This window comes from Erigeron canadensis, chromosome 2, assembly GCF_010389155.1.
Source record: "Erigeron canadensis isolate Cc75 chromosome 2, C_canadensis_v1, whole genome shotgun sequence".
Taxonomy (NCBI): domain Eukaryota; kingdom Viridiplantae; phylum Streptophyta; class Magnoliopsida; order Asterales; family Asteraceae; genus Erigeron; species Erigeron canadensis.
The window spans coordinates 11,042,633-11,186,811 of NC_057762.1; the positions used below are offsets into that span (position 1 = coordinate 11,042,633).

Below are 144,179 nucleotides of genomic sequence, written 5' to 3' on the forward strand. Positions count from 1 at the left end.
TTCATAGCATATCATTACATCTCATATATTGCACGACATTTCATAGCATATCATTACATATCATCTTTCATTACATAACATAGCTCATTACAAAATGTATTTCATAACAACTCAAGCATTTCATATCATATCATAACGTGTCATATTTATGGGGTAGCATTTCAGGCTTCAATATGCATATACATAGCCCATATTACCTTCCGTATAATCCCGAATACCCATAAGCAAACAAGATACCATTTGGGGAATTTATTATATGAAAACTATATTTTTGTTGAACCCTTAGCGTGTCAAAGTAGTGTATGTTACCTCGGAGAAGCATACAACAAATAATAACGTAAGTTACCGAGCTTTGCAAGTATGGTCAATAGTCATGTCTAAATACTTATATATATGACTCACAACAATTCTTGATGCATCCGAGGTTCGTTTAATACTTAAGGGTTTACATAACTTGATGGAACTCGACATTTACTCACTAAATTAACCTTTCTGGAAACTTGACATCATCATCATCTTTTAAAAGCATTACCATTAGAAAGTAGACTCTCTCACGATTTTGTAGATAGCTTATTTGTCAAAAATGGAGTTACGGTTCAAAAGTTATAGCCACTTGAAAATTCCTTCCCTATTGCGTCGCAACTACCAAGTTGCGTCGCAGCTATACGTCACTGTTTTCTAGTTGCGCCGTAGCTTAGTAGCTACGCCGCAGCTCGTCCCGATTTTGCACAAAACTCATTGTTTAACCTCCAAAACTTAACCAAACACACCCCAAACGACCCCCAACCTTATGAATGACTTTAGTACCTCAAAATTCATCATTTTAAGACCATAATGATGCAATGAAATCATTGATTAACCCCTACTTGATTTGCGTCATAATAACAAACATTTAAGGTTACCGAATCGATTTAAACGTATGATTTCGACATCAAACAACCCCCTATTGACTTAGACCAGCTATGAATTGAATCAAGGGATTGAAATGACATGAAATCAATGTAATAATACCTCAAATACCTGAAGATTACAATAAGGATGCAAACTGTGGATTAAAACCTCTTCAAATCACCAATAAACGATGAAATCAATCAAGAGAATGCTTTGGGGCTAAAAAGGGCGGCTAGGGCTTCAAGAACAAGTATAATCTCTGTGTTTTTTTAGTCTTATGTCAGGTTAATTACCCCTTAACCTGTTTTTTAGATTAGCCCTATGTCAAAACTGGTTCCTAAGCTTCCAAACGACTCATATTAAGCTCAAAACACCTATAGGGAATACTTACAACTCATTAAACACTTCAAGCACCTCTAAAGACATATAGTTACACCTTAAACACATTAATAGATCAATCATTAAGGCATTCAAGCCTCACACGTTTAGCACATCAAACACATCTAAGCGTTAAATCTACTAGAAACTTAACGGTCACGTAGTGTTGACTTAACGACTCAAGTCAACCGTTAATTAAAAAGTTCGGGATGTTAGAATTACCCCCCCCCCCTTAAGAGGATTCCGTCCTCAGAATCACTTCAGCATCAAATAGGTGAGAATAGTTCTGAATCAACTTCAACCGTTAATATGATTCCATCTCACTATCACAAACTCAATTAACTTCCTACGAAGCTTCTTTTATTTCTAGAGAAGAATCTCAACTGGAACATCTACAATCATTTCTTAGCACCATCACTCACATCTTCTAATGGAGTCACATTGGTTTCATCATCACGGCATATGTTCAATAACACTCATGAAAGTACTCCGGATGTCATTAGAAAGCAATACACAAGCACATATCATATACCTTCTAGAGTTTACCCTTTTATGAAGGTCATACATATTAGGTAAAGGAACTCCATGATTACTTCACCTATATAGAAAGTGGTAAGCTTCACCACGCGCACATAGTCATGAGTAACGAGAAAAGAAGCATTTGTATCAACTAGTCTACAATGACCCATATCACATCATTGCCCTTAAGGGTTATAAACAACTTCGTCACATAATACGTAGTCATCATATAAGTACATTTCTACTTCGGGATAACCAATTGTTGCATCTTTTCCATATAGCGTTTAGTGCTCAGGTTTGATTTGAGCACAAGTCACACATTTTTGTACACACACTATCACATCACTCTTGATATTTGGTCATCATAAAATGGGCTTTAAATCAGCAGACACCTTTGTACCACCCAAGTGAATCTAATATCAGGACATATGGTCTTATCAACTTAGCATAGCCAAACTCATTGAACTTCTTATATAGTCTTTTATACTTTCACTTTACATTTCATCTGTTTCGTCATTTCTTTGGTGCAATTTTTTAAATCAAACCAAGTAATCACCTCATTTCTTCAACCTTCATAAGTAGTACACACCTTACATTCAGCGAAGACTATTCATTTAGCGGATAAGACCTTTCAACACATATCCTTAATAAGTTGCTACTATGACTCGCATGATTCATTGAACAAAGGGTCGACTTGCCATAACCTTTGATGCATAACATACCATACTAATAGCTCACCTTTTCGACTCAAAGCATCCGCCACGACATTAGCTTTACCTGTATCGTGCTTGTTTTCACATTCATATACATCTAAGAAAGCACATATTGTAAGCTCTTATGATCAGTGAATAGAGTGCACTTAGTGCCATTTAAGTAGTGTCCCCACAACTTCAATGCAAAGACCACTTCAGTAAACTATATATCATGAATGGGGTAATTCTTCTCTTAAGGCTTCATCTGACGTAACACGTAAGCAACGACTTTGTCTCAATGCATATGATCACAGCCCAAAAACATCTATGTCCTCGGGTAAGAATAAAACAGGAGCTTCACATAACTTCTTTTTCATACATCTTTTCCTACATGTTCAATGTAACGGTACGGTTGTTCACCAAGAATAAGCATTCATGGACAACCTGCCTACTACGGGCTCATATCATATCAATACCTTTAGCTTCCCACACAGCTTTGTCTCTTGGTCCATGATAACGTGACTCCTCACTTCCGTTAAAGGATCATTAAATATTTACTTTGTAACAAAACATTTGGTGGCTAATCCTGGCTTTTAACCCTATCACACGTCAAAAAAATAAGATCTACTACACCTCGTATCATAATAGGTCGTAACATTTTAGGGGGCATCCAATAAAGCATGTCGCCACAGTTCATAAGCCTCCCCGAGTTGAAAATCATAATAACACTCTTTAAGCAACATAATGTTTTTCATCATGCTTAGGATGACAAGATTTTTCATTGATAAACGTAATGACTAAACGATCTAGAGAAAACTTTAGGCTTGATTACTTAAATTCATTCACATCAAAGACTTTCATCATCCACAAATGGTAGCAACATCATAAATCTATCTTATAATAGATATACATCCGACAATCAAAAAAAATATTAACTTCTTCCTATAAGTGAGAACAAAACGGAGGGTGCGCTGGCATGGACGTAGCACTAGTCACACATTAGTTGAAGGTTCGACCTCACGATCGAAACGAAACCAGGAACTTTATTAGAACATCTCAAAACTATGTGTAGCCTCAAATTTAGAAATATAATCTTTGCCATTTAAAATTTTCTTAAGGGGAAACTCTTTATGTTGAGGAGCAGTCATACACAAAATTTTGTACACATATAGGATATCAACATTACCTTTACACTCATGCAATAAAAAAAGAATCTCCACCTGTAGATACTCGTCTGAATCGTTACATATCATCCTGTAGCAAAATCGAAACTAAACGAGTCGTAAGTCCAAAACAGGACAAAGCATATGTCGCATATTATCTATGATAAGGAAAGATAATTTCAAACAAAACCTAAATGTTTTCCTTACAACCAAGCACAATTTTAACACATTTCCTAAGAAATTAGTAAGAAGATAATGAAAAAGCTTTTAGTATTAAAAACAAATATTGTCAACAATTTGCTGCTAATAAGAAAGTAACAATGATATCTCCTACAATAATTTTGCAATAATCGAATTTAATAAAGAATATAAAAACACACATATCCTATTATCCTACTACTACTAATAATAATAATAATAATAATGATGATGATGATGATGATGACAATAATAATAATAAAAATAATAATAATAATAATAATAATAATAATAATAATAATAATAATAATAATAATAAAATCAACAGGTAAGTTAAGATTTAACATTTAACAAAGAGATATTATTAACAATCATAAGATAAGAAGAATAATAACCTTTGAAATAATAAAAAAAGTAATAATGATAATAATAATAAATAATAACAATAAACAAATAAGAAGATAATCATTACTTACATGTATGTGTGAATTGAAGAAGGAATCAAAATGGATGAGTAGGTCGAAGTATGGAATGGCAGAAAGAAAAGGAGTCTGTGTGTTTAGGATTGTGGGCTGTGGTTGTGGCGGTATATGGATAAATGAAAAAACCCTAGATCTAATTCATTTTACATAGTGGTATGTATAAATATAATTTTATTTAATATATATATACATATATCTTATCGGGTCGGATCAGGGTAGGCATGACCCGCTCCCTGCCCCGAACCCGAACTAAAAACCCGATAGTTGCCCCGAAACCCGACCCGCGACCCGATAAGTATGCTCCGACCCGACCCAAAATTTTTGGATATCGGGTTTCCCTATCGGGTTCGGGTTTTATTGCCATCCCTAAAGCATGGTCATACGAACACGCTCGCGTCGTGATACGCTTGCAATTATGTTCCGGACCATAATTGTAAATGTATCACTTCACATACAAGTTAATTACCGCATTTGTGTATCATATTTTTTCACCAATTCCATTCACATAATCCTTATCATCTATACAACATATTATTTCCGTTGCAGTCCTTGTCATTAACCTCGCGGGTTGGACGCCATTTCACCTAATCCATCAAGTTTCCTTTCGTTCCAACCACTTCACACATAAATTACAGCGCACATTTATCAAATTCAGTTAGGTAAATAACACATCACCTCGAGGACCGTCTATCGTAGCAACAGAATAATTTAGTGACGGAGAAGCGAGAAACGGATAAATAAATGCTAAAAACATATTATCATATCACCATTCAATCAATCATCACATAGCCTTAATCATACACTCTCACTCGTCCCAAACTCATCCTAAGGCATTTCATCTCAAAGGCTAAACATACCTACTTAAGCCTAACTTGATCGCTATCGGTTTAAGTCCAATTCCCATGGCATACCTATAGTCATGGGTTCACTTAAACCATTTCTCTGTTACCAACTTGTAACACCCGTCGTTTAAAAATATGGATTTCCAAAACTTTCACCTAACGGTATCAAAGAAAGCGGAATTAAACTTTAAAAGTCCAAACCAGCATAATCTGTTTGGTTTATTTATTAAATGGTGTGCCATATCATCAAAACAAATCTAAATGAAAATCCATCGGTTGCCCAACATTAAACAACCGACATTATAGTAAATACAAATCATAAATATCTAAACATAAATCAACGTCTAATGCGGGTAGCCACTATGGGCAAACTACAGCCAGCTTCAAGATCATCTACTCATGCCTCACATCTTCTCACATATACCTGCTCACTATTGTTGGACCTGAGGGCACAACACATTTTAAAAGAGCAAGTGTTAGCTAATAAATTAGCTAAGTAAGATAACACATAGTTTATAAAACGTTTGTCTATTTAAAACATTATATAAAAGTCATATTAAGTCGTTAAGGCACATATCATCAAACATATCATCTCACATACATATCATAGCATCAACATCTTTCATATTAGGATGGGTCATCCTAAATGTGCCTAGTCATCTTTTGCATCTCCACATATCACATCTAAACATCTTTATAGTTGTGACAGTATTCACGCATCTCATATAACATATGCATCATTATAAGTGTGACATAAGTCACACCCGACTGGATGGACAAACCTTAAGGTTGTACATCATTGTCATTAAGGAATGGTAAGCCAATCCAGGAGTAATCCGTATGTACATGACAAGTGGGCCGGGTCAGACCTCCCGTATTACTCTTCACATCTTTGACCATGTTGCAAGGAGCCACCCGAGCAACTACATCTACGCAGCTGCCAGGCAAGGGCAGCTTTGGGGTAAGCTTAACACCTTCACATCTAAATTACGAGCTCGATTTCACAACTCATATGGTTTAGGTGTTTATACTACCTAAACAATTATCACATCTCATCTTTAAATGTGCACGTGTCATGGCAACTTAATAAGTCTAGTAAACTAGATGAACAAGCCATGTAATCATGCACATTTCACATATCATCAACATATATCACATTTCAATTCATCTTAAGATATTACATATCATTTCATAGCATATCATTACATCTCATATATTGCACGATATTTCATAGCATGTCATTACATATCATCTTTCATTACATAACGTAGCTCATTACATAATGTATTTCATAACAACTCAAGCATTTCATATCATATCATAACGTGTCATATCTATGGGGTAGCATTTCAGGCTTCAATATGCATATACATAGCCCATATTACCTCCCGTATAATCCCGAATACCCATAAGCAAACAAGATACCATTTGGGGAAGTTATTATATGAAAACTATGTTTTTGTTGAACCCTTAGCGTGTCAAAGTGGTGTATGTTATCTCGGAGAAGCATACAACAAATGATAACGTAAGTTACCGAGCTTTGCAAGTATTCCCGACTACCTATAATCATTAAACGACCAATAAATGAGCTAACCAAAAACCCACTTATTTATGGTCATGAGTCATGTCTAAATACTTATATATATGACTCACAACAATGCTTGATACATCTGAGGTTCGTTTAATACTTAAGGGTTTACATAACTTGACGGAACTTGACATTTACTCACTAAATTAACCTTTATAGAAACTTGACATCATCATCATCTTTTAAAAGCATTACCATTAGTAAGTAGACTCTCTCAGGATTCCGTAGATAGCTTATTTGTCAAAAACGGAGTTACGGTTCAAAAGTTATGGCCATTTGAAAATTCCGTCGCTATTGCATCGCAACTACCAAGTTACGTCGCAGCTATATGTCACTGTTTTCTAGTTGCGCCGCAACTCGTCCCGATTCTGCACAAAACTCATTGTGTAACCTTCAAAACTTAACCAAACACACCCCAAACGACCCCAAACCTTATGAACGACTTTCGTACCTCAAAATTCATCATTTTAAAACCATAATGATGCAATGAAATCATTGATTAACCCCTACTTGATTTGCATCACAATAACAAACATTTAAGGTTACTTGTGACATCCTTTATCAAAACCGGTACTTTATTATAGCCTCTAACTTAAATTCCAAATTTCTTGACTAGTCAATGTGCCTATATAGTATAACAAGTGTAGAATTTTGGTGAATAAAATCAATAATTATCAAAGTAGTTTTCATAATTAATACAAGTAAAGAGAAGTTGTATTTCTATTAGAACTCTTGTTAAATTATATATTAATATATCCTAATTATACTCAAACTCTAAAACACTTATCCTTATAATAAACAAAGAATTATAACTTAATTAGAACTCTTGTCTTTAATAAATTATTGATTTTAATTTTAAACCAACTCAAATACTTCTCTCTACAAATATATATATACATTTTTAGTTACAAAAAAAAACTAAAACAAATTTTCCCTTGTTGATGTTGCCATCAATCTACATGCCACCCCAAGAATCAAAGTTTCATAATCTATTTTAACAAAAGTATTAATCCTAAAGATCTCTTTAAGGAGTGATCATCAATCTTGGGGTAAATTACTTATCTTTTCTTTTCATATATATAACTATATTTTTTTTATTGATCTTTTGTTTATAAGTAGCCTATTTAATGAATACATATTATGGCAAATTTATAATAATGAATTAAAGTTTTTTTTAGGGTTAAATCAAAAGCTTGAAGTATAAATCATATTAATGTTAAAACTCTACGTATTTATTGTATCATAATAATTAATGTAATTAAAGAAATCCAATTATGAAGGCATAGAAATCATAATAATAGATGTAAATAGGTGTTGGAAAGATTTGAAAGTTTATACATGTATATTAGTTGTAGTAGTCTTTAAAACAATAAGTTTGAGTTATTTCATAATCTGGACAGATTCTGTTTATTAACTTTGAAAGGTCATATCTTGGTCATGTAAGATGGTTAAGTCATGTTTTTGGTGTCTAAAATTAATTTCAGGAAGTCTACTTTCTGGTGGAAGTGGTTTCGTGTCAAAATATGAAGTTTAAGGTTGTCAAACGAATTTTATAACAAAACTGCGCAAAGTTGAGTTTTCAGAACGGATTTAGGTCGACTTCAAATAGTCATATCTTGGTCGATTTTATGAACTGGAAGATTATTTTTTTCCAGAAACATTTTTAAGATGTTAAAATTCTACAGTAAAAATTTGGATTTTTTTTGAAGCTTCGAAGGCCCTTAACTTTTATAAAACTTTTCTGCGCGCAAACAGTGAATTTATTAACTAGTCTGTAATTATCGAATTTTTAAAAATAGTTCAAGTACAAAATAAATTCTTTAAAAATTCATTCAAGTATCTAACACATAAAAGTTACTGTGTTAAAAATTTAAGGACTTGGTTAGTTCGGGTGATCCAGAATAAAAATTGATAAAGTTACCAAAAATTCCAGTGAATATGAGTTTGTAGAATTTAATCATAAATCATCAAGACAAATGCTCTATATTAAATTATACGACTTGTAACTTAATAAAATATGACAAATCATTTTATGAATACTTTGAGTGTAGCCATATGTGTATTTCATCAAATGCGGGTTACAATGGACGGTTATTGACCATGTCCAATAATTGTAACTTGTACATGTATATGTTGTGTAGATTCCAGTGATCTTTTGGACTTTACACAACTGCTTGCTGATTGAGGTGAGTTTCGTGTCCCCTTTTTATTTTTATTTATTTGGGGGAAAATGATGCTCAAAACACTTTTCATTTCTTTACTAGTTGTGCCAAAACTTGTTTGTTTTCTTGGACAAATACGTGTAATTATGAAATGTGTATGCTAGCTTGTTTGTGTTGTAACTATGATGCAATAGATGTCTGTTGATATCTATTGAAGATTATTTGAAATCTATCGACCAACTATATACTCCAGCTGGTAGTTGTCGGTATTACAGTGTGTGATTGAGTTGTTGGCAGGAGTGATGGGGATTGTGTTGTTGGATAACTATGATGGCATTGATCAGTATTTGGATTGCATACAGGCTGCTACATGTTTATATTTACACTATTGTCCAAACCTCATATATCATGCACAACAAATTCACTTGTATTCCTTTAAACCTACGAACTCACCAACATTATGTTGACATTTTCGAGCATTCATTTTCAGGTAATAACAATGCTTAAGGAGACTGAGTATAAGGAATTTAGGAAGACCAGTAAAGAGATCCTTCATGGACTCCTAGATTGCATTTGAACATTCAATACTATTTGCCACTTCTTTTGCTATTTGAGGCGTGTTGCCTAGACTTATCCCGCTTGTGGGAATCACATTTATTTGGATTTCATTTAGTGTAACTCTATTATAAATTCCATGTGCTATGTTATTTCTTTTCGTCATATCCTACGATTCCGCCTAAGGTGGGGTGTGACATTACTGAATCGATTCAAACGCATGATTTCGATATCAAACAACCCCCTATTGACTTAGACCAGATATGAATTGAAGCAAGGGATTGAAATGACATGAAATCAATGTAATAATACCTCAAATACCCGAAGATTACAATAAGGATGCAAACTGTGGATTAAAACCTCTTCAAATCACCAATAAACGATGAAATCAATCAAGAGAATGCTATGGGGCTAAAGAGGGCGGCTAGGGCTTCAAGAACAAGTATAATCTCTGTGTTTTTTTAGTCTAATGAAAGGTTAATTACCCCTTAACCTGTTTTTTAGATTAGCCCTATGTCAAAACTGGTCCCTAAGCTTCCAAATGACTCATATTAAGCTCAAAATACCTATAGAGAATACTTACAACACATAAAAAACTTCAAGCACCTTCAAAGGCATATAAATACACCTTAAACACATTAATACATCAATCATTAAGGCATTCAAGCCTAACACGTTTAACACATCAAACACATCTAAGCGTTAAATCTTCTAGAGACTTAACAGTCACGTGGTGTTGACTTAACGACTCAAGTCAACCGTTAATTAAATAGTTCGGGATGTTACAGATACACTGACCCTCTTATATTTAGCAGACAAAGTTGATTATATGGAGGTCCATATACACTGACCCTCTTATAATGACTCAAGTCAACCCGTTTTTTATCTCATGCACTATGATATTCACGTAGCTTATATAATGCAGAAGCTTAATATATAGACACACAGTTTATATAATGCAGAAGGTTAATATATATATATATATATACGCAGTTTATATAATGCAGAAGGTTAATATGTTTACTTTCTATATATTCATTAAGCGATATGATTATTCCTTTAATTTTAATGTTGTAGGTGCTTATGGATTTAGCGTTTAATGATGAACAATTGGGTAGAACGAACACGGGTAAAATTCAGGCGTGGATGAGCACTTGCCGAAGGTTTATGCAAGTATTATCTTTAAATTACAACCGAGTATATTATGCTTGTTATAATACTTGCCCATATTTTAGAACTAAATATGTAATTTGCTTTAAGTTGGCAATGTAGCCGTTAAACTGAGTCATGTCAAGTATTTTGGTTGTTTATAAACAGGTTGTTTGGATTAAAATAATTAGCAGGTCTTTATTATTGATATTACGACAAGGTCGTGCCAAAATTTCTAACTTTTTCATTGTGTCGTTTGAAATAAATTAGTATTTGGCATTGTCGAATAAATATGTATTTACTGAATACATATTTATCTATAGAAAGTTAAATGAAGTTTTCTATCTAACAAAAAAAGGGCGTAACATAGCGTTATCAGAGATTTATAAAGGTAAATGAAGATTTTTAAGAAATAAAGGTTGCTCTATTAATTTTCATTCATTTCCACATTAATTTTTTTTTTTTACAATGAGAAATACAACCCCTATTTATAGCCACATAAACTATCTCCTAGGAATTAACGAAATACAATAATAACATAAATAAAATATGTCATAGGCAAAGTACAACCACTAATTTATTAGTCAATAGGAAATGGACAGGCAAAGCTCCTAGAAAGATTCCTTCTGCACATGGTCCCACAAACCGTTAGGATTAATGTTGTCACATGTCCTTCCTTCTTCCTGTCAACAGCTGTGATTCCTTCTTAATTGGGCCCACAAACTTGGTTTGGGAACTGGAAACTAACATCTGGAGCTTCAACTGGAGGCTGGACACTTGAGCATCCAATTGGAGACAAAACAGAAACCGGTCACTGGAGTGCTTCAGTGGAGAACTTTACTGACAGATGCCACTAGAGACATTATTCGTTCAGAATCTTCTTTCAATTCAGATAACCTCACCTCGTAAGCTCAGAAACTCCTATCAGTTCAGAACCTGACTTCAGTTCAGATGACTTCTTCGGTTCAACAGATTTACTCAGTTCACTGGTATTAGTCAGTTCAGTAAATCTGGACATTTCCGTATCAATTCTCGATAGGGGGCCTAAAATTTCAAATCACATTGGGCATCCGATTTTAGTCACCCACCAGTATTGCTTTATTCTACACATAATTAACCATTGTTACACACGTCCATTCTTAGGTGTCACTTGGCGGAAAGCTTTCATGTAAGGGTGTCGCCTTTACTCCATCATTTGACGTATATGCAAAAGACACACCCGGCCAATTAAACATACCTCAAAATTAAACCCACGGGTTTAATATGCGGGAGAAGATATAGGTTTAAGTATATATATATATATATATATATATGAAGAAATATGAGAGACACAATTGTGGGTTTGATATTTTTTTTCCGATTGATGCAACCAAAAGTTTCAAATTTTGACGCTACCAAGACTTGCCGACAAGAAAAGAAGGGGTACGTATTTTAAGAGGCTAATCAGACTATATATAATGTACTATATATCGAGTTTCCAATTTTATCTTTATCCTTCAAAGATGTTACAAAATAAATTTCAATGTAGTATATCTACTTGTAAATGAACAAATTAAAGTAATTTAAGTTAATAAATTCATCATAGTATTCCCATTTTACAATATCAAATGCTTCTATAAATAATAATTTTAATAATTAAATCGTTTTAATAAATAATATTTAGATTACAATACATTTCTATAACCTTTTGCATTAATTATCCTCGTAGTAAATTATGACGCAAGCTTAAGTGCTTAACTCCTTAACCAACCTTCGCAAGGCGCTCCAAGTGCAATGGAGATTATCGATCTAGCCATGGACCTTCATGATCGTCCAATTGACCCCGTTGAGTAAGTATTATCCTTATAATGAATGATTCAATGTAAATCAAATGTAGTAATATATAGCTTTCTCATTTCTATTAACTTATCCTAACAATAACTTCTTTCTAGATAAATATGTATTTTAGTTGTGGATGGGATCAGCAAGATCCATTTAAATGACGTAAAGCTTGATGACATACACTATTATAATTAATTATTATAATATAATAATTATTCCCATTCACATTTACGCACTCAAACACGAAATCCCACGATAATACTTACACTATTTTATTGATTAAATAATACGAGTAAAACTTTCATAACTAATACGAGTACAATATATATACTTTAATTTATACATGTTCACATACAAATTATTTAATTAATTTGTATCACAAATACCAGAGAATAAATAAGTTGCAAAATGTGCCCCTAAACTTTCTTGCATTTTCTAGATGTTAGATTCATGTGCCTTGATCACTTGAAATGAAGTTCTCTTGACGATTATACTTAAAATGAACAATAACGTTAACTGAACGGTGCTTGCAACGTTTCAGAAACCAACGTATCACAAATTATCACAACCTATTCATATATTTATTAAATAGTTACAATCCATTTCAGAAGAAGCTGAACCTAATCGAGAGCCTAAAGTGGGTACTTACTATGGAATATTCGACTAATGAAAAACGTGAGTAGCTTATGCAAATTAAACCCTAAGATTCAACAAGAAACTTTGAAGATTCAAGAGTCACCAAAGCAAATAGAATTAGCCAAAACGTTCAAGTTCTTTCAAATGACAATTTTAGATGGTTTGAGTAAAATTTATAAATAAAGACTCAAAGAGTACAACCAAAGTCGTGGCTCAAGACAGCCTCAAGTATTTTTTCACCAAGATGAAGACGAGGACGAGGAATTAATAGTGTGTTTTTATATGTTAATATAATTTCTTTCCAATGTAATGTTTTTATCATTAATGTAATCCATGTTAAAAGAATTATAAATGTAATGTTGTTAATTTATAAATGTGTGTTATTTTAGTTATTCTGCTAAAACAAATTGAAAAAAAATGAAAAATAGAGTGACGAGGTTTTTGCTACATATCTTTTGGGGGGGGGGGAAATTGTCGAGGGACTTTTTAAAGACGTTTAATACATAGTTACTATACATAAACAAGATCGAAGACTTTTGCCACAATCAAAGTCCAAGTGGGGCGTACACTAAACTCGAGGTTCTAGTTGAACTGCCCTCATTAGACACATTAACTTGTGTTCACATGGTACAATAGTAAACAAATTGGCTACTGTTGAATTTTTACGAACAATTGAATTTATTACATTTTGTTGAGTGACTAATATACAACTATGGAATGCTATCTTTTATCGTAAATAATTAATTTGTATGGGGTTCGCTAAATACAATCTTTTGTGTTTAAGGTGTATAAATTGTTTGTACATTTATCATGAAAATCAGGGGCAGACTTTTAATATGGAAGATACAAGTTTATTATGCACGTTAAATACAACCTTTATGGCTTTATTTAGCATTTCCCAGTTTGTATTGTAGATTTAAATTATCCCAGTGAAGTAACTGAGATGTCATTTCTTTTAATTCAAAATAATTTATATGAGGTATGTAGGTTTTTTTCTTATATTTATATGTATGCATCAATAATTTTAAATTAGAAGGATAGCCGCGTAATGCATCGACAATAATTATAATCAGTGGTGTTGATTGCAACTGTGTTGACGACTACGATCGGCGGAAATGGAGTAACGATGTGGTTTTTAACATAAACGTAATTGGTGTAAAACAGAATAATGTAATTATTTTAAAAGTGAAGAAATATGTATTGTAAATAATTTCAATATTAATTGGAAATATACATACTATATCAAGACTGTTTACATCTCAATTTTTTTCATACGCCGTCAAAAACGATATTAAAACTCAAAATCTATGAAAAATGACATTCAAAGTTACTTTTTGTAATGGTGAGCTGGAGGTTAATTGGACAAAATCACTAAATCATATTAAAGATCGTTAAGAATCGTGTACACATAGTGTTTATTGTAAACAAATCAATATTTAAAAGCCAACCCAAATGTAATAACCTTGACGTGTTCTAATTTAGCAAGTCGTAATTAAAAGCCATCCAATATTCCCATGTGATAACCATTGACTTTGACTTGTTCTATTATCGAACTTCCCCTCGACTTATATAAATAGACACTCTCATTTAGTACTACAAAACCAATCTCATTTCTACAAATCAAAGCCGAAAACATTCTTAATCTATCGAAGAATGAATTCCAATGATTACTCGGCACCCCCATCTTTCTCATCTGGCAATTTGAGAAGTAACGAGCCATGGTTCGCGACATACGATCAATCCACGGGTCACAATAATCCAACACAACCTCCTTCTATTTCATCCGCGGGTTTAAGGAATTTCCAACGAAATGTCCTAACAGATAACGCGGCCGAGGATTATAACGGTCAAGCACCATCGTATTCGGCTTTTCAGCATGGTGTGGGGAATTCGATTAATCAATTCACAAATGAGAATGGCTACTACCGTGGGGGATATAAAACCAATGATGGTGTTCAAGCACCGGATTTTGATGCTTTCGAGCGCCAGAATAATTCTGGCACTACTGGGTTTAATGTTTACAATGGGTACGAGCAAGCGCCGTCGTATTCGGGTGTGGCTCCACGAAATCCGTCGATTCCTGGAGTAGTACCGAATAATATGAATATGAATCTTGGTGACAATGTGGGAATTAGTCTGGTGGGAAGGAACTTCCAGCGTGCAAAGCTCATGGAATTGTACAAGGATAGAGATATGTTTTGATCGAATATTGTTCCATCAAAATGTTTTTAATTAAATCGATATTTCCATTTGTACGTTTTTTAAAACCCGTGTGTTGTAAAATCCTGCAAAAATAAACAAACGATTAACTCATATTTTAATGACGACCGCGACCGACCTCCTTCCATTTTCAATTTATCAAATTAATTTCTCATTTTCATTTCTTTAATATGTAAAAGCCTGGAACAAAAAAAAAAGTGTGTGATTCGGTCGTTCTATAAGTAGTGTACATGTACACCTCACAAATTAGGAATGCATCACCATCAAGTTTGTCGTCTTGTAAATCACAAAAAAAAAAATGCAAAAACGACTAATAAGGTGTGAATATATATATGTCTCAACTTGTATGAAATTTGCTATTAAAAAAAGAAAACCTATATGAAATAAGTTTGTTTATATAAAATACATGTAATTGTTAAATACTTTAATTCTATTCTAAGACTTTTGAATTGGAGTTCGATGTGGATGATGAACATGGGATTCCATGGACATTCATGATCACCTTCAGGCACCACAAAGAATTCTACCTTAATAATTAAGACCCTCACATTAGATCAGGAGTTTGGTTTCTCATGTATCTTTCGTACGTTTGAATAGGCTGGTTGTCAATAGCATTCATCGAACTGTTGGTATGTGTTGGGAAAATTGGTTATTGAAGTCTAGACTAGACTCGAATGTAAAAAGTAAGATTTTGGGGTACTCGAATGATGGATTTAATGTGGAAATGCAGAATGCTCTAATACACTCTCTTTTTTCGGTCTTTTTATTAATTTGTCGTCTATTCTCCTTAATCATAATGTTCATTTATATTGTTGACTATTGTGATTCTTATGGTTAATTCAAAATCAAATTTATTACAATTATCATGATATTTTTAAAAAGTTTTCAAGACACATGTCTTTAGACTGCAGTTATATGAAGTCATGTAGACATCTGCCTTTAGAATATTTCGAACAACAAATTCATAGAAGTAAACATGGGAGAGTTGAGACTCTTCCATTCGTCATAATCATCAATCACATAATGTGTAGATTTTCTAGGAGAGTGTAGGCGTGGAAGAACAGTATAGGAAATAAAGTGTGTAAAAAGTCAGTTTTTGCTTATAATTCTTAATTTCTCATAATGTTAGAAAAATAAAAAAGCAGCCCAGTCTCTTTATGTGATAAAAAAAATGAAGTCCAAAGATTAATGAGCCTAAGATGAATGTAGTTAAGGGTTGTAGGTCATTGCCTAGCCCAAATGGCTATTGAACTGGAGATGAGAATCCTCTAAAGTTGGTTTCAACTTTACACTAATAAAGTTGAAATCATATTGACCCTTGAATTAAAATCAAGAGTTAAGATTTAAAAATCATCATTGAATCTTAACCCTTAATTTTATTTTAAAAAGTTGATGTTAACTTGAGGGTATCTCAATCCATTAGACAGGCTCCATATGATATATTTAAATTTTATACCTATTCGTGCATGTGATTTTTGAAACCAAATTTTGTAAAGGTTTCGACTAAACCAACATTCAAAATTTGTTAAATCACATTCACGAACTAATATGCAATTTATTTAAATCCTATTTAGAGAAAACAGTATAGTACGACAACGTTAATTAGCGATATTTACTAGCTGTTCTGTCAACAATTATTTGTGTCGCGACAAGATTAATACTTTTAACATCATCCATCCGGCCTATGGGCATGCTGGGCTTAAGCCCATAACAATACATGGATTAGAGGCAACAAAATTTTAATCCAAGTTATTATATACTAGGCTATGTTTTAGTTCATTTGCTACTTAGCCCATTCAATAGGTTTAAACATTAAAAATATAGATCTGATTTGCTCAAGGAATTTTAATATGGGTACACATAAAATGTATGCTAAATGACTTTTATATCCTTCGTTGAAAAAGCTAGATATTTCAATATTACCTTTCATAACCCTTATTTCTATGTCGTCCTCATTCATCGAAATATTTTGTTTAACAGATGTAAATGACCAACCACGTACTTGAAGATTCCATATTATTAATTAATGATTTCACGATTTCTTAAGCTATCTTATTACTTTGATTTAGTTTTTATATTTATAAATCGAGCATTTCCAGTATTATTCTGATATGAATGATTTTATTTATTTTATATATATTTATAAATCTAAATTCAAATAATTATTCATTTGCTTGAATGAGTTTACAAGCAGAAAAGTTAAAATGTTTTTATTTTATTGATAATCTTTGGTAAGCTATATAGTTTGTCTTTTTCTAAAAAATGATAGATTTAATTATTACTGTGATTTATTTTCTCTTTTCTTTTCTGTACCTTTGTTTGCAACAATGCCATCATCTCAAAGGTGAGAAAACATAAGGTATTAATGTATATAAAATGTGTACTTAAAATGCTCTCCTTTTGAAAAGCCATTGAGTAATATTTGATACAATTATATGAAAAAAAAAAAAAAAAGGTTAAGCTGTCGTTTGTATAGAGTAAAATATATTAAAGACATAAAAGTCATTTAGAAAATTATTAAGTGTGCACATAAATTGTTTCCTTGAGCAAATCAATTCCCAATATCACTCCATTGTTTTTTCTTTTCTTTTTTTTTTTTTTTCATAATTCAAAAGCTTCATCAATCATCATTCCAAGTCTTCACCTTATATCATTGATCATAAATCATCGTTAACGTGAAGGTTTTTTTCATTTTCTTTTCTTATTATTAATAATAAAAGTGTTTGTCCTTTGTTTGTTACTTAATTTACCATATAATTATATATATTTTTCTTATCTTAAAGAAATTTTTGTTATTTACAAAGTACCATAAGCTAATTCAAAAGCGGTTAAACGAGTTAACAGTTTTATGTATTGAAAGTAGGTTTAGCTAATGTAATTATGACAAAATAATTAAAGTTTTTACTTAAAAAATATGTATACATCATTTAAGGTGATTCCTATTTTGTAATTTTAATTGAAAGTTTAACTCCCCACTTTATAAATTGTAACTTAGTTTATATATACATATTAAATTGGCATAGAGATAAGCCGTTAGCTTGACTAGGTTCTAAACCTTTAAAATTTTTGTATTATATTATGACAGACATATTTTCCGCTGTTTAGCCCAGAGCATCCGAATCCTTAGGACGGACACTGCATCCACCCATATTAATTCAAGAGATATTTTGGTTTTCGAAAAGAAAATGCTATATTGAAAAACCCAAGCTTCGATAATTTGATAGATGACTTATAATGAAGTCGTCACTCGTCACCAACTTCATGAAGAAACCAAACCCAACTTTACTTATATAATAAAACCCAAATCTTGAACCATATATAATATCTGTCATGGTCCAAATTTATTTTGCAAGAGTCAAACAGGTTAGGATTTTAAAGTAGGAAGTTGGCCACTTGCCATCACTTCTAGCACTTGTGAAAAGAACACATCGTCAAGATAATCAAACAACCCCCAACCCCTTCATAAGATAATGAAATAAACTTGGCTACTCTTCTTTTATTGATTTCATAGAAAATTAAATTTATATAGCTAAATTCCAGTCAATTGATGTTAAATGTTGTAAAAATGTACAAACTACAATTAAAAACCTACAATCAAACATCAAAGTTGATGTTTGCTAAATTGATATTTTACCGACTAAAGATGTCAAACATAATATATTCTTATTAATCAACTAATTTCTAGCTTACCATATCCTTCAATTCGAATGATACAAGGCTATAAGATCACTCATAGTTTCCTTGTTAATGTCCGTTCGTTATTGCTCTTATAATTAGCCAAAATCATCAGGCTTAGTTATTGGCTTGTTACGAGTCCTTTTAATATTCTGATAAAGAGTGAAGGTAAAAAAAAACATTTGTTTTCTTGTGTATTTGATGGGTCGGAGACTAATAATGGGTTAATTATGCATTAGAGATCTTATGAAGGATTAGTTATTTTATCTAAGATGATTATAATTACGTTTTTTGAACGATCAATTGAGTAACGATATATCAGAGAACACCCGACCATACATATTAGTTTGATGTTCGTAAAAAATTAGTTTGATCGATTTCTATATAAGTTATTTTGTAATACATACTAATTCTATTATTGAGAATATGAAATATGATGTTGCATTATTGTAGGATGAGCACCGGGACCATTTTTTTTGGGTGGTTTTTCAAAACTGAAATCAGATTGATATCGGGATAAAAACCTCAAAATACCTATACTAATTCATATAGTATCTGGATTTATAACACATTTTGGTGATTTTTGGGGACCGGTAAGTCCACGCCCATATCTAGTCCATCGAGAGTGTTAACAACGTAGTTCTCCCGGGCCTATATATACTTTCAAAGTTATAGTAACTTTTTACTTGACCCCAATCTCGTAGTTATTAATAAACGATTTATTAATCGACAAATAGTACGTATAGAATCAAATAACTTGTTTCTTATTAATTGGACTAGTAAAAATTATCAAGACCGTAGTTTCGTCACAAAGTATGTTTAAAATGTCCTTTTGCGTGAACTCATTTCAGTATAAATATTGTTGAAGCCAAAGTCTACTTTTTCCTCAAACTCTTATTACTACCATTTCTCATGTCCCTCTCTCTATCTCCTACATTTATACATACTCAAGTATGGGTGTATTTTTGTGTGATACGATCTTATTGGTAGTACTAGGACTAGCTATTTTCATTATGGCTAATCATGTCTATATCGGAAATTCATCTCGAGCTGATTTGTTAGTCAGCCGCGAAGATCATGATCATCATTTTCAAACACGAAAAATTCAAGAATGGAAGTCGTATTTCTTCCAACGACAACATATCTCCCTTGCTTCATCGTCGTCCCCAACTCCAGCTCTAGCTCCATCTTTGCCTCTTGTAAGTATTACATATATTTTTATCTACGACAACTAGAGAATATAATGTGTCATATATGAGAAAAGTGAAGGTGCTGCTGTTATGCATCCAAGTTGGGTGAAATCTCTCTCACAAACTATTTTTTTAATATTTAATTTATATGAATTTATATTTAGCCTCATGTTTTTTATGGATTAAAAAAATCAACATGTGAAAGAGATTTCATTCAACTTGGGTACATAACAGCACCACCTTGACTTCCCCGTCATATATATATATGTTGTTTATTAGCAAAAAATTATTTGACATCATTTAAATTTGCAACACGAGCTAGACTGATGACTAATTAAAAGTGACATTAAAACTAACTATATGTTTGATTATAGGGAACAAGTAGCTCAAGAGTGTATTCAGTGATAGCATATGGTGCGGATCCAACAGGGAAAATAGACAGCACAGAAGCAATCCTGGCCGCAATATCGGATGCAGTTTCAGTCGCGGGTAATGGAGAATTGATACAGGGGATTAACAACCTTGGCGGAGTACAGATAAATTTGGAAGGTGGGATTTACAACATCAGCCGCCCAATAAAAATGCCGGTCGCCGGCCGAGGCAACATCCTGGTATACATATAATACATCCTTCATGTATATATGGTGTAGTTCCTACTTTTTGCCATATTTACTACCGACTTATATTTTGTAGGTTATCAATTATTGTCCAAATAAATAACTCAGCCATGCATATGAAAAATGAATTATGGGAAGTGTTTAAAATGTCAAAAATAGGAAGTCGTCAACAAATCTGCACTACAACTGATCACTGTACAAGTGTACAACTTTAAGTGCATTATTATTGTTGGATTTTATTCTATTGATTGAAAAAAAAACTTTTGTTAAAAAAATCGAGGATTCTTAACCTATTCATAAAATAAATAAAAAAGTCACTTAACCCAATAGTATCATGTTTTTCCAAAGACTTTTTCCATAAATTTTTTTTTTTTTTTATCAACCTCCCATTGAAGATGCCTTAATATTTATATATCTATAATTATCGTAAATTTAAAATAAATGACACAGATGTATATCCCTTTCCCGTGATATATCATGAGACAAATTATAGACGTGTATTTACAATTGGAATTAAGATAGCTTACACCTTTAAGCGATTTTTTGTTGTTTGGTCGAGACAGATTCAATTCATTTGTTTCTTTCAACTTTTCGTGGGTTGTTTCTTTCCCTTTTGAAAAACTAGCCCGACTCTGTGTCTCATACCGGCATTTCATCTATACTATATTATAAAGCAAAAAGGATCCGCCTAAATTTTAAGTTTCAAAATTTACTTTCCTAAAATGTCTCCATATCAATTCTAAATTTACCTAAAATAACTATATTATCTTTTCTCTCTCCTTAAATCTCAATCAATTATTTTTTTTTCTCTCTTCCATAAATCATTTATTCCTCCAATTCATTCAAAATCTTTTATCTTAAAAACCATATATTGATAAATTATAAAAGTTATATGGGTGTTCTTAAAATTTCATGCTCTTTTATTAGAGATGTCATTTGATATACTTTTGACGAATTTTTAAATCTGATGTCAAAACCATACGGTTAAGGCATTTGGCTATTACACTTTATGACCTATCACCCCCATCATCTCACCGCCACAACGCGCGGTACTTACTCTCGTATATGATTAATGTATAATGATAAATTAATTATTTAGCTTATATACTTGGAATCAACCTAGTTATAAAATGATGACTTATGAAAAAAATCAATGGATAAAAAGAATTCAGTAGAATTTACAGATCAAAATTTTAAAGTTTTAAGTTGATTTTAAAATGTACTCCATATACGAATTAAGTTAGATTTATATTTTCCATGTTTTATTTTATAGAATGAATATAAAATGCAAAACCATTGAAATCATTTCGCTTACCTAAAAGTATTGTTAAATTGCAAATGGAATTTACTAATATTTATTGTACGCAACCAAATCTACGTCCTCTTTATGTTTGGTTGGTTAACATTTGGCATGTGGATTTGGTCGTTAGTTGGTGTCTTTTACAACGACTTCATAACGGTAAATCAATATATTAAGTGATATTACCAACCTATTTTTCTCTATTCAAAAAATATTTTCTTTTGCCACGTACGTCTTTTCTCGATTGTCAATGCATGTCATAAACAATTTTTTTGACCATATAAGTTTTGACAGCTGATAAAAACAAGGTTTTTTTCTTTGCTCGCACATTTGGCGAAATGACTAGTCAATATATAAACACAAACTCTTAATATTTATATAAACATTCATGTTCTATACAAAATGTATATTTAAATTATAACCTTGGGGGTCGGGGTCTTTCCCCCGCCCCTTTATATTTTCGCCAAAGCTCACATTTCACATAAAAAATAATCATCGAAAAGCTAAAGAAATATGAAGGCACATTTCCAACATAAAATTTAACAGAGCCCGTGTAAAAGTTTTATGGAGCTCCCCTACAAATTTGCAATGACCTTGTTTAGGTCTAAAAAATAACTAGAAAAGAAAAGCAGGATAAATCATCGTGACAATCTCGTCATATTTTGCCACTAATTTATTGTTTTAATTATTGAATTAATTATGTTTGTATTGACTAAGCACTAAATTATTATTTTTTTTTTAACAAAAAGCACTAAATAATTAAATGGATTAATTAATTTACAGATATGTGGAGGAACATTAAAAGCATCTGATAATTTCACAAGTGATGGTTATATGATAGACTTATCAGCCTCTTCTTCTTCAAATCATGATTATACTTACGAGTTTGTAACATTAAGAGATTTAATGTTGGATTGCAATTTCAAGGGAGGCGGTATCCGAGCCATTGACACCTTAAGAACAAGCATCGACAATTGTTACATCGCCCATTTCACTACCACGGGTATACTAGTACAACGTGGTCATGAGACTTACATTCGCAATTCCTTCCTAGGACAACATATTACCGCCGGGGGTGACCCCAGTGAACGCAATTTCACTGGAACGGCCATAGAACTACAAGGAAACGACAATGCAATCACTGATGTCGTTATTTTCTCAGCTGCAGTTGGGATCATGATTTCTGGCCAAGCAAATATTATTACTGGGGTACATTGTTATAATAAGGCATATGGTTTTGGTGGGACTGGGATATACTTAAAAGTACCTGGAATAACACAAACCAGAATTGTTAATTCATACTTTGATTACACCGGAATAGTGGCTGAAGACCCGGTACAACTTCATGTTTCTGATTGTTTCTTCCTTGGGGATTCATTTATTGTTCTCAAGTCGGTTCGTGGAGTGGTTGATGGAATAAACATTGTAAATAACATGTTTTCTGGCTCAAATAAAGGGATTGATGTTGTTCAGTTAGATCAAACTAACAAAGAGTTCACCGACATTGGTCAAGTAGTCGTTGATAAGAATACTGCTAATGGGATGAACCTGAAGGCGACTGTTGCTAAAGCTGCAACACGAGTCAATGGTACCTCATGGACTATCGATTTTAACAAGATACTGCTTTTTCCTAGACGCATAAAATTTGTTCAACATGCTCTAATGACAGATGCAAGTAATTCGTTTCCCAGCACTATTTTGCGAAATATCTCGAATAATCAAGTACTGATCGAGTCAAATACAAAGGTTGAAGGGAGCTCATCGGTTAGTGTTGATCAAGGTCTATGGATGTCGAGCTAGTCATACATACTTAACTATTTATATTATTTTTCATTTTTTTGTAAAAATTTTTCTCTAACTTCTTGAGTCCAAGATCTCAAATACTCAAAGTAATATATCCATATATACATACATATATAAAATTGCAAGATCTCACCGGAGTATTACCCTATGTATATATATATATATATATATATATATAAATTGCAATCATTCTTTTGTATTTAACTCCAAGTTACTACATATATCTGCCTCGGTAACGTCTGATCCATTAACATAAATCTGATTTACAAGGTTGAAACTGACAACAACTTGAGAAAAGCAAAAGAAAAAAAGTTGGAAAAACTCACAAACAAATTAAATACAAAGGAGACTCCAAAAAGCTAGAAAAAAATCAACAAAAAAGAAGAGGAAAATAAATAAAAACTTCCTTCTCATTACAAAAATAATTTTAATAGAACTAAATCGAAGACAACACATGAAAACATTCGCCTAATCCTGCCGATCAAATCTTCTTGGTCAACTTAGAAACAGATTGACTTACATTAAGGAGGTATATATACATGCACAACAAGACTACAACTAGTAAGCCTAGCAGAACTTCGAACAATATAACACAATCTCTTCATGCTTCTGCTAATAGTTCACTCTAGGGTTATTTCCAATATAGTAGTGAGTCTGGGTTTTCTATACCGTCTCAGAAGCAAAGAAGAGCAAACTACACATACAGATGAGAGTGCCATACATGCACCAGCAACCCATGGAGGCAATTTCACTTTTAACCATGGGAATAGAATTCCACCTGCTAGAGGAATCGCCACAATGTTGTAAGCCATGGCAAAAACGTAATTTAAACGGATACGGGCAAAGGTTTTTCTTGAAAGATCAATGGCTGTGATTACATCTTCTAAGTTGTTTTTCATAAGAACATAGTCGGCAGCTTCTATTGCAATATCTGTTCCTGCCCCAATAGCCATGCCGACATCTGCTGCCGCCAAGGCAGGGGAGTCGTTGATGCCATCACCAACCATAGCAACTGTACTTCCATCTTTCTGGAAGGAACGGATAACTTCAGCTTTTCCAGCTGGCATCACCTCTGCCCTCACGTCTTGAATTCCTGCCTGCAAACAAAAATGATATCAAGAAGCCAAATTTATATTTATCATGCTTTATTTTCTGTTATGTAGCAACAATTTGAAGTAAAAATATGGGGAGGCGGTTGCAACTAGTAAAGTATGCGTCGATTATTTTTGCGTGCCTCAAGTGACCCGAAAAACATTTTTTAGTGTGTCTATCATATATGATTACGGAAACTATTCTTTTAAAATTGATAAATTCACTCGATGAAAACATTCTATGCGTTTTCATACTTGTTGGCCCATTTCAATTTAGCTATTTTTTTCCCACCATACAACCCATTAGAAATAATACGATGTATCCAAAATAGATATGTTCGTTGTCACCTCTATAACAATCAATCTTGCAAAAATCTCATTAAAACAGTATAGATTGCAAAAACTACAGGTTTTGCAATAAAGGATCATATTTGAAACATTTTGATATATCAATCTACTTTCCAATCCATCATCCTCTGTATTTCGTTAGAATCAACCATAGTTCTAGTGAAAATGTGCATACTTGCAAACATCGGTTATCATTTAGCTCTCCATAATCGCCATAATTGGACAAAAACAACCATCCTTGAAACTAAAATACTCGATACATTAAAAAGAAAAAATAAATAAATTTGAGTATCATGAGCACACAAACCTCTTTCGCAACTGCTTTAGCAGTACGCCAATTGTCTCCAGTAACCATGATGGACCGCACACCCATTTTGAAAAGGCCTTCTACTACAATAGCTGCTTCTCTCTTTAAAGGATCTGCAACTCCCAGAACCCCAATGAGTTCAGAATCATATGCCACCAATATCCCAGTCTTTGCATTCTCTTCTAGATCCACCACAAAAGTTTCAACATTGGTTGGAATGTTAACCCCTTTCTCAGCCAACAAACTTCTGTTTCCAACCTGTTAAAAGAAATTTCATATAACAACATTTGCAAAGGTTTTATTCAAGACTCAAGAGTATGGTTTAGTTGAGGTGCCAAAGAGGTCAACTAAAGAAAAAAAAAACTCTTTAATACGAGTACATCAATTTACTTCGTAGTCTGCAATTAAAAACCGCTTAACCTGCCAGACCCATTTGACCTGTTTCATTGTTAGCTTATTATTTAAATTTGATTAATATAGGATAAGGCATAACCCATTCCACCAATGATAAGTGTAAGTGTCAAGATTGCCACCTCTATGATTTAGTGTCCGAGTCTCACCAAAATCTGCTTCTCATTGATGCAACACTGAATGCCTCTTCCAGGAATAGCACAGAAATCCAACGCATCAAAAAGCCATGTAGTCTTTGTTGCATCGTTGCTCTGTTTTTTAGAATTTGTGGCTACATTTGGATCCTCAAAGAAATGGAAATGGAGAGCATATTCAAGTATTGCTTTTGATATGGGATGTTCACTATTAGCCTGAGACAAATTACATGAGTTTCATGCTTAATAAGTGTGAATACAAGTATCTCATGTTTTGCATTCCTTTTCTTTCAATGTAAGAAATAGAATAAAGAAAAAAAGATTTTAACCAAAAGAATCTTCTTTGACTGTCAACAGACAAACCGAGCCCATGTAATTGCAGATTCTTCTATCCTAACTTCTAATCAGCATAACAACTATAGATGCACATGATATGTGCATGTATCCATGTATATGTAATGTCCATCATACCTCAGCAGATGCGACCAATGTCAGAAACTCTCCTCGGTCCATTTCTGTGAACACTTTGACAGTGGTAACTGCAGCTTTGTTCTGGGTAAGAGTCCCGGTTTTATCAAATATCACATAACGAATCTTCTGAGCCCTCTCTAATGCATCTCCTCCTTTAATCAGAACACCATTATTGGCTCCAACTCCAGTTGCAACCATGACAGCGGTTGGCGTGGCTAGACCAAGTGCACATGGACATGCAACAACCACCACTGAAATAGAAAACATAAGTGCAAAATCAAAGTAGTTGCCATTTTGAGGTAGCCAGTCTTCTGGGTAAGCTCCAAGAACTCCACTAATAAACCTACATTTTATTGACATCATTTCATCAAAACATTTTCTTATTAATTAAGTTTACCGACTCATCAGTTACATACCATAAGATGAATGTTGTCATTGACAAAGCAACAACTGTAGGGACGAAAATGCTGGCAACCTGTAACAGAACAATAAAGCATCCATGAGTACCATACACGTGCAACCAGTGTAACTGTGATTGAAATGTTTACTCACAAAGTCAGCGAACTTCTGGATAGGAGCTTTTGACATTTGTGCTGTCTCAACCAAAGAAATAATCTGGCTCAAAACTGTGTCGGAACCTATTTTAGTAGCTTGAACATGTAGGGATCCATGTAAGTTAATTGTGCCTCCAATCACTAATGCATTAGTCTCCTTCAAAACAGGTGCTGATTCACCAGTAACCATACTTTCATTCACATAACTTGAACCTGATACAACAAAACCATCAACTGGAACCTTCGAACCGGGAACAATTTTTAATACATCACCCGGTTGAATAAGTAATGCATCAATTTCCCTTTCACCAATAACATCACCGCCTGCCAGAAAGTCAAACTTATAAGTTCTCAAGATCTAGCTCTGTGTTGGACACTTGTAGTGGAGCTGAGAGGCATATAACAAAACTAACTCAAAACTTTTATTTCCAGAATGTTTATTAAACCATTAATTCATATAACCCTGATCAACGTACCTTTGTCTTGAATAAGCAGTAAAGCCGTTGAAGGAGTAAGCTCCACCAATTTCTTTATAGCATCTGACGTTTTCCCTTTTGCGACACTTTCCAGGTATTTCCCGAACAATACAAACGTTATTAACATGGGACTTGTTTCAAAATATTTTCGAGACCAAAACCCAGTAATTGCACCATACAAAAGTGCATAAACAGAATAGAAGTATGCAGCTGAAGTTCCCAGTGCCACCAAAACATCCATGTTTGTGGTGCCATTACGGATTGCTCGAAAAGCTGCAAGATAAAAACGCTTCCCAATAACAAACTGAACGATGCTGACTAATATCACACGCAACCAATCCCCAAATTGAAATGGTCCAAACCAGGAGAGTAATATGGAATTGAGAAAAGGGATATGTGGACAGATGAAACGCATTGCATAGATAGGAATCTGCCATTAAGTGAAATCATCAGAACGTACAAGAAGGCTATTAAAGATGCACGAAGTGTCGAGAAATATTCAATCTTTTGTATAATAATTAGTATGCTTAATAAGTGAACCAAATATGATTACAGATAGAACTTTTTGAAGAATAATTAGAGTATCAATAAAAATTAGGAGGCTTTAAAATACTAAATATACACTTAGAGCGACTTTTGACCCATTTGATCCCTGTTTCTTTTTACGCAATAGTTTTTTAAACATATCCATTTGACCCATTAACGATAAATCAGAACTAGAATCAAGTTCGACCCATTTAAAAGTAAATCAGCTGCCTCTAATGAGCAATTAACATGAGCAGTAAATTTACTTACACCAAGAGACAAACTGAACATAAATTGGTGCCACATATGTGAGGATTCTTCTAGGTTTTTAGAAACCATTCTCATGTAAGGGTTCTTTACATGGACTTCAAAATTCCCACAGCTTTCTTCATTTATAGCATCAACTAATGATCTGGGACTAAGGATCTCAGTATCAAAGAGGACATCCAAGTCACTTGATGTCTTGTTAAAACCGAACTGTCTCACTCCTTTCAAGTTGCATAGTATTTCATTTAACATATGTACATCCAAGTCATTGAATATTCCAGTTACACCTAGCGTGATCCTATCCTGTCCAGTGCTTTGTGCAAGAGAAGCCTCGAAACCGGCATCTTCGACTGCAGTGATGATTTCTTCCTTGGTGGTTATAGAAGGATCATACTCCACTTCACCTAGTGAAGTAGCGAGAGCAACCATAGCTCTTTTAACACCAGGAAGCTTTCGTAAAATACCTTCAACAGAATTAACGCAAGCTGCACATGTCATGCCTCCAATTATAAACTGCCCTACTAGAGTTCCATGTGATTTTGCCTTTGGAGCACCCTGATCTTGTAGAATCTCTGCCTCAAATCCTGCATCTTCTATTGCATTCTTAATATCGCCTTCCTAAACAAATAGCATAAAGTCCCTTTTTAATGAAAAATACCAAAAGTGAAATAAGCATTATAGGAACAACATACAGATTATCTAGAGATAAATCATAACACTTACTATAAACTACCGATAATCCTTAATTTTTGGGGATGTTTAACACAATTATAATAGCTAAAACAATGAATAGGCACAAGAAAGTGCTAGTAATAAACAGAGTATTCCAGTGGCCGTTTCCAAACCATTTCAATGAATCATACCTTAACCAAATTAGGAAAAAAGACAATGTCAGCTTTATTCTGCAACAAAGCAACAGAAGCACTAACGACGCCGTTTAACGACATAAGTGCACCTTCAACGGAATTAGAACACGCTGCACACGTCATCCCCGTGATACCCACCTGAACCCTGGTCACGCCTTCTTGATCATTTTTCTTAACAATATTATTATTACTAATTTTCCTATCATTATTATCATCGTGATCATAAGAATCTAAAAGTCTAACGTCCTCGAGGTTACCGCCTATATCGATCGCCGAAGAATCACGAAAGCCGCCGCCGCCGCTATCGACCTCCGTTAGCTGGAGGTCTTTGATAATCGGCGTCATTGCATGCAATTCAATTTTAGGCGGCCGGTTCCTTCCAACCAAATCCAATTCTATTTTATATATATGTCCTGTTTTATATGTATATGTATATCTGTTTATTGTATACGTACAAATGGTGGAAGAGAGAGCGAGAGAATCTAGAGAGGGGGAGAAAGGGGAAAAATGTGTATTTTGAAAACATCATATGTTAACCTCCTCCTTTCCAAGCAGTTGGTCAAAATACTATGAATGTGTTATTACTTTTTGTGTTTTTTTTTTTCTTTTACATGTGTCATAACTTTTTTGTTTTTAATTTTTTTTCCTTTTTTAACTATCAATTTGGGTTCAGTATCATGCTGCTTGTTGCATTGTTCTAGGATATAATCATACTTATCCAACTCTAATTTCAAAGGAAACTCATTCTGGTAAATCCATGTCTTCATTCTTAAGAACATTTTGCTCACACCAAAATTTATATCTAAAACTTCACAGTTTCAGATTCCACCATATACCAATTCACCTATTAATAATTGGTATTACATTTTGTGTTCTAACAACCGGTTTCAAACCGACCGGTTGCGTGTGGTTTAACTATGACATTTTTTAAGTAGAATCGGCATATGAATAAATCAAACGATTATTTTGGTTGAATCGGTTTCTTAATCCCTTAAAAAAATCAGTTTTTTATGTCTAAAAAAAATAAGAAATTAAGTGTTATCTTGTCCATTTCATTGTTTGTATAACTAAAATTAAATGTTATTATGTTTTACTTATTTAATATGATAATTTTATGTATGATTTTTTGTTTTTAGTCACCTCAGTTGAATTCGTAGTTAACTGGTTCAACAATCAGCGTCATTTAGACATAATATAGACATAATATTGGTTCAACTAAAAATTCGTTTTTCAAATATTGTGTATGGTATTTTTTTTTTTTAGTAACATTTTCCCTTGCAATTAACTTAACTCTTTTTTTTATCACGAGTATATTTCATCTCTATATAACTAAGAGATGATATAAAAAATCCTATGTGACACTTTTATGTAAATAACAATTAGGATTTTTGCTTAGTTATAATTATCTTAAATATTTGATATTTTTTATATGATGTGTTATCCTTAACTTTTTCTTAAAAATAAAATTTTTAATTGCATTTTAAATGAAAATTTCATTTACATACCGATAGAATAAGCTAACTTATAGGAAAGTAAACATTTAGTATTTTCTACCCCAGTAGTTATAGGAAGTAGTTCACGTTTTCACTTTAAGAATTCATTCACTGTAATTTGTTAGTCAAATTGTCAAATTGATTGTTTTTTTAATCCCAACGTACTTTTCAGATGATTGTATATATGTATATTCTAAATTTATCCTAAATCTTAACCCTTATTCATATTTTATATTTTAAATTTCAGATGATTGTATGTTTTATACTTATAATATTATCTACCAATATATATATAACAAGGTCCTAAATTCTTTTATAAAGAATTAAAGACCATTAGATGAGTTCAAACTTTTGATTACAACCATTAGATCAAAATAAATGTGTTATTTTCAATTTTACTATTGAAAAAACACAACTTTAGTCCTTCTATTTTACATAATTAATCAAATATTATCTTCGTACACTTTAAAACTTTTAATGTATCGATTATATGTTTAAACATATTTGGATTCTATGTTAGCTGTGAATGGACTTTGATTGAATCCAAAAAACCCATGACTAGACCATCAAAAGTCCAGAACCAAAGCAAAAAATAAAAGCTTTTTAAAGATAACTAAAAGTATAATATACATATATATTTAATTCTATGATCAATAAATAAATATAAATAAATAAAGTATATATTCTCAAATAAAAAAAATGTTAATAACATCATTAAAATAATGTAACTACTTAAATGTATTAATAAACATCATTTAATGGTTATTTTTTAAGAATAAAAAAAGTATAGTGTATATATATATTATAATAATAAACATAAGATTTTTATAATAATATTATAATATGAATATAAAATCAAATATTGAAAAGTTATATTACAATTTCTTTTTAAGTATTGAACTATATTTATTCAATTACTTAAATGATTAAATGAGAACCATACCAATGTGGCAATAGCTCAGTAGTATCCGTCACCCATGATGCTTAGGGTCTATAGGGGAAGTTTTAAATCTAATAACAATGATTATCCTAATTATAGTCTGTTTATAAATACTAATAACAACAATATTACAATTAAATTGATTACACTTAATAATATAAAATAAAATATTGATAGAAATGTAACGCCCTTAACTTTTAGCTATATTTTGTTATTAGATAGACATTATGCAATAAAGTATTATTTACTTTTAAATTAAGTTAAAAGTGTAAATTGGTGATGAAAAATCAAAAAGTGTAAATTAATTTAGACATGTGTTGAATTAATTAATTTTGAGAAATTGAGAGTTGTGATTGGTCAATTAAATTTAGTATATATATATATACTTCTTTTTTTTATTATATACATAAGAATGTCTTAATTTTTTTTATGCAGAAAAAGGACCGTTAGATTAGTTACAACTTTTATATCAAAATAACTATATCATTATCGAATTTATTATTACATAAACATAACATTAGTCTCTTTACTTTAGATAATTAAAATTTGTGTATTTAATTAATATTATAATAAAGTATATATAAAATTGGAAGAATAAATAAGTTTGACATACTTTTATTGATTTATATATATATATATATATATATGGGAAAGATAACTTGAGACCAACTAAAAAAAGTCCAAAAAAGGACCATTGATTTTCGTAATTTACACACCACCATCATCATCTACTACGATATACAAGACTTTTTTATAAAAACACTAAGACTTTCCGGCGACGGACCCACAGAAAAATCATGTGTAATACACATGATTTTTCTGTGGGCCCGTCGCCGGAATGTCTTAGTGTTTTTACAAAAAAAGTCTTGTATATCGTAGTAGATGATGATGGTGTACAAAAATCAATGGTCCTAGTTGGTCCTAAAATAAGAGGTGGTCTCAAAATATCTCACCCCTATATATGTATATGTAAATATTGGTTTCCCTCGAAGTTAAATCTTCATATTTTATTATAAATAAACAAATAAAAGATTATATAAATTTTCACAATTGATTTTATTTGTATATTGAATTAATCTTTTTTTAACATCAAGAATATATTAAATAATTGATTAATTAACTTCAAATAACTATAAATAGCCCCCTAAATTGCCTTAATGGGTCAGATTAGACATCCAAGTTGATCTAACTTAATTAAGTATAAACTAAGTCAACTTATAACTTAGAAATTAAACATTCTTTTACACTATGTGTTATCAAAAAATCTAATCAATTACGATAGGAATCAACATGTAAAGGAAGGGTTATTTGAAAACTCACAAATAAAAAAGAACGCGAGAACAATTCTGGACCACTCATTTTTTTATATTTTCTCTATCTTCCATTAAATAAAAAAATTCACCCAAATCATTTAAAATGTTTTATCTCACAAACCGTAAATCGTTAGACGAAACAAAAAGCATGGGTAGTCTTAAAATTTCATCCTCTTTCATTAGAGATCCAATTCGATATAATTTTGACGACTTTTTAATTTTCGTTTTTTTTCCCATCGCGTTCATCCTACACATGTGTAAGATCATTGTTTTCACATGTAAATTAGTAATGAACATATGTACACAACAATGAAGGTCAAGAGTGGAGCCCGTCAATCCATGACAGAGCCATGGTAGCCAAGGACGGAGCCCGTCAGTCCATGGCGGAGGAATAACGGCGAAGGGCGGAGCCCGTTAGGTAGATCACCCCTCACTGGTCACCCCCTATGACCTATCACCCTCTATGACCTATCACCCTCTATGACCTATCACCCTATGACCTATTACCCTCTATTACCTATCGAATTGGATCTCTAATGAAAGAGGATGAAATTTTAAGACTACCCATGTTTTTTGTTTTGTCTAACGATTTACGGTTTGTGAGTTAGAACATTTTGAATGATTTGGGTGAATTTTATTATTTAATTGAAGAGAGAGAAAGAGGAAAATAATGTGTGGTCAAAAATGGTTCTTGAGTCCTTTTTTTTAGGAGTTCTCAAAACAACTCACCCCTCAACATATATATACAACTAAACAACTTCGATATATAAATTAACATTATAAAATAATGATATCATTACGAAATTCATTATCGAAGACACACAACATTAGTCCTTATAGTTTTATAAAATTAACTTCTTATATTTAGCTTAATTTTTTATAATTTTTTCTGTCGACTTTACAAAAATAAAAACCCAAAATTTCAGTCTTTTTTTACTCCTTAGCCCGTTACCCAGAAAAAAAGTTTTATTCATTTTCCATACAATGATACTTGAAACACTAACTTTAAAAAGTTATCTAAAATTGAATTTTTATATAGAATTAAAAAATATATATATAAATCTAATTAAAAAATTGATATATGTTTAATACCTTTTAAAAAGTTGATATTTATCTGTTAAAAAAAGGTATTTATTGCTCCCTTGAGCACTAATCATATAAAATATCAAATGTAAGTGTAATGCGTAGATATTGCTATGATGCTTTGATAATTTATACAAAAACTATTTTTTATTTTGTTAATTTTTCTTTATGTGTGTATGTATATAAGTATTAAATTACGTGAAAGATCATAAAACATTGACTAATACGAGCATGGCACCCGCGCAATGAGGCGGCGGTGGTGTAGAAGACGGTCTAGTGGTGGCGGTGATGGTAGTGGTGGTAGTGGTGGCGGTGTCAAGTGGTGTAGGTTGATGTAATTGTGATAGTGAAAAGTTTTAGAAGATAAGGGTTTAAAGTGTTAAGTATTAAAATAAGGGTTTATGGTATAAATTAATTAATTAAGAGCAAAGTTGGTAATTTATAAAACACTTTCCATAGTGGGTTTTTATTAAGGGGCAATTTGGTAAATTCCCATGTGACATTTGAGTAACTATTTCTAAAAATGGAAGGGGTGATAATCTTTATATAGGAGTATAGATAGTTACACGACTTAAAAAAGAAGTCAAATCTATATTCATTTCTTACTTATATTCAGTTAAACAAATATGGTCATCTTGAATTTCAAACTGTCACTTAATACTAAAATTTTAAGTTTTACTAATTGATTATAAAAACATAAAATCATGAAATTTTATGTCTTTTTCTCTTTCTATATATTAGACATATTTTAACTTTGAATGTATTTGCGATAGTTTTCAATGAAAGTTTGTTTATTTATAAATTAACTCATTTTAACATGATAATAATTTACATCTTTTGCATTATGAAACTAATTAATTCGTTTTCTACATCTTATATCTATATTTGTCAATTTACGATATTATGAAACGATAATATGTCATTAATTAAATATAGTCTCTCGCGTATTACGCGGGACAATAATCTAGTTACTATTATTATTAGAGTTTTATTAAACGAAGCCCTAAGAAATTTAGTTGAGTTGCATTATATAGTTGTACACTAATCATAGAATTCGGGGATGAGCTTTTTATATGAAAAGATACAATCTTTTTATACACGTTAAGTGAAGTCATAAGGGCTTCATCTAACATTTTCCTTATTATTATTATTATTATTATTATTATTATTATTATTATTATTATTATTATTATTATTATTATTGTTATTGTTATTATTTTATTTTTTTATTAAACATCACTTTATTAGAAATTTATGAAAATTACAAGAAATTAGTGGGGAGTCGAGATACTATCTGAGCCCCTACTCCTCTATTATTTTTTATTAAACATCACTTTATTATTATTATTATTATTATTATTATTATTATTATTTATTTATTTTGTTAATTATAATTATGATTATATTATATTAATATTCAAATAATGATTCAGTCAATAAGTCAAAGTTTTGATCATGAAAGTAATTTATTAGTTTTATTAGATCCTCTAAGTTGTAAAAAAATGATGATGTAACAAAAATATTGCATTATATTAGATATTAATTATAATGGTTGCTATTAAATACAATAAAAAATAATGATGATGATAATAATAATAATAATAACCACTTTGCTCAAGCTTTGTGTATTAAAATTAGATTTTTTTTATGTTTATTTATTAATATTTACATTTTATATAAAATTATAACTACTTTAATAAGTAATTATACATATATAAACATTGTCTTTTAAATTTTGTTGGATATATTTATTTATTGTATGATAGTATGATGCGAGTCGTTTATTTACAAAAGCTTATCATAATTGTCTTACCATGCAACGCATGAGTTTAATTTAGTAAGAAATAAATCAAAGTACAAAATTACACCAAAAGTAAATATAAAATGCAAATAATTAATACTTTCATTAGGGTCGGCAACCAATGCTCAACACAAGTTAGCTTCGCTTTTGGTGTTGTCCTACATTCTATGTGGAGTTTGAAGAATTCTCCCTCATCATACCAACATGATTGACGCCATGAAGTTTAGTGTGGATCTTTTTCTTAAAGTTGTTTGTGAAGAATAAAGAGGACCATATATTTATTATTAGAAAGCTACAAGTAGCGGGACAAGAATGAAAATCGTAATTAACTCTATAAATCATTTATTTTCACATACATTTACTTCCAAGTCGTTTGAAGTAAGAATGGAAGATAAATGATAAAAAAAAATGATATATCAAACAACGATTGAGATTATCCGTAACTAGGTTAAAGTGGAACTTGATACTTTCCATTTGTTTTAGTTTCAATAATAATGTTAACAAAGTTTAGCTTATGAAACAAATGTCACAATTGAGCATTTCATTAAAAGTTTCCACTGATAATCTTTTTGGTACAATTAAAATAAATAAATGAAAGAATAGAACAAGTTATAAATCGATCAAAATTTGAAACTTTAGTCGTAACATGTCAGAACCTAAATTCAAGCAGTTTAAAGCACGGATTTTGAGCAACTAACTGTTGGTACACCATTCAAGTAAATAACATTTTATTGAAGATCAAATTCGAATTACAACATGATTACAAAGAAATTAACTACAAACTATTCAATACAAGAAAGTAAATGAAATAGAAATAAAGAACAGAAAAGAAGGCAAAAACGGGCTGAGGGTTCTGTTAAACAGAAGGTCCTTAAAACTGATTTCGGGCTACCCAAGTAAAACCGTCAGTTTCCCAGGGTACAACAGCCAGAGCAGTATGTACTGTCGGAGTCAACCACAACCCGAAAATTTACCTTCAAGAACAGCTTGAAGAGAAGTGAAAGAGAAGTAGTTGATTTTATGATCTAGATTGAAAAAGTGTTTGTTTGTTCTTCTTCTTGTTGTTGTTAATCTAATGTATATATCAGATTTTCTTTTTAAGTGGAAGACACATGTTAACTATTGAAGCTTAACAACACCTTAACAACATGTGTCACTTGCTGAACTATAGCAAGTGTTGTTCCAGGTGTTAAACCAGGAACAAATCAACCCACTTAAGCCATAACAACTAAACTCTTGAGCCATACAACCACCTACTGAGCCATGGAAGCCAAAATCGAGCTAGCAAAAAAAAAAGACGGCTCAATAGCGGCTCGCGGTGATGCTAGCGTGCAAAGTGTGCCACTAAAACGCCACATTACGCCTTATCGCCCACAACCCTGACCCCGGTCCGGAGCGCGGGCGCAGGCGCGTCTGGTGCTTTGCACCCTCCTAGCCCACTTGGGGTGTATCCCCTTATAAGGAATTATAATTCCTCTAACACTCCTCCTTATAAACACACTTAATGTTTATTCTTCTACCAATTTGGGACAAACTCACATTAGTTAATTACTCTTTCAACTTCTTTTAACATATCTATTAACTTGGATATTTTATGTTATTACAAAAATTTTCCAACAATCCCCCACATTAATAGATATGGTTATTAAAGATAAATTCCGACAGTCAAGTATTGCAGGAGAAGTAGGTTTTACCCTTTGAACTTTCCTTTGTGAGTGCACTTAGTCTCCTAGCAGTTAGTAGAACTTGATGTCTTTGAACTAACTCCTTTTTACGTAGACGTTATTGAACATCACACAATACTTTCCCTAGTCTGGTTAACCCCTCACTTTCGTGTCCGTTATGGTCATGGAACACTATCCTGGTTCTGCGAGAGCTCTAGGAATTGCGCCCCCACAATTCCATTCGAAGCGCCCACACTTCTCTCTAACATAGGTGATTGCTCACAATCATTAAAAGCTATAAGCTTAACCTCTATGATATCACTGATTTGATATAGGAATGGGCTAGGAAATTTTACAACTCACTTTATTGTGGTGGGTTCTCCCCCCACAGTGACTACAAACTCCCTTTGATGTTTCGGGGTGCTCCCCCACAATGACCTCCTCTATTCGTACAATTAGGTTGTCCTATTGAACCTAGATCATGGGATCTCCATTTACATCTAGCTTAGGTTTTCCTTCGTACAAATTTACTCAATGGGCTTTAGCCCCATTCCTCTCGACGACTTATAAACTGCCTCACTACTTAAACCTTTAGTTAGCGGATCCGCAATGTTATCCTTTGACCTTACATAGTCAATAGTGATAACCCCTGTTGTGAGCAGTTGTCGTATACTATTATGCCTACGACGAATATGTCTTGACTTGCCATTATACTTTGTATTTTGAGCTCTACCAATAGCCGATTGGCAATCAGAATGTATACAAACAACCGTTAAAGGTTTTGGCCATCTTGGAACATATTCCAAGAATGTCGTAGCCATTCTGCTTCTTTTCCAGCTTTATCCAATGCTATAAATTCATATTCCATAGTGGATCTAGCAAATGAGTGTTTGCTTTGATGATTTCCAAGTTATAGCTGCTCCTCCAAGAGTAAATACATATCCAATTGTGGATTTGGAATCTTTTATATCGGATATCCAATTAGCATCACTATATCCTTCCAATACAGCTGGATCTTGACCAAAATGCAGTCCATAATTCTTTGTATATCTCAAGTATCTTAGTAACCTAGTCATAGCTTTCCAATGCTCCGAACTATGACTACTAGTATATCTACTTAGCCTACTAACAGCATAGGCTAAGTCCGGCCTAGTACTTGTCATGAGATACATTAGGCTGCCAATTACCCTTGAGTACTCCAATTGAGCAACACCTTCACCTCTATTCTTCGATAGGTGTTGCGTGGTATCTATTGGAGATCGAGCGACTCTCGGGTCCTCGGGACTGAATTTCTCAAGGATCTTATCCACATAGTGAGATTAACTTAACACTAGACCATCTTGGGTTCGAGTAATTTTAATTCCAAGAATTACATCTGCTAAACCCATATCCTTCATGTCAAATCTCACTTTCAACATGTCTTTGGTAGATTTGATCATACTATCATCACTACCCACAATGAGTATGTCATCGACATATAAACAAAGTACAACATATCCCTTAGATATGTCTTTGACATAAACACATTTGTCACACTCATTAATCTTGAAACCATTGTCGAGCATGACTTGATCAAACTTTTGGTGCCATTGCTTTGGAGCTTGTTTCAATCCGTACAAAGATTTGACAAGTTTACAAACCTTGTCCTCCTGGCCAGGAGCGGAAAAACCCTCGGATTGTTCCATGTATATTTCTTAATCAAGCTCTCCATTGAGAAAAGTTGTTTTTACATCCATTTGATGTATTTCCAAGTTTCTCAATGCTGCAATCGCAAGCACCAATCTGATCGAAGTTACTCGAGTTACAGACGCATATGTATCAAAGTAATCAAGATCTTTCTTTTGTCTGTATCCTTTGACTACAAGCCTTGCCTTGTACTTATCAATGGAGCCATCAGCTTTCATCTTTTTCTTGAATATCCAACGATGTTCAAGTGGTTTACAACCAGGTGGAAGACGAACTAGTTCCCAAGTATGATTCTGCAAAATAGAATCAATTTCACTCTTGATGGCTTCTTTCCATTGAGGAGCTTCTTGTGAAGTAACCGCTTCATGATATGTTTGAGGTTTACTCATAACCATATAAGAAACAAAATCAGGCTCGAAAGATTTTTCAATCTTTTGCCTTTTACTTCTTCGCGGTTCTACTTCTTCTTCCTATTATTGTTCTTGATGATCATCTAGAACAATCTTATCAACGGGAGTTGATGTAGAAGCTTTTCCTTTGTCCAAACGAGGAAACACATCCTCAAAAAATGATGCATTTCTTGACTCAAGTATACTGTTTTTGTGTATTTCTGGGTTCTTAGACTCATGTACTAGAAACCGATATGCACTACTATGTTCAGCAAGATTTGAGGAATCACAATCGCTACCATGCTGAGCATATCCGATGAATACACAATCAACAGTTTTTGGTCCTATCTTTTGAACCTTTGGTGGTGGAACCACAACCTTTGCCAAACAACCCCACACTTTCAAGTATTTATAGGATGGTTTTCTATTAAACCATAACTCATAAGGTGTAACATCCTTTTTCTTGAGAGGTATTTTGTTCAAAAGATAGTTTGCCGACAAAACGACATCTCCCCACATGTCTTGCCCTAAACCCGAGCTTATTCACATGGCATTCATCATCTCTTTAAGAGTTCGATTCTTTCTTTCAGCAATGCCATTTTGTTGTGGGGTATAAGGAGCTGTTTGCTCATGGATAATACCATTTTGAGCACAAATTTCAGCAAAAGGAGAAACATATTCACCTCTTCTATAGCTCCTTAATCGTTTAATCCTTTTGTTGAGTTGATTCTCAACTTCATTTTTGTACAAGATAAACTTATCTTTTGCTTCATTCTTGCTTTTTAGCAAGTATACATAGCAATATCTTATACAATCATCAATAAAGGTGATGAAATATTTGTTACCACCTCGAGTGGGAATCGATCTAAAATCACATACATCGGTATGGATTAAATCAAGTGGCTCGGTGTTTCGTTCAATGGATTTGAAAGATTTCGTGGTTTGTTTAGCTTCAACACAAGTTGGACATTTAGAATTAGAATCAATGTTAAAAGATGGTATACAATTTAATTTAATTGAACGACGCATTGAATTAAAATTTACATGTCCAAGTATTAGAAGACTCAATCAAATAAGCGGAAGTAGAAGCATTTTCATTCACATTCTTGATTAGTACAACATTGAGTTTAAACATCCCATTGAGGGCATAACCTTGACCAACATACAAACCACGTTTAGTTAACACAAACTTATCACTTTCAAACACTAAACGAAACCCATTCTTATTAAGCAACCAACCCAACACAAGACTCTTGCACAATTCGGGAACATACAACACATTTGTTAACTTGAGCTCTCTCCTCGAAGTCCACTTGAGGATCACATCGCCTTCACCCTTGATATCGACGGTGGCTACATTTCCCATATACAACTTGTCTTCACCGGATACTTCTTTCAAGTTATGGAACATAGTCTTATCCGGACACACATGACGGGTTGCACCCGTATCAACCCACCATCCTTTGATTCCATCGGTGGTAAGATTGACCTCTTCCAACTTAGCCGTGAGGTCAGAAATCATAGCAACAAGAGGCATGTCATCTTCGACCATATTTGCCCTTTCTTTCCTTGGATTTTTGCATTGATCAGCTCAGTGACCAGATTCACCGCAATTGTAGCACATCCATTTGAACAAACTAACCTTCTTCTTCACACCACCATTCTTTGGACTCAAATCCATCTTCTTTCCCTTGTTTTTCTTATCAACACGTTTCCCTTTGCCCTTGAAATTACCTTTTCTTTTGGAACTTTGGCCATGCTCCACAAAGTTAGCCTTAGCAAGACCTTTAATATGACCACCATTTTGAGCAACTCTATTGTCTTCCTCAATTCGAAGACGAACAACAAGCTCTTCAACGGTCATAGGCTTTTGCTTATGCTTAAGGTAATTTATAAAATCCAACCAACTTGGGGGCAACTTTTCAATCATGGAAGCAACTTGAAATGTTTCACCAAGAACCATTCCTTCTGATAAGATTTCACTGATTATGATTTGCAATTCTTTAACCTGTGCCATAACAGTTTTAGAGTCAACTATTTTAAACTCTAAAAACCTTGCAACTATGAACTATTTAGTTCCGGCACCTTCGGTTTTGTATTTCTTTTGCAAAGACTCCCATAATTCTTTTGCAGTCGTTATTTTGCAAAATACATTATACAATAAATCAACAAGGCCATTCAACACATAGTTTTGGCATAGATATTCAGAATGCTTCCAAGCCTCAACAGCACTTATTGATTGAGCATCAGTAGAACCTTCAGGAATTTGAGGTGCTGTTTTAGGTAGGAATCTTGCAAGATTCAAAGTGGTCAAATAAAACAACATCTTTGGTTGCCACATCTTGAAGTTGTTACCAGAAAACTTTTCTGGTTTTTCACAGTGGTTGGCCATAGTTTGGGCAGCTTGGGTACCTACTAAAGGTCCCATGCTTGTAGAGACAGTATGTCCTACAGATTGAGAAACATTTGCACCAACGGTGTTGGTGGTGGTAGAAGAAGTAGTTCCATTAGTAAAGAAGTTCATTTCAGTAGCTATTTCTGAAATAAAACAAGCAAAGTTTTACTAAAAAACTTGCAGAAACAAAAGACTAATTAAATGAATAACTTTACAGAAAAGTATACAACAAAGTTTTGGAAAAACATATTTCTGTAATTTGAATTAACAGAATGGTGAAGAAAGAAAATCAGTTTTAAGATTGTTGGTACACCATTCAAGTAAATAACATTTATTGAAGATCAAATTCGAATTACAACAAGATTACAAAGAAATTAACTACAAACTATTAAATACAAGAAAGTAAATAAAACAGGAATAAAGAACTGAAAAGAAGGCAAAAACGGGCCGAGGGTTCTATTAAACAAAGGGCCCTTAAAACTGATTTCGGGCTACCCAAGTAAACCCGTCAGTTTCCCAGGATACAACAGCCAAAGCAGTATGTACTGCCAGAATCAATCACAACCTGAAAATTTACCTTTAAGAACAGCTTGAAGAGAAGTGAAAGAGAAGTAGTTGATTTTATGATCCAGATTGAAAAAGTGTTTGTTTGTTCTTCTTCTTGTTGTTGTTAATCTAATGTATATATCAGATTTTCTTTTTAAGTGGAAGACACATGTTAACTATTGAAGCTTAACAACACCTTAACAACATGTGTCACTTGCTGAACTATAGCAAGTGTTGTTTCAGGTGTTAAACCAGGAACAAATCAACCCACTTAAGCCATAACAACTAAACTCTTGAGCCATACAGCCACCTACTGAGCCATGGAAGCCATAAACGAGCTAGCCAAAAAAAAGACGGCTCAATAGCGGCTCGCGGCGATGCGAGCATGCTAAGTGCGCCACTAAAACGCCACATTACGCCTCATCCCCCACGACCCCGACCTCGACCCCGGGCGCGGGCGCGTCGGGTGCTTCGCACCCTCCTAGCCCACTTGGGGTGTAGCCCCTTATAAGGAATTATAATTCCTCTAACACTCCTCCTTATAAACACACTTAATGTTTATTCTTCTACCAATGTGGCACAAACTCACATTAGTTAATTACTCTTTCAACTTCTTTTAACATATCTATTAACTTGGATATTTTATGTTATTACAAAAATTTTCCAACAATCCCCCACATTAATAGATATGGTTATTAAAGATAAATTCCGACAGTCAAGTATTGCAGGAGAAGTAGGTTTTACCCTTTGAACTTTCCTTTGTGAGTGCACTTAGTCTCCTAGCAGTTAGTAGAACTTGATGTCTTTGAACTAACTCCTTTTTACGTAGACGTTATTGAACATCACACAATACTTTCCCTAGTCTGGTTAACCCCTCACTTTCGTGTCCGTTATGGTCATGGAACACTATCCTGGTTCTGCGAGAGCTCTAGGAATTGCGCCCCCACAATTCCATTCGAAGCGCCCACACTTCTCTCTAACATAGGTGATTGCTCACAATCATTAAAAGCTATAAGCTTAACCTCTATGATATCACTGATTTGATATAGGAATGGGCTAGGAAATTTTACAACTCACTTTATTGTGGTGGGTTCTCCCCCCACAGTGACTACAAACTCCCTTTGATGTTTCGGGGTGCTCCCCCACAATGACCTCCTCTATTCGTACAATTAGGTTGTCCTATTGAACCTAGATCATGGGATCTCCATTTACATCTAGCTTAGGTTTTCCTTCGTACAAATTTACTCAATGGGCTTTAGCCCCATTCCTCTCGACGACTTATAAACTGCCTCACTACTTAAACCTTTAGTTATTACATAAATTTTCCAACACTAACCTCATTCCAAATGTACACTTGTTTTCATTTTCACGAAAGACTTTTACTACAAATGACAATTATGATGTAGGTAAAATGTCAAGAATGATAAATTCAATTTTTACTTTTTATTCTATGTGTTAAAAAGTCAAGAAACGTATTATGAAGTAAGAATCAATCTATATGTTTGATAAAAAAAAGAAGGTTTTTGTCACCTTTTTACATAATCAAGACAGAATCCACGGAGGTCAAGAAAAACCCAACGAATGATGTCATCAAGTGCTACTTGTCAGGGATCTATTTCGTCTTTTAGATGTTATGAATTTAGAAAGGATGAAGTCTATTTCAACCTATTGAGTGTTGATTAAGTTGCGGTGAAATGAACATTAATCTTAAACTATAACGTGCTGAACGAATTAAGCAAAGGGAATATAATATGGACATGTAGCTATTCATGCAAGTATTTTACGATTAAGAAACAATTGTTTCTTATACCTATTGTGTTGTACATGTTAATAGAAACTTTTTTTGACCAAGAAATGATTGACCGAGAAAAAGAAGAATCTACAAAAAATTTGTGAGTGGTTAAATTGATATTTAAACTATTCGTAACCATTCACCTCTTTCACCTACAGTTTTTATTGTCATGTCAGCTTCACATTCTCATCTTTTTCACTTTCTCATTTTCCTCTTAACCATTCATCTTTAAATTTAATATCACACAATACCTACAATACCTTACAATACTCATAATATATCGAATCAAAATAAGACAAATAATATAAAAATATGAAATAGACGCCATTTTTTTCTCTTTCATGTAGGTGAAATTTTAACCTGCACTATTTTTGTTTATCAACTATCTTCACCAACACTCCTTAATTATTCACTTCTTTTCACTTGCTTCTTTCACTCACCCTTAAGAATATGGATGGCAATGGGTAAAGTTTAGGTAATCTCAGACCCAGACCCATTTAAAAATCACTGTCCCAAACCTGGACCCATACCCGACGGGTCCCTATTTTCTTACTAACCTTCAGGTAACGGGTTTCTCCACTGATAATCGGAAATATGAATTTATTTTTATTTTTATTTTTTTTGAAATGCATTTATACATGCTATAGTTTTTGTTGAATGGCCTAGCACCATTTTGCTTGTATTCGACCTGTCTTTATAATATGTTTACAATCTACATAATATGTATGTATACTGTATAGCGTGCCTTCTTAAATATGTATGGAATCTATTTAAAGAATGTTTGAAGGCATTTAAAAATCATATGAAAGATTCATGTTTGTTGTTATTTACATTTGTTGATTACAAACCAATGAGACTCTTTTTTATAATTAGAAATAAACATATTATATTAAGACTGTATAATGTGATATATATGGGTTCGGGGCAGAGTTCAAGTATACAGATCGGGTACATGGGTTTTCATCTAAAACCATCCGAACATGAATTCCGCAAAAAACTTAAAACCATCTTCATACCCGGCCTCGAATCTAGACCAAATATATCGAGTTTCAAATATCCCATCGGTTACCGGTTTGTTTGATGGCAACGGGCGGGTAAAAAACAGTGATCCGCAAATACCCACCCATCATGGACGGGTAATTTCAATAAATTTTACCCGTGGATACGTAACACATACAAATTTGTACCCGTTTGCGGTTCGCGGATGGATAATGGGTATACCACATCCGTCATGGATATATCCGTCACGCATACCTGTGATACTTGTTAGAGAGATCCGTGAATATATTCATAGTATACCCCATCAAACCCGCATAATATATTTTAGTTTTATATAAAAATTATATTTATATATGTGACATAGATATTGGTGAATTTAAATCTCTCTCTCTCTCTCTCTATATATATATATATATAAAGTTTTTTTTTCTTTTTGCTTTGGACTCAAACCGGACCCACACACACTCTTCCTCACGCAGCGATGGGGGAAGAGGCAAAATAGGAAGAGCTATGCCGAGCTCCATGCCAACCCAGGAAGAGATCAAAGGTGCCACGCCGAGCTCCATCGCCAAGCGTTGGTACTGGCCTTAACATTTATGTCTACTTTAAGTTTATATCTTTTTTTGACTTATGGTTTTTCCATATCAATGTAATGTTTTTATTATTTATTATTATCTTTGTAAACTTTAATTTTGTGACTGAAGTATTTATTTTAAATATTTTATGTAATGTGTTATTTAACTTTTAATAAAAGAAAATATTGTGTAACATATAAATTTAAAACTTTTTTTTTAAAGGGCATAACATATATATCTCGTAAAATAGGAAAATAATTAATTTTGTTAACTAAATAGTCTAAACATCCTCTTAATCATGATATGAGAACATGAAGAAAAAATAAAGAGCAAGATTATAAAAGAGAATTAATGACTGTTTTTTGTTACGAGGATTTATAACAACTAAAACCTCTATCATCTCAACCAGGTCCATTTGTGGTCGTTCTGAATACGCAAACGATAACCAGACCCAGACCTGGAGACTCGAGTGATCAGTTGGCCCCATCTATCTATAATATAACTAAAAGAGGGGATTGGAGGTACACTTGGTACCCTTAATCTCCTTCTTTGAACCTAATTTTCTCTCATTATTAATTCTCTATTTTTAAATATTTAATTTAATTTCATAAATGACCAACCTTATTATTTATTTAAATTTTTTTTATCCTTAAAAATTTCCCAAAAATTATTATTTATACATACAACTTAGAAAAAACTCTCATATATTCTCAACCCAAAAATAAACTACAACCAAAAATTTGTATGTATCTACCTATATATATATAAGGTGCTAAATTCATTCCTAAACAAGCAAGAATCTTTGGATGAATTTCATCTTTGATTTAGAGCCATTAGATCAAATTTAATTATTTTATCTTTCTTAAATGACAATATTAATACTTACACTTTTTATAATTATACAAAAAATACCCCTTTAAAAATAATTTACACTTTTTGGTTTTCCATCACAAATTTACACTTTTTTCCCAATATTTTTAATCAATAAATCAAAAATAATAGTCGTAGCTAATATATATATATACCCTTTTCAATTTAATTTACACTTTTTGGTTTTCCATCACAAATTTATAATTTTTACCCAATAATTTTAATCAAGAAATCAAAAAATAGTAGCTATTATATATATATATAAAATAGAATAATAGTTAATATTATTTTTTTAATATATTATTATATTAATAGCTAATACATATCCTAACTGGATTAATACTCACATAATACGCAGAAAACATATATAATTAATAACATGTTAAATTTTTATAATATCATAAGTTGACAAATATTTAACCAGGTAATAACTAAACCACTAGAAAACATGAAGTTACATTAGTCGTCGATTAGATTCCGTTTAACAGTCCATATTTTTTCAATTATAAATTAAGGTTTCTCTTTAATATATATTTAATGATAATAAAATAATACTCTTTATCTTATGTCTTATCCAATAAAATAATTGTTAATATCATATAAAAAAAACATATCATATTTTAATTAAAATATTTGAGATATGTTTCATTTAAAATATATAGATCAATTTTCTATTGATAAAAATAGTAAACTATACTTTAAACCAAAATAAAGAAAAATTGAATATTAATAATGTCGTAACACCCTATATCTACAAATCTACCAATATATATATATATATATCACGAGGTGCTAAATTCATTCTTAAATAAACAAGAACCCTTGGATGAATTTCATCTTTGATTTAGAGTCATTAGATCAAATTTAATTATTTTATCTTTCTTAAATGATAATATTAATACTTAAACTTTTTATGATTATACAAAAAATACCCCTTTAAAAATAATTTACACTTTTTGGTTTTCCATCACAATTTTACACCTTTTTCCCATTATTTTTAATCAAGAAATCAAAAATAATACTCGTAGCTAATATATATATATACCCTTTTAAATTTAATTTACACTTTTTGGTTTTCTATAACAAATTTACACTTTTTATCCAATAATTTTAATCAAGAAATCAAAAATAGTAGCTATATATATATATATAATAGAATAATAGTCAATATTATTTTTTAATATATTATTATATTAATAGCTAATATATATCCTAACTAGATTAATACTCGCGTAATACGCAAGAAACATATATAATTAATAACATGTTAAATTTTTATAATATCATAAGTTGACAAATATTTAACCAGATAATAATTAAACCACTAGAAAACATGAAATTACATTGGTCGTCGATTAGATTCCGCTTAAAAGTGTCCTGACCATTCGCTTTTAGGCATGAAGTTCGCTTTTGTAAAAAACCTTAGTCATTCGCGACCCCTACTCTAATCAAAAGGCTAAAGGCTTAAAATTAATCCAAAAAAGTTAAATAAGGTATATGTCATCATCATTTGATCTAATGACTCTAAATAAAAGTTAAAACTCATCTAAGGGTCAATATTTTTTCAATTGTAAATTAAGGTTTCTCTTTAATATATATTTAACGATAATAAAATAATACTCTTTATCTTATGTCTTATCCAATAGAATAATTGTCAATATCATATAAAAAAACAGATCATATTTTAATTAAAATATTTGAGATATGTTTCATTTAAAATATATAGATCAATTTTCTATTGATAAAAATAGTAAACTATATTTTAAACCATAATAAATAAAAATTGAATATTAATAATATCGTAACACCATGTATCTACAATATTATATATATATATATGTCCAGTTTAGTCAAATTATCAACGGCGGTGTTGAGAAGGCCGAGTTTAGCTTAGGTGAGTGACAACTTTGGGAACATCAACCTTTAACATTGATCTGCAATTTTGGAGCATGTGATGACAGAGAAGTTGTACTCCATTAAACAAAATAAAATAAATTATCGACATTAATGATATATAATTTAGTTTGTAAATATGCGTGACTATTGTAATTACTATTATAAATGAATTTACATACAACTATATTAGTAATGTACTTTACATTTACCAAAAAAAAAATTAAAAAAAAAAAATTTCCAACCTATTTTTCTTTTCTTTTTTTCCTATTCTTTTTCATGAACAACAATGGTGATTAGATTCAGCATCATGTCTCTTTATCGTCCAGTAGAGATAGACGACGTCACCAGCACAGTCAATCCGAGGGCACAACTGGCGGTGGAAGTCCCACTACCGTTCTGGAAAAAACCAGCTACATGCTAGAGAAAACCCCCATGCCCCACCTCTTTGGCAAGGACTTCCCAATATGCCTTTCAAAGGTTTCAAACCCGTGACCAACATTTGTGATTTTTGACTCGTATTAACGTATATTAAACGTGGATAATCTTCATTTAATTCCATGACTTTGTGGCTTAATTGATTTTCGACTCGTTGACCCAAACGTGCTAAATGATTTATTATGCTAACTGATTTAATTAGTTCATGTATTTATGTATGAGTTAGAAACGTGTATTTATACTAGACGAGGCTATGTGGTCGTATTTATCGGTTTTATGACGTAATGTGACGTTAAAAATTGACTAGAAACGTAATCGGGTGATCTATGGGTTGACCCATGATCCATGAACCACCCATGACCCAACCCTATCCTCCCAATCATCCATCCATTCAACTCTTACACCTTCTCTCTTTCTCATCTCTCACTAAATGCACCAACAACTCATCTCTCTATCTCTCTAAATTCCTGAGTTAATTTAATGACATCCCAACTAGATTTGCAATAAATTCATCATCATTATCATCACCTAATCATCATATCAAAAGACCAAACCTCAAAGTGCAAGAAATCTCCTTTTATAGCTCAAATACGGGTTAGAAGCTTGTGGAAGATTTGGTAAGTTAAAGCTACCTTATATTCATCATTTTATGTTGTTGAACGTGTCTCTAGTTGAATCTAAACGTTTTTTGGTCAAGAATCGAGTCAAAACCACATTTGAGTCAAACTAGGGTTTCATTTAGGGTTCTGGTTGAATTAAGATGATTTTGAACTTGTGCTGATGTTAAGGACGAATTTTTGTTATGGGTTATGTTTATATGTGTTTATGATGCTTAAAAATGAGTATTTGCACTTCCAAAATCGTTCATAGGTCAATTTTAGTGTTGAAATCCGTTTTGAGCTAGAACATGCCCAGCTGTGCCACATTGAGTAATGATGTGCAACAGTTTTTGTGTAAAGTTAGAACAGAGTCAAATATGCGGCACATGCAGGTGTGCATGTGCCACATTTTTCCAAAAATTTGAAAAAGCTAAATATGTGCCACATTGAGTAATGATGTTCCACAGTTTTTGTGTAAAGTCTGAACAGAGTCAAATATACGCCACATGCATGTATGCATGTGCCACATATTTGCCCAAAAATCTGAAAAAGGCAACTATGTGCCACATGCTTTTCCTACGTGTCACATATTTGCTAATCATGTATATTTAGTGTTCTAAAGTGTTTAAACCCTACTTGTTTAACCCAAACTCATTATTACATCTTAATGATCCATAACAAGGCGCGTGTAACACTTTGATTTCTACGTCCGGATTTAGTGTCAAACCTCAACTTGTGTTCAATCAAAACCTTTGTATCTTTAACCAAATGTTCTAAATTCATCTTACAAACCATCCTTGGGAATGTGGCATAGTTTAGGATATAATGTGATGATAAGATGTTGATGTAATAGGTTTGTGATTGTTGTGCTCCCCGCTCGTCTGCTTAATCTCTTTCTAACGACTTCTAGAGGCCAAGGTGAGTTTCGTAGCCCCTACGTTTACTTTATTTGGGGTGGAAAGTGTACTCGTTTGTTAAATGCTTGTCGGTTGATACGTTTGATTATGATATTGAACGAGATGATAACTACTTAATTATTTGCTTGCGATATGTGTTATTGAAACGTTTATTACATATATATACTTACGTTACGGATTGTTAAATCCACGTTATGGGTATCTTTATACTCACGTTATGGGTATCTTTATACTCACGTTATGGGTATCTTTATACTCACGTTATGGGTATTTTTATACTCACGTTATGGATTGTTGAATCCATGTTATGGGTATCTTTATACTCACGTATTGGGTTGTTGAGCCCACGTTATTGAACGTCATTAATCCTCGTATATCGTTAACGGTTGTTATCCCGACACACTAGACTTTTATTATTTAAACCTACGAACTTACCAATTTTATGTTGACCCGTTTTAGTACACTTTTCAGGTGAACAGGTGAATCAAAGACATGTCGGATGATGATTGATTGTTTGCATGCTAGGATTGGACTTGGACTTTACTGTGGATCCGTGATTCATTGTTCCCGCTTATGGGTTATGCTTAGGATCATATACCATCTTTTGTACACTCTTTTGTAAACGTTTGATGGTCGTGCTCCTTATGCATTTTTGTATGGTCTCGGATTTGTAAATTGATTAAATTGTATGGATTCCCAATCCTTTTAATGCATCTAGATTTGTCTCTACTTAATTTCTATGTCGTGCTATGCTTTTCTCGTGATATCCCATTATTCCGCCTTGTTGGGGTGTTACAGAATGGTATCAGAGCCCAGGTTGTAGATAATTAGGTGGATTGACCTAGCCTATAGCCATTGCACCCTTATTTCATAACTAGCATGCATGATAGGAATTTTTGTGTGCAACGTGAATTGTATGATGCATATAAACTTGTTTAAACGGAGTTTGTAGGATTCTTATGACTTGATTGCTATGTGATGACTTGATGGACGTATGTGTTAGTGTCGGGATACACTGTGACTTATCGAACGGAAGTTAACGTATAATCTTATAGATCATTGTTTAACCCTAGCAAAGTGAAATGAGGGTATTAACGGAGTATGACATTCGATAACCCTAGAGGCGCCTGATCAACAAATTTATGGTTATCCTATGTCATATAAAGTTAATGGTCTCGTGGATTGCGCATTGTGGATGAAGTATAGTAGGAAACCCAGTATGCTTAATGAGTATTGGGTAGGTGGAGGGTTAGCCACTGGTACACCCTGTATACATACCCGACCAATACTTAGAGAGCATAACGGAACCGAGTCTTGACATCCATTTAATATATTAACGGTGTGGAGGGTTAGCCGCTGATACACCCTGTATACAAACACTTTTAATGTATTGAATGTATACAAACACTATTAATATTTTGTAGGAACAAAATTACAAATATAACCTTAAAAGGTTTACATTGTACAAAAATTGAAGTCGGACTCCATCCATTGTTATATTTCATAAATTTTACAAAGTTATTATAGAATAAAATCTAAACTTAATACTAATGTGTTGCTTATGATGAATTCTAACTCGACAATTTAAAGTATTTAAGATATATTATTTTTCTTTATTTCGATTGATAAAGATCACAATTTCATTTTATTTATTTTTTTGTGCGGAAGGGGCAAGGGGGAGGGGGCCGAACTCGAAAAATGAAATGTAATGGATTGATTGGAAGGCAAACGTCTAGGGTAAAAAAGTAGGTGGAGGTTTTGGTGCTCTGGAGGCTCAAAATTTAGCATTGATATGTATAAATAGATATGACATGTGGTTCAAAACTTGGATGCCGTGAGGTTTAAAATCATCCATGTGATTCATGGTTCTGAGTTTGCGTTCCAATGTAAAACAAATGGTAATAATATATGGACAAATATATGTTCCTCATTATCTGAGGGACACTCGATTGCTAGCTCTTTAAAATGTTATTAAAGATCAGTTGGGAGTGAAAATAAGACAAGATTTTGAAATAATCATTGGCTCAATGGTGACAATCTTGCAACTAGGTTTAGAAGGTTGTATGCCTTGACACCATTAAAAGAATGTGTCATGTGTGATATTTTCTATGATATGACATGGAAATCCGAATGACATCGACATATTTGTGATGACATGGATAAACAATAACTTTTGGCATTGAATAATTTATTGTATCAATAAGACTTAATGAACAACATAATAAATTTTTGTGAAATTATCAAAGTCAAAAACACAAATATTAATAAAGTGAAATTGAAAATTTTAATTCATTAATTATTAATAATTCGTTAACTATTCCTTAGGAAAATTATACTTTGATATATATATATATATATATATATAAATATAGAAACTCACATATTATGCGGGACAATAATCTAGTTATTTATATATATAACCTAGAAAAAACTCTCATATATCCTCAACCAAAAATAAACTACAACCAAAAATTTGTATGTATTGATGGTTGGTAGGATCATATTAGTTTTTTTTTGATATATTTTGATATGACCCAATATACACGTGTATTTAACCTGTCTTCCCCTTATTTGATACTAAAAACTCAATAACCCCTAAAAAAAAAATCTTGATAGCAGGTGAAAGAGAAGGGAGAAATGAGGGGAGTATTTGCAGGGCGTCGAATGTTGAGGAATGGAGTTTACTGCGGCTCTTTGTTTTCGTCCCTCCATGAATTTCCAGCAACAACTTCTTCTGCTCCAAATCCAGCAGCTTTAATATATCCTACTTCCTTCTTCCCCAAACCCTCATCCACTCCTATCTTTCGATCCCACCCTTTTAATCCCAATCACTATTCTACCTCCTCTTCCCCTCATCAGGTACCCCCCCCCCCCCTTTTATTTATTTATTTAATTTTTGATTGATTTGATCACGGCCACAACAATGTTTACAAAACTTTATATTGTTAGAACTATATTTAGTCCAAAGTTAATTGGCTCACACCCGAAGCATTAATTTCTGTTGATGGTCACTTACTGGGTGTTTGGTTGCATTTTTTCTTATCTTATCGTATATATGCTTTGTATGATGTATAGATGTAATAATCGCCCCCAAAACGTCTTTTTTTAGGAGGACCTGTGGCGTGTAGGGGTGAGGATCGAACCCTCGCCTTTGTCATCACAGACAAGGGGTTTTCCACTTGATCCAACCCTGCTTGTTTATAACCGTATATAGATAAATAAATGGATTCCCTAACTAAACACCCCTACATTTACTCACCAAAAAAAAAGCATTTTCTTGTTTACTATAGAAAACTAAGACTGTTTTCTAAAAAATAGGCATTCAATATGAAATATACTCACTTTTCTAACTAGGCTTGATGTTTGACTCTCCAAAGCTGGTTTCTTTCGGCATTCAAGTGACCAGTTCTTAGTGGTTTTTGGCTGCTGTCCTTTTATAGCTTCTCTTCCTTTCTGTTTGTAGTTTTCTTTTGAACTTTTACGTGCAAACGAAAACTATGACCAAATGTTACGTAACTGTCACATTGCTTCAAGCTTTGATTGTATTCTCAGAGATGATTATTACAGGTAAATCAAGAGTGATATCAGTTGAGTCAGAAGATCAGTTCAATAGTTTACTTCGCAAGGTTCAAGGTAAGTTCTTATTTATAAATAGTGAATTTGTGTCCCATAGTATTCTTTATATATGTATATCACATACGTCAACACATATCCTCATGTATGTTTACAATGTCATCTAGATGAATCATTGCCAGCTATCTTCTACTTCACTGCCGTTTGGTGCGGGCCTTGTAAGTACTTTTTATTTGACTAATATTAGTCTAGCTGTTTTTCTAAGCAGCGATAGCTATATGTTTTAAACTATCAAAATCATTCATGTTTTTCACCAGATGCAACATGTCTGTTTCTTCTTACACAGGTAGGTTTATATCTCCTCTTATTGGTGAGCTGAGTGAGAAATACACTAAAGTCACCACCTATAAGATTGATATTGATCAGGTAAGTGCTTTCATGCTTTCAAGTATTTTCCTTTCAAATAAACCAAATTCAAGTATTTTCCTTTCAAGTATGTTTTTCACAAATCATCACATATGCACACACAACTTAACATTGTGGTAACATTTTAAAGACCTGCGACTATAAAAATACCAATGTATATACTCGCTTATGTGGCTAAAGAACCTGATTCTGTACTAAAAAAACCCCTCAAAAAGAAACGCTTATGAGACTATTTTTATCAAGCATAAATTAGACAATAATATAACTCTAAGTGTGTCGCTAAAGCCAATTGTTTCACCATAATTCAAATCTGCATCTTTTAAGACCACACACACAAAAAAAGAATAAACTGACAAAAATGTAATAAAGATCTAATCTTTCTCAAAAATGTAAAATGGGTCTACAATAAACGGATTACATATATAAAAGCCAAATATAAATCACCTACTAATATATATTGATCGTACTCAGTAATTAGGTAAACATGCGTACAATGATATAAATATGCATCACTCTAAGATAAATCAATAAACATAAACAGGTTTCATAAAAACAAAAAGAAGAAGATATTCACATCTTGAAATGCCTTTTATGTTGGTATAAGAAATCAGATTGATAGCATTCATCTTGAAAGTTATCATCACTATATATAGTTTGTTAATTCCACTACAGTGAGAAATAAAATGGAGGGGATGGGATAATCTCCTGCTGTTAAAGAGGGCATATTGGTCAAGTAGATTTTAATTTATAAATATTAAGGTTTTTGAGGTTTACTTAATATTATAATTAATTAAATGGATATATATGATGAATTTAAGTGTTTAAAATGGGTATGTGTGATATTATCCTACTTAAGTGGGTAAATTTGTGATTTAAGAGATTAAGAAGGATATATATGATAAAATCCCTTTTTTCAACTAAGAAGTTGATTACTCCAAAATTCATAGCTAGCTTCTTTTTCTTCCCTTGAAGCAATTCCTCGAACAAGAAAGAGGTCTCCCCTCTTCTTTATTCACTAATTTATATATCTTCATCTAATATACCTGTAATACCCTTAATGAAAGTATTCACAACATACATTCCCTAACCCTTAAAATAACTACTCTAACCCCCTTTTACATAAATTACTTTTACATTAATAACCACACCACTACCGCCACCGCCATGGCCGCCGCCACCGCCACCGCTGCTACTGCTGCTGCCACCACCTCCACCACCGCTACACCGTTGCATCGCGCGGGGCCGTGGGCATGTGTCTAGTTAATATTAAGATTGCTAACAAGTAACACGCCAAATACCTAAAAAGTGAACCATACATGTGTTTACACCATGCTAAAATGCTTTGCACCAAAGGATTGACTCATTATTCTAGTATTTGTTTATGTAATCACATTTACCTTTTAACTTATTTATTAGTGACAGGTGGGTGCTCGACGCAGCCCATTTTGTTCTGTCCTAAAAGTTACGGCTTTAGGTTCTTGGTGTCTTAAGATTTCTATTGTAGTGAGGAAATATTTTGGTTAACTATGTCTCCAGAGTTTCTGTCCCTAATTTAGGAAGTTTTGAAAGAAAAGGAAAGGATGGAAGGACCTTAAAATCTTTTATCAGCCATCAGTCGTAAGTGTTATGGCTGTTATACGGTTATACCTACAGTGGTGATTTAATTGGTGAGTTGATGTCTTTTTGTTGCACACATTCTACTAACTATAAATAGATTAAAGGAATATATAATGTGACACATAATGAGGCTATCAATAAATCAGTTTTGTTTGGCGTTAGCGTCAGATAGGTACGCTTAAATGACCCCTTCGCATAATGAGAGTGTATATAACCCTATTCCGGTTTGGTCCGGTATGAAATGAACTTATAATCATAGAATCGACTCGATCATCAGATATTATAGATTATAAGTTCATAACCCAAGCCCATTATCATTTTGGGCGGAACAGATCTGCTAATTCTTTGATTCCAGTTAGTAAGAGGAATCTTGAACTAAGAAATAGACCCTAGAAACTATAAGAGGAATCTGTGGCTCTTTTAAGTTGGAGGAAATGCATTCATAACTAAACTTGTATGAATAGATTGCAAACATTGGGATGAGCTGGATATAGTTTATAACAGTTATCGTGATAAGGATCAAAGAAGATAAATTATTACATTTCACAATTTCTTGTGATTTGGTATATTCTCTATCTCTAAGCAACAAAAGGCTAGCGCGGACACAGTTAAGACAACGTCTAGACCACTCGTTGTCGAATCACGATGCAAAGTTTCAAACGAAATTCACCTTTCAAAAAAAAAAGTAATTGTTTTTACCCCAGTTCGATATTCATGTTGAAATGCCTTTTATGTTGGGTTTCTAATTTGGTTGGCTTACCTGACACCGTGACTAAGGAAACATATTGTTACAGTATCTATCTAGAACAGTAAAGTACAGAAATCGGTTTCTTAAATCGTAAGTGATGATGAACAACCGCTGTATATTGTGGTGCAAATGGGTTTCTAATTTGGTTGGCTTACCTGACACTGTGACTAGGGAAACAAATTGTTTCAGTATCTATCTAGAACAGTAAAGTACAGAAATCGGTTTCTTAAATCATAAGCAATGATGAACAAATGCTGAAGTATTCAAGAACTTTTTTGAGAAATCGACAAATCGTGGTGTTAGGCATTTTGGCCAGACAAGGGCTGTAAAATTTATATATTGTTTTCAAGAACTTTTTTGAAGTTCTCTTCATCTGCTTTCGTCTTTGAACATGTATGTTTCTAGCCTTTTTATTTTTATTTTTATTACTCATGATACGTTTATATGTTAATATCTCTTCAATTGCAGGAAGGTCTAAGGGGTGCATTGGAGAAGTTAAATATTGCTGCTGTGGTATACTACTTCTGCCCATGTTTATTTACTTTTATAATCAAAATTCACTGATCCGCACTGAATGGACTTGCTAGAAAGAGGGACTTGTTCTATTGTGATTACAATACATTCATTTGGTTTTAAACTCGAAAGCATTGCACAAATAGTGTTGACAAGTCGGGCTATGTCGTTTGGACCCGTATTAAAAATTATCCATGACACGTGTTACTTCACTGCCAATTTTGCTACCTTTGAGTTGTATGGATTGATGACTGTATGTTTGTTTGTGCAGCCAACTCTCCACTTTTTCCAAGGGGGGAAGAAGGTGTCAGAAATAGTTGGGGCAGATATTCAGAAACTCAAAACCACCATGGAGGATCTTTACAAGTGAGGAGTTGAGGACGGTTCTCATATACATGTCGGGGAATTTTGATGTTCCTCTAGTGCCGTGCAACTTTGTTTTTCATTCTCACCACTTGATTTTTTGTTTCTTGTCATAATTATAAGCAACACAAGTGAAAATTCTTAGGATTTTAGCATTGCCTGCAAATTATTGTTCTTAAATTATCTTTTGTATATTATTTTGCAATGCATCAAGATTGTTTGCTTGAATTTCCATTTTCCCAATAAGTTTAACAAATAACTTATCAGAAATCTACAAGACTTTGGATTAGCTTTAAATTGAAAAGGGAAGTTAGACCTTACAATATGCATCTGATTAGAGTCCTACGTTTCCATAACTACATGGGATTGCTGTCATTTTGAGTTATTCCAGTAGATTGACTATGAATAGACGAAAATCTATACCCATGTACATGTACAGAAGAAATGCCGATCGTGTTTAAGAGAATAACAATGTTTTGAATGGTGTTGGAGAGTTGTATTAGGGTTAAATACTCGCTTGTGTAATCATACTCCTTTATAAAGCATTTTGGTTTTTTATTTATGGTATCTCTTAAAAAATTAAGCATGTTTTTTTTTTTTTTCTCAAAAAACTTCTTTCAGCATATTTATGTTTTTCAAAATACTCATTCACACACTATAACACTAAATTAATATATCCACTCTTATAACAAATTGTTACTCCTAAAACAACATTCTACCGCAACGCGCGAGCATTATGCTCGTATTTATTTATACATGTGAAAATAGGTTTATTGGCCGTAATACCACTATTAAAGAAACATAGACTCGTTTTTCAATTAACCATGTGACACCTAATGATAACATCTACACTTTTCTAATTTTCCTTTATTCATACCGATATCCTCAATTTCTTACCTCGTCGTTGAATCAACTTTAGTTAACCGACACCCGTCGGTTGAGCCTTAGAGAGAGTATTGTATATATAAGGGCAAAATATATAAAAGGTAAACTATTTTACCAAATTTTCTAAAAAGGGTATCGTATTTATTTTTGATTATTAAAGGGATCGCATTTTTCAGATTTTAACAAGAAAGGGACAGCATTTCCAAATTTTATCCAAAAAGGGTAACATCGTTAGTTTTGGACGTTAGTCTCATATGGATTTTCTTCTTCATATCTCTTTCTCCTTTCCCTGAACTCAGCCATTTAACCTGCATACCAATCATTCGGTAGTCATGGGTCAATCCATCTGAAGAAGTCAAATTTTCTTGCAGCCATGTAATTAGGATAACCAAAAAATCCCCTACCTGGATTATTTGTCGTCCATGAAGTCCATCTTCTTGCTACATCACCACACGAGTAGTGAACAACACCTTCCCTAGAGTAGACATCTCTGGTGTTTTAATTTTAGAAGCAATCGAATTAGGTCCTGAAGATTTGTAGGAATTCGAAGGGTTTGAGATTTGGGAGAATTGAAATTAGGGTTAGGTTTAGGATTTGGGGGTTTGAAAATGAGGATGGGCGGTTATTTTTTTGTGTTATATATAAAGAAAAGGGAAATTTACCTATATAGACAAATTGAAACATGTGGGGCTTGCTTTGGACTAGTCTTTAAAAAATGACCAATTTGGTCAATATATCCGTGGTGCATAGTTAAAAAACACACTAGTTCAAATACTCCAATAGGAAATTGACAAGTGACCCATTTTATCTCACTTCTCTTGATCTTCTTACCACTTTCCCAGACTCTTTTATTTTCCCCATCTTTTCAGATTCTTTTCTTTATCTCTCTTAACAAAAGCCTACAAAGGATTGATCGATTTCATCCTAATATTTGGGAGTATGAATCAATTACATTTGAAAAAAAGCTTCATTGATAGAACTTGACAATATAGAGCTGGATTGCCTCGTGTGTATGTTCTAATTCATGGATGAATAAAACCTCAAAACAAAATTTGTCATCAATTACTTGGTACCTCACATGATACAAGACTGGTTATTACTATTATAAAGGTTTAGATTCTAAGGTTTTTTCGTCCACTCCATGTTATCAATTTTTCATTGCATTGATGTATTATATTTTGTTTACATAGCGTAAAATAAGAAATAGGATGGAGATATTATATATAGATTGAAACCAAATAGAGAATATGAACCTGTCCTTTTTTTTTAAAAAAAATTGGTTAGAAAAAAAAAAAAGTCAGAAACAATGAAAAGCAAGGGAAAGTGGGAAACTATATGGGTATGTTCTTGAGTTTTGTTTTAAAAGGAAAGGAAAAGATTGTAAAGGATTTTAAAAAATTTTGGGTTCTTGAGTTTTATTTAAGGGAAGAAGAGAAAAGAAGGGAAAAGATTTGGAAGGAGAATTCTATAGAATTTGTTAAAGATATTTTCCTCCCACTTTTGGGATGATTTGAAAGGAAGGAAACTCCACCCCTTCTCTTCCATTCATCCCTCTTCTCTTCTTTCCCCTTCCTTTACATATAAACTCAAGAACACAGGCTATGGGATGAAGAAAGGAAGGAAAGACAACATGTCAATTGCTTATTGGATGAGTAGAACTAATGTGATATGTAACTATGCTCTACGGTTTTCTTGACCAATTTAGTCATTTTATAAAATGTTGTCCAAACCAAGACCCATATCTTTTAATTAGACTATTCAGGTAAATATCCCTAAAGAAAATCCATATGAGATAAAACATAGGGCCACTTTTCTAATGAGCTAAAATGTCACGTTGGCAGTAAACGGAGACTAACGCCCAAAACTAACGATCTTATCCTTTTTGGTTAAAATTTGAAAATGCAGTCCCTTTAATAATCAAAATATAAATACGATACTTTTTAAGAAATTTGATAAAGTAGATTATTTTTTTTATTATTTTTTTTAATGTATTTTGTCCTATATATAAATCATAAAGTTATAGACCAAGGAGCCATGTTTGATGTGATTTATGTAGTGTGTGGGATCGAGTCTCGGGGAACTCAATTACTCGTAATACATAATTATAGTAGTCATCATCAATATCATCCAATAGTAGTCCGGTACATAAATCCCCATTTCACAAATCCCACCAGAAAAAAAAATAAATTGTGAAGTGAAAGAATGGCTGCTGCTGCAGCAACATTTGGTCACCATATCCTAAGGGTTCATTCAAAACCCTCTTCTTCTTTCTTGTTTAATAAAATCAAACAATCATCATCAGTAAATGGATTTAGGAACACATCTTTCTTTTTCGCCCGCAGACACAAATGCACACAAACACTTGCAACTTCTTCTTCACTCCTTGAACTTGGTGGTGTTAAAATTTCCAAACAAGGTACCCCTATATACTATATAATTTATTAATAATATAATTGTTATAACTATTGTTAGTATATTTAGGTTATTGGTTGCTAACTTGTGTTTACTGTCCCAAATGAGGGACTGTTTGTTTGGAGATAAACCCACTTTTTGTGGTGACCATGTTTTGAAAACCAATGGGGATATTTTAGTTGCTAGTTTTCATAGATTTTATTTAACCCACAAACATGTTTCAATCTGTCCATTCATTTTCCATATGTGGTTTTTTTTGGAAAAACAGAGTTAGTGCCTCCTTCAGCTTGAGCAAAAAAACTCTTTCGCGCGGTTGTTTAGATGTCATTTTTATGGTTATTTAATTGATGTAATAAGTTTTCTTTTTCTTGGTTCTTGTGGCATGTCAGCCCTAGTCATTTGATGTAATTTCGCCCTGGTACCTCACAAGAGTTTTTTTTTTCTTATATGTTCTAAAGATAGGGGTGAGTCGCTTTGAGAACTCACAAATAATAAAGAACTTGATAACAATTCTGGGCTACATATTTCCCCCACCTTTCTCTCTCTTTAATTAAATAAGAAAATTCATCCAATTTTTTCAAAATGCTTTATCCACAAACCGTAAATCTTTAGATGAAACAAAAAGTATGGGTAGTCTTAAAATTTCGTCCTCTTTCATTAGAGATGCAATTCGATATACTTTTGATGACTTTTTATTATTTTTTTTCTTTTTGATACTTACACATAACCTACACATGCATAAGGTGAACGAAAATTGTGATTCATAACGGGCTTCGCCCTTAAGGATATTCATAAAGGGTAGCTGGTGGGGGTGATAGGTCATTGAGGGTGATATGTCATAGTGTGATAGGTCATATAGGGTGATAGGTCATAGAGGGTGATAGGTCATAGGGGGTGATCGAGGATGGGTGATTTACCTAACGGGCTCCACTCTTAGCCGCTATGGCTCTGCCATGGACTGATGGGCTTCGCCTCTGTCACCATGGCTCCGCCATGGATTGACGGGCTCTGCTCTTAACCTTCATTGTTGTGTGCAGATGGTTATTTACTAATTTAAATGTGAAAACAAAGATCCTACACATGTGTAGGTACACAAGTACAAGGGGAAAAAAACGAAAATTAAAAAGTCGTCAAAAGTATATTGAATTGCATTTCTAATGAAAAAGGACGAAATTTTAAAACTACATATACTTTTTTTCATCTAACGATTTACGGTTTGTGAGATAAAGCATTTTGAATGATTTGAATGAATTTTTATATTTAATTGAAAAGAGAGAAAGGTGGGGAAAATATGTGGCCCAGAATTGTTCTCGCGTTCTTTTTTATTTGTGAGTTCTTAAATAACCCTTCCTTAAAGATATATATATATATATATATATAGAGAGAGAGAGAGAGAGAGAGAAAAGTGAGTATGGGCTGTTATGCACCTAACTTGGGTGAAAAACCCATCACATACCAATACTTTAATATTTTTTTTAAATGTTTGGCCCCCATAATTTTTATGGTTTAAAAAAAAGGTATGTGAGGGGTTTTTCACCCAACTTAGGTGCCTAACAGCCTCATATTGCCTTCCCCCTATATGTTTCGGCCATTCAAGAATCAAATATATTAATATTAACATTAGTAGCGAGTAATTTAGGAATATAATGCTTCTTTTGTTTTTTGCCAAAGTAAAATGGTTTAGCTGCTTTAGTTTCTTTCCTGTATTTCAACAAATGAAAGAATCGATAACTATGACTTTATATTAACACACAAACATCTTAACTTTACCTGCAATGTGATAACAAGATTGACATGGAAACGGTACTTTCTTCCAGTGATACTTTCTTCCAATGATACCTTCTTCCAGATATGTTATTTTTGGTAATTTTAATCGCTTAAGATAATAGTTGTAGGTTATTATTTATTTATATTTCAGTGTAATGTAAAGTCAGGTAATTTTACTTCAATTGAAAGTTAAAAAGTAAGTTGTTCGACTTTCACAAGTCAAAGTTGATCTCATTTTATCTTACTCTCAATACTCTTTTTTATGAAGTCCATTATCATCTAGATTTGTAATTGTTATCTGTAATATGTGATGCAGATGTCGTTAAGGATGAACCGACAAATAATGTCCCTGATTTGATTTTCACTAAACTTGGATTACAGCTTCATAGGAGAGATAATCATCCTCTTGGGATCCTCAAGAATGCAATATACGAGTATTTCGACACCAACTACAACAATCAGTTTCATAAGTTTGACGATCTCTGTCCTATTGTCACTACTAAACAGGTATGCCCTTAACGTGTGTGTTGTCCACCGTTTAACCAGTTTTGGTTTTCTTGATTTCTGTATCTGGAGTTTTTAGCATCACTATGTGTTTTGAGCTCTAAATTGCGGCTTAAATAATTGAAGCCAGATAATCGGATGAACTACTTGTATAGTTAGGTAGTCTTACATATATCTATAGTCACTTTTTGCCCATCTTCTGTTGATGACAATAACCAAGTACACTATAGGCTCGTTGTAGTTATTATAATTTCTTAGTATTATTACTATAATAATTTTATAACTTTTCAGAAAAAGTATTTGTTATTTGTGATGTTCTTATTATGAGGTAGGATTGCCTCTAAAACCGTAGATTGTCATGATGCCAAACAATTGTAACATAACCAGATGAGTGTTTGAGGTATTAACATCACACTTGGTAAAAGAGAAAAAAGAACATTACATTAATATGTTATAAGGTACAACATACCAACTCGAAATATACATGATAGGTGATCATGATGGTCAAAGAAATGGTCATACAAGGCTTTTAGTTGGCTTCTTGCTGTTTTGTTATAAGCTGTGGTATTCGCTTATTATTGCTACCACTTTTTCTTTGATGAACATTCAAGATACTAAATATGCTTTGAACAATATCGAAGTAGTTATTCAGAGAGATTGTTGTTTCTCTAACATATTATCTGGTTACAGCGTTCAAATGGAGAGGGACATATTTAAATTTGTTTTCCCTGGGCTGTAAGGAAGAAGTGAAATGTGAGAATGTGGAATCAAAAAGACGAGAGTCCTGGGTTTCATCCAGGCATGAGTGGTTCGTGCACCGTATACTGCTTAATTGGATGTCACTGTGGTGTCTCGAATGCTAACTACTAACTCGCTGTTAAAAAAAAAGACAAGATGAGAATTATCAGGAATTACACGTTCTGTTCTTCTAGCATAAGAAGGAATTTAGTTGACAATGAATTAGGATTCACTTCGTTCCACTTTTTTCATAAATGTATTATTTACTCGATATATATGAATATATGATATTTGTGGGTGTATGTGACTCTCTGTATCATTAAATAAGGTTCTGCATATTCATTAGCGTAGTGGTTTTTTACATTAATTGACACTTTCTTCATGCAGAATTTTGATGACGTTTTAGTGCCTGCTGATCATGTAAGCAGGAGTTACAATGATACATACTATGTTGATGCAGAAACTGTGCTGAGGTGCCACACTAGTGCCCATCAGGCTGATCTATTAAGGGAAGGGTATGCCAATTTTCTTGTTACTGGTGATGTTTATCGTAGAGACTCAATTGATTCAACTCATTACCCTGTATTCCATCAGGTATCTTTTTTTTTTTTGTTTAACTTTTACCAATAACTAAGGGGGTCTTTGGATGCAGATTTTGATGGTTATTACAATAATCATTTGTTAGTGTTTGGCTTAAAGTGATTGTAATATGATTTTTTAACTATTTAGGGTCAAAACTATGGATTGGAAAATGGACAGGTTGGGTAATGGGTCAAACCGGGCAGGTCTTTGATTTGGGTGGAAAGCAGTAGGCTTGGGTTGACCAGGAACACCGAACACTGTTGTCCAATAACTTTTTGAAGCTTTGCTGTGAAGAATTAGTGTGTAAAATATGATAGAGAAAAATTAGAGTATTTGAACAATTATATGAATAAAATAATTTGGAAGGTTCGCGATTTTCGACGTGTTTTCTCCATGTATATAATTTAGCCAAGTTTGTTTTGATTTTACCCTTTGTTCGCTCAGAGAATGAAACTAACACTTTATAATGGTAAATCAAAGTGTAATCGTTCACACTCGGCTAGGGAAGAAATTAGGAAAGCTAGAAATCCTATTGGTTGTCACCACAAATTCCGTCCCCAAAAACCTTATTAAACCTAGCACTTTATAACCTTATGAATATGTAGATTTGCTGCACATGGTTACCTTAAGAACACTGGTATCCCAAAAAAAATGTAAAGTAACTGATCATTAGATTCATTGCATAATTTAAGTCACAATCATCAGTTTCAAATCATACATCCGAATGCTCCCAAAACCTTGTTTTTAATTTTTGAGTGCTCAATGGTTCTATATATGAGTTTTTGCAGATGGAAGGAGTTAGAGTCTTCACTCCAAATGATTGGAATGGTTCCGGCGTGGATGGCACTGCATATGCTGCACAAGATCTAAAAGCATGCCTCGAGGGTTTGGCACGTCATCTATTTGGTAAGGGTTCGAAGTTATTATCTACTGGATCTGGCTAACCATAACCTTGGGCTATCGTTGTCAGACATTAAACTGTTGTACTTAAAAATAACCATTAACAACTCACTAAAAGTACTTTAACTGCTAATGTACAACATTTTATGTGTTAACCATAGGCTATTTAGCAAATCCTTATATGAATGTCATAGTTTGTTAGAAAGTTGTACTTTCATGGTACGAGAGATCATATTATCTTTGTTAATGTTAGATTAAAGTTATTAATAGGTGAACGCTCATATGAAAAAAAAATGACGTTCTGTTGCATGTTTCCATAAATGCATGATCTCCCTTTTTGCAAAGTCGTAATTTGAGATCATTTGTTGGCTGACCAGTAGTTATTACAAAATTATTGATAGCACTATTTGGTCAAAGAAAGCTGTGTACCATCATTAAGGGGCACTCTAGATCTGTAAGTGATAGGTAAAATCTTGCAGTTTTGCACTTGGAAGTAATGCATACATTATTTATTGTGGTACTAATTTGATCTTGTATGCAATTACGAGATGCATTTACTCGTGTAAAGAATCAATACGTTTTGGCAATTTACTGTTCATTGAAATTTCAGGTGCGGTCGAAATGCGCTGGGTTGACTCTTATTTTCCATTTACAAATCCATCTTTTGAACTTGAGATATATTTCCAGGTAAAACTTACTTTGATCCATCTCCATGTAATGTGTTGTATTTTCTAATAGATTATTTAGTGTTAATGATTATTCAGGAGAAGTGGTTGGAGGTTCTTGGTTGCGGTGTGATGGAACAAGAAATATTAAAACGGGGTGGAAAAACTGATAATACGGCTTGGGCTTTTGGACTTGGGTTGGAGCGTTTGGCAATGGTCCTATTTGACATCCCTGATATTAGACTCTTTTGGTCTACTGATAAGCGATTTACGTCTCAGGTAGTTCACTAGTACTTTGGTTGATACAGTCAACATTGGTAATGTTTTGGTGGGGCTGGGGTAAATACAAAACACTATATTTTTTTGAATTTTAGAAGGGTTCTTTTTTTTTTTTTATATATATACAGTAAGTGGCGGGTAAGGTTAAATATACACTGTTTTTACAATAATATGACTGCTTGGATCATATCTAATACTATCTTATAAAGCATTTTGCCCTTTTTTTTTAAGAAAAGATGATTTGAACTACCCAAAATACCCCTATTCTTTATTCACTAATTTAAACATCTCTACCTAATATACCTATAATAACCTTAAACTTCAGGGAAATGATATATCTACAACAATTATTTGCCATCTACAACAATCTATGCTTTACGCAGTTGTAAACTGTGCAGTAAAACATGTACATTTGTTGTAGATGACTAATAGTTGTAGATTTATCACTTCCCTAAATCTCAGCCACTCATTTTTTTTCCCTCTCCTCAAATCTCAACCACTCATTTTTCTCTCTCCTCCATAAATCATTTTATTCCTCTAATTTATTCAAAATCTTTTATCTCAAAAACCGTACATCGATAAATTATAAAAAATATACGGGTGTTCTTAAAATTTCATGCTCTTTTATTAGAGATGTCATTCGATATACTTTCGATGAATTTTTAAATCCGAGGGCGAAGCCCGTACGGTTAAGGCATTTGGCTATCATACTCTATGACTTGACCTATCACCCCTACCATCTCACCGCCGCAACGCGCGGGCACTATCTCTCGTAATATAGAATATCTATCTATTAAAGTTATGATTCGGACAATTTTTGACACAGTTGAACCTTTTTCCTTAAAGCTAACCTTTTTAAGTGTTTTACAAGGCATAACCCAATTCGATCTATCAATAAGAAAATGAGTCAAAGCTCACCTCTAGTTATGACTGGCTTTTTAGATGGAAGGCTTTAGTACAACCGATGTCACTATTCCATGATTGATATTTAAGGATGGCTAATGTATTTTCCATGATCTACCCATACTGATGCAGTTTACGAAAGGTCAACTTGGGATCAAGTTCAAGCCATTTTCAAAGGTATAAATTCATATCTATATACACATGGTTTATAAAAAGTTAAGTTCATTGTCTTTTACTCATCTATATGGATAACGAGATACACTTTTCCATATGTTTTTTCATCCAAGTATTAAAAATGGCAAGCATTTATATTCTTGAAAAGAAAAAATATATTTCCTGCATTCATTCATGCTCTTTAGTTGTGAACTGAAGGTACACTTATGAGGGTAAATGGTACATGTGCATGTGCATATGATAAAAGGGTAAATGGTAACATTAACCTTTATTTTTCTTGTCCTTCAGCTATGTTATAATAAATTTAACATTAAGTTTATTGTTTGCAGTATCCGCCTTGTTATAAAGACATGAGTTTCTGGATCAATGATTCATTTACTGAAAATAATTTATGTGAGATTGTCAGAGGGGTTGCTGGTGATCTCGCCGAAGAGGTATGAAATCAATTGATTGGTTATCCCTGATAATATTAAATCAGAATAAATAAAAAATAGTAGGATAATTGGGAAAAAAAAATTTGAAGTGTCCATTCCCTAGCTTTAGTTGCTCTCATGATTACTAAAGAATACTTCATAAAAATATTTTTTCATTTGTCAACAATTCAAGATTACCTTAAAATCATTTAAATCTCATGATTACCAAAGAACACTTCGTAAAATAGTGTTTGTTCTCACGTAATATACTTTCACTACCAGATAACACCTTAGTATAGCCCTAGATTATTTAGTATTGTTATTTTGGTAAGAACTTTGTATTTTCTTAATGTTTTTAAAGAGTTCAAGAAGAAATGTGTTGGATGTCCAATAACCTAAAAGGCTAAAAGACCTTCAGTAGGGTTTTAAGGTTATTCAAGATAAGCCCTGATAAGTATTTCTCGAAGATACTATTTTTATAACTCAAACCCATGTCCTTATGTAGAGGTGACATTTTCATCCATTTACTTCTGAATAGGTTGATTATGGGTAACGTTTCTTGGACAGTCCAACCCGATCTGGACCATTTCAACTCGAACCAACTATGACGTTAGGCTGTTACCCAACTCAACCAATGGCCATGTATCCGCCTTATTCTTTTTTGTTGAACATTCAGGTACAACTGATTGACAACTTCACCAACAAAAAGGGAATGACCAGTCATTGCTATAGGATTACATATCGCTCCATGGAGCGTTCTCTTACAGACGAGGAAATTAACGAACTACAGGTATCATCGGATTTAAAGTTTTCTAATTTTTTGATTAAATCCTCTTTTTTTGTGACATCAGTATTTGTTGGAATTGATGCAGTGGAATGTTCGAGACAAGGTGCAAAGTGAGATGAATGTTGAACTAAGATAGTTTTCATTATCATAATGAAGTTTTGTGAATACCTTCCATCTATTTACAGCATTTGTTTTCGATTGATGACATTTTCATAAGCTGCATTGTTACGTTATATGCACCTGTCTTTATTTTGATCCATACAACAATTTCTATAAGTTTTAGTGTAGTTTCTAGCATGTAAGCAAGAATGTGAACTATATGTAAACTTTAAAGTACTATCAATCAAATTTGCGTTGGTCTTTATTTCGTGTTATTTGACACCATTCAAAACTGCCGAAATATATTTAAATACGTTTATTTACTCGTGTTGGAAAATATAAAAGAGTTATACATAGACTATCTGGCCAACATTTAGAAGGCTCTCATGAGGAACATTAAAAATGACACTATGTTGTCTGCATATCTTTCTCAAGAATGCATACAAGTAATCAATACAAATCCTGTTACTAAACCCTGAATCCCTCCTTGCTTTTATAACCGTGTTTCCCAATATGTGTACCACCCCTGCATCCCGACACCTTGTTAGGAACATCAACTCTTCTGTCTCCATGCGATTAGATGATGACCCAGAACTAACTGACTCATTTGATGAAACCGTAATGTCAACAACTGAAGAAAGTGTGGTGTCATTGTTAAAATCATTAGAATGGAAGGTGTCTTGGTCGCATAAACTGTAGTCATCGGAATCGGAACTTTTGTCTACCAAAGATTCAAGTTTTACAAACAAAAATATGCTATCCAAGAGTTTCTTTTCAAATTCATCATCTCTTTTACGGTCTTTATAACCGTACCTTGCAACACACCTGAACATACGGTAATTTTTGGGCCCTATTCGTCTTACCAAAAATCTTTCGTCTTCAGGGACTGTGTATACTGGAAGTGACTTAACACATACTAATACGACAACAGTATGGATTGCAGGTAGATTGGTAATAAAATGTGAAAAAATACGCGGGACCCCACTTGCAAGCTCGGTGTACACAAGTCCAATGCCTGGAACGCGAACAAGACCCAAACTTGGACCAAGACTCAAGATCCATGCCAATGAGATCTTATTTTGAATTTCGAACTCGTACCGTTTTAATGTGCCATAATGCCATACATACATGATGACAAGAAACAGAGATGATATCGCTAGTGGTACCCAAGCACCCTGATCAACTTTGATGACAACTGCTGAAAAGTAAGTGCATTCCACCACTAGTGAGAAGAACGTCATAAGGAAAACAAGGACCCAGTTACAATTCCAAACGAGTATCATGATTAATATCATAAGGGAAGTTGTGACCAACATGACTATCACCACCGCAGTGCCTGTCAATGGAGTGAACTTAAAATTAAGCAAATAGATATATTTGAGTAAGATCTGATGCCTATTTTAACTGGGATAACACAAATGTGATCTATACATAGTTGATGCTTCAATAGTTATAAACAAAGTATTATCAGTATAGTATTCCGAACATTTGAAAAACACACGTTTTAGGCGGTTGTAAGTTTCAAAATAAACATTGGGCGACATTCAACATGCTTGACCCCGTTCTTACTTTACCCAAATATTGTTTTGACCCGTTGACTCGTCTGAGACAGAACACAATCCCATGTTCTAGTTATCAGGTAGTGTATTTTTATTAATTGAAAGAACTCTCAGCAACCCACAACACTCCATCAAATATCCGCTAATCCGCCTCATAAAGTCTAAGGTTAAATAGTTAAACCCAACAATAACTGATACGCCATAATTAGAGGTTTGGACTTTAATCCTTACAAGAAAGCTTACCATAAGCATTACCGATTTGGCTTTGATTTTGAAATCCAGTTGTGACAAGAATGCAAAGGACCATAAGGGGCCAATTGATATCTGGAACATATATTTGCCCAATAAACTTCTTTGAGGTATGAACAACTTTGACTCGAGGGAAACAACCGAGTGCACATGCTTGATTAATTATTGAAAATGTAGCTGAAATAGAAGCTTGACTTGCTACAATGGCAGATAATGTTGCAATGATAAACATTGGCCAGTATATACATTCTGAAACATTCCAAACTATGCATATTATTATCATTTATAAAAAACTATTAACTATTTTTAACAATGGACCATTTGAAAATTTGCAAACCTGGGATAGAACGGTAAAATGCATCATAGACTTGATCCTTGTTTTTCATGAGGTAGGCTGCTTGTCCACAATAAGCTAGAAGAAGGCAAGGGAACACAACAGTGGTAAATGCTATCTGAATTGCTGAAAGCGGAAAATGTGCTAGATCAGCAAATAGAGCCTCAGTCCCTGTTTAATGTCAGCAATAAAAAAATTATCAGATAAGTTAGCTAAATTATTCACGAGCTAGATTGCACAAATCACTAACTGTACAATTAACGAGTAATCAATCTATGGAAAGTTAATGAGAATTTTCATGCTTAAAATTGTAATTTTTCTTCCTACACTTATAGCGTCCGAGGAATCACCTGTGATACTCAAAAAGATCCCTCCAAGGGATGTCCAACCATCTTTCCCTCTCCTTCTAAAGTACCAAAGTATATGCAATGGTGAAAAGGCACGCAACACTGTCGTGTCATGTTCTAAAATATTGAAAACTCCAATTCCTGCGATTAAGATAAACCAAAGCAACACTATTGGAGCAAAGAGCCACCCAACTTTATCAGGACCATGATGTTGCAGGCAAAATAAACAAACTAGTATGATAATAGCAACAACAACGATAAACTCTGCAACAAGTAACAATTCATTAGCATATTATATGCAAGTTAGAAGTTTGTGACAATATTTACTTACTTAATGAGACATACCATTTCTCATCCCCGGGTGGTTTACCTTGAGACCTCCAGAAGCCGATAAAACTGCTTAAAGAACATATCATTATTAGAGATTTTGATATATGACACAGAAGATACATACTGCTAATGGTATATTATTAAAGCCTAAACATCATTAATAAACATCATCTTCCGTCTCCCCCAACAAAAAAAAAAATAAATAAATAAGAAAAGTTCACCCGAAATTGCAGGAGTTAGAATTCCATCTCCAATCACCATGCATGTTCCAACAAGGACAAGTACAAGAAGTGCATTCTTTTTTAGTGCATGAGCTTCCAACCAACATTTGGTCTTTGCAGCAAATGAGTTCTCATGAATAGGGGTATGACTATAAGTTGTTAACTTCTGATCCGTTCGATGTTCATTAGGAATTGTTTTGATTTTTGCATGCCGACACAATAGCGAGTAAAGAGCAAATGTTCCACCTGGACAGTGAGTGAAAATTTGTGCTGTTAGTTTGAGCATATACATCAACCTTTTCATCTTCGGCGATCATATGTCCATATCAACATATATATCATTCCGTCATGTCTGATTAAGTCCATCCAAGAAAATAAGAACTATTTAGCTTGATTAACTAAGACTTAATATCAGATCCTAAATACCTTGACCATTGTCACTGGCACGACAAACAATGAATATATACTTGATGAGTGGCACAAGTGTAAGAGAGTATATGATCAAAGAAAGTGCACCCACGACATCTTCGGTGTCATTGATCCCTTCAGGGAAAGTATTGTAAAAAACATATAAAGGAGAAGTTCCCAAATCTCCGTAGACAACACCAAGACTTTGAAATGCAAGCCGCACAAGCAGCATCCAAGAACATTCCTGTAGCAAGGGTACAGATACATAATATCAACAAATGCTAACTGCACCGGGCAGGCGGGCATACTTGAAGGACTGATTGATATCTTAATCTGCATGTCAAGTTAATGGTTGATCGGAAGCATGATATACCACTTCACAAAAATTCAGATTTGTTCACCTTAATTAAGGTAACTAGAAACGAAAATTGCCAAAAAGAACTGAAAATCACCTTAGCTAACTATTTTTGCTTAGATATAGATTAGTTCTAAAATTGCAGCTGCTAAGAGTTTAAAAAAACTAAGACTCTGTCGAAATAGACACAAACATACTCATATGACCCTTAGAAAATTTGGGGGCATGGAGAAGTTCTTTAGTAGCTTTAACCTCGAGAGACTGGAATAGGTTGTTAACTAACGATGCAGGGTACTCTGATGTGAACACAAAAACACGGATTGGGGTCCTCTCATGTTAGTATGTATGGTACTGAACCAGTATAAAAGATTGCATTAATATGTCACTCAAGTTAACATGGGTCATGTTGGAGATATTGACATATTGTGAAAGAAGAATAAAAGAGTTACCCTTTAATTTTATTAGTATTGGGTCCAAATCTCTATTTAACATTTTTAATTGGTCTATATGTTGGTTTCAACTCCAAAGAATCCTAATACAAGTCAGCACTGTCAATTGGATTTTTCCTTTTTATTTTTTATGTAGAAAAATAAAATATTTTCGGGTCTTGAAACAGAGAAGCGACGCCTTGGACTGCCACACAATGTTGCTCCTTTAGACACAATGAGGCTCATTCAGAGCAAGATTCTGCACATTGAGAGCAATGTTGTTCATTTAGAACACAATGAGCAGTCTTAATGCTGCTCATTGAGAACCAAAAAGATTTAGGTTGATTAAGAGCACATTGACCCGGGCCCAATCACAAAACCATACAAACAAGTTCAACCTAGCTAGCCAGTAAACTAGATAAAAAGAAAGAAAGAGTAGTAAATCGAAAAATGCACCTTTTCCGAGTACATATTCTTGAGTTTGCTAGCTTCTTCATCCATGGGCTGATCAAACTTCTCCTGCAAAGCCCACATCCCACCTTTCCCTTTATTCTCCTTTTCTATATTCTCTTCCATTGTATGTTCTAATATTCAAATTATATCTACTAATTAATTCATCTTCTACTAATTCTTATTCGATCAATATGCATGACTTACTCAAATTGAATAAAATCGACAAATATCATAACTCTTTCAAGTGGAATATACGATCTTCTCGATCTCACATCATATCAAAATGAACACATTGGATCATTCGGTATGTGTCATTTCTGGTCTACGTACAACCTAAATGTATCAAACGGCAGGTATCTTCTAATATTGGCCAAATGGATACAAGTTTTACAAACGATTTACATGCATAAGATATAAACAAATATATATATGTGTGTGTCAAATGTATCAAGAAAGGAACGAATTGGTATAACTTTGACAATTTTGATATTGATTTGAATTTGCTATTTAATTTATCATGTGTTGATAATAAGATGCATTAAAAAATGGAAAAACATGTTAGTTTGATTATCGGTTACGTGATTTCTAGTCGTATCCTACGTCTTTGGAAACCATATACCCAGGGTCGTGGTACTGGGCAAAGTGGGCGACGGCCCAGGTACGGTTCAAATTGAAAATTTAAGCCCATATTACATATTTAAGGCTTAAGCCCATATTGGCTCTTGTTTAAAATTTAGATTAGAGAAAATTACTTTTCCGTCCCTCCACTTGGCATGTTTTGCCCAATCCGTTCCTAAACATGACACTTTTTTCACTTTTCCTCCCCACAACTAACGCGTTAATTTTTCTCCATTAAGGTTGCCCACGTTCGTTAGTTTTTTTTTTTTTAATTTACATCCTTCCCAATTTTTATTTTGACTTTTTGATTTGATAATTTCAAAACTGTCCATCAATGTAAAAATCGTATTTGCAAGAATGTAAGAGACAATTTACAATTTTTCGCCGTTCATAAAAGAGAGACAATTTACAAAAATTTTTATATTTATATTACTAAAATATATCCATTGAAATTTTAAACAAAATAAAATAAAATAAAATAGTTAATAGTGTATTAATTTAGATCCAAATGACCAAAAGTGAAAAATAAAATGAGAAGCATCAAAAGTGAAAAAAATACTAACGAACATGGACAACCTTGACAACTAACGCAGTTGGTTGCGGGGACAAAGAACAAAAAAAGTGCAAAATTTAGGAACTCTTTTACAACTTTTTCAGTTTAGAGATAGAAAAGTGTAAAACGTGCTAAGTTGAGGATTGAAAATGTCATTTTCAATGTAAAGAAGAAGTCAATGGGTATGGAGTGTATACATGAAATTTTCACATCAGTTTGTAAATTCAACGGTTCTATATATATTACAAAAACATAAAACAAATGCACGAAAACGTTTAATCAAATGAGAATAAGATCATTTCTTCTTCTCCAGCATTGTAGTTAGGCTTTCTATAATCCGTTTGAACTGCAGATGGTACGTGACTTGTCCTAACACGTTCCAACTCAGATGCTACTTCTTTCATAGTTGGCCTGTTCTTTCCATTCAAGTTCAAGCATTGCATTGCAAGGTTTGCTACTGCCATTAGCTCACCCCGAGAACCTTCATTTATAATCCTTAAATCAGTTATGGACATCAAGTGGTCTTCTTCCATTGCCGTCTTAAAGTGTGTAACCAAACTTCTGTGTTCATCAAATCTAGTTACAGATATCGGTTTCTCTCCTGTTAAAAGCTCAACCAAAACAACCCCAAAACTATAAACGTCGCTCTTTTCAGTAAACTTGCCTGATTGAAAATACTCTGGATCCAAGTAGCCAAATGTCCCTTTAACTAAAGTGGTCAAATGGGTTTGATCGATTGACACAAATCTTGAAGTTCCAAAATCAGAAACTTTGGCTCGTTGTTTGCTATCCAGCAGTATATTGGTGGATTTAATGTCTCTGTGGTATATAGGAATAGAAGTTGCCGAATGCAAATAGGCTAAGGCTCCTGCTATCTCTGTAGAAATCCGTAAGCGTGTGTTTAGGGTGAGAGGGAACTCGTTACTATCATCATGAATTTGTTGATATAATGTCCCATTTGAAATAAATTCAGATACTAAAAGAGGAACCTCGGTTTCTAAGCAACATCCCAACAGTTTGACAACGTTTCTATGGTTGACTTGTGAAAGAATGACAACTTCGTTTATAAATTGCTCTAATTGGCTTTCGTCAACTATCTTTGATTTCTTGACTGCTACTATCCTTCCATCAGTCAACATGCCTTTGTAGACTGTTCCTTGACCTCCTCGGCCAAGTATTCTATTCTCATTGAAGTAGTCAGTTGCTTTTTCCAACTCTTTGGCGGTGAAGAGTGTGGTTTTATCAACCAAACTATCATCAGCTGATTCTTTCTGCTTATAGAGTAGACCACCATTACGCTTGAAAAACCTTTGCTTTCGTCTCTTGTCTTTTGTCTTTTGAATTAGTTTGTAAAGTGAATATATATATGGTATAAGAATTATCCCAATGATTAAGTTAAGAGCTGCACAAATGGCAATTATGAGAAAATTAAAATCTAATTTTTAAAGCTAAAAGTGGCAAAATGAGGTTGTCAGATAATGGGTCCAACCCGGCTCAGATTGAAGCTGAGAACAAAAACTTATATAATGGTTTGTAATTTACCTAGAATAGCTACAACCATTGATACTTTGTCTATATATACAGTTAACCGAGGTGAAACTGGACTGCAACTGTTATTCCCGTCATTCAAGTTGCATTTACCGTTACAATATTTGCATTCTGCAACAGTTGGAAATGAAAAGCACACAATAAACAACACCTTAACATATAAAAATGGCATAAGAAAAAGCAATAGTAGAGTAAACCAAATTAAACATTGAAGTGGTGAAAAGCTAGCTTACGTACGTTGACATCCATTACTTAAATACGGGTTTCCTTCTTGGAACGGTGGACAGTTACATTTGTAAGATTCAACACTAGTGCCATTACCCAAAAGAAGATCCTCTCCTCTAGACGAACAATTAGCCCCGCTAATTAAAAGGTTGATTGAAACTTGTATATTGCTCACATAAAGTGTATAATATATATACAAGAGGAATCCTCAATTAACGGAGAGGAATTAGGAGATACAATTGGAAACTATACTAATTGTCCTAGTATTTAATGCAAATATCAATCACATTAGCTACACAATATTTACTATATAGAATTAGTCTCGATACGCCCCCGCAAGATGGAGGTTCCGTCAGAAACACCAATCTTGGACCGTAACTGTAGAAAGGGAGCCCGAGAGAGCGGTTTAGTGAGAGCATCTGCAAGTTGGTCCTTGGAGTTTATGTGATGAACCCGTAATGTGCCCGCAGCAACTTTCTCCCGAACAAAATGATAGTCTAAGGCCACATGTTTCATGCGCGAGTGATACACAGGATTAGCACATAAGTAAGTTGCACCTGTATTGTCACAGAAAAGACGAGGTGGTACGTTCACAGAGACACCGAGGTCTTTGAGAAGATTTTCAACCCACGCAAGCTCGGCGGCTGCATTTGCAAGTGCTTTATATTCTGCTTCGGTTGAAGATCGTGAGACTGACTTTTGTCGTGCTGATTTCCACGATATGATATTCCCACCAAGATATATAAGATAGGCTGTCGTTGAGCGACCAGCGGTGGAGACACCTCCCCAATCTGAGTCGGAGAAGGCAGTGAGCTCGAAAGGGGAACTCTTTTTTAGAAACAGTCCATGATAAATTGTGCCTTTGAGGTAGCGAAGCAATCTTTTAAGGGCTTGCCAGTGTGTCTGGGTTGGTTGATGCATGAATTGTGAAAGTTTGTTGACTGCAAAAGAGATATCTGGACGTGTAAAGGCAAGATACTGAAGAGAACCCACAAGCTTACGGTATGGTGTCGAGTCAACTTTTGGAGTACCATCTTCAAGTGTGAGAACTTGTGAAGAGCATAGTGGGGTGTTAACTGACTTGGCTCCATCCATGCGATGAAGAGATAATAAATCATGTATGTGCCTTGATTGAGATAAAAATAACCCATTTGTTGTAGGTATAAGTTCTACCCCCAAAAATTGACTTGGATATCCCAAGTCTTTTACTGAAAAACGAGAAGCAATACTTGGCACAAAATGATCCAAAAACTTATTGTTGTTGCTTGTCAGAATTATGTCATCAACGTAAACTAAAAAATAGCATTTTGTATCACCATGATTGTAAATAAACAGAGAGGCATCCGCATGAGACTTAATGAACCCAAAATCGGTCAAGAAAGAGGTGAGTTCCATGTACCATGCCCGTGGCGCTTGTTTTAGACCATATAGAGATCGACGTAATTTGCACACGTGATTTGGGAATTGCGGGTGAACATACCCTCGAGGCTGTATCATGTATACCTCCTCGTGCAAGTGACCATGCAAAAACGCATTATTGACGTCCAGTTGGCGTAACGGCCAATCCTTAGATAAGGCAATAGCGAGCACCGTACGAATAGTAACGGGTTTTGTAACCGGACTAAACGTGTCAAAATAGTCCTTCCCATATTCTTGCAAGAATCCTTTGGCCACGAGACGTGCCTTATACTTATCAATGCTACCATCAGAACGACGTTTGATACGAAAAACCCATTTGCAACCAATCGGTTCGCGAGCAGAAGGAGCCACAAGTTCCCATGTTTGATTTCGAAGTAAGGCGTTATATTCGTCATCCATAGCCTTGCGCCATAATGGATCTTTAGATGCTTGAAGATAAGTTTTTGGTTCAAGGGACGGTGGAATGGGATGGACAGTGGTGGTATTAACATAATGGGAATTGTAATACTTTGGATTGGGTTTGCGAGGTCTCGGAGGTAAGGGTGGGTGCGTGGATTGTAAAACAGAGTTGGAAGGAGAAGATGGAGTTTGTGAGGTGGTTGAGAGGGGTGTAGCGGAAGGTTGGGTCGTTGAAAGTTCATCTGTGGCGTGAGAAATTGAAGATGGGGTTGACGTACTAGGAGGGGAGTGTGGTGTGGAAATTTGGACAGGTGATGTTGGTTCATTTTGTTGGGAATCATGTGTAGTAGACGCATGCAAAGGTGGTGCATTAATTTGAGGGGAGTTTGGTAAGGGTATATGCATAGATGGTGGACAAGAATTGTTGTAAGGGAAATCACGTGGAGTAGGCAGAGTGAATTTTTTTTGTTTGAATGGAAAGTTGTCCTCAACAAAGACAACATGTCGAGAATGGTAAAGACGGTTTGTCCGGGAATCAAAACACTTGTAAGCTGATTTGGATGTAGAGTATCCTAAGAAAATGCATGGTTGAGAACGAGGTTCTAGTTTGGATGTGGCATAAGGTTTGAGCCACGGATAACATAGACAACCAAATGTTTTGAGTTTGGTGTAATTGGGTGATGCACGATAAAGCATGTGATATGGTGTTTTGGAGTTGAGATTTGGTGTAGGGAGACGGTTGATAAGATAAACCGCCGTTTGGAATGCATGAGACCAAAAGGAGAGCGGGAGCCCGGCATAGTGAAGCAAGGCTAGTCCTGTTTCTACAATGTGACGATGACGACGCTCGGCTATACCGTTTTGTTCAGGGGTATGCGGGGGTGTGGTGTAATGCGAAATCCCCATGGATTGGAGAAAAGGCAAAAGACCAATGAACTCGCCTCCATTGTCAGTAAAAAGGGAGATAATTTGTGATTGAAAAAAACTTCTCAACAAGAGATTTAAATTGAGGAAAAATGGTGGATACATCGGATTTTTGTTTTAGCGGATAAAGCCATACATATCTAGAGTAATAGTCCACAAACACAACATAGTATTTAAACCCATCAATGGACTGCTGAACCGGTCCCCATACATCCGAATAGAGAAGTTGTAATGGTTTTGTGGCAACAAACGAGTTTGATCCAAATGGCAACTTGTGACATTTATTAATTGAACATGACGGACAATGTAAGGTAGAATACGACAATGATTTAAAGTTTAGACCAAGGTCTTTACAAAGAAATTTAAAAGTACGAAAACACGGATGTCCAAGTCGATGATGCCATTGGAGAGGTGAGACGGACGTAGTGGTGTTAACTTGTGGAAATTGCGACAATTGGTTCAAGTAGTAAACATCATGGATGTTCTCCCCCCGCATGATAGGCGCCCCCGTTTTGAGATCCTTCACAAAAAAATGAAAAGGAAAGAATTCAACAGAGACTTGATTAGTGCGACATAATTTTGCAACGGATATTAAGTTTGTACGCAAGTTTGGAGCACATAAAATATTAGGTAAAGTTAATGGTTTGGTTTTAGTAGAAAACTGAGTAGAACCAATATGTGAGATAGAGAGTCCCATACCATTTCCAAGGACAACCTCATCGGGACCACCATAATCTGAGACCGAAGTAAGTGCAGAAGGAGAGGAGGAGAGATGATGCGATGCACCGCTGTCCATCATCCACATATGAGATCCCGATTTGGTGGTGGCGGTATTAGCAACAGGGTTGGAATTGTTGAAGACGATTCGATTTTCTTTAAGAAATCTTTGAAGTTTCCTGCAATCAGGTGTGTCATGACCATTAATTTCGCAAAAATTACAAAATTGGTCATTGCGGTTGAAGGATGAACCCCGTTGGAATCTGGTGGAACTGTTAGAACGAGAAGCTCGCTGGAATGAACTAGATTGTTGGCTTCGCTGGTTCCGAGGCTGTGAACCGTAGGAAGACCGATAGGTAGGGCGGGATTGTTGTTTTTGGGTTGCATTGGCGGTAGCAATAATAGGAGTAACGGGTTCATCAGCCGGCTTTAAGGAGCGTTCAAAGTCCACAAGCTTATCAAGAAGTTCCGGATAGGAAATTGGTGTCTCGCGGACTTTTAGTGCGGACGCAATGGGAGTGTATTCATCACCCAGTTGGGTTAGAATGTGAACCATAAGGTCTTCCTCACTAACTGGGCTTTGAGCGAGGGCTAATTCATCGGCGATGGAGTGCATTTCATTCAAAAATCAGCAACGGGCCTGGCTCCCTTGGGGTTCTTTGCAAGTTTAGACTTCAGAGATATGATGCGAGATCGTGATTTGCTAGCAAATGAGGACGATAACCTGTCCCAAGCATCTTTGGCAGTAGTTGCTGAGGCAATCAGTGGTTGTATTTCGTCTGAGCATGAGCCGAGAAGCGCACTAAAGATGACTTGGTCTTGTCGAAACCAAGTTGCATAGTCGGGATTTGATTTGGAAACGGTTTTATCTTTGTCTTTTTCAGTGATTGTCTTTGGCGGTGAGGGAATAGTACCGGTGATGAAGCCTTCAAGATCAAGGCCGATGAGGGTGGATTGAACATGACGTCTCCAGACGGGAAAATTTTGGGCTGAGAGTTTGATATTGAAGTGAGTTGCAGCGGTGATGTTGATGATTGTGTTTGAGGAGGCCATTGGTGAGTAAGAGGAAAAAAAAAAGAAGAAAGGATCGACTCGTGAGAGTGTATATTAGGCTCTGGATACCATAAAAGGTTGATTGAAACTTGTATATTGCTCACATAAAGTGTATAATATATATACAAGAGGAATCCTCAATTAACGGAGAGGAATTAGGAGATACAATTGGAAACTATACTAATTGTCCTAGTATTTAATGCAAATATCAATCACATTAGCTACACAATATTTACTATATAGAATTAGTCTCGATACTAATATCTCCTTTTGTTAGTCTCCACCTAAGTGAAATTGGAACATATGAGTCCACCACCGCAGACTGCCCAGAAGACCGTCTAGCAGCAGACAGTTGTTCATCAACTAAAAATGCAGACCCACAAGCCCCATCAGCACTCTGCCTTTGCAACCCTGAAGTATTGACACTATATCTCTCAAGATAGTGCGGTATCGTGGTTTGACAACAATTTATCCCATAACAATTATTTGTCAGATTAACCGGTCCGTTTTGACATATAGTGGAACACCCAGTAAGCAGATTCTCCTGCTCCAAAATAACCGCATTCCCACACCCTTCAACGGTGAATCTGTTATGTTTTTGAGAAAACAAAAACGGGCTTCCTCGTAAGTCTACACTCAAATTCTGACTACTGTTTCTAACTGTGTTTTGACAGTCAGAAGTCATAAAAATATTAACCGTCACAGTTTGGTTTTCTAAATTGAAAGCAAAGATTTTCAGGTTTTCTATTGCAGAAAGATATGGTGCTGATAACCTACAATCAACAGCGTACCATTCGTTGTAATAACAACCTGGGCCGATTCCAAAAGGGTATGGAATCAGGGTGTTTCCACATGTATAATTGCATCCGGGCCTGGCGTAAAGAGCTGTTATTGTTGTCACTGATGTTATAGAAATGAATATGAGCTGGATATATAGTTTATGTAACTTTAAGAGCATTTTTTTGTACGTAGAAGTTGTAGCTAACAAAGGTTGTGAAAAATGGTGTTAAATATTGGTGGCCATTAGTTAGGAAGTTTCCGATTCAATCATGCGTGATCATAATAAAGATCATAATATATTTGAATAAAAGTTAGTGATTACTCCCTTTGTCCCATTTTAAAATTGTAATTGACTTTTAAAGATTTTTTCTTTTAACTTTGATACATATCTTTGTTATCAGGTGTTCAAACAAAAATATTCACGGTAAAATTCAATGAAAAAAACTTGAGAAATAGATAATAAAAAGTCAAACGTGGGCATATGAGATGGAGAAAGTATCATACTTTGATTGTAATTATGTTCACTGATGGTTGTATTCGAGAGTGTTTCTATGAAGTAATTTAAAAAGAAAGGTAAAGAGTAAGCCAAAGAGGTGTCCTAGCCGACCATTTCTTTGTCAATATTTAGGATGGGAAAGGATTTGAAAATATATTGTCTGCAAGTAAATGATGGGAAGATTCAATGGATCTAGTGTAAAAACAATCACTCCATTTTTTAGATGATTACAATGCAAGATGTTTTTTTTTTTTTTTATTCCATATGTTCATTTCATTTCTTTTTTTATAAACTTACTCAAGAATGCACCATTAAAGTCACTAAAATAAATTCGTTTTTTGTTTTGTTTTTGGTAAGGTGCATCCCATCTGAGTGATAGGATTACATTTACTTACTTTTATGTTTTACAAAGCAAAAACGAAAAATAAAAAAAGAAAGAAAACAAGTTCCCTATCTAGATATCATCAAGAGTTACTTATATTAACTAGAAGTCTAGAACATGTTATGTATCGCATTCGCAAGATAATGAGGAAGATCTCAAGCTGTCAGGAACAGCTTATGATTTCCTTTGACTAGCCGAGCCTTAGATCCTTTCCTTTTCTTGAAGAGCCTATTGTTTCTCTCAGTCAAAATTAATAAACCATTGCTGCTAATAACAATTTAACGGACATGCCCCAACTGTCATTTCTCTTAAACTACAAGAATAAGGATTCACAGTTAATAATGTGTGTATGTGTGCGAATGGTTTAGAGCGTTCTTAAATAACCCATCCCCTATGTTTGTTTAGCTTGCATTGCAGTTTATGGCAAGTTACTATCATAAGAGCACAAGTCACATGGAATGGGATATGGAATGTGCGATTCATTGCAGTTTAGTATATTAGGACTGGAAGTCAATAGTTATGGAATGTGGGAGCATTCTGACATTAAATTGTCACATCAGTTTGTAAACGAATTGATTTTATATATATATACAAAAACATAAAACAGATGCGCTAAAAAGTTAAACTCTTGATATCTAACAAATCCCTTATAGTGTTGAATCATCAAATGAGAACATGATCATTTCTTCTTCTCCGGCATTGTACTTAGGCTTTCTATAATCGGTTTGAATTGTAGATGGTACGTGACTTGTCCTAATACGTTCCAACTCAGATGCTACTTCTTTCATAGTTGGCCTATTCTTTCCATTCAAGTTCAAGCATTGCATTGCAAGGTTTGCTACTGCCATTAGCTCACCCCGAGAACCTTCACTTATAATCCTTGAATCAATTATTGACATTACCTGGCTTTCTTCCATTGTCATCATAAAGTATGTAGCCAAACTTCTATGTTCTCCAAATCTAGTTAAAGATATAGGTTTCTCTCCTGTTAAAAGTTCTACCAAAACAACCCCAAAACTGTAAACATCGCTCTTTTCAGTAAACTGACTTGATTGAAAATACTCTGGATCTAGGTATCCGAATGTCCCTTTAACTAAAGTGGTCAAATGGGTTTGATCGATTGACACAAATCTTGAAGTTCCAAAATCAGAAACTTTGGCTCGGTATTTGTCATCCAGAAGTATGTTGGTGGATTTAATATCTCTGTGGTATATGGGAATAGAAGTTGCCGAATGCAAATAGGCTAAGGCTCCTGCTATCTCTGTAGAAATCCGTAAGCGTGTGTTTAGAGTGAGAGGAAAGTCGTCACTATCATCATGAATATGTTCATATAATGTCCCGTTTGAAACAAATTCAGATACTAAAAGAGGAACCTCGGTTTCTAAGCAACATCCCAACAATTTGACAACGTTTCTATGGTTGACTTGTGAAAGAATGACAACCTCGTTTATAAACTGCTCTAATTGACTTTCGTCAACTATCTTTGATTTTTTGACTGCTACTATTCTCCCATCAGTCAACATGCCTTTGTAGACTGTTCCTTGACCTCCTCGGCCAAGTATCCTGTTCTCATTGAAGTGATCAGTTGCTTTTTCCAACTCTTTGGCTGTGAAGAGTGTGGTTTTATCAACTAAACCATCATCATTAGCTGATTCTTGCTGCTTTAAGAGTAGACCACCATTACGCCTGAAAAACCTTTGCTTTCGTCTATTGTCTTTTGTCTTTTGGATTAGTTGGTAAAGAGCAAATGTAGATGCTGAAAGAATCAGTAGCCCAATGCTTATGCTAACACCTGCACAAAAGGCAATATATGAGAAAAATGAGATCTAAACTTAAAAACTAGAGGTGGCAAAATGAGAATGTCAGATAATGGGTTCAAGCGCCATTAGAATAGATAAATTTGTAGTAATAGTTTAAATGTTTTGGGCCAGGTTAGACCAGGGTCCGAACCAGAATAATTGTCGAGTGGGTTCATAATCAAAATTATCAAGGCTTTTGGATAACATCAGATCTTTCAAATCAAATTTATATGAAATATATACTAAATTACACTAGTATCACTATGAGATTTTTTGTCAAAAGGGTCCAATTGCACCCCATGGGTTGGGCAGACTCATAAAAGCATTATTTATCCATGTTTCTTCAGTTTACAGATAATTATTGTTCCAGACAAGATTACAACAACTGTATCAACCCTTCATTACAAAACTAACCTAACCTTCTAAACAACTTGTTCAAGCATTTGACTCGTTCAACTCATTTGACCTGTTTCATTCGTATACATCTTTTGGGTCAACTCTTTGACGCATTCGAGATAGAACATAAACCCATTCCGACTATTTGGTTCACTTGAAATATAAAAAATTCACAGATTGAAGCTGAGAAGCAATCAGGGTTACTTAACAACAAAGTTATATAATGGTTTGTAAGTTTACCTAGGATAACAGCCAACGTTGATGATTTGCTTCTTGTTACAGTGAACGGATATGGAACGCAAGTGATATTCCCTCTATTTGACTTGCATTCCCCGGTACAATTATTGCATGCTGCAACAACTAAAAACCAAAAACACAACAATTAACAACACCTTAACTTTTAAAAAAAATGACATAAACGAAAACAATAGCATAGTTAACAAATTAAAAAACATTGGAGTGATGAAAAGATAGCTTACGTTGACATCCATTACTTAAATACGGGGTTCCTTCTTGAACTGGTGAACAGCTACATTTGTATGATCCAACACTAGTACCATTACCCAAAAGAAGATCCTCTCCTCTAGATGAACAATTAGTCCCACTAATATCTCCTTCTGTTAGTCTCCACCTAAGTGAAATTGGAACATATGAGTCCACCACCGCAGACTGTCCAGAAGACCGTCTGGCAGCAGACCATCGTTCATCAACCAAAAACGCAGACCCACAAGCCCCGTCAGCACTCTGCCTTTGCAACCCTGAATTATTCACACTATATGTCTCAAGATAGTACGGTAACGTGGTTTGACAACAATTTATCCCATAACAATTGTTTGTTAAATTAACCATTCCGTTTTGACATATAGTTGAGCACCCAGTAAGCAGATTCCCCTGCTCCATAATAACTGCATTCCCACACCCTTCAACGGTAAACCTGTTATGTTCTTGAGAAAACAAAAACGGGCTTCCTCGTAAATCTACACTCAAAATCTGACTACTGTTTCTAACTGTGTTTTGACAGTCAGAAGTCATGAAAACATTAACTGTCACGGTTTGGTTTTCTAAATTTAAAGCAAAGATTTCCAGGTTGTTTATCGCCGAAAGGTATGCTGTTGATGACCTGCAATCAACAGCATACCATTCGTTGTGATAACAACCTTGACCGATTCCAAAAGGGTATGGAATCCGCATGTTTCCACATGTATCATTGCATCCGGGCCTGGCATAAAGTGCTGTTAAAGTTGTCACTGATGTTACAGAAATATATATGAGCTGGAAGTATAGTTTAAGTAACTTTGAGTTCATATTTTGGTACTTAGAAAGAAATGTTGTGAGAAATGGTGTTATATATTGGTCGCCATTATTAAAAAAGGTTGCGTTTCAAACATGAATTATGAATGAATCATATGTGTATATATATATATATACTAGAGTGGTGCCCGCGCGTTGCAGTGGCGACGGTCTATAACGCTTTAGACACCGTAACGGTTTATAGCGTTCAGTTTACTTTCATGAGATGCGTCAATACAAGATCTAACCGTATATATCATTCTAAACATTAGTCGCGGATTAGGTGCAAAAAATAATGAAGTGCAAACACTAACCATGAAAAATAATCACTTACAATTGTAGGGGAGGAGACCAAGGCAATTAAAAAAAAATAGTCAAAGATTAAAATTTAATACGAATATACAAAGGACATAATTGGTTCGTAATTTCGTGAGTTATAAAAAGATAATTATTGTTTAAACATTTTGTAATATAATCTATGACAATTAAGATGTTTTTTCTTATCCGTAGCAATACCTTCAACAATAATTTTAGAGTTAATGGGATTTTATAGTAATAAGGGTATTAGGTAATTGTGGGTTTTTTTATTAAGGGTAATTTCAGAATTTCAGGGATAAGGTGTGTAAAGTTAGTTTAAATGTAGAGGGTATATTAGGTAATTCAAAGATAGAGAGTTAAATGGGGGAGGGAGTAGTTTGTTTATATAGGTAGTATATATATATATATATATAGTTACATATGTGTGTGATATATGAATTGGTTAATATTAGTGAGATGCGTCTCAACGTAATATATTGTGGTTTGGACTGAGTAGTCTAATATACTACTCAGGATTTGGTGATTGGAAGTTGAAAGAGTAAAAGTACGTCGCATTTGACTTGCGTCAAAACACATTACATTATTGTGCTACTTAATATAATTGGTCTTTACGACTTTTAAACAATTAAACTGCACTGAGCTTGTCAAAGCAACTTAGATTAATGTACTATGACGTATTATGATTTTCTTTGAAAACTTAATTTTATTATCAGACACACCACCAACTAGAACAATACCCGTGAGTTGCTCGGGTTACACTAAATTAAGTATTTTTTAGTTTAATTACATATTTTTAGTGGAGTTTTATTACTAATACTTAAATTAAGATTTGACATACATAAAGGCAAATAATTACAGGTAGCAATGGCAATACGTTGGCTTAGGGCGGGTAGTCTCGTACACAAACCTCATAAGGAAAATACTACTTGAACGTGACTCTATATCTATCGGGTACCTTATCGGTATAAAATATTGCTCAAAATTAACTCGGTATCCGATCCCCATTAATAAACCCGAAATCTATTTTTAGATTACTTACATACTTTTAGTGGAGTCTTATTACTAATACTTAAGCCAAATATTTATAGGTAGCAATGGCAATATGTTGGCTTCGAGGCAGGTTGTCTCGTACACAAACCTGATAAGAAAAAAACTACTTAGCAATTTATATAGGTGAGTATGTAAAGACACCAGAACTTTTATTAGCACATGGACCCAACTCAAACTTCCAGACCAGCCTCTGAGGACCTCTTGGTTTGGTTTTCGGAGCTGAAGATCTCATGCAGAACCCGTTACAGGTTACAAGCTGTTTTAATATGTTGGTGGTGGCTCATTTGGAAGACTTAAAACTACACTATCCATACATATTCAACGGAGTCAAGTGAAGATGTTTTTAATTCTTTGATCTCGGTTTCTTTTTTGAGGATACAGTCGTGATAAGAAGAATGCTACTCGATGGGATAGTTGGCAGGTTAATCCTTTGGGTCTGGACTAAATTTATGGTGGGTGCTTCATGTCTTCTTTTAGCTCCTGAAGAAATACGTGTCTGGTTGATTTAGGTGTTGTTCTTGCTTGTCCCCGTTTGCTGTTGGTTTGTAGCCCCAGGTCTTGTTTGAGATTGCATCACAAACACCACGGAGTGAAAATCGGTTTTTTGGCCTCCGTGGTTGGGTTTTTTTTTCCCTAATCCTTTTGCAATCTTAGCAGTCAAAGACTCAGGAAGTGTTTAGTTTGCTAGATGGTCATTTTTCATTAATAATATTTCACTTTGTCCGTTCCAAAACAATGTATGTAAAAAGTGAACAAAAAAGGACTCATACTGCAATTGATATTGAGAGTTAAAAAAAAGTAAAATTTACATAGTCTTGTATAGTGAAACAAAAAATATAAACACATACAAAATTAAACTCATGTACACCCTTTTGTAGTAACCGACTCCAACTTTTCAGCCATCATTATCCCATGTTCCCACTTGATTCGGTCAACTCAAGACTCTTTCTAAACTCATGTTGAACCGTATGAATTATCCACAATCTCTCAATAATTATAGAACAGTAAAATACACGTGCATTGCTCGGATTACTATTATACACTGAATAAAACATATATATAAAAAGTATATCATAGAGAAATGGTAATCATGTTATACCAAAATCCATATCAACGAAAGGAACGAATATATATCTATGGTTGACTGTATCCTATTAATGACTTTTTCACCATATTTGTATTATTCAGAACTGTAACAACTCTCAATTTGCGATTAGGACAACTTAATTATAATTATCTAGGTATCTATCCCTAGAAGTTTATTAAGAGAATTGACCATCTAGAGATTTAAGGCATAGTGATAATTGACCTCTAGTACAGTGAAATGCCTTAGAAATGCCATAACCAATAACTAAAGTCATTCATGACAATCTCAAGCTATGAATTAGTTCTATTTGAACTTGATGAAATGTCAACAAACCAAAAACTTTATTTCGAGAAATTAAGTTATAAAAATAATTGTACAAAACTCACAAGTTGTGATAACAACCAAACTTTTTTTATAAATGTTCAACAATTCAAACACCAAGCTAATTAAAGTACATTTGAGCATTAAGATATAATGACAATCTTAAAATATAATGATAAGCTATTATGTACATAAAAGTGAGTTTGAATAATAATAAGTGAATATATATATGTCTAATATATAAACACAAATTGTATGCACATGTATATATAAACATACACGAATACATACATATATACACACATATGTTTGCACATCTAATACTTATACAATCAACAATATAGCATAACCAAACCACTAACACATAACTTGTTCAAAAACAACACATATTGTGAACCTAGACCAAGTTAGGAACCAAATTCAAACTCATCACCACACACCACCCCTCCTAGTCAATGGATATCAATCCACCACTCCTACAAGCCAATAAACCAGCCCTCACCTCCTTTCTTGCTCCCTCATCACGTGAATGTGGCCTTGGGAAGGCTCACAACTCTCATTTTTCCCAAGCAAAACACACACAACTCCAAAAACTCTCTCTAACTCTCTTAAATTTTTCTGCACCTTTTCTTCTCTTTTTCAATTCAAACAGGGCAAAATGAAGCTTAAATCTAACTAATCTAATGTAATAATAAGTCATATGGATCACCTATCACCTAGAGTCATGTATGGTGAAAGCTTGGAGGTGATTTGGAGGCAATAACCATACGAAATCAGCCCTTTAAGGGGACTGATCGGCAGCAGCAAATATGGGCCAAGAACAACCCATAAACTCAAGATTTAATCATCAAACAAACAATAACTAACAATAATCTTGTATGGGGTTAAGCTATAATCAATGGGAGCATGGATAGAAAGCATCAATAGCCCTCAAACGGCCATATATGTCAAGGTTTTCATCATTTAAGGTTGATATCTTGAAACCGATTTCAATACCTCTTTACCTATGATATTTTCATTGATCCATTGATGTTTTTAAGCCTTATCATCAGTAAATATGTGTTGTGTAACTAAATAATGCATTGCATGTTGAGAAAATACAAGATCTTTACATGCATGTTGTTTTTAGGATGATTAAGAAACGTTTTTGCAAGAATCTAGTTAACCAAACATGTTTTTGTGTAAGATCAGTATGTAAATGATAATGGATGATTTGAAATCTTTTGTAATCAGTAAGTTTTGATGTAAAAGTAATACAAAATTGTAAGGACCAAACTCAACTACCAAACTCAACTGAAGAAAAATAGAACAAATTGTAAGGTTATGGTATTTGGCTACTTAACACTTTTCCAACAAAATTCCAAATTCTCAATATAGAGCTTTATTTCATAATCACTAGCCAAACACCAAAAAATGTAATATTCTTACCAAGGGGGAATTTTCATTAACAACAATTCTTTCAATCAAATTATCATTTATCAATCCCATTTAGTTAGGGTTTTACTTGAAAAATCTCCAATAACAAAAAACTCCAATTCTACGGCTAAGAATCCTAATTTCAATAACAAAATAGAACTAGGGTTATGGAAAAATCATTACCTCAAGAATTAGAAACAAGAGTTAGGATTTTCAAAGTTAGAATTCCTTTTCAATTTCTTGTACAATTGGCCACCACCACCACCTCCACCTCTAAACAAAACCCCAACTTTCAATTTCTTGTACAATTGGAGATGGTTATTGATGTTGTTTCAATATTAAGATTCTTAATTTGAGTTTCTATTGCATGGATTTAAAGAATTTGAGAGATGAGCTAGTGAGAAGTGGGTTGAATTGAGTGAGTGGAAAAACATGAATCATAATTCAAGTTGGCTGGCTTACTTCCTTGGTAGCCACGTCCTTTACAAAATTTTATGGGTAAAATACCCACTAGCCACTAAAGTTTCAACTAAATTAACTCCTTAACTCAAAACAAAATACTAGGAAATTAATTTAATGTCAAAACTACAAAAAGGGTTAATTTTCTATTACCTTAAAATATTGAGATGTTACAAAAATGAGTGCTGATCTTGTAAGAGATAAATTAAAGTGTTAATTAAGCAAGAAAGGTCATTGGTGAGTTGATATGATCAAGAATGAATCTGACAGAAACCACTTTCTATCTTGGAACGGCTAAACTGGGCATGTGAGGGCATTTTCAAGCAAAACGTTCAAAATAAAAGTTGTAGAGAAACGAGTTACATTTAACCACCAACTGGAATTCCTCAAAAATACTGAACCAAACAAAAGATATGATTTTTCTACTGAAACTGGTCAAAACTGTAATTTTGTCTGAATATTTTGTGAACTTTAACAATTTTTCTCTCCTAAACCAAAAGGCTCCAGGAGGTGTTACTTAGTGGAAAGTAATTTCAATATGTCCTAAACTTAAAATAAAATCATGGAATTTTTATTAAGAGCATGACCCAAAGAACTTTTATAAAAGATTTGGGTATGCAAAACAGTGACTGTTTTGACCATTTTCACTTCTAAAAATATTTTGAGCTAGTAAATATTACTTAAAAATTAAGACAGAATTTACCAAGTTATAAGACACATATGGATTATTGTACAAAAATCAGGAACCTCCAAATAATTGGTTTCCCTCACTAAACATTAGCCAACATTTTATAAAAATAAAGTATAAAACAGAAAATTTGCAAGTAATCTTATAAATGGTATAATGGGCTATGTAATGAACTAAGAACCATAATGGGCTAACCCGGCCCAAATAACCAACCCATATAACCATAAATCAATAGGCCCACCTGGCCCAACAACCCATATAACCTATCAAGCATATGGCCCAAATAAGGTTAAGCCTAACAACTAATTTAAGCCCAATAACTAAATTAAGCCCAAGTCACTTAAAAACCCATCACATTTAGGCCCAATTGTTAATGGCCCATAACACTTAAACGAATTTCATGAACCAAGTAATCGTAATACAAATCGAGAAATATCTGAGTTGAAAATAAGTTTAATCAAAATAAAACAAAGATAATTAAGTGAGATAGACATAAGTAATTATGTTAACCAAGCTATATATTGATATCACAGATGCTAATTCGTGCTAAAATCGTTTACACATCAAATGATGAATAAGGATAACATAACTTAATATGGCATTTCTATATGATAACCTAAGATGCCAACTAAAACCACAAATGAAGCCAAGTTACCGAAAATGTAACAACTTATAACTACGCATGTAATGAAAGTGACCTTTTACACCATCAATCTCTACAACCAAAAAGATACGAATATTAGCAATACACTTGGATCCCATAATTGATGACGACTTAATGAAGACGGCATTTCTAAGTAATGGTTTAAGATAGGAATTTATGTATATTAGTCATCTCGTAGGGATAGTCTTGGCTTTGAAATATGGATGAGGACCATGATGGAATATATGATCAAGGAAGCAATAGATGGGAAGTACCCATTTTGGATAAGTATATATAATGCTCTGCATATCAAGGTGAGTCATAGCCCCTTTTCAAACTCTTTTATGTGTTTTACTTTCGGGGTGAAAAACATGATAAATAAAATTGTTTCTTTATGAAATGATATTTGGAAGAATGATTATGATATGGGAATTATGTTGCATGTTCAATGTGATATATGTTATATGATGAGCTTGAGTTATGTCAAACTGTTTCACTTCGGTACACTACTATTAACTCCGAAAGGGCCAAGGGGAGGCCTGTAGTTAAAGGGGTTCCGCAACTATGAGTCGTCCACTCACCCACTAAAATAGGTAACGGTGGAATGTTAGTTGCCTTCGTGACGACCTTCACTTCCAGTCCGACCCGAGCGGTGCTCTAAGCTACTTTAAATTTGATTGGTCGTCTCCATGGCACAACCCAATTATGGTTAAAGCACTTGATTGACAGCGCTATGAAATGAAATATTATGTTGGTTGGGACATGAAATGGTTTTAGTAGTGGCTCAAACATTTACTCATCAAATTATGCATTTGGCTAAATGTAAGTGATATTATTATGTTTGGATATTATGAGTTGAACATACGGTTTGGGTATTGGACCTCATATGGAACCTTGAAAGTTGTTGAAATTGGCGATATTGAAATCTTGTTGACCGAATGGTTTTGATATGATATATGATTAATCGTTGGATATATTTTTCTCTCAAGATGATTTGACAAATGATAACTTTACAATTACCATGGATTTTTCTAAGTGTTGAAATGACATTATGGTATTTGGAAAACTTGATATTTGGAGATGAGAATTTTTCCGTACATATGGTTTGGGTATGTTAATATCTAATAATATGTTTTCTAAGTGTTTAAAATTGTTATGCAACGAGATTTACTTAAAAACCTATGCACTCACCAACTACGTTTTCGTAGTTGACACTTTTTCTTCATGCTTTTCAGGAATTAGCATAAGCTTTGAGGAATTATATGCATCATGATTGTTTGCATTGCACTTTGGAGTCTAAGATCAAACCTTGTGATGAGCAATTGAATCCGCCTTGATCATTGTAGTATACTATTTCATGTGCTTGTTATTTGTTTCGTGAACTTAGTATCCAAGTATGGTGGACGCATTTGTACTTGGAAATTGGTTCACATTCTTGTACATTTGTAAATATTTTTTATCAAATAAAGCTATAGTGAATGTTATTTATAATCATTTGTTTTGAATACTCGACTTTCTGTACATCTAATTGTTCCGCCCTAGTTGGAATGTTACAAGAACCATCGGTTATATATATTTATATTTTGTATAATAATAATAATAATAATAATAATAATAATAATAATAATGATTAATCCTCTTAACCAACTAAACATTAGCCTATATATCTTTATCTTAAAAAAGATTTGATATCAACTTTTATCTTTGAAGTCGTAAAATTGTGTTTTTAGTAAATATTTATGTAGATCAATTGATCAAATTTATATGAAGTTTGTTTGTAAAAGATAAGATAAGATGGCGGAGACTAATTTATTTAAATTCAAAATTTTACTAATTTTTAGCTAGAGTTAGGTAGCTCTTGTATAACACTTAAATGATAAGATATATTACGGAGTAATATCGTGAAGATAAAAGCACATGCTTAAAAATTTATCAACAAACTTCCTTATAAAAAGGACTAATTTATACGTTCAAGGTTAAAAGTTGTAAACATCCAATGGTTAGGATTCAATTTGATAAGCACTAACCGGCAACAATAAGTATATATAATATGTGAGCCTACAACAATTACAACTAGAATAATACTTACTCGGGTTACACTTAATTAAATACATTTTTTGTTTATTTACATTTATTGATAATTAAATTTAAGAGTCAGGATTGATATAAAAATAAAAAAAGAAATAATCATATGTAGGAATGGCATGAGACATGTTCGGGGCGGATAGTACCCTACTTGAACTCGAACCTGACCCCATACCCATAGGGTACCTTATAGGGATCAAAATATTGCTCAAAACTAACCCGATACCCGATCCCCATTCACAAATTGAAATCCAACCTGATTTTTGATAACATTATTAACACACCAAAGAACATTTAAAATTCTAAATATCATTATATTCACATCAAAAAGGACGAGCAGTTGGAATATAGAATTCGATGAACCCAATGAAAAAATTGAAGACATATTACAAGTATTACTAACTCAAGAAAAAGAAAAATACAAAATTGAAACACACGAATGTGGCCGTTTACATACCAAAATATATCTCTAAATGATTTATATATATCTTTAAAACAATAATCATCATGACTTGTAACACAAATGATGTTCTTGTATTTTAGATTTGTTTTTTTTTTAATATTTATCATTTATTTTTTAACCTTAATATTTTAAATTTAAAAATTTGTCTTTCTAATCTGTATATAATAAAGTATAAGTTTTTCAAAAAATATAAAAGATGGTTTGTCTCGTAAAAATAATAACGGTAACCCATTAATCATCATCAAGTCTATATGATTTACACAAAGATCAAGTGAATATTAACAAAAGTTTTATTAAAAATATCTGGGTTAAACCAAGGCTTATTAGTTAGTAATAATAATAAAATTAAATGAATGAAAGTCATATCTATCAATTGATCACAACGGACCTTTCAAAAAACAAATTAATCACTACGGAGTATTCACATTAAGAAAAAAAAATTGTAATACATATCACATTATACTCCAATTCAAAAAAATTTGTCATGTTGAATACCAAGTGCATGTGTGAATGAGCCTCGTGTGACATAACTTCACACATAGTGTCGTCATCATTAGCAGCAGTAATATGGAGATAGAATGATATGAAAAAGATGAAGACGGTGGCATTTGATTGACACCATCCATTTGATTACCGGTTCTTCATTTATTTTTATATTTTTCCATTCAAAACCCTCCATCAAATTATCATCACCACCACATTCCATCCCATCATCTTTATCCTCATCATTTCCCACACAACCCAGAACCTATTTTTTCTCATTAGTTCGTAGTGTTGGGTAAAAGTAATTTACCCCAACTTTCATTATTTGTTAAAATAACCCTGAATATAAATAGAAGAGTTTGTGCTGAAATATAGGGTTATAGTTGATAGGCTAGCTTTTTATCCATGTTTTTATTAAAAGCCCATGTATTTATTATCAGTTAACTAATCTTCCGATTTAAAAGCCCATGTTTTTATTATTTGCTAACTGACCTTCTTATTTAAAAGGAAATTTTTATATGACTGAGATCACGTATCAATCTAATCGAATGGACATAAATTCATAAAAATTAAAAGCACCGACAACAATATATATATATATATAATATAACGAGTATCAATTTTATACCATTCTCCTAGATAGGGTTATATCTTCATCTAGCACCATACCACAAGAAAGCAAGTGACATGAGGGCGTGTTTAGTTCTGAATTGTAGCCTACGTTTTCATTTTTAATTTTTTAAAAATAGAAAAAATTTCTTATCTGTAAAAAAACAAATAAAATTTTGAAAACACGTTGAAACTAGAAATTATGACATGTTATAATCTATTTGGTGGTGTGGGTGGATCTAGAATTCTAAAATTTAAAAAATGAAAAAATAAAGGTGGAAAACAATTTAAAAAAATGTTTTTTAATTTTCCATTGACAAGTGAAAAATAATGTTTTATGTTTTCATGACATTTTTTTTTAAAAACTATGATTTTATCGTGTTTTTTGTTTTCCATGCTTTATTAGAAAACAAGAATGAAAAACAATGAGTATTTTCTCCAACTAAACGCTCTTTAACTTTTTGGAAAATTCTAAGTAGACAAGCATCTTTGTTATCAAATCTTTTGTCATTCCTAACTCTGTAAATGCACCAACAATGTAATGATATCATTCATTCCTTTTAGACTCTTCGTGTTTTCCCATCTTCACAAATTCATGCACCAAATCTTTAGACAAGAATATGATTGATGGGCAAAATTACACCATACGCTAATCATATGTCAAACATCTTCGCAACTATGCACAAAAACAAAAGATGAACAATCAATTCACCCCATCTCATAACGGTAACTATCTGTTAAAACCTAAGTCATAACGGGTTGGTTATAGGGTATTCGTACAAACCTAAGTCACAACGGGGTTTTATTGCAATGTATCTAAAGGCAACAAGTTTTTTCCCGATCTTGTGATGGTGGGGGATACCTACCATTGTATAAAATATAAAAAATATATATAAAAGTATGGGTATGCACTTGCATACCCTCTAAAGAAAAATACTAGTGTTTTTATTTTTTCAGTTTTTGAAAAAAAAAAGTGTAAATATAGTGAGTGTGGGCTTGAACACCGTATAGACGTATTAAAACGATATTGCCTACTCCAATACGAATCCTTAAATCCGTCAGTGAGTTAGGGCAGTAGATTTCCTCCGAATCTTCAGATTTTGGGCTTGCGCTACCCAAAACACTGATAACATTGACTATGGGGTCGCCTTTCAGTATTGCGTTTAGGTTACCCATGATTATCCTACTTTATGCGTGGGAATATAAATTTGGAAAAAATTAAATCTAAATATGGATACTAAGATTAAAAAAATTCACAAATATAAGTTATGTCTTTCCAATTAAAATGCAACAACTTTTGATACCAAAGACTTAGGGCCGGCTTTTGGGGTGGATAAAGTGGGCGACGGGCCGAGGCCCGTTTTTTTAGGGGGCCCGATTTTTTTTTTTTTTTAAGTTATATATATATAATAAAAGTTTTATACCGGCTTTTAAAGGAAAAAAAATTTTCTACGCAGTCATCTCAATCTCGAGCGGTGCTCAGTGATCACATCCTTTTTTTTGTCCCCACTTTGTTTCAAGTTACAGGTAATGCTTTCTTTTTTCATTAATTAATTTTATGGAGATAATAATTATAACCTTATCAATGTTTATTATTTATTAATTAATATAAAAGAAATGGTTTAATTTTTTATACGATTAACAACAAATATAATATTATATCAATGGTATTATGAGTATCAATTGAGCAATACAATAATATGATTTGTTGTTTATAAATCATAATTTATTAATTTTGCAGTTTTGAACGTATAAAAGTTTTATTAATGTTTTTGGTATTATTTCATTTAATTTTAATATTTGATTGTTAATTTTAGAATTTAGATTAATCACAAATTATTAAGCGGTTCAAATTTGAATTTGATTTTTAGAAATTATGCCTCCTAAAGCACCATCTGGTAGTCAAAAACGTAAAAAGAGAAAACTTGATGAAGAAATGAGAAAGTCACAAGCCGGTGCTCTAGATAAATTTATCCATAGACAACCTGTTGAAGAACACGTTGAGACTAACATTGAAGATGTTGAACAAGAAGATCATGTTGAGGCTAATATAAATGAAGAGAAGGCAGAAGAGCAAGCAAATGAAGAAGAGTATGTCGAGCCTAATGTAAATGAAGAACATGTAGAGCATAACCCAATTGATATATTTGATCCAGGAAGGTGGGAAGGATTAAATTCTGATCAGATAAAACTTTTGGTCGAGAAAGGTCCAAACAGAGATACTAGTATTGTGTATGGTCCTTATGATGCACTTGGTAGACGATTTTCCACTGCTTTATATACAAGAACTTTATCAAATATGTAGAAGTGTGATAGAGAGTGGCTCATTTATTCAAAAGAGCTAAATAGAGTATTTTGTTTTTGTTGGAAAGTGTTTAAAACAGGGGCTTTGCGAGGTGCTTTGGCTAATGAACGATATGCAGATTGGCATCATGGTTTCACTTCTCTCTGAAAACATGAAGTATCCCTAGATCATCTCACAAATATGACTAAATGGTTCGATATGCGTAAAAGATTGAAGTTGAATAAAACAATCGATCAAGTTCAATACGAGCCGTTCAAGAAAGAAAGAGATTACTGGAAACAAGTCCTTCTGAGAATTTTTGCACTAGTGAAGTATCTTGCTAAACATAATTTAGCATTTCGTGGAAGCCAAGAAAAGTTGTATCAAAAAGGTAATTATAGTTTATTTATTTTTTCTACCTCTATCAAATACTTATTTTTTAACTAATTCAACTTTATATATTTTGTATGCAAAGGTAATGGAAATTTCCTGGGTGGAATTGTAATATTGGAAGAGTTTGATCCGGTTATCAAAGAGCATATGCGGAAGATCTTAAGAGATAAACTTCATGTGCATTATCTTGGACACAACATCCAAAACGAGATAGTACTTCTGCTTGGAGAAGAAATTAAAAAAGAAATTATCAAGAAGATAAAGGAAGCAAAGTATTACTCACTCATACTTGACTGCACTCCCGATTCAAGTCACCAAGAACAGATGACTATAATAGTAAGGTATTTAAATTTCTCATCTAATTCCGTTACTATTGTCTATTGAGGAGTCTTTTCTAGGATTTTTGAATGTTAATGATACTACTGGAAAAGGACTGTTTGATATTACATTAGAAGAGTTAAAGTCTCTTGGTCTTGATATTGATGATATGCGTGGACAAGGTTATGACAATGGGGCAAACATGAAAGGAAAACACCAAGGAGTGCAAAAGAGATTTTTAGATATAAATCCTAGAGCATTCTACACTCCTTGTGGTTGTCATTCTGTTAATCTTACATTATGTGATATGGCTAACACCACTCCTAAAGGAAAAAGTTTTTTTGGACATATCCAACGTATTTACACTATCTTTTCAAATTCTACTAAGAGGTGGCAAATTTTGAAAGATAATGTCAAAGCTTGGAGTCTTAAGTCATTGTCACAAACTCGTTGGGAAAGTCGTGTTGAAAGTGTTAAGGCTATTAGAATGCAACTTATTGATGTACGGGAAGCCTTACTTGAAGTTGGAGAAAAAGGTACTGATCCTGGAATTGCAGATGAAGCAAACTCGTTAGCAGAAAAAGAACTTTGTGACTTTGAGTTTTTGGTATCAATAGTCATATGGTATCAAGTATTAAACCAGGTGAATGTTATGAGTAAGAAGTTACAATTAATGGATATGCATCTTGATACTGCAATTGAAGAAATAAACAAATTGATCGGGTATTTCAAAGATTATAGAGAAACGAGTTTTTTTAAAGCAATTGATGAAGCTAAGGAGATTGCTATTGAAATGGGTATTAATCCGGTATTTCATCAAAAGCGCGCGATCCAAAGGAAAAGGAAATTTGATGAGAGTTCAAGTAGCCAAGAAGTTTTATTTACAGGAGAAGAGAACTTTAAAGTCAATTATTTCTTATATATTGTTGATAAAGCCATTGGTTCTCTTGAAACAAGATTTGAACAATTCAAGGAATATGAGAAATTATTTGGCTTTTTATTTCCACATAACTTACGGGGAATCGATGATAAAGATCTTAAGTTGTCAGCTTACGGGCCAGGCCTCTCTTTGACCTGATAACTAGTATCTTGAAAATGCACTCAAGTTTGTAGAAAGATCGGATGTTGATGCTGATGAACTTTATATGGAGTTGAAGTCATTTGACTTTAGTCAATTTAGCAGCCCCGTTGATGTTTTGCAGCATTTGAAAGAACTTGATTATTTTCCCAATGCAAGCATTGCTTACAGAATATTGTTAACTATTCCAGTAACAGTGGCATCTGCAGAAAGGAGTTTTTCGAAACTAAAGTTACTGAAATCTTACTTAAGATCTACCATGGGTCAAGAAAGACTAAGCGGATTGGCGATGATAGCGATCGAGAATGAAATCTTAGATGATATAGACTATGAATAGTTGATCAACCAATTTGCTATGAAGAACGCTAAGAGAACTACTCGAATCCTCGGCTAGCTATTACGATATGTTAATTTAATAGTATGTTTTGCATTTTTTATAGTTTCTTGAAAAATAACTTTTGCTATGTTTATTATCGTCGTTTTTAAGGATTAGCTTATATAATATAAAACTCGTTGCGTTTAGTCTATGGGCTCTTTTTTTGACGTTCGGTCAAGACCCATAAATCTTCAGAGACGACACTGACTAGTTAAAGTGTGAACAAGATATTGAATTCCAAGAAAGTAAAAATGATTGAGAAATGATTTTATAAGAACGTTTACCGTGTAAAACAGAAACAACCAACACTTTCCATATGTGCTCGAATCTAAATGACAAAAGTGATATTAGCAGTTACAAATAGTTTACCGTGTATGACTTCGCCTCTGGTTATCAGACCGGTTTGTTTTTTGCTGGCACAATTTGTCGATGCAGATGCTTTTTCGTGGATCTTGAATCTTAATTTTCCAATGACGATCAGAAAAGTTACTCTTATGTGCTTGCCTACGATCCCACCCCAGTTGGCCCTTTTGCTTTGTCGACAAAAGACAAAACTGTTGCAATTGGGGTGGCATCGTATCGTGCACTTTCCACCAATTATAGTGCGCCACATCACTCGCAAATTCTTGTAACAATTCCACATTCCAGTTACAATCATAGTCTCTATAACACAACCATGGTTTTAAGCCGAGGTAATGGAGGACATAGAGAATATGTGGGTTTGCACCAAAAAGTTTTGCTTTTTTCTCTTTGCTTTTCTCATCATCCCCAATCCAAAAATCCTTTAGGTAATTCATGTGTTTTGGAATTCTATGCCACCATGTGAAGATTTCATTCAAGTAACCTTGATCACCCCCATTATAAGATGTAATATCATTGATGTGATCCATCAAAAGTTCAAATGTGCAATTTGATGGCTCGATGACCATGACACCCGAGTTGAAAAGTGTCCCATTGTTCCCTGTGGCGGAAATTTCAGGCATTTGAAAAAGGAAATCAATGTTCCTAAGGATGAGTAAATCAGCATCAATGAAGATAATCTTTTTGTAATCAGTTAACTGCCATAAACGAAACTTGCTATAGTTGTATTCGTTGTATGTGCCATTTTCGGCTTTGGGGTTTCTTATTCTCTGAATAGTGCGGATCTTCCATCCTGCCAGGGCAAGTCCAAGCTTGTGGTAATCGCTAATCGTGTCGTCAACAAGTATCACAAGGTCTCTAGTAGACCCAACCATTCGAATGCTTTGTGCAACCGCGATTGCCCCACAAACATACATGTCAGCCGAATGTAGGATTGTTACATATGCTTCACGTAGAACATCACCAATATAATCTTCACCTATCTTAGAAAAGTCAATTAGATATGTTCATTTCAAAAATATTCATAAACAAATGCATGTAGTTCAATTTGGTTTAAAAAACAAAAATGATTAATCTGTCTAAAAATTAACCTAAAAATCCTACTATTAATAACATGAAATTTTGACATGTGTATTTCACTTTTTATCTTTCTTCATCTTCTCTCTTGATTTTTTCATATGACATAATCTTGTAATTAGGAAGATTTTTAGGCCATTTTGTTACAAGGATTAATATGCTCATGACATAACTTAATTGTTAGGGTCTCAATCTCATTGATAATAAAAAGCATGAATCATAATTTAGTTGATAAAAGTTCAAAATATGTAATAGAATATATGAGTTAAGATTTAAAGTTAGCTAACCTTGAGGTCTAAAAGGAAGTGCAAGTTCACAAGATCCAATTGGAAGTTGTAGTTTCTCCCTCAATACCTTCAAATTTGGTTTGTACAACCAAGCATTGCCTTGTTGAACTACAAGTTCTTTACAAGGAAACAAGTTTGGGATTGGGACACAATCGGATATGAATAGCACGTACATTATGTAATCACCCTTAGCTGATGTGGCTAGATCTGCAGTTGCAAGTTGCAAGTGCAGCCGAGCCACATCTCTAGTCCAATTCCCATCGTTACTACAGGGAAGCTTGACTACGATCACATCAAGCCTTTTTATAGGCGTGTCAAGCTTGGGGAGATTTGGGCACTTTGGAACTTCATCTTCTTGTTCTTCATCAATCCATTCTGGATATAATGACTCCCATGTCACATTTTTGTCGACCGGTTCAAGATGCAGGACTATGTGGTTTGCACTATTTGGGAAAATTCGTGTTTTCCATTCAAAGATTTCCTTGTCATTGAAGTTCAAGAACCCGATCCCATGAATAAGTTCATTAACTATTGGTATCTTTGTAAAAATGGTCGAGATCTCATCCCAATCAACTTCAGAATGTGACTCGTATGTGTAATGTGGTCTTTCAATCGGGTTCCATATGCTTACACAATGCCGCCTATATATCAGAAAATTTAAGTTTGTCACATTGGTTAAACATTAGACCTCTCAATTTACCAAAACAAATTTATAATGCTACGTACCGTGAAATTACATGAGACATGTATTCATGTTGATGAATCGCTATGAGATAGTACATCAAAACAAGAGTTGCGAGTAACATGATGGGCAAAAGATGCTTGAATGATAAATGTTTGTACTTGAAGTTTTTCTCTTGTATAGAACGGTAGGGCTTATTTCTATCTTTCGATTTGCTTATCTGGAATCTTCTTTTGTGTGCATCTTCCCTGAAAAATATTAAGCATCCATTGTTAAAGAATACGATTCACTTCCAAAATGTATCTGCGAATATAACAACTTACTTCGAGTATAGTTGTCTGGCCTCCATATTTGATTTGAGAAGCAGAATGAGTCACTTCTCATCTAACTAGTGATCATTAAACCGAAAACTGACTTCTTGCATGCTACGAATCTAGCTAGAGTATGAAAACTTAAACTTAAAGATATAAAGAAAGAAAAAGGATTATTGGTTTCTATAATGAACTTATATCAGCAAAGAGGAACTTTGAAAACTATGAAAGAAGCATAGATTAATTAAGTAGAGAAAAGAAGAAAGAGACAAGTGAACAAAAAGAATAAAGTTAATCAAGTTAAATGAATGGCGATCAGGTCATGAGTGGTTAATTGAAGAGTAATATGGAAAACAAAACATAGAAAAACAAGTAATCTGCACAAATGAGGATCCTTTAATTTTCTGTAAGTATTAACCGAACGATAGAAACATTAAAACAGTGCTAACAAACACATGAACAAAATGTTCGAAAGTCAATCATAAAAGTTTCGCTTGCAATGTGGTTTTCCCTATATCTTATAGATTAATTAAGTGTTTGATACATTACCTAATCACTTTGGTCCTCACACATTATTCTCAATCAATAGGTTGCTGATTTGACTAATGCTACAAATTTTAAATGTATATGATAGAGATTGAACATCATACATATTATCTCCAAAAGACTAATTTATAAAGAATTATATAAAAAGAAATTATATGAAAGAGTACAACCATTGGAATGCTTTTTTGCAAAATTTGTGAAATAAATCATTCTTTCGTTTTGAAATCTTTTGACATTGTGTTTTTCTTTTCTTTTTTTTACAAATGGAAGATGATTCTAGCCTTTTAAACACTACATATTTTTTGGTTCAAATTCATATAAAATCACTATTAGGTATGTGTTTACACTTGGAAAGTATCAGTTGAATGTCGAGGGTATATAAGTGTTGGTTTGTCGAGACACAAGCAAGCAAAAAGCTTACATATATAATTAAATGGGTGGACTCAGGGAGGCGCCCCTGATTACGCTTTTTTTTAGTGTAAACGAGAGATAGTGTCCGCATGTTACGGCGATGAGATGGTGAGGGTGATAGGTCAAGTCATAGAGTATGATAACCAAATGCCTTAACCGTACGGACTCCGCCCTCAGGTTTAAAAATCCGTCGAAAGTATATCGAATAACATCTCTAATGTAAGAGCGTGAAATTTTAAAAACACCCATACAATTTTTATAATTTATCAATATACGATTTTTGAGATAAAAGATTTTGAATGAATTAGAAGAATAAAATGATTTATGAAGGAGAGAGAGAAAAATGAGTGGTTGAGATTTGAGGAGGGAGCGAAAAATGAATGGTTGAGATTTAAGGGTATTATAGGTATATTAGGTAGAGATACCTAAATATTTAGTGAATAAAGAAGAAGAGTAATTTAGGTAGTTCAATTACTTAATTAAGATTTGTAAAAAGAGCAAAATGTTTTATAAGATAAAAATATTAGATATTACTCCCTTTGTCCCATATTAAGTGTCCTATTTTGACATTTTAAGTCTTATTCTTTCGACTGTGACCATAAATATTATTGCTTGTGTTATATAAAACTTGACATAACATATATGAATTGATTGAGTTTTAAATGTACTTTTTATTGATAGCTTTCATCAATTAATATATAACACAAACAAAGATATTTGCAGTCAAAGTCGAAAGAAAAAAGATTTGACCAGTCAAAATAGGATAATTAAAATGGGACGGAGGGAGTAGATATTAATGGGGTGTTTGGTAGGAGGGAATCATAAAGAATGAAAATGTAATAGAGAATGGAAATAGTGAGAAAGAGAATGAGGAGAATGAATTCCGTTGTTTGGTACCCACAGAGAATGAATATATATAAAAAATAAAATTTTAAATAATAATACATTTATTACATATAACATCTTTAAAAAAAAAAAAAATTTTCCATTCTCACCCATTCTCTACAATTTGTAGAGAATGGAGAGAATGGAATTGATTCCCTTTTCTCCTTTCTCATTCCCTTTTTTTCGTCACAAACAAACAAGGGAAGTCTTTCCCATTCTTTTCTCCCATTTCCATTCCATCATACCAAACACCCCTAAGATTATATGAATAAAATATGATTTCTTAAAATGCGCTAGGTCCAAGAGAATAATGAACGAGTCTAAATGTTTTGTTAACCTGGTAGTATTGAGTCCTCAGTCTGTCACCAAAGACTTTGTTCTCACCTGGCGACACAATAGAATGAAACACAATTAAGATTTAAGGCAAGGCATTCAGAAAGTTAGTAAGCAATGGTGTGTGTTGCTGATGAGTATTCTTGGTAAAAAGAATCCTACAAGCTGAAAATTTGTATAACTAATGACTAACATTATTAAGGGGTGATGAGTATTGAGAAGGCATTGAGTTCAAGAAATGGTGATTACTGATTACATGGTTTTGGTTTTTCTGAAGTTACATGTTTTTTTTTTTTTTTATCGCATTTAAATTTATCAATAGCCAAAAGACTTTGAATTGTTCGCTCTAATGTTTGTAGCAATGATCCACTCATCGGCCAGATTGTAAGAGTTTGAGGGAGCCTAAAGACCACAATTACTCAGTTAGGTTCTTGCTGCTAAAAGAGTATTGGATGTAAAGCGGCCCTTGCAAGGTCAATCAGAGGCTGGAACATAAACTAGAATTACGGGCCCGATCCCTATGGGGTTGTAGGCGAGGAGTAACTTGGGATAGAATCTGCATGAGAAAGTAACCACATTCGATTGGCATTCCCTCTAATCGAGTTCAATAAACTTCCTATTAAAATCAAATCAATACTTCTAAGTTTCTGCACGAGAAAGTGAAAATGTATTTTAGTGTGTACTGTATTGCCAACTACTTTTGCAAATTTGTTGGTTAGCGTCTGAGCTAAGGTTTGAACCTCCGTTTCCCAACATTTGAGGCGTCTAGTACAAACCCAGTGTACAAAGTTAACTCTCACATCAAGTGTTAAAGACCATCTATGCTTCACAAAATTGTCCTCTCAAAAACAATCAATTGAAAATGCTCCTAAAAACAATTCCTTACTACATTATTCCTATTGAATCTAAGTGAGTGCAAGAATCAAGAAAATGGAGCTACAAATGCTGGAAATAAATATAGGAGTACATTTGGTTTAAACTCATCAAAGTAAAGAACGAGGTTCCTCAAGCCTCTGACATTGATAATTAGTTGGTTCGGCAACTTAATACATTCCGGAAGTCATTGGTTCCATTTTAGGCATTCGTGTAGTAGTTTACAAGTATGAGTCTGATAGTATGTCATTCTACAAAAGGCCACTATTGCTTCAATTTGCTTTTCCTACTAGTAATTCAGTCCTGTATAAATAACTAAAAAGAAATGTTCCTTTTCCAGCTATTTGCAAAAAACAACTGAAGAAACCAAACTGAAGTGGTTATACACTTATACCCAGTTCAGTTTTCCCTTGTAGACTGAAATTTTGATTACCCGTGATGGAATTTATTTTTATTTTTTTTTGGAAATCGGTTCCATCAGCCTTGAAATCTCAGATAGGGGCATGCTAGTATAGTGTTTGCAGTACTCAAAGTCATTGAAATAAAGACTTGGAAGATGCTTAATATGATATCCATGGTTGTATTTTACCCCTCAACAAAACAAAGTTACAAGAAATATAATATATATGTTTACCCTTCTCCTTGCTTAATCCGGCTCTTTTGCTTCTTTAGGGGAGCTTAAAGATAAATTCAAGTATGTTCCATAGAAGAAGACACTTGCAAACAACCAACAATCTGGTGTAGTTCAATGCTAGCATCGAAATAAACGCAAAATGGTCTCCAGATGTTGATTTTACAGCCATGAGAATGTTTACAGAAGAAGTCAATACATAATGTTTACTTGGATTGATTAATTTGTTCCATCTTCTTCTTCATTTTGAATTGCAATGTTACAGGGGCACAATCAAGCGGAGTCTCCCCTGAAATAAGGATCAGTTGGATCATTGCATTGCACTAGAACAAGGACATGTATGATTATCTTTTGACGTTCCTTAATGAATCAGATTAGCTAAGAAAAAATTATAAGCAGTTGCTCAGTCTGATTTCTACTTCCATTCTTCCAATAAAGTTGTTATAGCTTATAAAAGTTGACAGAAGTATAACATGGCACATGTATCAAAAAGATTTCATATAGTAATGTTGTAGTGTTGAACACACTGATAAAAAAAGGGCATAATAGTTAATACCTCAGAATCTAAACAACTTTACACGATTTGACATGGTGTGTATCGAACTTTAGTCATGTGCATTGTACGTAATGATCTTCTATATCCCGGTTATTGTATGTATCCGAATATATGTGGCAACCATATAAGTTGTCATATCTAATGCCATGTTGTCAGTTTGCAAATTTTACTCAGTCGGGTACATACAATAACCGGGATTTGAAGGTTCATTACATACAATGCACAGGATTGAAATTTGATACACACTATGACAAATCGTATAAGTTGTTTACATTTTGACGCACTAAGGTATTGCAATACAATGAAATTGCACAATGTACAACTTCTGTTTATACTATTTCTGGAAATAAAATTATGCTATATAAGTATGGATGACCTGAGCACATGCGTAGGGCTTGATATAAAGTGAACTAGATACTAAAATATACAAATACACTAATCACATTTACTATGTTTTGCATTAAAATTAATCTTATAGTACCCTATTGGCCTATTCTGTTTTCGCTTTAACACAGAAAGGCCACCATAGGGCTTTCAGTCCGCAATTTGTACTTTTTATATTAATCCATTCCTATTATGTTTCACTACCGAGATGGATTTGATAACATAGTGGAGTGGAAATGGGATATCAATTTCTAAACCCAGTCCATTGAGTAGGTAGAAAATTTACAAGTTTATGAATATCAAGTCCATTCCCTCAGATATATACCATTTAACCAAACATATCCAACACTATCAAACCCAAACACTAACTAAAATCCCCCAAATATCTTGTACCATAGGTTTCAATTACTTTTCAAATTTCATGTAATCATCTTGTACCGTTGGTTTTTATTTTCTCAAATATAATGGTGATAGGAAATTGGTTTCATTCACTTTTAATGTAATTATTCATTGTAATAATTCAAATTACCAGTACTTACGTCAAATAAGATTTTTATTAATAAAGAAATTCACGATCAGCTTTAAGATTGTGAATAGATTGGCACAAAAGCATCACATCACCAGCCTATTAACTATTTAGCAGCAACAGAAGTGACTTTATTAGAAGTAAATGTAATATACCCTGCAAATTTTTGTGGTCCATACTTGCTCCATTTTCCATGAGTGTGAAAACGATTTCAGTTTTGTTAAAAACGGCAGCCTAAACACAATAGCTGCTGTTAGAAATAAGAAACCGGACAGCCATATACAAGAGCACACACAAATAAAGACAAACAGAGAGAAAGAAAGAAAACCAGATGCAAGAGAGACAATCCTTGTTTATCACAGTAATTTGCATCAACTCCCTACAGCAAATGAAGTTGATAGTTAAAATTAGTTCAAACAAGATTTGCAGAGTTTAACCCTCATTGTTAGGATACAGTATTAATTTGCATATTCAATGAAACAGAACTATTAAATATACAAAAAATACAACGAAGATTTCTTGTCTTTTAGAATAAAAGCAGAGGCAGCTTGGCTCAAAAATTCAGTCGTTTGATCAGAACGCAAGTGTATACAAGTTTAAAACAGGGTTATTACCAAGTATTAGAATTCAGATATTATTTTCCTTACCTCGCTAAGAAGCTTTTTGACAGAAAATAAGTCACCATTCTTTATCGCTTCCCGTAATCCCTACCAAAATATAGATATATCATACAACAAAAATCATTCAATTTTTAAGAAAATATAAGAAAAGAAAAACAAAAAAAAATGAGAAGTCTTGCATACGTATTTCAACATAGCATACCTCTCCATTAACTTCATAATCCGCAAGTGGTTTTTCTGAGACTGCGTTGGCTGAGTGTCCAGCACTGCAAGATATTACATGTTACTCTACAAATGTATCAAAATACTTTACCTTGTTCCACTTTAAGTGTTCCCTTTTGACTTTTTATGGTAACAATGTAACAAAAACTACTTTCAAACTTCTAAATAGAAGACTGATGGCTACATTCAACTAAACAAAACTTAATACCACATAATGACAATTTTGTAAAGATCCAATACAAAACTCAAAACATAAATGTATCACTGAAGAATAAACAAGGTCTAAATGTATACCTGGACTTGCTAGATGACGAAGCTCTACTTCTCTGGGCAGTGTCTAATTTCTTTGGAACTGAGGATGTTGGGACAGGCTTAGGCTACAAGAAAAAACCAAAAGAGTATAAGATATGAAGCACAGCTAAAAGGTATTTGACAGTGAATCGAATATCACTTGCCTGCACAGGTGCCATGGCATCATTTGACTGCACCTCACATATACATAAAGGCATTCCACATGTGCAATTTGAATTACCAACAGCTTGTGTAGTATCGGAATTTGATGGTGTACTAATATCTATCCTTGAAACCGCATCTGTCATGGAATTTACTCCATTAACAGAAGCACCTCCTTCAGACTTTACAGACCTACATAATTATTTAACCAACAAACATATTACAGAACCATAAACAAAACTACCACATGAATAGAGAATAGTTCTTTTAACAAATGCGCATTAGCATTTAATTTTTCCTTTTTATTATTATCCCATGGGTATTACCTGATGTATAATTGTGCTAAACCAACAAAAATTGTTTATACAAAATGGAGAGGCTTTTTAGCAACATTATTGTAGCTATACAAGGCTAACACTTAACTAAGTGCGACTGATACAAGATTTATAAGTATGGTTGAAGATAAAGTGCCAAGTCTGCATCTACCATGAAGCCATGCAAGCCAATCGTAAGGTTAATATACTTGCTAAGTCATGAACTTACACTTATATGAATATGAATAGTATATGTTGTATTTTTTCTCTTTGACCAGCAAAGAAAAGAATATACAAAACTTGACCAACGGCCATAAAAATGCACATAGGAACAAGATACTCCAGGCAGTAATATCCATTTAAGTAATAAGAATACAAACATGAAACCCAACGAACTAGTTAACATTAAAGATGTTCCTTGGATTCGAGATCCATTCACTCGAGGTAACTCGATCAACCTTTACAGTACACCTACTTGAAATTCAATGTAGGTAATTATTGTTAATCATGTGAAAGGGAGGTGTCCTAACTAATGTAGTTAGCCATTGCAGGTAATAGGTTACCTGCAATCCTGTTTTCATTTCAAAAGAGGGTCCACAAAACTGTAGCACACTATTGACACTCATTTCAAAGTTAAAATGAAAGGGGGTGCCCAAGGCAAAGATATAATGATGTAACTAGACATATGCCCGCGCGATGCGGCGGTGGCTGTGGCGGCAATGGGTAATGGCGGTAGCAGCGGTGGTGGCGCAGGGCGGTGGTGGTAGCAATGTGGTTATTTATGTAAAAGTAATTAATGTAAAAGGAAGTTATTTTAAGGGTTGAGGGATGTATGTCATACATAATTTGATTAAGGGTACTATAGGTATATTAGGTGAAGATATTTAAATTAATGAAAAAGGAGAAGGGTAATTTAGGTTTATCAAGTTCTTTTTCTAAAAATTGGAGGGAGTAAATGTTTTATAAGGTAGTATAGAATATAGATAAGAGATTGACACGGGAGCAAGATCTAACTATATGACACACACACACGGTAAGTTTCTAATTCACTTCATTGGTGAGACATTATCATTTCATTTCAACGTTGAAAACCATATAATCTTGATAACAGATTTCGTAAAGAGTTGCTTTCATTTAGCTAGGGCATGTATACAGGTGAGGGCGTGACATCAGACACAATGTGTGACATTTATATTTCAAGTTAAACAAACTATTAAACATATAATGTAATATCAAAAAAGTAATAAACATATATGAAAAAGAGAGGAGTGAAGCCACAGACTTACCGAGATGCATCATTATAACAATCTGAGCAAACTCTAACAAGTGAGTGAATACCAAACTGTGGTAACGCCTGAAAGAGCACACATTATAATAATGCTTCATACGATTATATAGTTAAAATGACTAGCTGCTAACAAGTATGCCTTACAGAACTGTGAACTTTCATATATAGCATGAGAGAGAGAGAGAGAGAGATACCATTTGATCTGATGAATGTTCAGCACACAAAGTTCGACCACAACATCGGCAATGATGCTACAAAAAGAGAGAAATTGTAAGGCAACTCACGGAATGCATTTAGATTACGCAATAGGGTAGTCGTAACGGGCATGTTTTTCATCATGGTACACAGCATAACACCATATTGTCCGCTTCCGGGTAGCGTGAAAAGCGTAATCATTTCAGGTAAAACAAGGGTTCTGGTTTTCAGTGTAGTGCTAATGTGGCAACTATTTTCTGGGGTGATGGGTTTTTCCGGTACGAGTACTAGCACTTAAAATGTAAAGCATACCAAGTTACTTAATTAAAGTTTTTAATCTTCAAAGAAATATAATGCCTTTCTAAAACAAAATCAAGAGATCTTATCGATCACATTCAATGTCATCAATACCTTGCAAAATTGTAGAATATATGATTTTCCTTTGAATAGGTGGCTGGTTTATTTTTTCGAACGAGGTGGGTTTATCGCAAACCTAAGGAGTTTGTCTTGCTTATTTTTTGTCACTTAATTTTTGGACTTCTAATCTTAGTTTTAAGTCATGATAAGTTAAAATCTTTCACCTTAAAAAAACAAGTTAAAAGCTAATCCAAATGGTTATATAAAAAGGCTTTAAAAAATCTAACTATAGATTAAGCGATTACGAAATAAAGATGATGTATCCATATAGCTAAGTAAAACTAAATCATAGATCATATAAAGATTGATTACAAATATAAGACATATGGGTAATGAATCAAAGTATAAAATGAATAAGACCGACCCGTCTTCTAAAGGTGTTGAAACTGCATTTGCAAACATGGCAACGTGCTGATTCTTCAAATGGCGGTGGTTCCAACGACATGCCTTCTTATTCTTCTTCTTATTATTATGGTTATATTGTTGTTGTTTGACCTCAAATTTCTCGAAAGAAAATTGTTGTGGTTTCAAGCGAATTTGGAGTAAGATGGTCGGAGGAGAAGCATCAATTATTACTATTATAAATCAAAAAATAAAGGAATGGAGAGATAGATAGACGATCGGGTCAGCTACAACCCGACCCCTGTTTTTCATGTTTTTATCTATCCGATCTTTCGACTTTTCATAGCATCATCTTTTTACTTTTTCATTTTCCCCTTTTAAGTTTTAACCATCCAACTAAGGTATCATTTAGGCACTTTTATTTAACAAACGAGCATGGTACCCTGCGACGGTGGTGGTGAGGAAGACGGTCTAGCGGTGTCGATAATGGTATTATTGTTGGTGGTGGTGGTGGCGGTGTGATGTAGGTTGATGTAATTGTGACAGTGAAAAATTTTAAAAGATAAGAGCTTAAAATATTAATATTAAAATAAAGGTTTAAATTGTAATTATAATTCATTAAGGAAAAAACATAAAAAGTCAAAGTTATTCTGGTAATTTAAAAATAAAATTACCTAATATACAAATAGGTCATTTCTTTTATAAGATATTATAGATAGATAATACATTTAACCTAAAAATAACCAATTTTCATTAACATATAATATAAAATAACATTAATTAAGTTAAAAGTATCATATTTTATTAATATTTTAAAACAAGTATAATTTAAAATAAATACCACTATATTAATACGTCACAACAAACATTTACCGAAATATATGAAGCACGAATTTAAGGTAATACACGACTATGAAACCCAGAAACACACCACACTTTTGGTCAAGACCTTGCATAGCATGTTTAGAGGAACTACAATATTTATAATGCTCCTTTTTATTTATTTATGTTTTTTTATTAGTTTTTTATTAATATGTTCTCATTTTAATGTTTTGTGTCCTTTTTAAAAAGAAAAATGAATTTAGTATTTATTTAATATAAATATGTATGAATCTATGTATTAATGTCTTAAATTAGTATTTTGTTGTCTAACTTGCAAAACATTGCATAATTGCTTTTCAAAAAAAATAAACAAATATTTATACAATACAAATAATAAAAATAGTGGACTTTGCAAAAGATTCCTATAGTTGGACACGCACGCACACACACATCACTCGGTGAATACATTAGCCGATCCATGTTTCATCTACCTATTTAACCGGCATACAATAAGGCTTTCACTAATGGTGGAATCTGTTTCGCCTACCTATTTAGCCTGGCCATTATACAATAAGGCTTTCATTTTGGACAAATGTTCCATTGCTTCTACCATGTCCCTTTCTACATCATTGTTAGTGACAGGATTTTCGATTTCTCGATTTTAAGTAGTTAATTTATCCATTTAATAGTGTTTAGGGGAAGGGAATATGAGGCTGTTAGGCATTTAAGTTGGCTGAAAAACCTCTTACATACCTTCTTTTTAACTATAAAAATCATGGGGGCAAATCATTTATTCAAAATATTAAAATATTGGTATGTGAAGAATTTTTCATCCAAGTTGGATGCATAACAGCCCCATACTCACTTTCTACTTAATATCATATACTATATTAAAGAAACGAGTTGTGAATAGTAACCCGCCTACGTGGCGGTTGATGATTCGCCCGATGTTACACCCCGTTTCACTATTTTTTTGTCATATCGTATCCGGTATGGGTTTTTTTTTTAATTACGGATTACTTATTGGTTTTTTTCATACATTTTTCTTTTAAGTCATTCAATCGTTCCGTGGCCACACCATATACGTACCACTACTCGCATTCTTTTACACTTACTCAATATCTCGCTTGAATTCTCAACTAATATATTGAAAATTTTGCAAGATCTCATCTCGTTTTGGTTTTCTACTACAGATTACTTCTAGGTTTATTGCACACTTTCAAAAAACTTGGCACAAGTTACAATTTGTCCAAATCACACCCTGTACCACCATTCGGATTTGCCACATTGTATATTGTTCGGGTTTTCTACTACGGGCTACTTTTTGATTTTTTTTTCCATATATTTTCCCCTTGTGCGTCATTCAACCTTTTTGCTTAAATTTCCAACTAATATATTGAAGATTTCCTTACATTGCATCATTTTCGGGTCTTCTACCACGAGTTATTTTTTGGTTTCTTGCACACTTTATAACAAAATATATGAATGACAAAATAATTTTTAGTTAACGAGTTGAAGGTTTAACGTAAATACTAGATAATGTAGTCGTTTAAATAAGACAATTAAAGTCCCGCAACGGGGGACGTGAACTTTACTAGTTTTAATGATTACAAACATTTTTGTTGTGAATGTTTGTTTATCATTAAAATGTTATTTTTAGATTCAAAGATTGAGAGTTAAAATCTTCACAATCCATCGTAAGATTTGACTCTTTACTCGAACCACATGTCTTAGCCTCTACTTTTCAACTATATGAGATTACAAGAGATGTCTTTGTGTGTAATGATGGAAGACTTAATACTTAACGTGAATTATTTCGTTTTATTTATCATTGAAGACTTGCAGTACAGTAGATTTTGAACAACATTATAAAAAGGACTAATAATGTACATATTTATGACATTTTTTGCCATTGTATATCTAAACAACTCCACATTCTAAACAATGATAGACTGGTAGGCAACCATATCAGCCAAATCATGACAGGGCCAAAAAAATGTAAACCAATGAGAATAGGAAATGAATGCAAAACTTAGACATACTTACAGATTACACCACTCATGGTTGTTTTCATCGGGATATGAATCACCATATTGTTTTCTTCTCTTTCTTTCCGGTTCACCCAACGAATTTTCTTCAGAGCCATTTCTCACTGGTGAAAAAATTTGCAGATCTGTGTTTTCAATGGTCCCAATTTGATGTGAAGGCAAGTTTGATATGAACTGATGTTCCATGTTAGGAGCTGTTTCAATTCCAGCCTCAATATGGACCTCTAAAGGAAGGGCATTTTGGTCATTTAAATCAAACAGCCCATGGTTTTTTTCAGTTCTTTCTGCAGATATGCACTCACGAGAAGATGATTCACCAACAGCAGAATCAACCCGTGCTGTTGCCGCCGCTACAGCTGTTGACGCTAATACATTCCTTTGTTCTTGCAGTGCAGCTATGTTAGAGCAAAGAAGGGGAAGGGATAAGTAAATAGTGGCTTAATAGAAGAGTTCTAGAATATTTAGTGTAAAATCATTAATTACTCCCGCAAAATAAAATGTTGCCCTCATGTATAGATTTTCTAGCTCTATTACTACTGTTAATGGTGTACCAGGCACTCCCAATCCACAAACTAGTAAATTGACTAAAGAAAAATGCACATTTTTTGATAAGATTTTGGATATTAAATAGCCTAAAACTATAATATATAAAATCTGATTTGACATGAAAGAAGACAGGTACAAACCTTGTAGACCTTCATCGGTTGTGATCAAATCAAGCTCAAGAACATCTAGAAGGCGACCAAGATCCACCCCACTCGTCCAGTTCTCTGGAGGTTGACCAATTTTGAGTTTCAGTCGACCCCGATTGGCTGTACCACCCCAAATGATTCCAATAGGCCTTGGTTTTTCACCATTTTGTCCTGTCAAGATAATGAGACTTCCGCTATCACCCTCAAGGTCAAAAGTCTTTTGGTTCTCCCCAATCACCAAAAAGTCAGTAAGAAAACAAACTCCTTTTGCATCATTATATTCTAAGGCATATGCCATTATGGTTCCCGTGGTTAACCCAGAACTTCTTCCAACTTTTGTTACTTGTTGACCAATTACACTGCTGACCGGAGACTGCAAATCTATGACTTTGACTTCACCAATCTCGCCAACGCCTTTAACGGATGTGGTTACACTCGCTACATTGAAGTCCTCAGAAAATGGGATAAAGGCCCCATCTGCTCGCACAAAGGTCTCTGAATAAAATGAGCAATATCTAGCTATTAGCTTAATCTTAAGTATCTAAATTCTCTATGAAAATGATATAGTTTTCCTTTTTGGTACAAGTCAAAGCTAAAGGTGATATTGGGAAATGCCTTTAAAAGTGACTACTACAACTTAGAAAATCAGAATCGAATACTCAGATGCCCCACATTACAAAAAATTAGGAAGCTCATAGTTACCTCAGTAATTAGTTTTCTTAAGACAATTCTTTATATTGTTCCATAAAATCCAATTACTCTGATAACATATATTCAAATACGAGTAATAAAAGTGTTATGTCTTTTTAGAATCAAAAAGTTTACACCATTTGCATGTGCATAGCATGGCTTCATGTAGAGTCATCAATAGTTAAATCCGTACCCAAAACACATCTCACACATCGTAACAAGCACTAGAACAATAGCATACTTTCATATGGTGTATTATTATAGAGGTGGAAATTTCATCACATTCACTTACAAAACAGTAACTTGGGTTTCTTTTATTTTTTAATCTCTAATGGGTCAAAAGTGTAAAATAAATAAAGTTAGCCAAAGAGAGAAGCAAGTCAAATGGGCCAATAAAGTTAGCTAAAAAGAAACATATCAAACAGGTGCCAGCGTTTAATCATTATTATGTATGACACATTGACTAATCATACTTTGATTGTTATTCCAATAATGTAATTCTCGTAATCTTAATTAACATGTTAATTATGTACAGAAAAACTAATGACACATGTTTCAGGATGACCAACACGATTCATTATGACCCAATACCCAACCTGCACATAGTGCCACATCTAGCATATTGCTTAAAATGCATGATTTGGAACTAATATCACCTGGATTTGTCCCGGCAAATATGTCATACCAAAGATCATCTGTGATGAATGACGTTGCCCTCTCAACGGCACCAAGATACACCCCAGGTCCAATGCTTGGTGGCATAGGATGGAACATTTTTTGTTTTGGATAATCCAAGTCAACTGCCACATGCCTATTGGTGAGAAATCCAACCTGCCGTTTTCCAGTTCGACTTTTCACAATGGCACTCATGGTCCCATATGTTCTTTGGTTTGCAACCTATGGAAGCAAGAAGTCACTAGTCTGTTTTGGTATACAAGGAGCCAAAAACTATGGATGAGCAGTCGCTTAGAAACTAATATTTTCACACAGCATACAAAAAGTTAGAGATCAAGGGTGTTAGGTTTTTACTAATTAGAAAATGAGGAAGTGCTGATGGTGATTTAGGATTATAGTTTCTTGCAAGGCATTTGAATGGTGTCAAGAAAACTGCGTTGAATAAAAGTATCAAATGGAGGTCCAATGAAAGTGGCAATGTGTAAAGAGCAAGGCACTAAAACAAAGTAACTAGAGGAGTATTGAGAAGTTTCTTCAATGTTTTCATATCCACCTTAAACTGATACTAGAAAATTCCTTTCATAATGAATTACTAGCTAATTAACCCGGGTTCAACCCGGGTTTACTAATAAAAACTTTATAATATTAAGTCGTTGATGTTTAAAAATTACGTGATGTCCAACCATACTCATAACCTCGAAATCGCATACCTTATATTTCGAATAAATATAATTAGCATATTAACTCGCATAATATGTGGATAATTAAAAAATCTGTTATGATAAAATTATTTAGATGACTGAAATTTAAAAACATGTATAAAATATTAGAGTTTTTAAAACAAAATAAAATTATAAATTACATAAGACTTAAGCTAGAAAAGAAATACATTTTAAATCAACTAAAATATAATTTAAACTTTAAATAAGATGATGTCATAAATCAAGATAATAAAAAAGAAAAAATTAATATGAAAAAATCTAATAATGACAAGTAAACATTGTTTAGAAATTAATGATGTCATTAGAATTTTATTTTATTTATATAGGGTGATGTTATGAACCGAAATCAATATCATCAATATCTTGTTAGGTCTTCTTTTATTTCAATCTTGATAGAATGTAACAAAAATACACTAACACCAAAAAAGAAGTACCCTTATATTCTAAATGAAATATTGAAACTTAGGCTTAAGTAGTAACGATCAAACATATAACTTCATTAGTTTCTAAACAATGTTTAGTTTCAGGATTCTGACAATGATTCAGAGCAAATAAGAATCTAAGTCAATAAACAACTCAGAGTTTAGAGTAATCATGCTCCAAGAAGACCCAGATTTGATTGTGCTATTAGATGTTTGGATGCACTTTTTCAAAGTGAAAAAAGTGAACTGAAACACTAGAACAGTTAATCGGGTAATCAGTTAACCATTTTTGCCTATATATATGGATGGATAGGGATCACATTGATCTCAAAACAAACAAATCCAGTAACTTTGATCACAAATATCAGAAATTCAGACCCATAATCAGTTATGTTAAACATACATAAGCAATTATTTTGAATTGGTAGTAATTAGCGTAGACGCCCCTAAACACCCATTAAGCAGAATGTCTATGAATGAAGAAGTTTGACATTATAAAGCTTAAGATGGTGAACCATTAAAATAAAATTTGTGTCCTGTGTTGGAGGACTGTAAATGTTGTAATAAATTTGCACATGGTTAGTTCAAGAAAAGGGGGAGATATCTGCAATGAACTTTTCTAAATTAACATCCTGCAAGAAGCATTATTAATGTACAGATCAGACTCAAAACAGCCAATGTTACCTGCGAACCAGGACCAATGCACGGATCACTTCCCCGCAAGCCATCAACAAGCTCAGTAAAAAATTCTTCCTTTGGAGTTGCTGCAGGGGCACCATAATATGAGAATTCCACAACATCAACATCACACCACACACCTCCAGGTCCCTGTTCAACCTACTGAGTTAGTTTAATAGAAACTTCCATTTAAGGCTCAAGCTCTAGGTTTAAAATAACAGAAGGATTTAACGAAGATAAATTAATAGTAATGTAAGGTTTTTCAATTTGCATCTAAAGAGACTGTTTGAACTGATTCTGGTTTTAAATTCTGTTTATTAAGGGTGAAAACATTAAATTTTGAGAAGCATGTACAGAATTGTAGTCTGAAACCTAGTTGACTTACTAAATGCTAGTTCGGATACTTCATATTGCAATAATCAACTTGAAAGACACATCCAACAAAACTTAGTTCAGAAAACTATAACTATGAAACTGTAATCTTACAGGCTTGCTGGATACGGAGCCCTGTTATTACCCAATCGGAAGAGACTGGTTGAGAACATATAATCACAACAGTCTTCTTATCTTGCCCATTAGTAAACTAGTTGCTAAGTTTGCATATAGCAATAGTCACTTCAAACATATACATCCAAACATCCTATTGCTAAGAATGGTACTTTAACCAGTTATAGATATCTAAACATAACAGTTCCTATCCTACTCATTTTTTGCTTGATGTTTATTCTTGTAATTGGGAAGTTATACTTGCACACCCACATACATACCAGGTTTATGTTCTATATTTTTTTATTTCTTGAAATTGTGGAGTATGATCTTAAGAAGACAGGGACATTAATTAAAGTATACTGAACTTATATATAGAGTTATACACCTCAAGAGCACATGGCAGACACTCGCCATGACCGAGCCATTCCATGTCAATCTTGCGAGCAACAAAGACGAGTATGGCAGGTATATCAGTCAACAAACCACGACGCATCCGGAACCCAATTGCAGTAGCAAGACTAACTTGCTTCAAATTTTTGCTATGGAATGTCCTTATCGTCATGAGTTCAAGCAAAGTAACTGCTCGCTCTCCAGTAGGCATTCTGCCAATCCGTACAGGCAAAACCCCCTTTAAAAGATTGTCAAAATAATTAGCTCTGTCTTCAGCAGCATTGTTCAAGCGACATGTAGTGCGACAAGAAAAGTAAGCTGCATTTTTTTCTGAGAGTTGGCCGGCTGATGTGGTGGCATAGGACTTTATTAGTGGAGTTTCCTCATGGTTGTTGTACGTTGTATCCATGTCTAAATCCGACTCTTCAGATCCCGAGTGAGGAAACCCTAGATCCATCACACAAATTCAATCTGAAAAAAAATATATAATATGAAAGTACGAACTTCTACAAATCTCATATGCTCCAAATTCGATATCTTCACGCACCTGGTCTCTTGCTTTCATATACAACATAAAACCAATATGATCAATTGCAGCAGATTACAACAGCTTCTCGTTTGCGGACCGTTTTAGTCTGAAACAGCATAGTAACTAAATCTCATCGTATCTCAGGAGCAAAACAGTCATATATAGGCAGACAACTTATACGATAATTATCTCAAGTACTGCAAGTCACGCCAGGCATATAAGCAGCAATCATATTCACATATTAGTTATAGTTGTAAACTTCATACTGGTTTTCTCAAATCTGAGTATTTTGACCCTACTATGTCAACAGCTAAGTAAGCAGAAAATCATAGTCATCTTTCTCAAGTCAACTCCTTATCACTTTATCAGCCTCTCCAAATTTTACTATTTTGACCCTACGTTTCAAAAAGATCGATTCTTTGGTGACCCCAACTGGCGTTAACAAGATATTATTACATGCACTAGACATATTTCTACAGCTAAAACAAAAGAAGAAGAAAATGCCGAATATCGAAAACATTACACAGCTAAAACAAAAGAACAACAACAAAATTCAAAGTAAGTACTTACAGTAAAGCTGTAGACAGTAACTAACTACACAATAAAAGAATGAATGGACATAAGGGCCGCCCGAAAACTGAACTTTGTTTCCGCGGCGACCGGCCGGCGAAATGAAAAAGGGGGAAAAGGGGGTGGGGAAGGATGTACAATATATATAAACTAATCTAAATATAGAAAGAATTTCTAATTGAGGAAATAACTCTGATTCACAAAATCAGAGATAAAGGGAGGGGGGATTAAAGATTGTTTATAATTAAATATATAGAATTAAAATTAAAATTAAAAAGAAAATGAAAATGAAAAAAGTGTTGATATTATTATTATTATTTGTAAAATGTATATGTAATGTAATTGAGAAAAAAGGGGACTTCTATGAATTTTGGATGAATCCAATCATTGAATTTTGACTCATTGCCTTCGTCGTCTACTTCATTATTGGTTAGTTGATTATTTTTCTATTTATTACTCGTACGTATCAGATAAGATTATGCTTTGATTTTTAGCTAAAATAAAAAATAAAAAAAATATTGGATTAAATAGTTAATACTTTTGAGTTTTGACTCTAGAAATAAAAGCCAAAGGTTTAACTATATCCCATGCACCGGCACGAGTTTTTTTTATTACTTGTAACACCCCGTCTTACCACAACACAATATTGTCCGCTTTGTTCGCAGGCTCACAGTTTTGTTTCTGGTTGATCGGGCAAATTTCCCAGAAGGGTAACCCATATGACATTGCTGTCGCCCGAGTACGCTTAACTGTGGAGTTCTCTTTTTATTCACAGCCAATACGCCCAAAACGCGTTGTGTCATGTAAGGCCAATGATGTTATTTATATCTAAGATCCCCCTTGTATGTTAAGATGTATGCTTTCACACCCCCTCAACACAACTCAACGTCCTTGTTGAGTTACTATGTGTATTATATGTGCTTACGTGAATTAAATGATTTATGTGAGATATGTGATAAAGTGATTTAGAATAATGAAATTAAAGTTGATAATGATTAATAAAGTAAATTAATGTTTCCGATAAGATATAAGAGTTGTTAGGTGTTTCCGGTTGCGTTAAATGAGTCGTTAAGGGCCGAAACGAGTTTTAACGAAGTGCGAGGGCCTAGATGTAAAGTTTTAAAGTTTCCCTAGTATATATATGACCACTTGGTCGACCTAAAGGCTGGAAAAAAAACATATCAAAACCCTAGAAAAGTATTTCACACAAAACCTAGGTTAAATCTTCAATATCTAGTTGATTTCGGGTGATTCGGAAGGGTTTTTGCTACCTTTTCAATCCATTAATCATCCCTACAGGTATAACATCATCTATTTAATGTTAATTAAGTTTTAAATTAGGTTTTGTTCCTGTAGATTCGGCCATGAGGGTTGGGGTTGCTTAAAGATGATGTTTTCGGGTAAAATCGATGTTTCCATGAATAGAATCGATAATTAAGTTGGCTGAAAACATCAAGTTGCAAACTTTAATGATGAATTATGTTTTTCAGATGTATTAGAGTGAATTCTAGGTGGTTAATTGGAAACCCACTTGATGTATTGAGTTGTTGATCAAAACGTTTTCGGTTTTGCGTCATTCGGGTGTTTTAAAGTATAAATCATTGATGCAATTGATTAATAATTAGTTGATTAAATTCATCAATTGTACCCTAAAACATGTTAATTTTATGTTTACAACTCATAGGATTAACCTTGGGGTCATATGAAATCGTTTAAGAGTGAAAAACAAGGGTTTTTGCAGTTAGCGACTAAATTTGCGACGCATGTACATGATCAGCGACGCATATTTTGGTCAGAAACAGGTCAGTGACAGATTTGTGACGAAACGTTGAAACAGTCATAACTTTCAAACCGTAACTCCGTTTTTGACAAATAAGCTATCCACGAAACCTTGGAAGAGTCTACTTTCTAATGGTGAAGTCTTTTAAACAGGAGTCAAATTGGAAAATACCAATAAGCTTGAATAATGAATAATGGTCAAAGTTCCGCCAAGTTTTGTGAGCTCTAACATATTGAGTGAATCTTTGTTGAATCAAATATTAATACGGGTCATGTTTTAAGTGCTTAAGATTAAGTTATGGCCAGAAGTAAGGTTTTATTTGTTAAGCTCATCAAATGATCTTTTAATGGTTATAGGTAGTCTGGAACACTTGCAAAGTTCGGTAACCTTTGTTATCAATTTGTTGTGCGCTTCGTTAAGGTAATATAACATCTTTTATCACATAAGGGACAACAAAACATAGTTTTTATAAGTTAACTTCTCCAAATGAATGTTTGTATGTTTATATGTATTCGGGAATGTATGGGAGTTTTTATGGGAATGATTATGTTACCATTGATGATGAATGGTAATCTTACGCATGCTATGATGAAATGATGATTATGTTATGAAATGATGTTATGATGAAATAAGGTAAATGATAAGCTGAAATGTATATGTTGATAATACAATAAAATGTTATGATGATATAAACGTATGATGCTATAATGCAATTGATGATATGATGACGCATTGTTATAATGTTATGCTTATGAAATGATATGACGATATGTTGCTATCACTTTAAGATGATATGATACTTATATGACATGATGATATGATGTTATTATGTGGTAATGATATGTTGATACGAATGATACGTCGATATAAAAATAAAGTGATATGACGATGTGATGTTAATATGTGGTGATGACATGTTGATGTATATATGTCATATAATTAATTGCATGGCTTGAACAGTCACTAGACTTCTATAGGTTTGCCATGACACGAGCACGATTAAGGGCCCTAAAGTAAAGAAAAATGTATGTGATTAGTTTAGGTGAAAGTGTAGCCTACGCTAATATAAAGTAAAGAAAGATACATGTGATTAGTTTAGGTGAAAGTGTAGCCTAAGCTAATATAATAAAGAAGTCTCGAGCATATGTAAAGTCTTGTGTTAAGCTTAACCCATGCTAGTTCTTCGGAGCTAGTGTGTACGTGGTCACGTGGTGTGGGAATCTAGATACCTCCCCGTGGCATAGTTATGTTTGAGTGTATCCGGGTGGAGTAACTAACCACTACATGCGCAAAGTTCAAATGGTATACTCAGTTGGATCGGCTTTGTCTTTCCTTAACGACGACGATGGACCACCGTAAGGCCTACCCATCAAGTTGGGTGTGAGGATCCCATGTAAGGTCATATGACCGCCTACACACAACCCCACATCCCTAAGTATATGTGGCTTATGTCACACAGCCTACGTCTAGGCAAAAGAAAAGTAAAGAAAGAAAGTAAAGTAAAGAAAGAAAGTAAAGTATGGAAGAATAGGCACAATTAGGAATATGATGAATCCTAATGTGTTATGTTTTATGTTGTGTAGGTGATAACTTTAATGTAATATGACATGTGCTATGACGATTATGTGATATTAACAATGATGAAATGTTTTTGTTGATATATAAAGAATTGGTAAATGATTTCTTAAAACTATGTTATCTTACTTAGCTTTTAAAGCTAACACTTGCTCTTTTGAAAAACGTTGTTCCCTCAGGTTAAGCAGGTTGAGCTAATGAAAGACTTAGCTTGGTGAAGCGGGTAGTTGCTATGAAGAAGACATATTAGTTTTCCCGCTTAGTCATTTATGTTAGCCTTAAAGATGATTGACTACTTTTAATATGACTTATGAGTTGTTTATGTTGGCAATTTTGTTGGTACCAAATCTGGATTATCTTATACTATTTTAATGATATGTACATTGTAACACCACTTTTATAAATGGACTATCCGTTAAGGGTTAGTTATGTTTTAATGATTTTATTTTCCGCATTTCTAAACGCCGTTAGGCAAAAATTTTTGAAAATTCATATTTTAAAAAGACGGGTGTTACATCACTTAAAGGGGTGTTTAGTATGATGGAATGTAAATGGGAGAAAGGCAATGGGAAAGACTTCCTTTGTTTGTTTGCGACGAATAAAGGGAATGAGAAAAGAGAAAGGGGAATTAATTTAATTCTCTCCATTCTTTACAAATTGTAGAGAATGAGTGAGTATGGAAAAAAAAAATTTAAGATGTTATATGTAAAAAATGTATTATTATTTAAAATTTTATTTTTTATATATATTCATTCTCTGTAGGTACCAAACAACAGAATCTATTCTCTTTCCAAATATTCATTCTCTTTCTCACTATTTCCATTCTCTATGATTCTCTCCTACCAAATACTAGGGTATGTTCTTGAGTGTTTTTTAAAAATGAAAGGATTATGAAGGGTTTTAAACAATTTTGTGTCCTTAAGTTTTATTTTAAAGAAGAAGAGAAAAGAAAGGAAAAGATATGGAAGGAGAATTCAATAGATTTTGTTAAGGATATTTTCCTACCAATTTTGGGATGATTTGAAAGGAAAGAAAATCTAATCCTTCTCTTTCATTCATCTCTCTTCTCTTCTTCTCTCTTCCTTCATAAAAAATCTCAAGAACACAGGCTTAGATAAGATTTGAAAAAAGTCTTTCTATCTAGGTTGAAGCGAGGCGGTCTAAATCGTAATTTCATTCATACACCGTTGAGATATTTGAGGCCAAAAACTTGTAAAAGACAAAATTGGGTGTTATATTTAAATTTTCTATAACAAGACAAAGGGTATCACGTTAATATATGGGATTTTCTAACATTCACCCACAAACAAATATTTAAACACAATTAGCTTAAAGTCAAGAGCAAATTACACTTTTTGTCCTTAAAGTTGACACGTTTTGCACTTTTCATCCCTCAAGTGAAAAAATTACAATTTTGACCTTAAGCTTGGCAGAAATTTGTAATCGACGTGTCCCTTGGCCATACGGCGTTAAGTTTCAGTCGTTAAGTCCCACACGTGCAAAACACGTAAGGGACTGAAAGTGCAAAAGGTGACTAGTTCAGGGACGAAAACTGAAATTTACATTATATATTGTCATCGTCTTCATCTTCTCCGGCTGAGTGGCTGGAAAATTCACTGGAAAACTTAAAATGTCGATATCTCACTCGTTTATTCGAATTAGACCATGAAACCACCACCAAACTTCTCAAAATTATTTTTCGCACGAATCCTAACCAAAAGATTTCAGATTCAACACTTGCCGGAAAACTCAAAATCTCGCCGGAAAATAAACTACCGACCAAACTCAACGAAATGAAGAAATTATAACATCAACATGCTCAGAATTCTATCGCGAATAAAACCTTGTGACTTCCAGATCGATTTGAGACAGAAGATCAGTAATATGAAACCATGACGTTTTGTTGCTTGATCTAAATCCAATGTGGAGTGTATCACTAGACTTATGAGTCTTTTTTTTTCTTGTTTTGGGGTTAAAAATCAATTTCTACAGGTTTAATCTTTATGGAAGCAATGTTGATGACCCGAAATTTCTAAGCTAGCGGATAAACTACATTGTAAGTCATACTTTTCCTTTCACGTATTTGGGTCTTAAGGTATTTATTCAAAAGTTGGAAACCAGTATTTGATTTAGTAGTGGCACGACTCTCGTTATGGAAGGCCCCGGTTTTATTTAGTTGGAGGGCGGGTTACTCTATTACGCTCGGTTTTTGTGACCATGAGTTTTCCGGCAAGTGTTGAATCTGAAATCTTTTGGTTAGGATTCGTGCAAAAATTAATTTGAGAAGTTTGGTGGTGGTTTCGTGGTCTAATTCGAAGAAACGAGTGAGATATCGGCTGATGACGTACGCACCTAGACCATCAGTACCCAGGAAGACGCCTAGACGCAGACTACACGCAGGGTACTACACGCAGGCTGAACCCAGGCTGCACAGAACCTTAACTGAAAGGATAAGCACGAATAAAGGTTGTCATATCACTTCCTAAATTAGAGGAAATCTCCATCAGCAATAAGAGATTCGTTCTGATCCTATTTCCTCTCTTCCAAGTCATATTTGCACTATAAAAGGAGAAGGAAAAAAAGAGAGAAGGACACGATCTTTATTACGGGGAAAAACCCTAAATACCAAAAACCCTAAATGATCATCATCATGATCATCATGGGAAAAACCATAAAACAATCTAAACACACATCGATCGGCGTACAAGGGAGAAAAACTCCTACCAACGGGGAATCGCCATCAAACTATCCAAACACCTCTCCTCTTCACATAACCTAATCGGATGTACAAACATCGACATTTTAAGTTTTCCGGTGAATTTTCCGGCCACTCAGCCGGAGAAGATGAAGATGATGACAAGGGGTAAGTGGGTGGCCACCTTCTGGAGCCATGTACCTATTGGTACCCAGCGCGTTTACCACATATACGCATGCCCCGGTGAAAACCCTTGAATATGATGACAATATATAATGTAAATTTCAGTTTTCGTCCCTAAACTAGTCACCTTTTGCACTTTTAGTCCCTCACGTGTGGGACTTAACGGCTGAAACTTAACGTCGTATGGCCAAGGGACGTCGATTGCAAAATTCTGCCAAGTTTAAGGTCAAAACTGTAATTTTTTCACTTAAAGGATGAAAAGTGCAAAACGTGCCAACTTTAGGGACGAAAAGTGTAATTTACTCTAAAGTCAATATTTTATAAAAATATAAAAATTTACATCCTAAAATGGTAAACTTTGTGTTTTATAATATGTAGATTAATTATATTAAACTATTGAAATGTTTTCATAAGTAATTGGTTACATCATTGATTTTGATATGAATGAATGTAGCTTAGGGTTAAAAAAGGTGAAAAGGAGAAAAAAACAACACATAAAAAAGAGCAAGTGTAACACCCGTCATTTTAAAAACCTTGATTTACAAAAACTTCGCCTAACGGCGTTCAAACTTTGCGGAAAACATACATATAAAATTGCCCCATCCGTAACCGGACAGTACCTTTCATAAAATGGTGTTACTAAATCGTATCTTCACAACATTAAATGATAAACCCAAGTTATGGCACCAAATTAAATGGCATACATCTATATATAAAACATTAAGTCACTAGTAAGTATCCAAACAATGGCTAACAGGGAAGTCTAAGCATCGGGAAGCTAATGCTAATCTTCCTTTATTCTTCTACCCATCTCACGATCCACGTACTTCACTAGCTTATACTTGCTTATCGTGAAGGACACAACATTTTCATAAAAGCAAGTGTTAGCTAATAAAATTAGCTAAGTAAAATACACGCATTTTGATAAAACGTTCTTCATTTTACTTTCATAAAACTTCGTCGTATTTTACTTATCAAAACATAATCATATTACATATCATCCACAACAACTATAGATCAACCCATACTTCCCTTTTCCCACATTGCATCACATTTCATTTCATATCAACATATACATCATATCATCATATACTTGCATCTTAATCAATATCTTATATCATATCAACATAGACTTACCACTTAATTGTAACTTCATATCATATTTTGGCATATCACACATATGTATAGGCACATCACACATATCAGCATAATCACACATAAAAACGTTCATCATCCTATATGTGCCTAGCAACCTCAATTCATCGTTATCAATCTTATTTCAATCTCAATCATTAATCACAGGTTATGCCAATTTTAATCATTAAGTAGTAACTTATGTCACAAGTAAATCAATCGTAGTTGTGCATAGGCGGTCATTCGACCTTTCAAGGAACCTTGCACCCGACATGATGGGTAGTCCTTTCGGGGTCCATCGGCATCGTTAAGTATAGGCATAACCAAATCCAGGAGAAAGACATTTAGCAAAGCATGGTGATCGGTCCTAACCACCCGGCAAACTCAAGCAATCGTGACCACGTCGTAAGGGGCATCATGACTACCCCGTCCGAGTTTAAGCTTAACACTTTTCAACCCCTCCCGGGACTAGCATGGGTTAAGCTTAAACCGTAAGTTTATACTCGAGTTTATCAACTGTATTTACCTTAAGGATTTTTCAACCGTTTTAATCACATAATTTATCAACCATTTCAATCTCATTTTAGGGCCCCTATTGTGCAACCGTGAATCATGACAATCCTACATGAGTCTAGTGTACTACATGTATAAGCCAATCAAACATGAAGCATGAAATCACAATCTTAATCAACCATACGAATCATAACAATATATCAATCGTAAGCAATCTAGTCAACATGTCAATCATCACAAGCTAAAGCATGCATTATATAATAACTAAAGATAATTAAGGCATAACATGCATAAAACCAACCATAAGCCCTCCCGAAGTTCCCATAACTTAAAACCATCGTTAATTATGAAAACTAAGTTCTCATTGTGTTCCTCGTATCAAAAGGTAGTTATACATATCATCGCGCCGTCATTATAATCATCATACCTCATATGCACGTATATACTTCTACTTTAAACGTCATCTTAACAACATAGGTCTTTTCAACATACATACATTCCTATATAACCTCCCACATAACCCGGAAAACCCAACACATATAAGATAATTCGATTAAGAGGTTAATGATAGAAAACTACTTTTGTTGTGCCTCCAGCGTGAGAAAAGTCATGTATCTTACCTCAATGGAGTACTCAACAATCACAATAGAGTTTACCGTACTTGACACGTGTTCCCAAACAACCTAGAACAAATATAAGATCAACCTATAAGCTACAATAAAGCATAAATGCTAAATAAGGAAATTTGAGCGTGCTTCCAGCTTTGCGCCATTCACTTGAAGACGACGTTTCGACCTCAATAGGACTAAATGAGACAAAACTTAGTTCTTATGAATTGTAGGGAATTCAAAGACTTTTCCACAAATATAAAGTTTGACTCTTGAATTTCTCTAATGAATGATGTATGACGTTAACAAGATAGGTCTGCAGAAATCATCCGAAATTCGACCACTTTTGGAAATCGACACTTTTCGGCTATCGATGGGCACAATCACCAGAAACTTTGTTTATATAGATTCAAGAGAACACATAGACCTTTTCAAAAATATAAGATTCATCTCCTAACTCTTTTAAATGAAAGAGATATGATTTTTTCAATATTACTAAATTTTCAGATCTAGTAAACCTTTAGTTTTGTAAGCAATTTCCACCACCACACATCTCCATGACCTTTACAGTTCCTATACACTCTAATACATCTTAAAAACATTATTCATCATTAAAGTTTGCATCTTGATACTGTTGGGTTATATAACTATTATCAAACAAATCACAAAGCACGCAACGGAAGACAAGATCTATGTAGTTTAATTAATTAATCAAGATAGAAAACGTGTACCTTAAATTGGAGAGAATAAAGCAAGAAACCTTTATGATAAGGTTTGAATTAAACCTCTATACGATTGCACACACAACGTTGGAATGTATGTATGCTAGTACTTGATCACGAACCGAACAACCCTTGTTGCTATCTCTTTAATTCGAACCAACCAAAACCCCGAAACCCTTTGTTTTTTTTGATGTCGATCGAACCAAGAAGAGAGAAGAGAGAAGAAGAGATTTTTAGGGTTTTAGAAAACCTAATGAATTGTGTGTTGTATAGACTTAGAAAACTTGATGCCCAAGTTTAGGGTTTTTGAAACCCTTGGACGATCCCCCCCCCTCTAGACTATTTTAGAGGGTTTCCTAATTGTTTCCTAATTCCAACTCTTCTTCGTTAAGTCCGTTAGTTAAGTACCGTTAACTTTTAACTCTTTTAACGGACCTCCGTTAGTTTTTCTTGAGGAATTAATTAATAAATTACATTTAATATATTAATTAATTTATAGTTACATCCACGTTGAGGTGTGACCCCGTAGGCTTAAATACTTTCCGGACATACGTTCATTTTACGTGATCATATTCTAACAGCTCCCACTTGAGCTCGTAACGAATGAAGGTAATGACATTGGTTAGCGTCTAGCAACACGTCAATGCTCCCGAAAACATTTAAGTATAGTTTTAAACGGTTAAGGCATTTATTATCCCTTTGTTCAGATACCTTTGTTAAATATGAATATGGATCAAGGTCATTTCATAATTTAACGATTATGTTTCTCATTCAATAACTAATTAATGATTACCAAATATAATCGAGAACCATCTGGATTTAATTGGGCACGGCCATGCAAACATCTTAATTAGTCAAATGAGGGTGCCAATGGTATCATGCTGATATGTCCATTTATATGCATATTCCCATATCATTTATAAGTCGTTTTAAGCTTAATAATGTGCAAATTATATGTATATTCGATGCTTTTATGGTATTGTTAGTGATTTCAGGCTTAGAACATGTACATTGGTTAGAAATAGCATTTGGAAGGTTAAAAGATGCATTAGGATGATTCTTGGACGAGTACGAGTGAAGACGAGTTGAAAAATACAAGTTTCGTGAATTCTGGAAGCTTATGCGGCGCATAAAATAGGTCGGCTGAAGGGTTTTTGATTTTTCACTATAAATACAAGACCAAAACCCTCCCATTCGATATACAATCACCTCTAGTTGATTTTAGGGTTCTTTGGGGCAATACTCAGCAACTTTTTCGTCCATCAAGGTCTAAGGGTTGTTCGTGAGCTTCAAGGCATTCGGTTATCGATTTTCTTAGCTTCTACTTGTTTTCTACACATTGGTACAATATGTTCTCTTATACTTTTACTCTTTGTGCTTTGTTTATGATTATGAGTAGCTAAATAATTCGTCATCCACTGAGATGAAGTGATATGGTTGCATATTTTTAATCCTAGTTGATTTTATTAACGTTATGTCGTGAGCTTAAAGAATTAGTTTTCTTGTTTTATATTATTATGCTTGTTGGTGATTCTTACATGCTTTGTCGATTGTGTCGAAAGTATATAAGTTTGATTTCAATTATTTGTCTATGAGTAATTGGTGCTAGTTCATGGAGTGATAGTAAACGGCATAATAATTATAGGAAACGATTTGTTAATTGGATTTAATAGTTGATGAAGTCACATTAATTTCAAGTAGACATGATTGTTAATACTTAACCAAAAGAAATTAATTAAATGGGGTAAATCTTGTTAAACGTTGGTGGTGCCAATTTTCTAGGATTGAACTAGTTAGTTAATGGATTTGAATAGAGTTATAAGCTTGTCGGCCATCAAGTGAGTTTCTTTGTTCGAGTCTAGGTTATCTTGTCAACATATTTGGATTGGGTCTTAATTTAAATGCAACCTAAATTAGTGTATCACGGAGTCAAAAGTGGATGATCTTCTCATCCTATTTGATATAAGACATTTTTCTTTTCGATAAATTCTTAGGAATTTCTAACTCTTTCAATCAACTAACTTTTTAATATAAAATCAAGATGACGTGGTGTTTTTAAAAACCAAAATCTTTTTAACTACTTAAAACTCACTAGCTCTTTGTAGTCTCCGTGGAACGAACCTTACTTCCTTTAATCTATATTGCATACGAACGGGTCCACTGGCCGATTGTGTGTGGTATTCGATTCGGAGTATTTTTAAGGATTTTAATTTAACTAGATTTTCACACATCACATGCTTCAACCTTTAAATTAAAGGAACAAATCCTATATTGACTACACGTATCAGTCATCATACTTCACGACGCTTTCTGAAAATAGCTCTTTATGTACCTCCTTATTCAGGTGAGTTAGAACTACATCTAGTAAGTGTGATTCATACATGCTGACCTACTTGTATCTCAAGTCAAAGGATCAATAAAAGTAACCATTTATGAATTTTACTTAATGACGTCGATCCATAAAGTGATAATTCGTTAGTGGGGTAGTCCGATATGCATCCGCTATGGATATCATGTGAGTTTGGTGGGAACCATCCATTACATATTCCAAGAATATAACCAATCACTCACTTTTGTCTTAGTTTAATTCTATTCCCATATAATTAATCGACAATGGACAATTTAGAATATTTAATAATATATAAAAATATTAAATAAAATATTCAAGGATTAAACATGCAAATATAGGACACAATTTAATATTGAATGAAATCAAACATATCAAGTACTTTATTTCTTTATGGAAAATATAAATTATTTAACATCCCTTATCCAGATATCGAACAACAGATTTACATGAAATAACTAGCTAATTTAAGTCCTATGCCCTCGGCATGCCTTTCAAGCTTGGGCCTAGACAAAGCTTTTGTGAAAGGACCAGCTAAGTTAAAATCTGTGTGAATTTTGAGTAAATTGATCTCCCCTAGTTTGATCTGCTTACGAACATAGTGATATCGTCTAGCATAATGTGTGGCACCTTTCTGAACTCCGAGTTCGTTGGCAATGATTAATGTATCGATATTATCACAGTACATATCAGTGGGTAAGTCATTTAAGGGGATCACGTTTAGCCCGCTAATGAACTTCCTTATCCAGACTGCTTCCATTGCGGCTTCTGAGGCGGCAATGTACTCAGACTTTGTTGTAGACACGACAACTGTGGTTTTTAGCTCATAGCATTCCACCGTGCCTTCATTTAAATAATGAAGACGTATCCTGACTGATATTTTGAATCATATTTATCAGTCTGAAATCCAAAATCACAATTTCTATTACCATTTGAATTTTTGATCAGGATTTCAACCATACACCAAGAATAATTCTTTAGTAGCACACATGTACTTAAGAATATTCTTTACAGCAATTCAATGATCCTATCTAGGATTTTGCTGATAGTGGCTAACTATATTTTGCGCGAACGCAATATCAGGTCTAGTGCATCGTATCGTATACATAATCGATTCCACAGCCGAAGCATATGGGATTTTTCGCATACGCTCCACCTCATTATGTAACACCCCAACTAAGGCGGAACAATGAGATGTACAGAAAGTCGAGTATTCAAAGTAAAGGATTATAAATAACATTCACCATAGTTTTATTTGATAAAAGAATTTACAAATGTACACGCATGTGAACCAATTTCCAAGTACAAATGCGTCCACCGTACTTGAATATTAAGTTCACGAAACAAATAACAAGCACATGAAGTAGTATACTACAATGATCAAGGCGGATTCCATTGCCTATCACAAGGTTTGATCTTTGACTCCAAAGGGCAATGCAAATATTCATGAAGCATATAAATCCTCAATGCTTAAGCTTATTTCCTGAAAAGCATGAAGAAAAAGTGTCAACTACGAAAACGTAGTTGGTGAGTGCATAGGTTTTTATATAAATCTTGGTACATCACCGTTTTAATACTTAGAAAAACTGATTACTATTACATTTCGAAATATCCAAACCATATGATCGACAAAGTTTTCATATCATGTTATCAAGTTTCCAAATACCATAATGTCATATCAAGACTTGGAGAATCTATAGTAAAATTTCAGTTTCTCATTTGTCAAATCATCATGAGAGAAAAAGTATATAAATTGATTAATCGTATATCATACCAAAATCATTCGGTTACCAAAATCATTTCAATATCACCAATTTCAACGTCTTTCAAGATATCACATGAGGGACGATACCCAATCCGTATGTCCAAACAATTTCCAATTATCAACAATATTAATATCCCTTTCACTTAGCCACAAGGGCATAATTTACATAATTTTGATGAGTAAATGTTTGAGCCACTACTACTACCATTTTATTCAAGTCCGATTACAATCCAATAATTCAATTCATAGCATAAGCTGTCAATCAAGTGCCGTAGTAATAATGACAATAATGATAATGGGTCGTGCCATGGAGACGCCCGATTATCTTTAGGTAGTTAGAACACCCGGGGGCCAGACTAGAAGTGGAGGTTGTCACGAAGGCAACCAACCTTCCAACGGTACGCTTTGGGTGGGCGGACGAAACCTAGTTGCGCAACTAACTAACTACAGGCCTCCACTTTCGGAGTAAATAGTAGTGTACCGAATGCCGCGGTTTGACAGAACTCAAGCTCATCACATAAATCCTCTATTATCATTTCATACTCATATATCAAGAATCATTTCATATAACAAACTCTTTTTCAAGAAACATTGTATATATAGAAAAGTAGTTTCATTTATCATGCTTTTCACCCCGAAAGTAAAACACATAAAAGAGTTTGAAAGGGGGCTATGACTCACCTTGGTATGCCGCATATTATACTCATCTATCCAAAATGGGTACTTCCCATCTATAGCTTCCTTGACCATATATCCATTATGTTCCTCCATCATTTTTCAAGCCAAGACTATCCCTACGATAGGACTAATATACGTAAGTTCCTATCTTAAGCCATCACTTAGAAATGCCATTTTCATTATGTTACTATCAATTGTGGGGTCCAAGTATATTGGTAACACTCGCATCATTTTGGTTGTAGAGATTGATGGTGTAAGGGTTACTTTCATTACATGTGTAGTTATAATTTGTTAGATTTTTGGTAACTTGGCTTCATTTGTGGTTTCACTTGGCATCTTAGGTTATCATGTAGAAATATCATATTAAGCTATGTTATCCTTATTCATCATTTGTTGTGTAACCGATTTTAGCGCGAATTAGCATTTGTGATATCAGTATATAACTTGGTTAACATAATTACTTATTCCTATCTCACTTAATTATCTTTGTTTTATTTTTATTACACTTATCTCATGAAATTCGTTTAAGTGTTATGGGCCATTATCAATTGGGCCTTAAGTGTCATGGGCTTTTAAATGTTTTGGGCTTACATTAGTTATTGGGCTTTACCTTATTTGGGTTAGGTGCATAATGGGTCATAGTGGTTATTGGGCTATAAGGCTTATTGGGCCAAGTGGGCCTACTGATTTGTGTTCCTTTTGGGTTCATTATTTGGGCCGGGTTAGCCCATTCTGGTTCTTAGTTCATTACATAGCCCATTATGCCATTTATAAGATTACTTACAAATTTTCTGTTTTATACTTTATTTTTAAGAAATGTTAGCTACTATTTTGGGGTCAAGACGAATTATTTGGACCTTCATGATTTTTACACAGTGACTTATATGTATCTAGTATTTTTGTGATTTTTGGTGAATTTTTAGATGATGTTTGGTGTCCTTAAAAATTATCCAAACACAAACTGTCCCGAATGGGCACTGCTTGCGACATCAGAAGTTTTATAAAAGTTCTTGATATTCTGATTGTTAGAAAAAATCCCATGATTTTATTTTAAGTTCACAACACATTGAAATTACTTTCCACCAAGTATGACCTCCTGGAACTTTATGGATTAGGAGATAAAAATTGTTAAAGTTTATAAAATATTCATACAAAATTTCAGTTTTGACCAGTTTCAGTAGAAAAATCATATCTTTCGTTTGGTTTAGTGTTTTTGAGTAATTCCAGTTGGAGGTTAATCTTAACTCATTTTTCTACAACTTTTATTTTTTCTTGAAAATGTCCTCACATGTTCAGTTTACCCGTTCTAAGACAGGAGATCAATTCTGTCAGAATGTTTATTGGTTAATACATCCCACCAATGGTTTTGTTTGCTTGCTTTAACCTCTAGATTCCCACTAACAAAATTATTACTTTGTTTTGTATCTCTTAACATCAAATATACAGATTATATCAAATTCAAAATCATAACCATCCATCTCAAATCCCCAAATCAAAATCAATCAAAACTAGTGCAAATCTAAGCATGCATGCTAAGATCTATCACTTTCAAGCTCAATCAACTTATTATCTCTTATGTGTGAGACTTTTTAATGATTATTTCTTATTATTCCATCATTTAAATATGCATGCATAAATGTGTATTTAGTGATAAAATGAAAGGTAAAAAGAGTGGTAATCAAAAGAGTTCAAGTTATCAACCTTTGAAGATCAAAATAACAAGATGGGATGTGGTGTTGGGTCTTGTTCTTGATGGCAGCCCATGAGTCGTTTGTTGGCTGTTACAAGCTCAAAAATAAGGGAAAATAAGCTATCAAATGAAAGAAGGGATGAAGAACAAACAAAGGAACATGTTGGGTACCCATTGATAATCAAGAACCAAAAGGAAGGAAGAAGATGGGACTTGTTTGCTCCTGTTTTCTGTTGCTGTTCGATCAGCCCCTTAGAGGGCTGATTTCGTGACCTTGTTGCCTCCAAATCGACTCCATGCTTCCACCATACATGACTCTAGTTGTTGGATGATCAATGGAACTTATTATTACACTAGATTAGTTAGTTTCAAGCTCCATTTTGCCTTGGAGAAATCTGAAAATGGAGAAGGAGGTGGAGATAGTTGAGAGAGAGTTTTTGGGAGGAGTGTGTGTTGTGTTTTCAAGAATGAAAGGTGTGGGGTGGTGTGTGCAGATGTATGGACGTGGGAGAGAGGAGGAAAAGGAGTTAGGAGGATGCCTATTGGTCTAATGGAGTGGTGTAGTGGGTTAGGAGTGAACTCATTGGTTAACCCAAGTGGTTTGTGTTGGGTTTAAGTCCTAACTAGTGTTTGTATGTATGTATATGTATATGTGATGTATATTTATGTGTGAGTGTAAGAATAAGTGGGTTAGTTGTATGTTGATTGGTGGATTTTATAAGAGTTTATATGTATAATAAGTTTAAGTTGTGTGCATATCTTTTAATTGGAAGACTTATTCAAATGTTGCAATATATTTATGTACTTATTATTATTCAAGCTTACTATTATGTACATAATAGTTTATAAATCTATTTTCAAGATGGTCATTATATCTTTGTGTTCAAATGTACGTCAATTAGTTTGGCGTTTGAATTGTTGGTCCTTTGTGAAGATTTATGATTGTTATCACAACTTGTGAGTCTTACCTTATTATTTATATAACTTAACTTCTCGAGATTCAATTTTTGGTTCATTGGCATTTTGTCAAGTTCAATTAGAACTAATATCTGTAACTTGAGATCGTATTGAATAATTATAGTTATTGTTTATGGCATTTCACTGTACTAGGGGGCAATTATCGCTATGCTTTGAATGTCTAGAAGGTCGATTCTCTTAATAAACCTCTAGGGATAAAGACCTAGATAAGTCCAAGTAAATTATCCTAATTGGAAATTGAGGGTTGTTACACATTAGGTGTAGAAGCACTGTTCTTGCTAGATAAATTAAGTCTTTCTTGCATGGGAACGAAACCACGCTTAGAATTCTTAATCTTGAAATACTTATCAATATAAGCATTTTGACTTAGTTTAAACAACCGCTTTGATCTATCTCGGTAGATCTTGATTCCACGAATAAATGCCGCTTCTCCTAAAACACTTTCCAAGATGGGATTTAACATCTTACAACATTGGAATGTGTTTTCCTATGATCAATATGTCATCAACATACAAGATAAGAAAAGTAACATTACTCCCACTAGCTTTGCGATATACACATGGCTCAACAGGATTTTAAATGAAACCAAACTTTTTGATTTCTTCATCAAACCGCTTATTCCAACTTCTTGATGCTTGCTTTAGTCCATAAATGGACCTTTGAAGCTTGCATACTTTGTTGGGATGTATTGGATCAATAAAACCTTCAGGTTGATCCATATAGACTTCTTCAAGTAATCATTTAAGAAGGCAGTCTTAACATCCATTTGCCATATCTCAAAGTCATAGTACGCTGCTATGGCTAAGAGAATCCTAATAGCTCTAATGTCCGCGACTGGAGAAAAGGTTTCATCATAATCAACACCAAAACGTTGAGTATAACCTTTTGCCACAAGACGAGCTTTATAGGTGTGTACGTTTCCATCCATGTCCGTCTTCTTTTTGAAGATCCACTTACACCCAACAGTTTGAGCATTTTGTGGAAGATCAACCAAGCTCCAAACTTGATTGTCTTTCATGGATTTCATTTCCACTTTCGTAGCTTCAAGCCATTTGTCAGATTCCGGATCTGATAATGCAGCTTTGAAATTCGGAGGCTCATCGAGATCTCCAACAACGTCTTCTTCTACCATTAGACACAGTCTTTCGGTAGGACGTCGTGTCCTTTCGGACCTACGAAGTGGAATCGCTTCATTATCATCAACTTGAGGTTCATCACTTTGAACATTTCTCCCCCCCCCCCCAAGTTGATGATTGCTAGTATCTTCAGAAGGTGACACATCTTCCTCTTGAGTCTCATCAAGCTCTACAACCCTCCCACTGTTCTCTTAAACTAACTTCTTTTCAAAGAATTCAGCATATCGAGCAATACGAACAATGTTTTTGGCAGGATCATAGAATTCGTAACCCATCGTTTCCTTAGGGTATTCGACAAAGATGCACTTAGTAGTTCTGGGTTCAAGTTTTTCAGGCGTATCGCGCTTCACAAGTGCCTCACATCCCCAGACTCTTAAGTAAGACAAATTAGGGACATCACCATGCCATAATTCGTACGGTGTCTTGTCAACCTTCTTGGTTGGAACCATATTGAGAATGCGTACAGCAGTCTCTAGAGCAAATCCCAAAATGAAAATGGGAGAGTTGTACGGGTCATCATTGATCTTACCATGTCTAACAAGGTTCGATTTCTCCTTTCAGACACTCCATTATGCTGAGGAGTATATGGAGGAGTAAGCTGTTGGACAATTCCACATGCTTTAAGATAATCCTTAAACTCTTGGCTTAAGTATTCACCACCTCGATCCGAATGAAGAATCTTGATGGTTTTACCCAGTTGATTTTCTACTTCATTTTTAAACTCTTTGAATGTTTCAAAGACTTCATGTTTATGTTCAAGCAAGTAAACATAACCATAACGAATGAAATCATTCATATAATAATGAAATAGTTAGCATATTTCCTTGACACATGCCTAAATGGGCCACATACATCGGAATGTTTTAGTCCAAGTAGTTCCTTAATCCTCTCTGGTTTTATGCGGAAAAGATATACTTGTCATCTTCCGAAAATACAAGATATGCATTTGTCAAATGATTCATCATTTGATTGTAAGATCCCTTCACGTTGAAGTTTTCAATGCTTTTCTTGCTAACGGTAATTCGAAAGACACGCATTTATCAAACGTTTTATCATTTGATTTGTAAGATATCTTCACATTGAAGACTATTAAATGCGTTTTTTGACAAAAATTAAACAAGATGACCATGTCAAAGATAGAGTCCAGGTTAACTTGACTCTTTTGCTATTGAATTATCATTTGAATCTCATCAACACTTATAATTCAGTTAAGAAGATACTTGAAGAACTGGTTAAACCAACTTGCTTCTTCTTCTTGTTCAACTCAGCTAGATACTTAGGACAATTCCTTTTCCAGTGTCTCACCTTAGCATAGTGATGACAAGACTGGTCTTTAGCCGTATGCTCCTTTTTTTTTAAAGGGTCTTTTAAGGTTTTGAGACTAAACACTTTGTTTTCTTTTACCTAAGTTCTTGCCTTTAACTTTACGGTTGCTTTGCTTCCTAAACCATTCCCCCCTTGATCATAAGATCTTGGGGTATCTCAGATTTCTTGAAAGGTTTTCGTCATACTCAATCAACTTGATATGAAGTCCAACTATGCTATGCAAATATGCAATTATCTATTATGCCAATAAGAATCGGCAGAAGATACGCATAGTTTAAACCTTTCCATAATGCTCAAAGTGACTCTTCATCTTGAGTACATGAGCACTTACCGGTTTCCCATACTCGTGTTCAAGTTACGGAGTGACTCAATTAGCTAAAGTAACTAAACTCCAACTTGTTTTCCGTACATAGACTTGAGTTATTTGATCATATCACACGGACTTTGCAATCCGAATTGCTTTTTGAAGCTCAGGAGACATGCTTCTAGCATCAAATAAGCAACCTCAATATGTCTATTGTACCGAGTATTTTATGCTTCCAACTGCAAAGCAGTGGCATTCGCATCAGGAATAGCAGTATCTGAGTTTCAAATGACATCGGTTTTCTTTTCAACTCTTAGAACAATTCTCTATTGACAAAACAGTCATTGAAATTGGTTTCAGAAAGTTTTCTCTTTCTAGCATCGACCTGAAAGCCGATTGGTGTATGTTTTGTGAAGGATTTGTTGCCTTTTACAAAACAGATTCAAGTTCAATTATCGGTATTTTCGATAATAAATCCTTAAGAAATTAATTACCCAATGTTTATAAAATAAACAATTAATTTCATTAAGGCTAGGATCCAATTGACATGCAACCATTTCATCAGTTGATCTGCTAGAAATAATTGCACTCAAAAGGTATGTGACGAGCAATAATTGCATTACAAGTGCAATTCCTAGAAAGTATGGGACCTAAGTAAGACACTCGATTCATCAAGTGATCTTTTGTAGTCATGTTTTGTCCCATCTTTTGCCACGGGTCAAGGTCTCACCGCTTAACTCGCTTTAAGCCGTCCAACTAAAAACGTGCAAAATTGACCACCACTGTGTACCAGTGAATTGGTTTCGCCATGCAATCGCCATTTCACCACTGTGTACCAGTGAGTAAAACAACGACCCCATGTGTCCTTGACAAATTGGATGGCAAATGACTTAAGTTAATTGGGTCATTCAATTTGATATGTAATCAAAAAGTTATGTTTCGAAGATTCATGCATATCTTCTAAACATAATATTTAATAAAATCATTTTTATAGTCTTAACAACACAAGAGAGCTCGGTAGCTCCATTTGAACGCACAAAGAAGTGCAAGGGCAAAGGTTTGCGATGAACGCAATTAAAAACCCGCCCTTTTAGAAGGCTAGCGCACTCCGACTTATACCTCTCTTAGAGTTTGTTCAAATGGGTGAGCCGGTGTATCTCAAGGTTGTAAGACTCCAATTTTATTAAAAAATCTCTATTTCGATATTGATTAGTCAAGTTTATATTTTCTCAAAAACAATTTTACATCACAATTTATATCACAATAAATATGCAAAATCATAAACTATTAACTATTAAGCATGCAACGAGTTATGGTAGGCCACCTAAACATGTCACTATGGTTTATTCATGTCTAAATCAGCTCCCCCTTCAAAGAAGAGGACCACATACATCAAGTCGCCTTGATTGCGTAAGCCTTAAACATATACAAAACAATTAAGTATCATATAAGCACATAGTTGCTCACTGGAAATTCCAGTAGCTTCACGACCTATTTCTGGTCCGATTCAGATTTCGACCAGAACTACAAAGTTTTAGCCCTATGTGTTGAGCATCTACAGTTCAAAGCACGACCTCTAACTCATTACGGATTAAAAGATATGAGTTTTTTAGTAAACTGTCGCAAAACAGAAAATTTACACGAAAAAATTCACATAGTCACACAATTAATTATCCAATTATCTAGCATAATTAACCATAATGATCAAGATTTCATATTAATATATCTAAGTAAGAATCATGAATGTTTTGCATGAAAAATTCATGATTTTAACCATTAAAATAAAGGTCCAACATATAATCACATGCAATTAATCAAAACTTGGATTAGGAACCCTAAAAACACTTTTTTTTTTAATTTTTTCTGGAATTTCGAATCATATATATATATTTAAATAAAACCTTTTTCTAGTTTATATATATATATAAAAAACTTGTTGCTATCTCTTTAATTTGAACCAACCAAAACCCAGAAACCCTTTGTTTTTGTTGATGTCGATCGAACCAAGAAGAGAAAAGAGAAAAGAAGAGATTTTTAGGGTTTTAGAAAACCTAATGAATTGTGTGTTGAAAACAATTAGATTAGGCCTCTATTTATAGACTTAGGAAACTTGATGACCAAGTTTAGGGTTTTTGAAACCCTTGGACGATCGCCCCCCCCCCCCTCTAGACTATTCTAGAGGGTTTCCTAATTGTTTCCTAATTCCAACTCTTCTCCGTTAAGTCCGTTAGTTAAGTACCGTTAATTTTTAACTCTTTTAACGGACCTCCGTTAGTTTTTCGTGATCAAATTAATGAATAAATTACATTTAATATATTAATTAAATTATAGTTACATTCACGTTGAGGTGTGATCCCGTAGGCTTAAATACTTTCTGGACATACGTTCATTTTACATGATCATATTTTAACAGATATTGTTAATCGTCTCTATTAACGATTTAACTCACGAAAACGTCGGTTTTAACCGAAAACATCAACTTTAATCCATCCCAACCTTCATGGTCGTATTTACAGAGATAAAACCTAATTTAAAACTTAATCAACGATATATTACTGATATATTACCTGTAGGGATGATTAATGGATCGAAATCTAAGAAAAAACCCTTCCGAAATCCCCCGAAATCGACTATAACTTGAAGATTTGACTTAGGGTTTTGTGTGAAAGACTTTTATAGGGTTTTAATATGATTTCCCCGCCTTTAGGTCATGCATGAGGCCATATATATACTGGAGCAACTTACAAAACTTTACATCTAGGCCCTCGCACTTCGTTATAACTTGTTTCGGCCCTTAACGGCTCTTTTAACGCCTACGTGAATACTTATCGACCCTTAAATCTTATCGGGAACATTAATTGACTTTATTAATCATTGTCAACTTTAGTTTTATTACTTTAAATCACTTTAACACACATCTCACGTAAATCATTTAATTTACGTAAGCATATATAAAACACATAGTAACTAACGGTCGCTAACGACAAGTTAACGGTCAAAGGCAAAAGTTTTGGGATGTTACATAAGTATCCTCATGTGAAAGGCATATGAGGAAATTAATGAGCTAAGTTGACGGTCATTAACATAAATAATCAACCTTTAACCTTATTCACTTATAAAAGAATAACTCATGTCTTTATGAAAGTTAAAAGGGTCAAACGTTAATTTTTGGGTAAACTACAGGAAAGATTCGTGCGATATAGAAAAACCAAGATATACAGATTCATTTTATTACCTACTTATATCTTTTAGGTGTCAAAATTAATATAATTCTTTATAAACGAATTGATTTCTTGTGCGTTTTCATTTATAACATAAAATTAATATTGATTGTGCGCTAAAAAAACAAAAATTTATATATGTTAACATATTACTAACTATAAATATTTAAATGTAATATGATATAAATATAAAATAAGTGAAATTAAGTTTGGTTTCGTTCGGTTTTTAATCGGTTTTTTTTATATGAAACCGACACCCGAACCAATCCGTTTAGGTTTTAAAGAATGAACTAATCGGTTTTCGTTCAGTTTTTGATTTTAATGGTTCGGGTATCTCATTTTGTTTTCGGTTTTCTGGTTCGGTTTTTACTCACCTTTGAGTTTTATTGATCTAACATATCGTTTACCAAAGTCTCATAGCTTATTTGACAAAGACGACGTTTAACCTTTTCTGTGATATGAGAATGACAATGAGACGAGCTACATCCAATTAAGATTTAGATATATGTATATAAGACATAACAACTATCATGTAGGCATCTTAGTTATATGATTAAAATGAATAGCCAATATTTAAAAAATCATCTTTAAATTTTAATCTTTACTATATTAATAGTAAAGTTAATAACAACTTTAACTCATCTTACCACCACTAAAG

The 144,179-nt window shown here is 33.7% G+C and overlaps 11 protein-coding genes across 12 annotated transcripts; 5 read left to right on the plus strand and 6 right to left on the minus strand.

Moving 5' to 3' along the window:
* The first annotated feature begins 19,882 nt into the window (after positions 1-19,882).
* LOC122589769 (polygalacturonase QRT3-like) lies at positions 19,883-23,980 on the plus strand. The gene is made up of 3 exons (XM_043762092.1): positions 19,883-20,170; positions 20,536-20,772; positions 22,862-23,980. The coding sequence occupies exons 1-3, from the start codon at positions 19,925-19,927 to the stop codon at positions 23,876-23,878; spliced, it is 1,500 nt and encodes a 499-aa protein (XP_043618027.1). The 5' UTR covers positions 19,883-19,924; the 3' UTR covers positions 23,879-23,980.
* Positions 23,981-24,249: 269 nt separating this feature from the next.
* LOC122589174 (copper-transporting ATPase RAN1-like) lies at positions 24,250-29,750 on the minus strand. The gene is made up of 9 exons (XM_043761425.1): positions 29,329-29,750; positions 28,469-29,083; positions 27,674-28,103; positions 27,196-27,521; positions 27,060-27,118; positions 26,644-26,986; positions 26,188-26,388; positions 25,628-25,885; positions 24,250-24,978 (listed from the first exon to the last, which is right to left on the minus strand). Exons 1-9 carry the CDS (start codon positions 29,674-29,676, stop codon positions 24,502-24,504), a joined length of 3,057 nt encoding a protein of 1,018 aa, XP_043617360.1. The 5' UTR covers positions 29,677-29,750; the 3' UTR covers positions 24,250-24,501.
* A 23,537-nt stretch (positions 29,751-53,287) lies between these two features.
* LOC122590180 (thioredoxin O2, mitochondrial-like) lies at positions 53,288-58,192 on the plus strand. Its single transcript, XM_043762512.1, has 6 exons — positions 53,288-53,583; positions 54,279-54,357; positions 54,465-54,515; positions 54,644-54,723; positions 57,557-57,601; positions 57,873-58,192. The coding sequence occupies exons 1-6, from the start codon at positions 53,362-53,364 to the stop codon at positions 57,969-57,971; spliced, it is 576 nt and encodes a 191-aa protein (XP_043618447.1). The 5' UTR covers positions 53,288-53,361; the 3' UTR covers positions 57,972-58,192.
* A 2,794-nt stretch (positions 58,193-60,986) lies between these two features.
* LOC122587012 (phenylalanine--tRNA ligase, chloroplastic/mitochondrial) lies at positions 60,987-69,337 on the plus strand. The gene is made up of 10 exons (XM_043759069.1): positions 60,987-61,265; positions 63,345-63,535; positions 64,658-64,864; positions 65,641-65,758; positions 66,363-66,439; positions 66,517-66,696; positions 67,732-67,776; positions 68,103-68,207; positions 68,863-68,976; positions 69,059-69,337. Exons 1-10 carry the CDS (start codon positions 61,052-61,054, stop codon positions 69,107-69,109), a joined length of 1,302 nt encoding a protein of 433 aa, XP_043615004.1. The 5' UTR covers positions 60,987-61,051; the 3' UTR covers positions 69,110-69,337.
* Positions 69,338-69,401: 64 nt separating this feature from the next.
* Positions 69,402-73,939, minus strand: LOC122589910 (potassium transporter 10-like). Its single transcript, XM_043762241.1, has 8 exons — positions 73,760-73,939; positions 72,539-72,764; positions 72,113-72,358; positions 71,907-71,957; positions 71,565-71,825; positions 71,218-71,385; positions 70,875-71,129; positions 69,402-70,408 (listed from the first exon to the last, which is right to left on the minus strand). The coding sequence occupies exons 1-8, from the start codon at positions 73,877-73,879 to the stop codon at positions 69,420-69,422; spliced, it is 2,316 nt and encodes a 771-aa protein (XP_043618176.1). The 5' UTR covers positions 73,880-73,939; the 3' UTR covers positions 69,402-69,419.
* A 1,171-nt stretch (positions 73,940-75,110) lies between these two features.
* LOC122587696 lies at positions 75,111-86,370 on the minus strand. Its single transcript, XM_043759861.1, has 8 exons — positions 85,545-86,370; positions 85,306-85,425; positions 83,524-84,662; positions 81,471-82,158; positions 79,604-80,750; positions 77,030-79,503; positions 76,470-76,586; positions 75,111-76,329 (listed from the first exon to the last, which is right to left on the minus strand). Exons 1-8 carry the CDS (start codon positions 86,368-86,370, stop codon positions 75,203-75,205), a joined length of 7,638 nt encoding a protein of 2,545 aa, XP_043615796.1. The 3' UTR covers positions 75,111-75,202.
* Positions 86,371-97,853: 11,483 nt separating this feature from the next.
* Positions 97,854-98,282, plus strand: LOC122587697. The gene has a single exon (XM_043759862.1). The coding sequence runs from the start codon at positions 97,854-97,856 to the stop codon at positions 98,280-98,282; it is 429 nt and encodes a 142-aa protein (XP_043615797.1).
* A 180-nt stretch (positions 98,283-98,462) lies between these two features.
* On the plus strand, positions 98,463-100,050 carry LOC122587698 (zinc finger MYM-type protein 1-like). Its single transcript, XM_043759863.1, has 3 exons — positions 98,463-98,652; positions 98,737-98,964; positions 99,053-100,050. The coding sequence occupies exons 1-3, from the start codon at positions 98,463-98,465 to the stop codon at positions 100,048-100,050; spliced, it is 1,416 nt and encodes a 471-aa protein (XP_043615798.1).
* A 631-nt stretch (positions 100,051-100,681) lies between these two features.
* Positions 100,682-102,962, minus strand: LOC122589967 (UDP-glucuronate:xylan alpha-glucuronosyltransferase 1-like). The gene is made up of 3 exons (XM_043762295.1): positions 102,877-102,962; positions 102,151-102,791; positions 100,682-101,765 (listed from the first exon to the last, which is right to left on the minus strand). Exons 1-3 carry the CDS (start codon positions 102,954-102,956, stop codon positions 100,792-100,794), a joined length of 1,695 nt encoding a protein of 564 aa, XP_043618230.1. The 5' UTR covers positions 102,957-102,962; the 3' UTR covers positions 100,682-100,791.
* A 3,765-nt stretch (positions 102,963-106,727) lies between these two features.
* On the minus strand, positions 106,728-112,453 carry LOC122587306 (hepatocyte growth factor-regulated tyrosine kinase substrate). Its single transcript, XM_043759436.1, has 10 exons — positions 112,162-112,453; positions 111,380-111,436; positions 111,184-111,251; positions 109,586-109,775; positions 109,425-109,507; positions 109,111-109,174; positions 108,936-108,995; positions 108,617-108,667; positions 108,444-108,522; positions 106,728-107,111 (listed from the first exon to the last, which is right to left on the minus strand). Exons 1-10 carry the CDS (start codon positions 112,240-112,242, stop codon positions 107,029-107,031), a joined length of 816 nt encoding a protein of 271 aa, XP_043615371.1. The 5' UTR covers positions 112,243-112,453; the 3' UTR covers positions 106,728-107,028.
* Positions 112,454-114,762: 2,309 nt separating this feature from the next.
* On the minus strand, positions 114,763-121,081 carry LOC122588776 (protein NARROW LEAF 1-like). Of its 2 annotated transcripts, none has more exons than XM_043760972.1 (7): positions 120,867-121,081; positions 120,315-120,402; positions 119,763-120,214; positions 118,895-119,038; positions 117,048-117,288; positions 115,696-116,196; positions 114,763-115,404 (listed from the first exon to the last, which is right to left on the minus strand). In XM_043760972.1, exons 3-7 carry the CDS (start codon positions 120,174-120,176, stop codon positions 115,004-115,006), a joined length of 1,701 nt encoding a protein of 566 aa, XP_043616907.1. In that variant the 5' UTR covers positions 120,177-120,214; positions 120,315-120,402; positions 120,867-121,081; the 3' UTR covers positions 114,763-115,003. The 2 variants fall into 2 exon arrangements, with proteins under 2 accessions (XP_043616907.1, XP_043616906.1); XM_043760971.1 differs by having other exon boundaries at positions 119,763-120,238.
* Positions 121,082-144,179: the final 23,098 nt, after the last annotated feature.

Coding starts and splice junctions, on each gene's coding strand:
- LOC122587698 (XM_043759863.1), top strand. CDS start 98,463: ATGACTAAATGGTTCGATATGCGTAAAAGATTGAAGTTGAATAAAACA. Junction 98,653..98,736: donor AGAAAAGTTGTATCAAAAAG/GTAATTATAGTT, acceptor TTGTATGCAAAG/GTAATGGAAATTTCCTGGGT. Junction 98,965..99,052: donor TGACTGCACTCCCGATTCAA/GTCACCAAGAAC, acceptor AGTCTTTTCTAG/GATTTTTGAATGTTAATGAT.
- LOC122587012 (XM_043759069.1), top strand. CDS start 61,052: ATGGCTGCTGCTGCAGCAACATTTGGTCACCATATCCTAAGGGTTCAT. Junction 64,865..65,640: donor ATTACCCTGTATTCCATCAG/GTATCTTTTTTT, acceptor GAGTTTTTGCAG/ATGGAAGGAGTTAGAGTCTT. Junction 65,759..66,362: donor TTTGGCACGTCATCTATTTG/GTAAGGGTTCGA, acceptor TTGAAATTTCAG/GTGCGGTCGAAATGCGCTGG.
- LOC122590180 (XM_043762512.1), top strand. CDS start 53,362: ATGAGGGGAGTATTTGCAGGGCGTCGAATGTTGAGGAATGGAGTTTAC. Junction 53,584..54,278: donor CCTCCTCTTCCCCTCATCAG/GTACCCCCCCCC, acceptor GTATTCTCAGAG/ATGATTATTACAGGTAAATC. Junction 54,724..57,556: donor ATAAGATTGATATTGATCAG/GTAAGTGCTTTC, acceptor CTTCAATTGCAG/GAAGGTCTAAGGGGTGCATT.
- LOC122587697 (XM_043759862.1), top strand. CDS start 97,854: ATGCCTCCTAAAGCACCATCTGGTAGTCAAAAACGTAAAAAGAGAAAA.
- LOC122589967 (XM_043762295.1), bottom strand. CDS start 102,956: ATGTTACTCGCAACTCTTGTTTTGATGTACTATCTCATAGCGATTCAT. Junction 102,792..102,876: donor ATGTCTCATGTAATTTCACG/GTACGTAGCATT, acceptor TCTGATATATAG/GCGGCATTGTGTAAGCATAT. Junction 101,766..102,150: donor ACTTCCTTTTAGACCTCAAG/GTTAGCTAACTT, acceptor TTTCTAAGATAG/GTGAAGATTATATTGGTGAT.
- LOC122589174 (XM_043761425.1), bottom strand. CDS start 29,676: ATGACGCCGATTATCAAAGACCTCCAGCTAACGGAGGTCGATAGCGGC. Junction 28,104..28,468: donor TGTTCAGTTTGTCTCTTGGT/GTAAGTAAATTT, acceptor ACTTAATGGCAG/ATTCCTATCTATGCAATGCG. Junction 24,979..25,627: donor CTAAAGCAGTTGCGAAAGAG/GTTTGTGTGCTC, acceptor TTTTGTTTGCAG/GCAGGAATTCAAGACGTGAG.
- LOC122588776 (XM_043760971.1), bottom strand. CDS start 120,224: ATGGATCTAGGGTTTCCTCACTCGGGATCTGAAGAGTCGGATTTAGAC. Junction 119,039..119,762: donor GTCTGCCATGTGCTCTTGAG/GTGTATAACTCT, acceptor TAGGTTGAACAG/GGACCTGGAGGTGTGTGGTG. Junction 117,289..118,894: donor GCATTGGTCCTGGTTCGCAG/GTAACATTGGCT, acceptor TTGCTTCCATAG/GTTGCAAACCAAAGAACATA.
- LOC122587696 (XM_043759861.1), bottom strand. CDS start 86,370: ATGAACTCAAAGTTACTTAAACTATACTTCCAGCTCATATATATTTCT. Junction 85,426..85,544: donor TTTAAGTAATGGATGTCAAC/GTAAGCTATCTT, acceptor TTTGGTTTTTAG/TTGTTGCAGCATGCAATAAT. Junction 84,663..85,305: donor AACGTTGGCTGTTATCCTAG/GTAAACTTACAA, acceptor CCTTTTGTGCAG/GTGTTAGCATAAGCATTGGG.
- LOC122587306 (XM_043759436.1), bottom strand. CDS start 112,242: ATGTCGTTGGAACCACCGCCATTTGAAGAATCAGCACGTTGCCATGTT. Junction 111,437..112,161: donor TCAACACCTTTAGAAGACGG/GTCGGTCTTATT, acceptor CTCTTTTTGTAG/CATCATTGCCGATGTTGTGG. Junction 109,175..109,424: donor TCGTCATCTAGCAAGTCCAG/GTATACATTTAG, acceptor AATATCTTGCAG/TGCTGGACACTCAGCCAACG.
- LOC122589769 (XM_043762092.1), top strand. CDS start 19,925: ATGGGTGTATTTTTGTGTGATACGATCTTATTGGTAGTACTAGGACTA. Junction 20,171..20,535: donor TAGCTCCATCTTTGCCTCTT/GTAAGTATTACA, acceptor GTTTGATTATAG/GGAACAAGTAGCTCAAGAGT. Junction 20,773..22,861: donor CCGGCCGAGGCAACATCCTG/GTATACATATAA, acceptor ATTAATTTACAG/ATATGTGGAGGAACATTAAA.
- LOC122589910 (XM_043762241.1), bottom strand. CDS start 73,879: ATGGAAGAGAATATAGAAAAGGAGAATAAAGGGAAAGGTGGGATGTGG. Junction 71,386..71,564: donor GATCTTTTTGAGTATCACAG/GTGATTCCTCGG, acceptor GACATTAAACAG/GGACTGAGGCTCTATTTGCT. Junction 71,130..71,217: donor ATTTTACCGTTCTATCCCAG/GTTTGCAAATTT, acceptor GGAATGTTTCAG/AATGTATATACTGGCCAATG.